Below are 109,771 nucleotides of genomic sequence, written 5' to 3'. Positions count from 1 at the left end.
TGTGAATGTGGGTGAGGGAGTGTGAGTGGTGGTGTGAGGGTGTGTGTATGAGGGTATGTGAGCGACTGTGTGTGTGTGTGTGTGAGCAAGTATGTGTGTAACAGGGTGCGAGTGTTAGCGAGTGCGTGTGTGTGAGCGAGTATACGTGTGTGTGTGAGTGTGAGCGAGTGTGTGTGAAAGTGTGTGTGAGTGTGTGAGCGAGTATGTGTGTGTGAGCGAGTGTGTGTGTGAGTGTGGGTGTGTGAGCGAGTATGTGTGTGTACATGAGTGTGTGAATGTGGGTGAGGGAGTGTGAGTGTGAGTGAGTGGTGTGAGGGTGTGTGTGTGAGGGTATGTGAGCGACTGTGTGTGTGTGTGTGTGTGTGTGAGCAAGTATGTGTGTAAGCGGGTGTGTGAGTGTTAGCGAGTGTGTGTGTGTGTGTGAGTGTTAGCGAGTATACGTGTGAGTGTGAGTGTGTGCGTGTGTGCGTGTGCGCGCGTCTGGGGGTGGAGGCGGCAAGCCATTTAGGCCAGCGCCATCTCCAGTCCTGCGCCCAGAGCATTGTCATGGAAATACACCTTCTGCGGTTGTTTTTTTTTGGTTTTGGTGTGTTTTGTCATATGACCATTTAAACAGTTTTTTCTAACGTTGATTTATTTTTGAGGGACAGACAGAGACAGAGGGCGAGTGGGGCGGGGACCGAGAGAGAGAGAGAGAGAGAGAGAGAGAGACGGGGGAGGACACGGAATCCAAATCCGAAACGGCCTGCGGGGTCTAAGCCGTCCGCACAGAGCGCGACGCGGGGCTCGAACCCGCGAGCCGAGAGCTCGTGACCTGAGCCGAAGTCGGACGCTAACCCGCCCGAGCCGATTTTTGGAAGGTGCCCAGGGTCTTTTGCTTGGTGTAAATAATACCGGTAACAAAACCCAGCCGTCGCCAGTAGTAGTGATGATACGCAGCCCTGGCAGCGTGTGACAGTGTGGCACGCACGCGCCAGCCTTGGGATTACATTGGACTTCGCTCCGCTTACCCACGTGACCCGCTGGTCGGCCTCCTTCACCCTCCCGACTCCCCAGATCACCGAGTCCTCCCTATTCTGCCTCCTAAAATCGCGCGCACATCCGTCCACAGCTCCTCACTCGCTCACTTACCCTCACGCACTCGCCCTCACACACACCCTCACACACTCACACACACCCTCACACCCCCACTCACTCACACTCCCTCTCACACTCACATAACCCTCGCATGCATTCACACACTCACGTACACATGCGCACACTTGCCCTCACACACGTGCGCGCTCACCGTCACATGCACACACGCACACACTCACACCCCCACTCACTCACACTCCCTCACACACTCCCATACACCCTCACACGCATTCACACTTACGTACACATGCGCACACTTGCCCTCACACACTCACGTGCGCACTCACCGTCACATTCGCACACTCACGCACACACACCCACTCACACCTTCACACTCACGCACACTCGCACTCCCTCACATACTCATGCACACCCTCACCCTCACACACTGACGCACACACTTGCCCCTACACGCTTATGAGCACACACCCTCACACTCACACATACTCACACTCTCACACTTCGTCACACACTCACACCCTCACCCTCACATACTGACACACACACTTGCCCCTACACGCTCATGCGCACACACCCACTCACGCACACACACCCTCACACTCACGCATACTCACACTCTCACACTCCGTCACACCCTCACCCTCACACACATTCACACACTGATGCACACACTTGCCCTTACTCGCTCACGCGCACACACCCTCATCCACACACACGCACACGCTCTCACACTCACACTCCCTCACACTCACACACATTCACACACATACGCACACCCTCGCGCACACGCTCGCACACTCTGCTCGGACACATCTGCTATTCCCCGATGTGCTTAACCAACGCATCATCAGGCGTCTGGGCGGCTCAGTCAGTAGAACGTCTGACTTCAGCTTGAGGTTCGGGAGTTCGAGCCCCGACACCGGCTTGCCGCTGCCAGCCTGTCCGCGCCGAGCCTGCTTCGGGGCCTCTGCCCCCCTGTCTCTGCCCCTCCCCACTTGCGCTCTCCCCCAAATAAATAAATATTAAAACAACAAACAACGCATCATCCGAGTCAATAACCTCCTCACTTGCTTGGAGTCTTTCCTAAAAGTCATCTTTCCCCTGAGGACTTTCCTGGGCACCATAGCTGAAGTGTCAACCCCCTGGGGCGCCTGGGCGGCTCAGTCGGTTAAGCGTCCGACTTCCGCTCGGCTCGTGATCTCACGGTCCGTGAGTTCGAGCCCCGCGTGGTCGGGCTCTGTGCCGACGGCTCGGAGCCCGGAACCTGCTTGGGATTCTGTGTCTCCCTCTCCCTCTGCCCGTCCCCCACTTGTGCTCTCTCTCTTTCAAAAATAAATACACGTTAAAAAAAAAACAAAATAAAATAAAATTTCAACCCTGCCAGTCCCCACACATGTCATATCCCCTCTTACACTTTTGCTTTTAAAGACTTTCTTTTTCAGTAACCTCTGCACCCAATGTGGGGCTCGAACTCACAACCCCGAGATCAAGAGTCTCACGCTCCACGGACTGAACCAGCCAGGCGCTCCCCCCCTTCCCTTTTATACCTTTTAACTTCCTTCTTTGCACGTATTCTAATGGACTATATTATTTTACACATTTATCTTGTTTATGGTCTTCTCCCTGCGTAGAATTTAAATTACGTGAGGACGAGGATTTTGGTCTATGTTGTTCGCTACTCTATTTCCATAGCAGACACTCAACAAATATTTGTGGAAGGAAGGGGCAGTGGGAGGAAGGATGTCCTTATGGACACGTGCTTGGGTGCCTGATTATCTCCTCAGCTTGAACGCCCGAATTTTGGTAGGCGAGACTATACCTGGTCCAATTGTTGATACTTCTAAACTACCTTCCAGCAAGGGTAAAGCAGGGCACACGTTGTCTACCAGCCTGCTTTCCTACACCTCTTCCAGCTCTGCTTTCTCAATTTTGCTCCCAAAGTATCAATCTGATAAACAAAGCCCCCGGCTCCCGGCTCTCACGTCCATTTCTGTGATCAGAGCTTTACCAGCTTTTCCGAGGCAGCTGGCATCGGTCTCTCGTAAGTCGCGTGTCTTCTCTGCCCACGTTGGGGCTGTGTGTCCCTTTCTGAGTGTTTCGCAACGACAGCCGGCGAGAAGGCAGTGTGATGGGAGCAGGAACGGCCTCGGGAGACAACGGTGTGTGTCCCGAGCTGTGTGCTGCGAGAGCCCACATTCCGCTCCTTCTGGTACGTATGTGACTCTGCACAAGCCACTCTGTGCCTCAGTGTCTCCATCTGTAAGACGGGGGTGAGGACAGTGCCGGCTTCATACAGCCGCGGGGGTGACGAAAGAGTCCGTTTATGTAGAAGAACACGGCCAATGCCTGGCAAATTCCATGCATCTCACGATAGCCTACCTTTTTTTTTTTTTTTTTTTTTAGGTTTATTTGTTTTGAGAGAGATGCGTGTGTATATGTGAGTGTGCATGCGTGAGCCAGGGAAGGGCAGAGAGGAGGAGACAGAGACGCCCAAGCAGGCTCCATGCTGTCAGCACAGAGCCTGACTCGAGGCTCGATCCCACTGACTGTGAGATGGTGACCTGAGCTGAAATCAAGAGTTGGACGCTTAACTGACTGAGCCCCCCAGGCTCCCCCTGTGATAGCCTAGCTTTTTATGCTACGTTGCAAATAGTTTTGCTCATCATTTATCTTTTGACAGCCTGTATGGTGTTTCTTCTGGACATAAGGAAGTTTTATGTTTGCATGTAGTCAAATCCATCAATCTTTTTCCCGTGTTGGTTTCTGGATTTGCTGTCTTGCTGGGAAAGACTCTTTTTGAACAAATAATATCAGTTAGGACTCTTTATCTTGCAAGTGACAGAAAAGCAAACTGAAAATGGCTTAGAAACTAAAAAAAAAAAAAACAAAAACTTATGGAAAAAAAAGAAATAAAAAAACGTACGGGTTTACCTAACAGAAAAGTCCAGGGGTAGGGCTGGCTTCAGGCAAGGCTTGATAGAGCTGCTCAGATGATGTCACCAGGGACCTGGGGTCCTTGTCTCTGCTCTGCCTTCCACATTGCTGATGTGTTTATCCTTAATTAAGGCTCATAACCAGGAGGCGGGCTGGACTGATGGGCTTAAGTCCCACTGAAACCACCATGCTAAGACGGGACGTTTCTCAAAGGAAACCTGGAATTACTATTCCCAAGAGAGGGGGGAACGGTATGGTGAGCGAGGAATAACGGGCATCCACCAGACGAGTACCTTCTAGACCTATTAGCACTCCTGTGATTCTTTCCTTCGTCCCTTCCTTCCTACCCTCCCACGCTTATCTAGGCATCTAGGAATTACCTTGATCTAAGAAGTGGCTTAAGGATCCGGTTTATTATTTTCTGGATTACTAAGCGGTTGTGGTAACACCAGTTACATCTTTTCTCTGCTGTTTCAAATGCCATCTTTATGATAACGTGGTGAACACTTACAGCAACATCTATCGTGTTCTAAAGTACTCCAGGACGAGTTGGGTGGAAATGCTCTCCCCTTTCTGTTTACCCCAACCCCCCAATGTTCTGTTTGTAGAATAAACGACTAGAGGAAGTGAAAAGAGAAGAAAGAGAATTATTAGAGGCCCAGTCGATTCCCCTGAGAAACTATTTAATGACCCACGTGATGCCAACACTTATGCAGGGTCTGAATGAATGTTGTAAGGTCCGACCGGATGATCCTGTTGATTTTCTGGTAAGAGATTTTTTTTATAAGCTTTTTAAAAATGTTTATTATTTTTTTATTTTTTTAAATGTCAGCACGGAGCCCGGTTTGGGGCTCGAACCCACAAACTGTGAGATCATGACCTGAGCCAAAGTCGGACACTTAATTGACTAAACCACCCAGGCGCCCTTTTCTTTATTTTTGAGAAAGCGAGAGAGAGCAAGGGAGGGACAGAGAGGGGATGGGGAGAGAATCCCAAGCAGACCTCTCACTGTCAGCACAGAGCCCGACATGGAGCTTGATCTCACAAACTGTGAGATCATGATCTGAGCTAAAACCAAGAGTCAGACACTTAACTGACTGAGCCACCCAGGAGCCCCTATAGTAAGATTTTATTACTCATTTGAGAGTAAAGATTTAGGTACTTTTATTTTTATTTATTTTATTATTATTTTTATGTTTTATTTATTTTTGAGAGAGAGAGAGAGAGAGAGAGAGAGAGAGAGAGAAACGGAGTGTGAGCAGGGGAAGGGCAGAGAGAGAGGGAGACACAGAATCCGAAGCAGGCTCCAGGCTCTGAGCTCTGAGCTGTCAGCACAGAGCCCGATGCGGGGCTCGAACTCACAAACCGTGAATCATGACCTGAGCCGAAGTCGATGCTTAACCGACTGAGCCACCCAGGCGCCCCTTTGTACTTTTATTTTTAAATCGTAATCATTAGTAGCAATGTCTTCCAAATTGTTGACTTGTCTTTTTTTCTTTCTTTCAATTATAGGCAGAGTATCTCTTCAAGAACAATCCTGAAATACAGTGAAACTTTACAGATCGCGTATGATATACCTTTATGGAGTTAGAGTTTAACATTGTAATTTGAAAAATTTGCTTTAAAAAAAAATGCGTTTCGTTTTTGGAAAGTTCCTTGTCTTCCCCACAAGCAAATACTTTATTACGTAGAAGCATTATAAAAAGCTGTATGGCAACGAGTGACATCATTAAAGAACTTTATTTGAAAGGTAAATGATAAAGTCTGCATAGCTCATGGGACAAATACTGATTTTATATTGTATTCATAGTCAAGGTATTCTGCACACTTGGATGTACGGTATGCTTTGTTGACTCACACTTTGTCAGATGTGATTGGTTTCCACTGGGTTAATTTCTGAGTTCGGGGTCAGTTTCCCAGGCAATGAGTCAGAGAGAGAATGATAAGCCTCTTGGTAGAAAAATTCCCGTAACAGAATGAATAATCCTAATATTTGTGGTAATTAAAAGCCGCCGAGTATGTTCAACAAACTTTACAATGCAGGCATAGGCAATCAAGCCCTATGGTCTTTTCCAGCTTGAAAAGCCCTGTAATTTCCAGAATGACACGGAATGAGAAAATTAAACTAATCAACTAGGTTTATTTTAATGGAGTATATTTCGTCTCTTTAAATAACGTAACCTGGGGGCGCCTGGGTGGCTCAGTCGGTTGAGCATCTGACTTCGGCTCGGGTCATGATCTCACGGTTCGTGGTTTGAGTCCTTCCTGCATTTGGTTCCATGCTGTCAACACAGAGCCCTCTTCAGATCTTCTGTCCCCCGTTCTCTCTGTGCTCCTCCCCCGCTCATTCTCTCCCTCTCTCTCTCTCTCTCTCTCTCTGAAAAGAAAGAAACTGAAATAGATCTACATATATAATGTAGTCTGAATATAACTGCACTTTTTTTTTTGAGGTAAAATACACACAACATAAAATATACCATCGTGACCACTTAAAAGTGTACAATTCGGGGGCGCCTGAGTGGCTCAGTTGGTTAAGCCTCCCGACTCTTGATTTCGGCTCGGGTCGGGATCTCTCGGTCGTGAGATCAAGCCCCGCCTCAGGCTTTGCGCTGAGAGTGTGGCGCCTGTTGGGATTCTCTCCCTCTGCCTCTCCCCACCCCTCTCAAAGATAAATAAATAAACTTTAAAGCATACAGTTCAGTGGCACTAAGCACATTCACTATGTCTGTTCCATGAAAGGGAGGTGTGTGCAAAACGACCTCCGAAGCCCAAAGGGCCAGGAAGACGGAAGAAAAAGGCTGACAAATCGAGCTTGATAAGAAATGGCTTATTAGGGGGACTTGCCAGACTCCAGCTCCAGCAGGTCCAGGGGTTCCCCAAGGATGAACGGGCGTCGGCAAAAAAGTGAAAAAAAAAAAAATAAAACAAAAATAAAAACGGACACAGACCACAGCAGTGCGGGGAACTGGCCGCTTTATTGTGGCAAACGTGGCATTATGTTTGTTCGCAATTTCCTTGTAGCGTCATCTATGTTTTCTGGCATTACCTGATTCTAAAAATGTTCCTACGTGTAATCACCCTTTAAGGAATAACATGGTTATTCTTTCACAACGTTCCCTCCTGCCCGTGGCTGATTGATTAATTTCTGACATTATTTTCATGATGTATCTACGTTTATCATCTATGAAGCATTTGCTCTGCTGCTTTCATGAAAGGTCATCTATCTCTCAACCCCTCAGGCGGAACAGTTACAGGGACATGACCTCTTAGTTGTTTCCCTGAACCGTTTGTGGTTTGAGGAACAACTGTTTGCCTCGGTCCGAGGTGCCAGGAGGGGGCCAAGAGGGCCTTAGGAACCCACGCCTTACACATTCTCAGAGAGACAATGCACCTAGGAACGAATGAACCATTCTGTACTTTAGCCGACTAGGTTCAGTCATCATCTGGAATGCCTCCGGGGGGCCAAGTGGGCCTAGGGGTTGGGGTAACTTGTGCCCATAGATACGCTCCTTAGTTACCGGAGTGGGGCTTTCAAATCCATTTGTTCCTTCCTTGGCTGGGAAATGTATGAGGCCATCCTTCCTCTGGGTAGAGGAGTCTTTATAGGGGGCGGCAAGGGCTAAATGTAGGGCCGCACGATTTCCTCGCGGAACCTTCTTTCTCTCCCGGATGGTTTTTTCCCCAGGGGGCCTGTCGAGGGCAATTTCCCAACAGACGATTCCCCAGGTACTTTTATTAAGGCCAAATTACATAAAAGCGGGAGTACAAGAAGCTTCGCTGTCGCTGGGCCGCCCGCCTGTATAGCCCTAGGGGCTGGGAGTCCACCCAGTGGGAGAATGGTTAAAAATAAGTGTGTGTAATAGTCCGATTTTGGGGACAGATCAAGAACGGTTACGCCCCGAGGGTGCATTTAAGGGTGTGGTTGAACAAAAGGAGAGAAAGTGAGGGGAGGGCTGTGCTCGTGAAAGCTTCGGGTCACCGAGCTGTCGTCAGGGCACATTTGCCCCAGATGGGGTTAGTCTGTTCCAGCCGATGTTGGATACTCGTCACCACTACCCGGCCTCAGAACCTTTCCATCGCCCCAAATGGAACTCCTGTACCCTGTACTAGCCCTTCAACCCAGCTCCTGGCGGCCACCAATCCGCTTTCTGTCTCTCTGGATTGGTTTCTTCTGGATATTTTATGTAAACGGAATCCTACAGCGTGTGGCCTTTTGTGTCTTCTCTCACTGGCATGTGTTCGAAGCTCACGTCGTGGCACGGGTTCCTTTTTGTGGCTGAATACTATTCCCACGTACGGACACGCCACCGGTCTAATCGTTCATTCGCTGATGGACAATTTGGGTTGTCTCCACCTTTCAGGTAATTGTGAATAGTGCTGCTGTGAACATTTGTGTACAAGTTCTTGCCTGAACAACCGTTGTCAGTTTTGGTGGGGGGCTTGCTCCCTTCGTACTTGGGTTGACTGTCTTTTTGCCATTGAATTGTAAGAGTCCTCTCTATATTCTGGATGTAAGACCCTTATCAGATAGAGGATTTGCAAATATTTCCCCTATTCTGTGGCTGGTGTTTTCTTTCTTTCTTTTTAAAATTTTTTTTAATGTTTTTATTTATTTTTGAGACAGAGAGAGACAGAGCATGAGCAGGGGAGGGGCAGAGGGAGACACAGAATCTGAAGCAGGCTCCAGGCTCTGAGCTGTCAGCACAGAGCCCGACGCGGGGCTCGAACTCAGACTGTGAGATCATGACCTGAGCTGAAGTCGGATGCTCAACCGACTGAGCCACCCAGGTGCCCCCGTGGCTGGTGTTTTCACTCTCTTGATGGTGCCCTTTCGTGCCAAAAAAGCTCGCCATTTTGATGACATCCAATTTACCTATATTTTTCTTTTGCTTCACTGCACTATTTTTGACCCTTATACTTCAAGTTGCAAGTCATGAGCCCTCGTGACAGTTACCTTAATCCTAGAGCCTTAATCCTAGTCACCTTTTCGTGCCTTCCCACGATGGTTACATTTCGGGACCTTGCTTCTTAGTTCGCTGAGAAAACCCAAGCAATCAAAAGGGCTGTTCTCTTCTCCCTACTGCAAACTGGCTGTTTTGCTTCCGTGCTCCCATCCGAGACCAACTCCTGACTCCCTGGGTGCATCCCTGCTCACGTCATCAGATTCTGTTCCTAGGGTGGTCTCTTCTCTCCCACAGCCTGACTCTCCCCTCCTTTCTGGATCATCACTCTTAGCTTTGAACTTAACGTACTAGCTCCCACGCTTCCAAACAAAACAGGACAGGGGTACTGTCTGTGGGTTCGAACCCCACGTCGGGCTCTGCGCCGACAGCGTGGAGCCCGCTTGGGATTCTCCCTCTCCCTCTCTCTCTCTGCCCCTCCCCCACTCATGTGCATACACGCGCGCTCTCTCTCTAATAAATACATAAGCATTAAAAAACCCCACACAGGACAGAAGCTGATTAAAATGCAAAAGCCTTCCTAGACTTTGGTGTCCCCCTCCAACCTGGGTCCCAAGATCCTGCTCCTCTTTAGGTCAAGGGTCCACATTTCTAAATCCCTTGGCCAGATCTGGGTCCTCATCTTACTTGACCTCTGCGAGCATCTTATCATCTCCTCCCTGAAACCCCCTCTTCCTTCCACCCGAGTGTCTAAAGCAGGGCCAGTCCAATTCCTATCGCTCTCCCCCCTCCTCCCCACCACTGCTCCCCGCCCCCTGCCCACCATCTCAGGGACCCCCAATTCCATCCTTCCAAAGCCTGGTGTCACCTGCAACTCTTATCTACAGTCAGTTCACCAGCGCATCCTATGGGCCCGGCTTCTGCCACATGTTCCAAGTCCCCTGCTCCTCACCCCTCCTGCCCCAGACACCCACATGTCCTGCCCCAGACACCTCCATCTCCCACCTGGCTGGCTGCTGTCACCCATGACCGGGCTGCTACTTCCTGTGACTGCTCTCCACGTACCGGCAGGGGGATCCTGTTCAAACAGAAGTCCGATCCGCTCCGAGCCCTCCGGGGCCTGGCAATCCCACATTGGGCGGGGGCGGGGGGGAGGCGAAGTCCCGACCTTGCCTAGGAGGCCCGACACAGCCTGACCCCTCGTGCCCTCACTGCCCCCTCACTTCACTCTTCACTGCCAAGTACGGTCTGCTCTGGGGCCGTCGCCTGGAATCCTCGGCCCACACGTCTCCCTGTGGCTCACTGTCACTTTGTCCTTGGCTTGGATCCAATAGGTCCCTGGAGGGGCCTCCTCGGCCCGTCTTGTCCACTCCGTTCTCGTTCTCTGCTTATGTTGACGTTCTGTGTGTTTCTTGTCTCTCCCCCACTAACATGTAAGCTCCGCAGAGGTGGGGGTTTCGGTTTTTTCCTGGGTCTTCAGAGATGAAGAAAGTACATAGCTTCATGGTAGACGTGTAATAAATATGAGTGAATGAAAGCTTTGCAGCTGAAATTTTGTTACAGCTATTGTGATTTTTTTATGTATAACCGATTCCAGTCTCCAGTCCTTTGCGGAAGTCCATAATATACATTTCCATACGGCTGTGATGGGTTTACTCAAGTAACTCTGGGGGTCACTACGAGGCTTCACTAATGGCACCGATTTTGGTGAATTCACCATGGAGTCCAGCCCTCAGCCACACCCTCAGGATAGGTAGGACCCTGAGACGCTGACTTACCTTAAGTCTCCTAGGAGACAAGAGAGGTCAGGGTACCGACTTACTTAAAACGGGACACCATAGTTGTTGTTTTCTTTTAAAAAAAATTTTTTTTAACGTTTTTTTATTATTGAGAGACAGAGCATGAGCAGGGGAAGGGCAGAGAGAGGAGGAGACACAGAATCCGAAGCAGGCTCCGGGCTCTGAGCTGTCAGCACAGAGCCCGGCACGGGGCTCGAACTCATGAACTGGGAGATCACGACCTGAGCCAAAGTCAGACACTTAACTGACTGAGCCACCCAGGTGCCCCACGGCAGGACACCATAGTTGTTGGGTGGGAAGGTGCTCACACCCATTCTGCCAAGGCATTCTCTTCCTGGAAGCAGATTTTCTGAGTAGCCAGACGGTCACAACTGCTTGGTGAACGCAAAACCAGGACGAGGCATTGGCCTCAGCTAGTGTGGTCTGTCCACCCCCGCCAGACCTGTCACGTGTTCTGGTTCTTCCTGACAAGGTGCACTTGCCAGGACTTTTGGATGGGCGGTGAATTTTTACCTCTGTGATTCTCCTTGACACATTCGCACTTCAGAGATATTAATATATTCATCCTTTCAGGTCTAAGGTTGGGAGGCGCTCTAAGGTGACTTTTCACTTTTCTGTCACTTTATAATTAAAGTCTCTGAAGGCAATTTTCCCTAAAATCTGAGCAGGCCAGCTCGTCACTGCTAAGCATCCTCTCTCTATAGCTGTAATTTGGATAGACATATACACCTATAGTTTGGATAGACATATTTCCATATTACTTAAAAGAGCTGGTGCCATTTACAATAAAATGCCCAGGTACAATCTAAAAAAGATGTGTAAAACCTCTACACTGAAAATTATAAAACACTGCTGACAGTATTTAAAAATGAAATAAATGGAGGGATAAACTATGTCAATGGCTTGCGAAGCTCAATATTGTTAATATTTCAATTCTTTCCCCAGTAATGATATAGAGAGTCAATGCAATCCTAATCAAATTCCCAGTGTTTTTTTTTGTTTGTTTGTTTCATGGGAATTGATCATCTGATTCTGAAAAGTATTTGGTAATGCAAGGGACCTGGAATCATCAGAGCAGTCTTTTTTTTTTTATTTTTTTTTAATGTTTATTTATTTCTGAGACAGAGAGAGACTGAGCATGAGTGGGGGAGGGGCAGAGAGAGGGGGACACAGAATCCGAAGCAGGCTCCAGGCTTCGAGCTGTCAGCACAGAGCCCAACGCGGGGCTCAAACTCACAGACTGCAAGATCTTGACCTGAGCCGAAGTCGGACGCTCAACCGATTGAGCTACTACCCCCCCCTTTTTTTTTTTTTGAGAGAGAGAGAGCAAGAACAAGTGCACACACCTGTGAGTGGGGGATGGGCAGAGAGAGAGGGAGAGGGAGAGAGAATCCCAAGCAGGCTGCATACTGTCAGCACGGACCCCAACACGACAGGGGCCAAAATCAAGAGTCGGGTGCTTACCTGCTTAACCCGCTGAGCCACCCAGGTGCCCCCAGAGCAGGCTTAAAGAATGACAAGGAACCTGAAAGACTTCACTCTCCAGGTATCAAGGCTTATTATAAAACTACAGTAATTAAGATCAATGGAACAGAAAATATGGTCTTTCCTATAAATGGGGCAGGTCGTTTTAGAGGGTCATACGTTTAAAAAATCAACCAAAAAACCCCTCCCAAACCCAAAAAAACCCAAACCCTTGACCTCTAACTCACACTATATGTAACATTATTTTAGGATGCCTTGTGGACCTAAACAGGAAAGTCAAAGCAATAAAGCTTCTACAATAGAATAAAACATGAGAGGAGTTCTTCATAACCCAGGGGTGGGTGAAGATTTCTCAAGGAAATATTAAAAGAGTAAAAAGGGGGTGCCTGGGTGGCTCAGTTGGTTAAACATCCGACTTTGGCTCAGGTCAGGATCTCACAGTTTGTGAGTTTGAGCCCCACATCGGGCTCTGTGCTGACAGCTCAGAGCCTGGAGCCTGTTTCGGATTCTCATTCTCTTTCTGCCCCTCCCCTACTTGTGCTCTGTCTCTCTCTGTCTCTCAAAAATAAATAAAAATGTAAACAAAAAAAATTTAAAAAAAGAGTAAAAAGTCACGCTTCAGAATTAGGAAGATACTTGCAATGGATATACATCGATATGCACTGAAGATATAGGCCAGAGGACTTGTACTCAGAATATATTAAAAATTCCTTCCAAGTCAATAAAACTGACAGCCCAGTGTATTTATTTATTGACAATCCAATTTAAAAAAAAGAAGAGGGGTGCATGGGTGGCTCAGCTGGTTAAGCCACCAAGTCTTGGTTTCGGCTCAGGTCACGATCTCGCTGTTCGTGAGTTCGAGCCCTGCCTCGGGCTCCACACTGGGAGTGTGGAGCCTGCTTGGGATCTCTCCCTCCTTCTCTCTCTCTGCCCCTCCCCTGCTCACTGTCGGTCTCTCTCACTCTAATTAAATTAATTTTAATTCAAATTAAGAATAAAATAAAAACAGGCAGGTGACTTGAGAAACCACTTCATCAAGAGGATATGTGAATGGACAATTAGCATATTAACAAGTGCTCAGAGCCATTACTCATGACTCATCAGAGAAAGACAAATGCAAACCGCAGGGGGATTCCACCCCAATGCCGCCAGATGGCTGAAATCAAGTGGACTGTTTCCATCAAGGGTCGAGGGGGGATGTGGAGCCGCTGAAACACTCACATACCGCTGGTGGGAGTACAGACTGATGCTGTCCCTGTGAAAACCTTTGGGAGCACTTACTAAAGCGGAGTACGGGCACACACATGGCCCAGCAATGCCGTTCTTGGGTATATACCCAAGAAGGAGGAGTACTTACGTCTACAAAAAGGCACGTACCAGAATGTTCAAGCAACGTTACTCATAAAAGCCCCAAACTGGAAAACAAACAAACAAACCAACCAACCCCAAATGCCCATCAATAGGAGAAAGATCTATGGTGATATTTACAATAGGAGAAAGATAGTGTGATAGCAGAGAATACCACACAGCAATGAAAAAGAATGAATTGTCAGTCTGACAAAGTCTCACAGACATAATGTCGCATGAAAGAAGTTATAAACGAGGGGGAAGACTCTGTGATTCCCTATGTGGGAAGCTGAAAAATAAATATAACTGGTCCATGGCGATAGAGGTTAAAATAGTGGTTATCTGGCAACGGTGGTGGTAATGATAGAGGGTTATTCGCTGGGAGGGAGTCTGCCGGGGCACGGAACATTTTCTGTATCTTGATTCAAGTGATAGTTATATGGGAGCGTACACAGGATAAAAATTCATACAGCTTGGGGCATCTGGGTGGCTCAGTCGGTTGAGCATCGGAGTCTTGATTTCGGCTCGGGTTCGTGATCTCACGTTTCGCGAGATCGAGCCTTGTGTCAGGCTCCGTGCTGACAGTGCAGAGCCTGCTTGGGATTCTCTCTCTCTCTCTCTCTCTCTCTCTCTCTGCCCCTCCCCCACTGGTGCTCTGTCTCTCTCTCAAAATAAATAAACTTAAAAAATATTCATACGGGTCAATAGGGAGTCTTACAGAGAGGGAAAGCATAAAAGGCTTCATACTGGTACAGATTACCATATAATCGGAATTTAATAATCTTTTAAAAAGGAACCGGTGCTCTACCTTGAAAAAATACTGAAGTGGGGGCCTGGGTGGCTCAGTCGGTTAAGCATCTAACTTCAGCTCATGTCATGATCTCACGGTTTGTGAGTTCAAACCCCGTGTTGGGCTCTGTGCTGACAGCTCAGAACCTGGAGCCTGCTTCAGATTCTGTGTCCCCCTCTCTCTCTGCTCCTCCCCCACCCACTCATGCTGTCTCTCAAAAATAAATAAATGTTAAAAAAATTTTTTTTTTAAAGTGAAGTATAGCATGTGTCCTTAAAAGCTAAAAACAAAATGAAACAACTCCTTAAAATGCAGACCTGTTCATTGTCATAGAATTCCTTACAGCCCCTTCAGGAAAAAAAAATACTATTTGAATTCCCGGGAATTTAGTCTTTTATATTTAAAAACATTTTTTTTAATATTTATTTTTGAGAGACAGAGAGAGGCAGAGTGTGAGTGGGAGAGGGGCAGAGAGAGAAGGAGACACAGAACCTGAAGCAGGCCCCAGGCTCTGAGCTGTCAGCACAGAGCCCGATGCAGGGCTTGAACCCATGAACCATGAGATCAAGAGAGCGAGCAGGGGAGAGGCAGAGAGAGGGAGACAGGGGATCCGAAGCAGGCTCCATGCTGACAGCAGAGAGCCTGATCGTGGGGCTTGAACTCACGAACTATGAGATCATGACCTGAGCCAAAGACAGATGCTTAACCCACTGAGCCACCCAGGTGCCCCCAGAAAGAATCTGATTCTTAAGTACCAATATTCACCAGGCACTGTTTTAATGCTTTGGGCTTAGGGTAGTTTGAACAACACAGTCAGGGCTGCTATCTTCATGGAGCTTAGATTTTAGTGAGAATGACAGAATACATAATAATAAAGAAATTAGATGGGGCACCTGGGTGGCTTAGTCGGTTAAGCGTCCGACTTAGGCTCAGGTCATGATCTCAGGGTTCATGGGTTCGAGCCCCGCATCGCGCTCTGTGCTGAGAGCTCAGAGCCTGGAGCCTGCTTCGGATTCTGTGTCTCCCTCTCTCTCTGCCCCTCCTCCACTCGCACTCTGTCTCCCTCTGTCTCAAAAATAAATAAACATTAAAAAAAAAAAATAAAGAAATTAGCAAGGAAGTGCCGGTTATGCAAGAAGGATGATAATGCAAGGAAGCGGTTTAGACGAGGTGGTCCGGGAAGGCGTCCAGGAGGCAGTGACACTGGGCTTTGACAGGCTGAGCACAAGCCAGCTGTGGGAAGGGCCAGGACGGCAGTGCAGAGGGTCAAGCACGGAGGCTCCGAGGCAGCAAGGCGCTGAGCATGTTTAAGGAAAGAATAGAGGCCGGTAGGGTTGAGGCACAGTGAGGAAAGGGGTGGGGCCTGAGATGAGGTTAGAGGGAAAAATTAAAAATTAAGAGCCAGATCACGAAAGGCCTTGTAAACCACTTTGGCTTGACTTTCCATTTTGTTTTGTTTTTTTAAATTTTATTTGAGAGGGGGCGAGGGAGGGGGGGGGGGGGGAGAGGCCGAAAGAGAAGGAGAGAGAATCTCAAGCAGGCTCAGCACTGTCAGCATGGAGCCCTCGAACCAGAACATCATGACTCGATCTGAAATCAAGAGTCAGATGCTTAACCGCCTGGGCCATCCAGGCGCCCCTTGACTTTGTAAGTCAAGTTTGGTTTTATTCTAAGAGCAATGGGAAGCCATTAAACTGGGTTTCCTGTGGGAGCGTCATAAAAGCTGAGTTATGCTTTCAAAGCCCAGCTGCTGTCTGGAGAAGGACCGGAAGGAAAGCGCTCCACAATCGTCCAAGCCAGACGAGACACTGGCGGAGGGGACGGAGCAGGGGGTGGTTTCTGATGGATTCGATGGATAGGAGTTGATGATGGGTTGGCGATTTTGCTTCAGTGTGGAAGACCATCGTGCTGCTGACCAAAGGCAGGGACTCCAGGAGGCACAGGTCTGGGGCCAGTTATAATCAACATGCTACTGTGGTTCTTCCTTTCATGCAAATGGTGGGGGACATGGTCTCTAAAACATAAACTAATGGGGGCACCTGGGTGACCCACTCCTGCTTTCAGCTCAGGTCATGATCTCAGGATTTGTGGGTTCGAGCCCCATTTCGGGCTCTGCGTTGAGAGCGGGGAGCCTACTTGGGACTCTGTCTCCCCCCTCTCTGCCCCTCCCCCGCTCACTTGGGAGGGCACGCGCTCTCTCTCTCTCTCTCTCTCTCTCTAAAAATAAAGAGACATGTAGAAAACACATAAACTAGGGGGTGTCTGGGTGGCTCAGTCGGTTAAGCGTCCGACTTCGGCTCAGGCCGTGATCTTGCAGTTTGTGAGTTTGAGCCCTGCATTGGACTCTGTGCTGACAGCTCGGAGCCTGGAGCCTGCTTCTTTGGATTCCGTGTCTCCCTCTCTCTGCCCCTCCCCTGCATGTGCTCTCTCTCTGTCTCTCAAAAATAAATAAATGTAAATAAATAAATAAATAAATAATACATAAACTAATTAACATCTACAGGAAATTTTAAAAAGAATTTAAGCAAAATACAGCTCAAGTGTACAATACTCATTAGATGAAAGTGTTTATGTTACTACTTTTACTTTAGTGACTCATAAATCTGGTTAATCTTGGTTAAAAAAATTTAAAACTCATGCACCATTAGTAGCCAAATGAATCATTGTAGTTTGTTAATGGGATAAAAAAACCTCCATATCAACATAGCATCTCCAATTGCCACCTCCTAAATGACACTGAAAAAAAAAATCTAGCTAGTTTCAACAGGTCAAGAGGCTCTGCTCTCAAAAACATTTTTTGTGCATTTTTTTTTTTAGGTTTCCTTATTTATTTATTATTATGAGACAGAGCGCGCGCGAGAGAGAGAATGCAGGAGGGCAGAGAGAGGGAGCGAGAGAGAGAATCCCAAGCAAGCTCTGCACCCGATGCGGGGCTCGAACTCATGAACCGTGAGATCATGATCTGGGGTGAAATCAAGAGCCGGCCGCTTAACCCAATGAGCCACCTAGGCGTCCCCCCTCCCATTTCTGTGCATTTCTTAAACTGGAAAGTACTGTGGACCTAGGAGAACCAGAAGACGTCTTCCCCCATCTGAGTAGCCAGTGGAAACAGGCACTGTGGTAGGGCGAGGGCCGCAGCCACGGGGTGGCAGCTGGAGGACCGGGCAGGGCTCGGAGGACAAGGCAAAGACGAACAGCAGGGTTACTGCCTCCACCAGCACACTGGAGACTGGTTCTATCCGACTGTCCCCTCTGCTTGGCTCAAGTTACGTCCTTAAGTGGGTCCTAAACATTGGGGATACGGGAGCACCTAGCTCATCACACACGTGTGAACTTTCGGGTGGATTAGACTGTAGTTGCTGGGTGTGTGTAGGGCGCTTCCTAACATGCTGAGCTGAAACAGAACTCCAAGATCCAATTCTTGCTTTCAGAGTTTAAAATCTTTATCTCCAGCCCTGGCTTCTCTCCTCAGCTCCTGAGATGTGTTTTCGATCTCCTGGTAGACATTTCTAAAGGTCCCACCGGCGTTTCAAAAAACTCCTACCAAAGTACTCTCGTGACCTTGTGCAGTCTCCCAATCATCCTCCTGTTTCTCCCACCTTCCCTAGAACCTCTGAAATCATGTGTCTTCTTCCCCTCCCTCACCTTTCACATTCAGGATTAACTACATCTCCTGAATCTCTCTGAAATCAGTCCCTTCTTTACCTTTTTTTAAAAAAACTTATCTTGAGAGAGAGATAGAGTGAGCAGGGGAGGGGCAGAGAGAGGAACACACAAAGAATCCCAATGATGCTCTGCACTGTCAGCATAGAGCCCGACGCGGGGCTAGAACTCATGAACCAGGAGATCATGACCTGAGCTGAAACCAAGAGTTGGATGCTTAACTGACTGAGCCACCCAGGTGCCCCTAACCTTTTTTCTTAAAAGTTTACTTATTTATTTTGAGGGGGGGGGGAGGGACAGAGAGAGAGGGAGTCACAGAATCCGAAGCAGGCTCCAGGCTCCGAGTTGTCAGTAACAGAGCCCGATGCGGGGCTCGAACTCACCAAGTGTGAGATCATGACCTGAGCCAAAGTCGGACGGTTAACTGACTGAGCCACCCAGGCGCCCATGGATCTCAAACTTTCAAGCTTTAAAGGACGGGTGTGCTACTGGGCCCTCAACCCAAACCACCTTGATGACAAGAGGGTAAGGGAGTAAGTAGGATTGAGAATCAAGTTCAAGTCTGTCTCCCAATCAGCCCTGTTCAATAGAAATGAGGGCCACGTATAGAATTTAAAATGTCCTGGTAGCCACATTTTAAAAACAAACAGATGAAATTCATTTTAAACGATTTTTTTTTATATATCCAAAGTACTATTTCAGTATGTAATGAATTTAATAAGTATCAGGTATCTCATTATTTTGTTCCCAGTAAGACCCCTGAAATCTGTATTTTGCACGTACAGAACATCTTAAATGAACTAGCCTCATTCCCAGGGCTCAAAAGTCACAGGTGACAAACGACTATAGTGTCGGAGATTGCAGGTTTAGGTCCTGGGCTTCTCCCATTGAGCCTTTAGTCCTAGATGGTTCCTCCTGCTAGACAGATGTCCTGTGAAAACAGGGAAGTCCTTTGCCAAATTTCCCCAGGTTCTACGAGTCCATTACTAATCTACTTAAATAATTTAGAACTCCATCTTCCCCGTATTTATTTCCTTCCCGACCCTCCATAAGCCTTCGGTGGGACACTTTCGATAGCATTCTAATTCGAAGAGGGAAGGAGTATCAGATCGGCTTCAGGCACTTTTCTTTCAACAGTTGCTCCGGGGGAGGAGGGTGGGGTACGCTCCCGGGTCCCACCCCCAGGGATAGATCAGGGCCGCACAACACAGTCCTTGCTCAAATCCCAACGGTTACTGCCAGCGATCTTTCCACTTAAGTGCAGCAGCTTTATCGGTAAGTTCCAGGGCACCACTTGTTTGTAAAGATGAGCTCGTGCTCCAGAACTCGCCGTCATCACAGTCCTGCCCCGCAAAGGGATTCATTCCACAAAGACTTCTAGAGCGCCTGCGTGCACACACTCTAGTGGCCAGAGGAGCCGAAAAGCTCGCCTAGGGGGACCCCGGTCTAGTAGGGGAGGGGAGTGTCCCAACAAGCAGCCCGAGCCAAGCACCCCTCCGGCGCCAACACACGCAGCAATCGCCACAAGCCTCGGGGGCAGATCTTACTGCCGCTTGGCAGAACAGTACGAAGAGGCCGAGCAACTTGCGGCCACCCAAGGCACCGCCGAGCGGCCCCGTCCCGAGCCCCGCGCGCTCGGGCGGCCCACGGCACACCCGTGGGCGCCTCGGTCCCCGCCAAGCGCGACCTCGGGCGGCGAGAACGGCGGCACCTCACAATGCGCTGGAAGCGGCGCCTCGCGCTCGGGCCCTTCCTCAGTCGTCGGGCCCGCGTCCGCGTCGTGCCCTCCGGCGTCCTCGCTCGAGGAACGGCCCGCGGCCCGGAGCCTCCCGCACCGCTCCCACCAGACCCCCGACCCTCGCCGCGGAAGCGCGGCGGCCCCGGGGCGGAAATTGCCGGACCGCCGGCCGCCTCACGAACTACAGTTCCCGTGAGGCTGCGCGGGGCCGGGCGGCCTCGGCGCAGGCGCGCGCACGGCGTGCGTGGCGGCGTCAGCAGTTCTAGAACGTTGCTGTGGTAGCGCTCGGGCGCCATGTTAGGACGAAGGGGAAGGAGGAGAAGCGCTTAAAGCGGCGGGAGCGGTGCGGGAGTGGGGTTGGACCCAGGGCTGAGGCAGGCCCCCCCCCTCCCTCCCGCCTCAGTGGATCATGCCCAGGGCGGCAGCGGCGGCGGTTGCGGGGGGGAAGTGACTGGGCGGTGCCGGCGCAGGAGACGATGCCGTTGTAAGTGATTTGTATTCTGTTTTCTCTAGCACGCCGGCGGGGCCTTGGGGGCGTCGGGGGGGGAGGGGGAGGGGGAGGGGGTGGCGCGAGAGCCGGGCCCTCGGCCCGGGGAGGGGGGCGGGAGGCAGGCGGGAACGGGGCTCTTCCTGTTTCCTCACCCGCTCGCCGCCGCACTTCCCCTAGCGCTCGGTTCCCGCTTCCCCCCACCCCTTCCTGGCTCCGCGGCCGTCGGGCCGGGGGGCCTTCCCCTTCCGGGACGGCCGGGGGAACCCGGACCTTACTGCGCCCGCTTCTCCGCCCGGTCCGAAAAAAGGAAAAGAGAAAACAAAACAAAACAAAACAAAAAAGCCAATGCCTGGCGGCGGGGAAGGAAGGCCCTGCTGGTCGCGGGGTCGGCACACGGGGTTCAGGTTCGCTCTCGGCGTCTCCCAGGCGCGTTTCGATGCTCTCTTCCTGGTCTGCCTCCGCCGCGTCCCTCTCTTCCTCCCGTTTCCAGGATGCCCAAATCGTGCGCCAGAGTTAACCCACTTCCACGTCCCAGCTTGCACGAGCACTAGCTCAAAGCGCAGTTTCGAGCGTCGAGCCTTGCTCAGTGTTTGGACCCCCCCCCCCCCCGCCCCCAGGCTTTCCCCCACTCAGCGAAGGGGCACTTGCCAGGGTGTGTGTCCTCCGCAGCGCGTTTTGTTGGGTGTTGCTCTGTTTTGTTTTGATAGGGCAGTCGGATGCATTCTGCTTGCCTTCTCCCTCCGTCTCTAGCGGTGCTTTACATTTTTCTCATTGTGGACTTAAAGCTGGTCCATCCCCGCCTCTCTGGTCTCTCTAGGGCTGCGTCTTCTCCCTTGCTTCTCTTGTCGGGCGTTTTAAAAAAGTTTCTATTTTCTTTCTCTTTCAAAGAATGAGATGTAATTTGCGAGCTCATTGTTGGGATCGGAAGTAGCTTACAGTTGTTTTGTTTTGTTTGTTTTTCCTTTCTGCGTATATGCAGCAGTGTCGAGGCCTAAATAGTGAGACTGCATTTCTTCCATTTATGAAGGTTCAAGTGTAAGAGTGCTCCTCTGAGACTAGACTGAATTTTCTTCTTTGTGGTCCCCCAATGAACCATGTAATTGACACTGGAAGTTTTACTTAAATGCAAAATAAAGGTCTTCTGATTTCTAGACACCTAATACAGCACCACAGGTTTATTTCTTTATTTTTTTAAGTAAAGACCATTTCTTTTTCGCAAATATCACTGATTACAGTTTTACAAGTTTATAGGTCTGTGTACTTGTGTGCGTGTGTCTCTTTACAGCCGAGGCCCTAACTTTGACACAGGCTTTAAGACGTCTATTGCTTTTTATACAGTATTTTTAAAAAGAATTTCATGCTCCTTCTCACCCGCTCCTGTCATTTTTAAAGGACCTGTCAACATTTCTGTAATGAGAATATTTGCTAGTTTTAATTAAATATGCAGACCTAAAATCTTGGAATCTGCAAGATCCCTGTTAATTGATTCATTCATCCTTTTAATGAAATGGTGGAAAGAGGCACTAGGAGCACTGATTTTTGTGGTATTTTCCAGTTCAGCAATTAAATGTTTTTAGTGATGCCATGTGACTTCTTTGTGTTAGCTCACATCTTATTGCTGTGCTTGAAAAGCAACTTTATGATAATCATGGCAGTGTTACAAATTGGTCAGTGATAGGAAATGTATGCCTTGAAAGGTTTTAATTAGAAATAACATAGTTGTGTCTTTCTCTTTAGAAAATAAAAATACTTTTACACCTACTTTTTCCCAGCATTCTTTGAGGAAGGGAGGTGTACGTTTTCTGTAAAGACCTCAGAGCAAAAATTTTTTTGGAAGTAAGTTCAAATGTATAAAATGGAAGACAGAGTTAAGGCAGCAGATTCATACATGGATAATTAGCTTTCCAGTGTGGTTTTTTTTTTTTTTTAATTTTTTTTTTCAACGTTTTTTATTTATTTTTGGGACAGAGAGAGACAGAGCATGAACGGGGGAGGGGCAGAGAGAGAGGGAGACACAGAATCGGAAACAGGCTCCAGGCTCCGAGCCATCAGCCCAGAGCCTGACGCGGGGCTCGAACTCACGGACCGCGAGATCGTGACCTGGCTGAAGCCGGACGCTTAACCGACTGCGCCACCCAGGCGCCCCTCCAGTGTGTTTTTTGAAATGTTAACAATATGGCCAGCTTTTCATTAGCTGTCCCTTTCATTTTTAACCATAAGCATAGTATACATTTAAGTAAACAACAGAAAGACCAGACTGCTTAGTTAAATACGCCTTTTTCCACATTGATTGGCTTTCTTTGTTTTTCATGTTCTGGTGTCACACTGTCTTTCATTTCATTTCTTTGAAGCTATGAATTGTGATTTCAGACTAGATCTTGTTTGATTTCCACTTGCAGTTTAGGGATGCCTGTCCTGTTAAATTTGGGTGGGTGGGAGTGTGTATAGACCTTACGTGAGTTGTCAGAATGGGTTAAATCAAAGAGTATTGAAGTTCGTTATAAAGCATTGTGAACAAGTGTTCCTGTTTTGTCTAAAAAGCATATGTAATAGCATGTGTAATTTTGAAAGGCTGGTCCAATTTAAGAGTCATGGTGATGGGGCACCTGGGTGGCTGAGTCGGTTAAGCGTCCGACTTCGGCTCAGGTCATGATCTCATGGTTCCTGGATGTTAGGGCTCTGGTCTGACAGAGCAGAGCTTGCTTGGGATTCTTCTCTCTCTGCCCCTCCCCTGCTTGAGTGCACTTGTTCGCTCACTCTCTCTCTCTCAAAACAAATAAATAAATTAAAAAAAAAAAAAAAAGCCATGGTGATGAAGATTCCAGAAATTTTGGTAATCTTAGGATCCATCAGTACAGTGTTTCTCTGGTAGGTATTGTTGACATTTATGGCCAGATAATTCTTTGGAGGGGTCTGTCTTATGTGTTGTAAGGTGTTTGTTTGCTTATTCATTTATTTATTTTTAAATGTTTTTATTCATTTTAGAGAGAGAGAGAATGTGAGTGGGGGAGGAGCAGGGAGACGGAGACACAGGATCTCCCAGGCTCTGAGCTGTCAGCACAGAGCCCTACACGGGGCTCAAAATCACGAACTGTGAGATCATGACCTGAGCTGAAGTCGGACGCTCAACCGACTGAACCACCCAGGCGCCCCCCAATTTTTTTTTTTTTTTTTTACAATAAATTTTTGAGAGACAGAGCCACAAGCGGGGGATGGGCAGAGAGAGAAGGAGTCGAAGAATCCGAAGCAGGCTCCAGGCTCTGAGCTGTCAGCACAGAACCCTTCGCGGGGCTCAAACTGACGAACCATGAGATCTTGACTTGAGCCGAAATGGGACGCTCAACTGACTGAACCACCCAGGCGCCCCTGTTGTAAGGTGTTTAACAGCATCCCTGGCTTCAACCTGCTGGATTTCGGGAGCCCCACCCCCCATCTCTCCAGTAGTGACAACCGAAAATGTCTCTAGATGTTGCAGATGTACCCTGGCAAGGTTCTTCCATTGCATTAATAGAATATAATGCCCTTCTGGAAACTATATTTTGATTTCTGCCCTACCCTGTGATGGGCGGATCATTATTTGCATGAGCTCAGTTCTGGCTATCACACTTACAATAAAAAGATTTTGAGGAGAGTAACCATTGTCAGTGGCCTAGCATTCATATAACATTTAGAGAATGTTGTTGAAGTTACTGGAGGAGATATTTAACAAGATTTGGGGGAGACCATAGCTTTTCTCCCGCCTATTGGGGGCTGTCCAAAAGTTTCATGAAGTTCTAATGGATAGAACGGGGGCCGCCTGGTGGATGGTAGTACCAGCGATTCTCACAGTGGGAGCTGGGGGAAGGGATGTCTCTGAGATCCTTTTAGGGAGTACATAAGATTCAAATTATTTTCATAATAGTGCTGGAATGTTATGTCTCTTACTCTATTGACATTTGCATTGACGGTGCGAAAGCTCTAGTGGGGAATGTTGTTCGTGCCTTAGGAAGAATCAAGGCAGAGAGAGGCACCATATTGTACTGGGAGTTCTTATATTTCTTCATCACACACGTACATTTCAAAATTTCTTGATGAAACAGTAAAACACGTTCATTTTAATCTTGACTCAAGTTTATGTCTCATATATGCCGTGGTAACAGAGGAAGTACACATGTATACTAAAAAGTTGCACACGTATGATTGATTTGTGAACTGCACTAGTGTTTTTCCTCACAGAGCTTTTTTATCTGAAAAAACAGATGATGAACCATGGGTTTTGACGTTTAACTTGACCGTGAAGTGATCCTGTCTCTTTAAGGAAAACAACTGACAGCTTTGGTGGCCAAATGATAAATTTGAACTTTGTGACAAAAGCTAGAATTTTGGAAATCTTGTTTGTGTCATCGTGAGCTTGACAGTTTCCCCAAAATTAAAAAAAATGTTTGTGACTAGATTGGTGGTGATATTAACGATAGTTTTTTTAATTTTGTGTAATAATGTGTCGACGTTTGGAAGATCTGCATAATTTTGTTGTAATAAAATTATACATTGGTAAAAAGTTCATTCAAAGGACAGGGTAGACCAATGGATTTTTTTTTGTTAAGATTTTATTTTTAAGTAATCTCTACACCCAACAGAGCGCTCGAACTCACAACCCTGAGATCAAGAGTGGCACACTGCACGGACTGAGCCAGCCAGGCACCCCTAGACTCATGGATTTTAATACAGCAGAGTACAGGTGGTTTATTGATAATAGTTTGAGCTTTCATACCGTAATCTTTCATAAGTTACCACTTGTGGAGTTTTGGTGTAGTATCAAAGAAGAATATCCACAATTATTTAAAAAAGCTGTTAAAATACTCTTCTCCAGTGAGGATGGTGTGATGCCAGGTTTTCTTCATAGGTGTGTTACCAGCACAACCTGTCAAAGGGATTAAATGAAGAAGCAGATAGGCGAATCCAGCTGTCTTTGATTGAGCCAGAATTAAAGAGTCTTGCAAAAATATAAAATAGTGGGATTGTCTCACTAAATTTTTTGTTTTGGAGAACAGTTTTAAACAATTATGTTAATGTGTAATAGGTTTCTTGGTACTTAAATACATAAACATTAAAAAACATATCCCAGTTATAATTCCAGTGCAGTAAATATTGGCAGACATAATCCATATAAGCAAAAGTTCTTTGGGGTCCTCAGTAAATCTTAAGACTTGTAAAAGAAGTCTGTAACCAAAAAGTTTGAGAACTTACAAATTGCTGCTGTACAGCAACAGCTAATAGCTTCCCGTCTGCTGTTTCCAATGGCGGTGCCATTGTAGCATCTCTGGGTGGCTTTTGGGCAGTCTGGAGGGATGGACACACAGTGGTTTAAAGACTTTTTTGTTGTCCTGGGAAACAATGCATAGATAACCTTTAGGGAAGATAACTTTAAAAAAATTTTTTTTTAATGTTTATTTTTGAGAGACCGAGAGAGTGTGAGCGGGGGTGGGGCAGAGAGAGAGGGAGACACACAATCTGAAGCAGGCTCCAGGATCCAGGCTGTCAGCACAGAGCCCGATGCAGGGTTCCAGCCCATGAACCGTGAGATTATGACCTGAGCTGAAGTTGGACACTTAACCGGCTGAGCCACCCAGGCACCCCTAGGGAAGATAACTTCTAACTTGGAGAGATTTTGGGTTTCAGATTTTAGGATTTAGAGATTTTTCTAATGAATTGCTTGCTGCCTAATAAATGTTGACTGTGGTTTTGAAATGTGGTATTTTACCTTAGGCCTGTTTTCAGTTCATGCTTTTTGATGGGGAAGTTAGGAGATAAGGTGTGGGAATTGAGTAAATCAGTTCCTATTCCCTGATCATTCCCACCTCCAGAGGTGAAAGTCTTCTGGCCAGAATGAAGCCATTTGGATTCCTAGCTATTTCCCATTTTGATGGGGTGGGAGGCATGTTTTTTATTCTGTATGTTCATTGTTCTGATTATTCGGTAGCTTTTAAATAATTGCACATTCTCAGTTTATGATTCACAAAACAGCAACGTTACAGGAGGTATTAATTCCCTATAAATAAATTGAGGCTTGAAGTAGTTACTTATCCAAGGTCTTAAGGGTGCTTACATTGTAAATTGGGGCTTAATTCAACTTTGGGTTCCGTGTTCTGTTCTCATTCTGGTACTATACCATCTCCTCAGAAGCTGTTTGATCAGCTCAGTTGGGATCTATTCAGATGTCTTAAGTAGAGTTAATTTTCAAGATCATATTTCTTGCGTGTAGAATATTTGAACCTCAAATTTTTTTTACTGCCGACATGTATTTATTGTATTTGTGTATTATACATAAACTATAATATACTACAGAACCTAAGATCTTAGTATGTATTTTTAGTGTTATTTATTTAAAGCTACGTACAGCTTTACCAGTCTACACGCTCCTATTTTGTGACGACTGCCTTCTGTGGAAAGTGTTACTTATTTTTTTTTATGTTTGTTTATTTTTGAGACACACAGAGCATGAGCAGGGGAGGGACAGAGAGAGAGAAGGAGACACAGAATCTGAAGAAGGCTCAAGGCTCTGAGCTGTCAGCCCAGAGCCTGACACAGGGCTCGAACCCATGAACTGTGAGATCTTAACTTGCCCGAATTGGGATGCTTAGCTGACTTTCTAGGTGTTACTTTTTAATCCTTGAGTTGTAGGTCTTCAGAATTATATAACATTCTCAATTGTGGAAATTTAAGGATTTGGGAAAGGGAAAAGTGTAGGGATTTTGCTAGGTAACTTTATTTTCTTTCTCTTCTGTCACAGAATTATCTTTCAAATTTATATTCCATCTATACTTTGTCCAGAAATCAGCTCTGGCATTTTATGATGGCTTTTACAGTTTATGGGTTAAGAATAGTATTCCTGTCATTTTGGTCATCAAAAACATTTTGTATTTCCTGCAGTTAATGTTTTATGCTATGACTATACACACACACACTATGTATAAGTGTGTATAAGTATACACACACTTATACATATACTATGTATAAGTACCTATGTGTGTTATAATACTGTTATAATACTATATATTATATAGTGTGTACTATAAAACTATGATTATATATATGAACATATATGTATATATGTTTAAGTTTATTTATTTTGAGAGAGAGAGAATCCCAAGCAGGCCCTGTGCTGTTGGCATAGAGCACAGTGCAGGGCTCCATCCCTCCAACCGGGAGACCATGACCTGAGAGATCAAGAGTCAGAAGCTTAACCAACTGAGCCACACAGGCACCCCAACAGTATATTTTTGACTATTCTTTTCTAATACATCTTTATGCTTTCTCAAATTCTGTTATATTTACATTGTCTTCATTTTCAAGTTGTACTTGGAAAACTGATGCATGAGTACTGTGGTCTGGCTATTTAAAAAAACATTTTTTTTAATATTTATTTTTGAGAGAGGGAGACAGGAGATGGAATGTGAGCATGGGAGGGGCAGAGAGGGGGGGAGACACAGAGTCTGAAGCAGGCTCCAGGCTCTGAGCTGTCAGCACAGAGCCCGATGTAGGGCTCAAACTCAAAAACTGTGAGATCGTGACCTGAGCCAAAGTTGGATGCTCAACCGACTGAGCCATGCAGGCGCCCCAGGTCTGGCTATTTTTTTTCACTGCTCCTAGTCTGTTGGGAGAGGGGGCAAGAAGGCAGTTGGAGGTGTCCTTAGGAAGGAAGAATAACTTGGCTATTATAATTGAGTGACAAGTACCTGCATAATCAGCCTTGCATTTCCAAAGTTTGCCTTTGGGATTCATCATAATTTAGTCCCTTGAGCATGAACTTACTGGACCCTGTGCTTACTAAATATTGGCTGATTCACTTGGAATACATATTTTAAGAACATAACAAGTAGTTCTAGATAATGTTTGGTACCGCTTAACAAAGAACACATGGCAGATAAATTAGTGATTCTTAGTCTAATTTCTTAGTGATCAAATACATTGTCTTGTCTGTATGCTTGACTAAGCTACTACTAAAATCAAAACACTCAATGTTAGGGGCGCCTGGGTGGCTTAGTCGGTTAAGCATCTGATTTTGACTCAGATCATGATCTCATGGTTCATGAGTTGGAGCCCCGCGTCGGGCTCTGTGCTGACAGCTCAGAGCCTGGAGCCTGCTTCGGATTTTGTGTCGATCCCTCTCTCTGCCTCTCCCATGCTCTCTCTCTCTTTCTCTCTGTCTCTCTGTCTCTCTCTGTCTCTCTCTCTAAAAAAAAAAAAATAAATAAAATAAAATAAAATTTAAAAAAGCGTTCCACGTTAGACTTCTTGTGAAAGTAATTGTAATATTTCTGCTAAGGATTAATATTGAGTGCACATTGAGACATTTTAGAAAGATCCCTTATTCCTTTTCTGTCTGGTGTCCTTTTCTTCCTGTGTAATCCGGATGGGCACATTATGTTATGTTTAAGGCTAAAGCCTCTTTACTGCAAATCAGACTGTGGTGAAATGTTACGTTGAGTAAGTTTTTGTGATTTACCGATTGCTTCCAAAGAAGACTATTAAACAAGTTAAGCTTTCGATTTTAGCTCAAATAACTAAAACTAGGAAGAAATGCTAAAGTGTTTTCTATTGGCTAGTAGCTTTGGATTTGGAGGCAGTTGGCTTTGTTGGTACCATACGCCACAACATATTCCACATGCTCAGTATGAGGAAGCAGGGATTCATCAGTAGTATGAGCTTTGTTTAAAATTGGGATGCAGTCATTACACATTAACCGTTTGGGAAAACACCATTGGTGACTTGTCCTTTCCTTTTCTGTGTTCGTCATCTGCCTAGACTGCCTCCCCCCACCCCATCAAAGTCATTCAGAGTGCACACACCTCCTTAACGATTTTCTTTGGCATAGCTTCGATTCTTTGTTTCTGTAGTATTTATTTTAAGCTTTTACTTTGCACTTGTTTTTTAAGGATCCCAGACCAAATTTGAGATTGTCACCCAGAGCAGAGACAATTTTTATATTCCTGATTTTAGTGTTGTCTTTCATAACATATTTAGGAATTAAGTAAATTCAGCCTAATAAATACTATGCTTTCTGGCAAAATTAAGGTAAATGAGAAAAAGAAGCTTTTAGAAAAACTGGATTGGTACAAAGTTTTATAAACTTGAACGCTTTAGCAGTTTTCTGGAGCAAGAAAATGGAGCGTGATTTTCTTTGTATTTACTATTTCTAATCACAGTATTGCACTGAAAAATTCATTTTTTAAAATGTTATTTATTTTTGAGAGAGAGATGAAGCGCAGTGGGAGAGGGGCAGAGAGAGAGGGAGACACAGAATCCAAAGCAGGCTCCAGGCTCCGAGCTGTCAGCACAGAGCCGGATGTAGGGGTGTGAACCATTGAACCCCGAGATCATGACTGGAACCAAAGTCCGACTAACTGACTGAGGCACCCACTTGCCCTATGAAAAATCCGTTTTTTGAAACTTTGTTTATTTCACTTTAAAAGAATGTGCTTTGGTTAGCATAAACTGATTTTAAAAATCTAATCAAAATGCTAATTATTGTTTTCAATTAAACATTTGTTTGGTGTTCCTTGCTGCCAGGGAAAAATTTTAGGGGATGATTTTGGCCTTCTTACTATCACTAACTTAATTTTATGGTGAATAGTAGAATTAGATGATTTTGCCTTTTGTAGGACATCATTAAGTTTGTTTTTAAAAATAATTTCACAGTGCTGAAACAAACCTTTAGAAAGTGCAAAGTGAAATTCTGTCTTAGTTCTTTTTGGTGTGTTTTTATGCGTTTATAGACATAATAAATTTTTCAATATATAAAACTGTTTTGTGAAAGATGTATAAAGACAACTCAGCATAAAGGTTACAATTATAGTTAAATGCCTGGGTTCTTATTCTGGCCCAGTGAATTTAGGTAAGCCGGTGTATTTGTTTGTTTCTTCTTTCCTTTCCTTTATGTTTATGTATTTTGAGAGAGAGAGAGAGAGAGAGAGACCGACCGTGAGCAGGGAAGGGGCAGAGAGAGGGAGAGAGAGAATCCCAAGCAAGCTCATTGTCAGCGCTATCTCACGAATTGAATCACTGAGGTCAGGATCTGAGTCAAAATCAAGAGTCTGACACTTAACCAACTAAGCCACCTGGGCGCCCCTACTTTCTTCCTCTGTAATATGGAGACAGATACAGTAGAGTTGCTAGGAACGATTGGGAATATTGCAAAGTGCTTGACCCGCTACCTGGAATATATTGAGGTTTCAATAAATCCTATTGTCATAATTATATTCCACAGTTTATTTCACCTGATATAGTGTGACCATTTTTGCACGCTACTACGTGTAATAATCACCTTTTTCTTTTTATATGGCATTGTATTACATTGTAAGAATGTAGTGCAATTAATCAGTCCTATATTACGTTAGTAGATATTTAGGTGGTTTCCAGTTAGTGCATTGTATACAGTGCTCCACTGAACAGCCTTGGATATCTTTTTGTATTATTCCTATGAGGAAGGTCAAATTCCGGAAGCTGTGGGGTCAAGGAGGTATTTAGATACCAAGCATTCCCCCCCCCCCCATAGGGTATAACCCTGGGATAGACACTGTTCATTTCAAGTTTATTGTTGCTGTACAGGAGTTTGGACCCATATTTGGCCTGTCTTATAATCCATTGTACCCCTATCCTAAAGTGGGTGGAAATTTGGATTTTTATGTTCTATTTCATATACTAAAACTGTGTGGTGAGTTAAAGAGAACATGTCTCACAATTTCAGGGCCTTTTCTTTGAGTCTTGTGTCCTGGTATCTCTAGTATTGCTAAAGGTGAAGTTTCTGGATACAAACTTTTTTTTATTTTTTTATTTTTTTAAATTTATTATTATTTTTTTAATGTTTATTTATTTTTGAGACAGAGAGAGACAGAGCATGAACGGGGGAGGGCCAGAGAGAGAGGGGATCACAGAATCTGAAGCGGGCTCCAGGCTCCGGGCTGTCAGCACAGAGCCCGATGTGGGGCTTGAACTCACGGACCGTGAGATCATGACCTGAGCCGAAGTCGGATGCTTAACCGACTGAGCCACCCAGGCGCCCCTGGATACAAACTTTTAAAGTTGATACATGCATCTTTTATTTTAATGAACATTGCCATATTGCTTTTTAAGATGATGTTCACTTCTTCTGTGATTGCGAGGAGTGCTCATTTTCTTACAACATTACCAATATCGTAGGTTTATAATAAGTCTTTCATTTTTACCAGATGTATATCGTTTTTCTGCAGTCTGACAGAAAAGTGTTTGTCCTGATTTACTTGCCTGATTTGCAGTGAAACTTTCTAGTTGATTAAAAAAAAAAAAACTCTTGGGGCGCCTGGGTGGCTTGGTCGGTTAAGCGTCTGACTTCGGCTCAGGTCATGATCTCACGGTCCGTGAGTTCGAGCCCTGCGTCGGGCTCTGTGCTGACAGCTCAGAGCCTGGAGCCTGTTTCAGATTCTGTGTCTCCCTCTCTCTCTGCTCCTCCCCTGTTCATGCTCTGTCTCTCTCTGTCTCAAAAATAAATAAACGTTAAAAAAAATTAAAAAAAAAAAAAAACTCTTTATGCATTATGACTCAGCATAGGTTGCATGTATTTTCCTCACTTGTTTTAACTTTGATACATTTTTGTTACATAAAAGCTAGAATATTTTTACGTAGGTAAATCTTTTTGTGTATGATTTTTGAGTTTTGTGTATCTTAAACATGGCTCTGAAAATAGTGTTCTTAATTTTTTTTAACTTTGAAATATCTCTAATTTTTCAATATTTTGAAATGGTATCTGAAATATACATTTTACAATGAGTAACTGAACCCATTTGAATATTCCATACTTTCTCACTGACTTGAAATGGTTATTCGTATGATTTGTACAAAGATTGATCAGACTTCGGATATATGGGCACAAAACAAGTTAACAAATCATACTATATTATATACTTAACACTATTTGAGTTAGCTTTACAATCATGTACCCTAGTGGTTCTTGATATTTCAGTGTGTACTGATTAAATCAGATGTCTAAACTTTAGAAATAAATATATAGCTGAAATAAGCAACCTATAGTCCTATGCTAGTTTCACAAAAGTGTTGATATTCTTTCTAAGTACCTAAATATTCTACTTAGAACCCTGTCTTGGATAGCCTAGCATTGGGAAAGGATGGACTTTTGAGTATTGGTTTAAAACTTCCTATGCTTGGAAACCGTTCTTTAGTGTTGTGGGTGTGTTACAGTTTTTAAATTCTAGTTTGCCATCCAATGTAGAGAAGAGAGGTCCAGCTTACTGGTAATATAACTAGTGGCAGAAGTGAGACTAGAGTGATCTGTAACTAGTAGCTGTGAAGTCAGCCCTGCTTCTTTCTATTTATCAGATTGCTTCTGAGTTGAGAGCAGACTTTGTAGACAGAGTTTTGGATTCTGTTGTCTGGGATTCTATTGTCTGAAGTCCTAGAGGTTTTTAAGGAAGCTGTGTTTTAGGAAGATACGCTTGGTAACCGTATGGATGGTGGACTGGCATGGCAAGGGAGAAAGGGGCAGGACAAGGTGCCAAGAGTCAGAACTAGAATAGTTGGAGTGGAATTGTTACACAGAATGTTAGAACAAAACAAAGTCAAAAGGAAAGGTGGGCGTGTGTCCTGTGTAAGCTTTGCCTCGATGAAAAGATTTTAACTATGGTAAAGGAAATATCCCGTGTCCTAAGGGAGAAAAAAATTGTGAACATACTTACCGCTGTGCTCCCCCACGCCCTCAATGTGCCGCTCTGGTGTTCACCAAAACAAGCGGGGTAGGGGAAGTAATGTTTTGTTGTCTTTTGTGATTTTGAGAGGGGTCAAAATTTGTAAATGTACTGTAAGTACATATACAAGTATGACTTTATACCTTGCTCCGATCCAGAAAGGATTAAGACGGAATGCTTTAGTTACATGTGAAAAACCAGCAAGATGTTTGCATTAAAGATTGGGTGAAAAGCGGGGTGCCTGGGGTCATGATCTCATGGTTCGTGAGTTCGAGCTCCATGTTCGGCTCTGAGAGCTTGGAGCCTCCTTCAGATTCTGTGTCTCCCTGTCTCTGCCCCTCCCCTGCTTGGGCTGTCTCTCTCTGTCTCTCAAAAGTAAATAAACATTAAAAAAAAAAAAAAAGATTGGGTAAAAAGGCAAAGTAAGGATAGAGATCTAAAACAGCAAGAAATTAGGATAAACTTCTTACAAACAGTGATACTTGGCTCATTGTAGAGAACTTGCTGAATGGCCACCAGTTTCACTCTCAGAATTCAGAGTGTCCTAAAGGCAAAGATAAATCACGTTCCTGAGATGAAAATAAACTGCTCTTTAGGAAAAGCATAAGTGTTCTTGATAGTAAAAACCTGAAAGAAATATTAATGAATCACAAATACTGTGGCTCTGTATCTAATGTGGTTTTTTTCCTCTTTGTTTTCATAATTGTAGAATTTTTATTTTTTAAATTTTATTTATTTTGAGAGAGCACACACGCACGCACTCAGGCATATGCAGGGGAGGGGCAGAGAGAGGAGAGAGAGGATCCCCAAAAGCAGGCTCCACCTGTTGGTGCCGACCTGATGTGGGGCTCCATCCTGTGAACTGTGAGATCATGACCTGAACCGAAATCAAGAGTCGGATGCTTAACTGACTGAGTTGCGCCCCTAGAATTTTATTTTTAAAATAGAATAATGTCTGAAGAAAATTAAGTACCGGCAAAAATGTCTCTAGAAAGTGATAGATAATGGGCAGATGTCTAATGTGTTCGAGAATGGGAGGAAGAGCTTTGTGTTCTGGGGATTGGTAGCTGTCCGGTGAATTGTTCCAGCAGAGTGTGTATTTTAGTTTTGTTAGAAACAGAACAGCAAATAAAGGATCCTTTAAATTGTTTTATCAGTCTACTTGATTTCTAATTTAAAATTGAATGGCAAACTCGACTTTCTCCATTTACAGTACAGTCATGGCTAATGTTTCTGCTTGGGACATTTTGGACATTCAAAGCATATGGCAGCCTGGAACTCCCTAGTCTAGCTACTTAAGCTAAGATTAAGTCATTTTTATTGGAGGCACAGGTGTCTTGTAACTTTCATAACATATATTTCTTCTTTTCCTTTTATTTGGTTGTGATTTATTTTTATTTATGTGTTCTTGAATTAGTATTATGTTCTATATGTATACATGTATAGATATGTACGTTTTTTCCTGAATTAGATGGGATAAATAAATGTGATTTTATTTTAGATGATGCGACTATATTTTGAATAGAGTAAATAGAAAGTCATAATTTGCATCTGATATGTTTCCCCATCAAAATGTTAATGTGGAAACTAATATAGAAATCAACATTTTTTTTCAAATTAGGGTGAGTAAACTTGATGTGAACTTAGAAATATGAGTCTATATCCTAATGTTCTGGTGATATTGTTGATGTAGACAGGGCCTTTCCAAGCATTGTTTTTTTGTATGAGAATGAAAAACCTTAATATTGAGAAAGAAAAACATGGGAAAGATAAGTGAGCCTTAACCTCACAGAGAATGGGTACTCATAGTTTGTTGATGATCCCAAACTCAGCTGGTAATGGATTTCACTCCTTCAGACAGGAATGAATGCAAGAATCCTATTACTTGCTCAAAACAAAAAACAATACAATAGAGGCTTATTACCTGAAGTTGTGAAAACATGAATTCAGTTCAGACTTGACGCGAAATCTCTCCTTACTTGAATCAAGTCTAGCTAAAATGAACTTTATACTTATTTTCATTTCTGGCTCTACTCATGTTAAAATCTTTTTTTTTTTTTTAATTTCTATTTTTATTTTATTTTTTTAATTTACATCCAAGTGAGTTAGCATCTAGTGCAATAATGATTTCAGGAGTAGATTCCAGTGATTCATCCTCTATGTATAACACCCAGTGCTCATCCCTACAAGTGTCTTCCTTAATGCCCCTTGTGCGTTTAGCCCATCCCCCCACCTACAACCCCTACAGCAACCCTGTTTTGTTTTCTATATTTAAGAGTCTCTTATGTTTTGTCCCCTCCCTGTTTTTGTATTTTTACTTCCCTTCTAAAATCATTTATAAAAGTATTTTTGATCCTGGGGTAGTCATGAAGGGTGCTAGTTTGCTTGGAGAAACTCCTAGGAAGCAAGAAAAATATGAGAGTGAATATATATAATCTCTTCGGGATATGTGGTTAAGTGTGCTGTTTTTTCATTTAATATGTAATTTACCGGAAATCAGAGTAGTGTGTGAAGGAGAATTCTCAAATGGTTACACAGTTTTGAGGGTTACCTTTTTGTTGTCAGTTTTGTGGAATCTGATGATAACAATTTGTTTATTGACAAAAACACGCACTAACCAGGACATGATGAATGCATTTATTGGGTTAATTTTGTATATTTTAATCATATGAGATGCTACATAAATTTGGAAAATAGAACATTAATGTAAGGTATAAGTGCTTGGTACTCACGTGAATCCCCAGCTCTGTGAATTAACATGGCTTTTGCATAGGTCTGCAGTTTAGGTTGCAGGAGTAGAAAGAAGGATCTGACATGAATTAATTGCTCTAACAGGTATTATATCTGACATACTTATTTAGTAAATGTTACTATAAAACCTGAGTTAAAATGGAGACAGTGCATAACTGGACCAGGAAACATTGACTAGATGATACACAGACCAATGGCTAACTTAGAAACAATCAGGATGGCTGTCCTGGCATCCTTAGGTCTGTGTTGGTATCAGAAGACAAAGTATAGAACACAGCCCAGCGTTCACAGTATAAACCAGAACCCAGTGGACAAGTATTAAATGCATAATGGAGCTTCCTGCATGGGACTCTTGCATTTGGCATGTTGCTGCTTAAGCGTAGTACTTCAATTTTTCTTTTTTGAACTTCAATTTTTTTTTTTGAATTTCAATTTAAAATATACATATTTAGAACTTGGAAAGAAAAGGAGAGGTGTGTATGTGTGTAAAACGAACACTTAATTTTTTAGTGAACAGAGTTGGGAAAAATAATTGATCCAGATGTTATGTTCTTTCCTTAGCCCTTTCCTCATTTTGTATGTTACTCGATTTTTTCCCCCCTAAGGTTTATTTATTTATTTTGAAAGTGAGCGAGCTCTTACATGCAAGCCGGGAAGGAGCAGAGAGAGTGGGAGAGAGGGAATCCCAAGCAGGCTCCTTACTGCCAGCACAGAGCCTGATGGAGGGGTCGGGGGGAGGGCCCAAACCCACGAACTGTGAGATCGTGACCTGAGCCGAAGTCGGACACTGAGCGGTCTGAAGTCAGCACTTAACTGACTGAGCCACCCAGGTGCCCTGGACTTGTTAGTTTTTAAATGATAATTGTGTTACTTACCTTTAGAGCTGTTGTCCATTGACTTAGAATTATTTTAACAAAAAATAAAAAACCACTGGTTTCATTGAAAAATTACTGGAGTCGAATTAATTTCTGAAAGCATTTCAAGCATGCCATGCCTTTTTTTTTAAGCCAGTTATATTAAAATCCTACTGATTGTAAAAATTGGGAATTCCTCTTAAACTGGAAAAAACTTTTAGACTAGCATCACTGTGGAAGTGTGAACCTCTTATCACAGATGTGTAAGGTTTAGTATGAATATAGTGCCTCCCACTCTACAAGTTATGTTTGTTATTTGCCCTGTATTTTCTGAATTTTATTCATTGTGAGTCAGGTACTAAGTTCTATTTGTGGGGAGTCTCTTGCATTGGTTAAATGGTGTTTTTGTAGCTTGTTAATCGTTGCTTTAGAAATAACTGTGTAACAGATTTTGGCTCCTTTTCCCCCCCGAAGTAAAATTTTTTTCAGAAATTCACTATACTCCAGATTGTATTTTCTCTACCAGTATGTTTGATCTGGATTTTTCCAGCTTATTTAGATACTTAGGTAGTGGCAAAGTTAAACTCTTTGGGGTGGGAAGAGAAATAAAGTTTTCTTTTTTGCTCACTTGCTTTTGGTTGGTTACTTTTTGTGGTAAGATGTCTTTGAGAGGAAGCTTTTCGGGTGGGCAGGGAACCATCTATGTTTAGCAATGCGTTTTATGAAAGCGGTTCTAGTTCAGGATTTGTTTCAAATTGTAGAACTTCTTTGGCAGTAATTGTATCCAATTTTGTTTGCAGTCCAGTTACAACGCAGGGATCACAACAAACACAGCCGCCACAGAAGCACTATGGCATTACCTCTCCTATCAGCTTAGCAGCCCCCAAGGAGACTGACTGCCTCCTTACACAGAAACTCATCGAGACTCTGAAGCCCTTTGGGGTGTTTGAAGAGGAAGAGGAACTGCAGCGCAGGTGAACTCACCCGCCCGCATGTGTTTCTTGTCGTGTATAATTTTTTTATTACTGTAATAAACTAGTTTTGAGGCCTTAACCTACTCAGAAAGCCAGAATTCTCCTCTGAAATTGGTTTTTTTCAGACAGCAGCAATACTTAGCAAAACCTGTTTTTTCTACATAGAATTTTATTCCCTTAATTTTGAATTTTGATCCTTTTGGGTTATTACAGTACAGATTTGTCAGAAGGGGAGTGGCTGCCTCAGCTGAAGGAACGTCTTGGCCAGCGTGACGTTGCCTGCCTGCATGTCGATCCCTACCGTGTGCTTACTTTCTGGAACTTAAAAACTGGTTACAGTCTGGGGAGCCGCCTATTGAGCACCGATTCTCATTTGAGTTAGTAATGAAACAGCTTGATACTTGATTGATATTTGCTCTTTTCAACAGGATTTTAATTTTGGGAAAATTAAATAACCTGGTAAAAGAGTGGATACGAGAAATCAGTGAAAGCAAGGTAAGGTGACGTATTCGTATGTGAAATAATTTGCCAGCTGAACACAGCAGTAGTCTTAAGTAACCCCGTTCTTCCTAGAATGGACTTAGTCTTCACTGCAGAGTTTGTTTTAGACCATTGGTTTGATATTTTGTTTCTAGTTATTTTGAAAGCTGGGAAAACAACTGAATTCAGTGACTTATAAGTACTGTCTGGTTGCCATATTTATAAAACTGAAACTCAGTAATTACTTATGCTTCACAGAAATAATAGATGTTTCCCTGAAGAGGTGCTTTAAAAATGTATATTAAGTATTTGAGAATCTTGTTACCTTTTAAGCAATCTTACAGCAACGAACAGTTTTTAGGTTTTTGGATAGTATACTCTCAAACTGAGTATGTTTAGTTTTTTATAACATTCTCTGAGTTCCTAAAACTTCATTATGAAAAATCATATATATGTATGTGTATATATATATATATATATATATACACACATATATATGGATATATATATATATATCCATATATATGGTGGTTGTATCCATGATGGGGCTTCTGGTAAAGGAAATAAATATATTCTCAGAGTTGTGTGGGGAATTCATTTGACCCATTTTTACAAGTTGCATAGGGGTGCCTGGCTGGCTTAGTCAGTGAAGTGTGTGACTCTTGATCTCAGGGTTGTGAGTCTGAGCCCCACATTGGGGGTAAAGATTATTAAAAAAATTGCATAGATAGTGGTAATTTTCCCAGGGCAGTACAAAATGCATATTTAATGTATAACACAACTGAAAAATTGATGGAAAGAGAACCAAGGGTAAAGAAAACCTGAGAGAGATGTTAACATAGAAGAAAGTCTTGGTTTTAGTCAAGTTTATAATATTGTTTTCTTGAAACCATGTGTATATATTTCAAGTAACTGATTAAAACTTCAGCACTGGGAGTATTGTAAATTGGAGATTCCGTGTAGTACATGTTTCTCATTGATAGAATTCCTGATACGAATGAGATTTTTTTTTTTTTAATCAAAAAACTTTTTTTAGAATATTTACTTTTGAGAGAGGGAGACAGACAGAGCGTGAGCGGGGGAGGGGCAGAGAGAGGGAGAGAGACACAGAATCGGAAGCAGGCTCCAGGCTCCAAGCTGTCAGCACAGAGCCCGATGAGGGGCTCAAACTCACAAACTGTGAATTCGTGACCTGAGCCGAAGGCGGACGCTTAACCGACTGAGCCACCCAGGTGACACCCCATGAAGGAGATTTTTAAAAGGAAGTTCTTTTTGAGCTGAGCAGAAGATGTCCAAACTTAAGTATTTTTTCCTCCTTTATCGAACTTCGTGTTTCCTTAACCTTCTGAGGGAAACAGCTATGTTTTAATGGCATTGTCTTAGATGTTTAAGTTTAAAACCGCAGCCAAGTAGACAAAGCCAGGACTTAGATTTATTTGATGTGAAAAATGCATATTGCTTCATTGATAGTTTTGTTTACCTACTTCCTCAAGTGCCTCCTCGTAAGTTTCTTTAACCAGTAATTCTTGATAGAGTTCTTCCTGCTGGTTTTTCTGAGGGTAGAACTTTTGTTTGGATTAATGAAAGTAATGCTCATTCCTGTTCAAATTTATTGGCGTCCTTTTCTGTATAGCTTAACTGCAAGTATTAAGTTGGTTAGAGAATGGGACTGAGGTTAGGCTTCATAAATTTTGATCTTTTGTGTTTGCCTTTTGTAGAGAGAATTTCTTCCTCAGTTTTAAGACTTGATATAGGATTTCTTGATGTTGACACTGTTGGTATTTTTGGATCAGATAGTTCTTTTTTAAGGTTGCTATCTATCCCTGGCCCCATTTTTACTAGATAAACCGCCCCTGTCTCCCCCCCCCCCCCCCCATCTCTCCAAATTATGACCCAAAATATTTCCAGATGTTGCCATATGTTCCTTGAGGAGCAGAATCATCCCTGGTTGAGAAACAGTGATTTAATATATAGTTCCAAATCATTTTTAGTCTTTTGGGAGGGGGGGACTTATATAAAATTTTAATTTTACTTCAGTTGTCTTGTTTGCCGTCTATATCCTAAGACTTAAAAAAAAAAAAAAAAAAAAAAAAAAAAAAAAATTTACAAAAAAAAATATTTTTTTTTCCCCCAAATAAAGGAATTTTTTTTTTTCTTTTTTGGGAACAATTTTTTTTTTTTAAATTACTATTATTATTATTTTTAATGTTTATTTATTTTTGAGAGAGACAGAGACAATGCGAGTGGGTTGGGGCAGAGAGAGGGGGAGGCACAGAATCTGAAGCAGGCTTCGAGCTGTCAGCACAGAGCCCAATGTGGGGCTCGAACTCACAAGCTGTGAGACCATGACCTGAGCTGAAGTCGGATGCTCACCCGACTGAGCCACCCAGGCGCCCCATGGGTAACGATTATTGAAATAGCTATAAACATGTTAATGTCTAAATGTGTACTAATACAGTAGCCACTAGCCACGTGTGGGTATTTCAGTTTAAATGAAGTAGAATTAAATATTCAGTTCCTCAGCCAAGCTAGCTGTGTTTTCAGGTGCTTAATAGTGAAGGGAAGCTGATGGCTACTATATTGGACAGTTCTTTAGAGCTTGCTTGTCCAGAAGATTTGTGTTTTACTAGGAAGTCAGTGTTCTCAGGTAGCTTCTTCCTAACTCCCTTTGTAGACCTATTTCAGCAGCATCTTACTGGATTCATTTAAATAACCAGGCCACCTTTGCACGTGAGGTTTTTAGTTTTCGAAATATAGGAAGACAAAAAATGTAATATTTTACATACAGATCGTCTGTTTTCTGTAGGTGATGATTAAAAGTGTCCTTAAAAAACAAGGGAGTCCCTGAATCTTTATGATTGATTGTTAGGGTTTTGGAGTATGATGAAGTAACACTGTTTATGTTGTTTGGGGGAGGTGAGGAATGATTTGGGGTTTGGTAGTGAATCAGACTTTACTGAGGAATTAGAAAGTGAAGAGAAACATTGACCTGGCACACGTTAAAATTGTTTTTTGTTTGGGCATGTATTATCCTTACTTCCAGTGTCATTAAATACTCACCATAGTGAGTACTGTGGGTCAGGAAGATGAGTACCAGAGTCAGGAGGATGATTTTTAAATGCTTTCCTTTCCTTTTTCTGGGTGTTTCTCCTCTAAGAAACTGTCAGTAAGTTTTCTGTTCAGTCATCCCACCAAAACCTTTTGAGAATCTGAACTATTATGTAGCCGTATTGGCCTTAAAGTCACTTTTGATATGGTAAAATTATATTGTGATGTACTATGGGGTATTCAATATGATCATTGAATGTAATCTTTTAAGCAGTCAGAATATGTGTTTTTTTTAATATTCTAACATTCATGATGGGTGCAACATCTTAGTCATGAATAAAAATGAGTAAAAATCTGCTTCTGACACCGCTCCTATGGAATTACACACTCTCAGTCCTCTTTTATAGCAGTTTCCAGAAATGTGGCAAAATTCTAAAGTGGTTTGGGTCACTAAAGAATGCTCATTAAAAGTTGGAAATTGCCTGAATTTTAAAATTGGTTGATATATGAAGGTCTGGTATTTTGTAGAGCTTATAGAGTTTGTTTTGCCTCCATAAATGTGCACTGAATTCTTACTTGGAGTTGTTTTTTTTTTTTTTTTTTCTTTTTTCATATATAGTGCTCTTTGCAATAATTTCCTTTGTACTCCCCTGACAAAATACCCATTTTTTTTGTTTCTTTAAACAGAATCTTCCACAATCTGTAATTGAAAATGTTGGAGGAAAAATTTTTACATTTGGATCTTACAGATTAGGAGTACATACAAAAGGTAAGTACTGTTTTAATTATCTTGAGACGGAGTACTTGTTTGAGTTCTTAAACATAATGACTCATTCATGTCAGTTACCTCTGTATCCTACAGCTTAGGTTTGCATGGGAGATAGAGTACTTCAAGGGGCCTAAAGTTGGTTAGGAAGATAAAGATGCCTTCTAAACCTGCACTGTCCAATACAGTATTAAGGAAATGAAAAAATTCAGTTCTGTACAGCATAGGGAATATAGTCAGTGGTATTGCAGTGACCTTGTATAGCAATATGGTAACTGAGAGTGGTGAGCACAGCATAACGTATATAGAATGTTGTTGAATCACTATGTTGTACACCTGAAACTAATACGAGATTGTGTGTCAACTGTACTTCAATTAAAAAAAAAATGCAGTGCCTCCCGTGTTGCAGAGTGCGGATATAGAACACTTCTCTCATTGGAGAGTTCTTTTTTGGACGGTGCTGTTCTCTATGTCATTTCCTCTACCTGAAGAAAATGAAGTTGAGAGATCAGAACAAAAATGAATTAAAGCTTTTAAAAAAGACCTGTGGATTTTCTTTTCTGCTTGCTTTTTTTTTTTCTCTTCCCCATGCTTTTTTTTTTCCCCCCACAGTTGTAAAATACAGTTAAGCAAAAAAGCGAACCAAAACAGTGTGTATCTGCAGCCACTGGTAATCACTGGCAATATTTTCTCATTTGCACTTGTAGTTTTTTCCTCTGTGCCAATAAATACCCAGTGAAAGTGTTGTCATGGCAGAGAACATTTATTGGGCTCCTTAATAATAAGCTCTCGTCTTCATGATCTTATTTATTCCTCAGTACTCTTATTCTCAGCTAACAAATAGAAGTCTGAGACTTAAAGAGGCAACAGGCTTGGACAGTTTCTCCCAGTCATGTCTTGGCGGAACTAGGATTCTTTAGCCATTAACCACAGGCTTCTGTGTTAAAAGCGTCTGCCAGTATAGTGTTCTCTTTGTTCTGGCCTCCTTCCTCCCCATCTCCCGCTGCTCCGTGCCAGTGGTAGTTAGTGCATTTGCCTCTGATGTGTCCTGTACGGGTACGCTTTTCTCTCTTTCATGTATGTGCTAAATATACAGCCTTCAGAGTAATGCCTTAGCTATTGAGTCTTCTAGGAGAATGACTATGTTGACCTGATTCCACATTGATCTCTCCCTTTTAGGATCCTAGTTCTTGATTTAAGTCATCCCTTTTGTGTTTCCCCTATGTACTCTGTGCTGGCCTACTATCAGGCACTGAATTTGTAACAGATATCTTACATTGGTCTGCCTCTTTGATTCTTGCCAGTGATCCTTTTTGAAGTTTATTCTATAGGTCCCATTTAGGGTCCAGACAGAGGCCTGTAAGTACCAGTCACAGAATGTGTAGAAGAAAATCGTGTGTGTGTGTGTGTGTGTGTGTGTGTGTGTGTGTGTGTGGTTTGCTAATGAACATGGCTATGACTAGCAACATCAGGATGTTGGTTGTATTCTTGAATAGTTCTCCCTCTTCACCATCAAAGTCCTATCTGAGTCCCCTTTGTTTGACTCCCAGGCCACCTGGGCCGCTATAAATAGGATGCTGTAGGAAAAAAGATATCCCATCAATTAAGATGACGTTTTCCCTATATTGACCAGTACTTTCTTTAAGGGGAAGGGCACATTTTTAGAGGCTCACCGGTATAATGTTAACAGATTCGCAACATCAAGTACTGCCATGATAAGATGTAAAATAATTTTCTTGTAATAGTAATTAGTGGTTGATGGGCTTAATTTTTTTTAGGTGCCGATATTGATGCGTTGTGTGTTGCACCAAGACATGTTGATCGAAGTGACTTTTTCACCTCATTCTATGATAAGTTGAAATTACAGGAAGAAGTAAAAGATTTAAGAGTGCGTAAATGTTTGGGGTGAAAGGGGAGGAGTTGTAAACATCAGTGAATTGAGTGAATTTTATGGTGTAGCCATCATTTATTGAGCTCTTGCAGTTTGCCAGACCCTTTCAAGTGCTTAACATGTATGCTTGCATTTTACTCTTTACAACAAGTCTGAAATCATAAATTTAATCCCATGTACAGAGTAGGAAATAAGGCAAACAAAACAAACATTAAGCGATGTAGCCACAATGACGTATCTGAGTGGCAGAAATCAAGGATTTGAACCTAGGTTTGTCTGATTCAAGAGCCTAGTGTCTTAAAGCTAGTTGCTGAGAACCTAGTCTATGTCAGGCATTTTGCTAAATTACGTATAAGCAGTTTCAAATAATCCCATTCACTTACAAGTGCTAAAACTAGCATAGGTCTAATCTGTACTTGCAGAGACACTGAGTTTATTTAATTTTCTTACAGGCTGTTGAAGAGGCATTTGTACCAGTTATCAAACTGTGTTTTGATGGGATAGAGGTAAGGCAGTTCTTGCTGTGTGTAATTTTGATTGGGGTAGGCTGAAAGTTTATTTTAATTGCTGAGTTGGTGTGATACTAAAATTTTTTGGGGGGGGTGGTGCCTAGGTGGCTCAGTCGGTTAAGCGTCCGACTTCAGCTCAGGTCATGATCTCACAGTTCGTGAGTTTGGGCCCGCATTGGGCTCTGTGCTGACAGCTTAGAGCCTGGAGCCTGCCTCGAATTCTGTGACTCCCTCTCTCTCTGTTCCTCCCCCGCCCATGCTCTGTCACTCTCTCTCCTTCAAAAATAAATAAAAACATAAAAATTAAAAATTTTTTAACGGAATTGACTCCCTGTTCTTTGTACAATATCAGTTTTAGTCTTTTAAAAAGAGCCTCATGAAATTGAGAGCTAAAATATAGGCAGCAATAATGCAACATTGACTTTGAAATGCTTCTGTGGAACCATTTACTTGGTAGGTTCTCCACATGCAAATTTTATAGACTTTTAGTCTCATTAAGGCAATAACAGAATCTATTTTTGCAGATAGAACTTTGCCTTGACCTCATTTAAATGAAATATTTAAGAAGTTTAGAGAAAACTGTGACCTGATATTGTGTATGCAGAGATATTTTCTGGGAGGGGAGGATTTAGGAGTTCAAATTCTTGAGATGACACTCATTTCTGTCTGCTACTTTCCACATTTGTAGAGAAGGCAGTTGGAACAAAGCTGATAAGACAGTGAAGCGCCTTCAGTTACCTGTGTCACTCCTGCCGTATGTAATGGTGCTGGGAAGCCACTGGTAGTCATAGTGCAGATTGTAAAATTCTGAAAACTGGAAGGGTAATACTTTATTGTTTACCAAAAAAGCGACTTCTGTAATTGCTACATAAGATGCCCAGCTCCATCGTCCTTGAAAAGTAGATATAAAATGAGTACACGTTCAATGTTAAATTTAGGAAAGGTCCTTAATAAGTTGACATAAAATGTTAAATTGAGTAAAGGTCTGTCAGGTTTAGATAGATTTGTTGTCAATGTTTAAATAAATATAAAACCGTCTGTAACGTATAGCAGTGCCCTGTTTTCCCCAAAGGAACGTTATCAAAAGATAGGAGGTTGTGTTTTGGTGGAAGACCCAACTCAATTGTGTAAACTTTTCAAGATGGAGATGAAAATCAAATAGTTACTCGAAATATTTAATGTATTCGTTTTCTGTCCATACGTTATATAAAAAAAACCGTTTTAGGGAATGTGTTTACATTGCAACATTTTAAAAATCATTTTATCCTAACTTTTTTTTTTTAAGTTTATTTTTATTAGAGAGAGTGAGAGCGCGTGTGCGCCATGCACCAGTCGCGGAGGGGCAGAGAGGTGAGAGAGACAGTCCCAAGTAGGGTCCACGCTCAGCGCAGAGCCCAACACGGGGCTTAATCCCATGATCGGGAGATCATCTTAATGGACTGAGCCAGCCGGCCACCCCCATTTTATCCTAACTTTAATTGGCAGTCTCCTTGAGTTGCTTTTTGAGGTATCTGTTTTTGTAAGCACATGATCATTATTTCTGTCTATATTGGAAGAGCTATTTGGATGTTGGAATTTGTTTCAATGGAACTTTTTTTTTAATTGCTTTTAATGTTTTTTTATTCTTGAGAGAGAGACAGAGCATGAGCAGGGGAGGGGCAGAGAAAGAGAGAGAGAGGGAGACACAGAATCTGAAGCAGGTTCCAGGCTCTGAGCTGTCAGCCTAGAGCCCGAAGCGGGGCTTGAACTCACAAGCCGTGAGATCATAACTTGAGCTGAAGGTTGTACGCCTAACCGACTCAGCCACCCAGGCACCCCTCATTGGAACTTTTATCCTGTGCCACGAGGAATTATTTATAAAAGTGTACAGCTGTTTTTCTGGTCTATAGGTGCATGTTTGAGTGATTTTTCACAATAAGCTCTTAAAATACTGCTTTTTAAATTGATACTCTAAGAGGCTTATTTTAGACATAGACAGCATCCGAAGTTTTAGAACCATGAAATCATGCCCTCAGGAATAACAACCAAATCCATGCTGTTTCTTCGTGCTCTCACCTCTTCTTGAGGAAAAGGGAAAAAGTGTTGTCCGTTTCATTCTCTAAGCCTTCAGAATTAGCTAGTGGTTTTTTTTTGGGTTGTTTCTATTTAGTCAAAACTAAGTTGGGGAAACATAGTGTAATGTTACAGATATGTAAGTTCTTAAACATACGGAGCCCCCTTTGTACTGGCAGCTGTATTTGGGCTAAATGTAGGGATACTGGCCTTGTATTTGGGCACTGTATTGGTTCGTATATGATCAATTCACAGTTCATATAGAGGGAGAACTAAACAGTTAATTTTTGCGTTAATGAACTTTAGTAAATAAAACTTAGTAAGCATGACTAAAATGACAAATAGGTATTTATTCAAGTTCTCTTTCATAGTGCTATGTTTTAACATCTGATTAAAATCCCTGTGGTACAGGGGTGCCTGGGTGGCTCAGTCGGTTAAGCGTCTGATTTCGGCTCAGGTCATGATCTCGCAGTTCGTGAGTTCAAGCCCCGCGTCAGGCTCTGTGCTGATGGCTCAGAGCCTGGAGCCTGTTTCAGATTCTGTGTCTCCCTCTCTCTCTTACCTTCTCCCTGTTCATGCTCTGTCTCTCTCTGTCTCAAAAATAAGTAAACGTTAAAAAAAAAATTAAAAAAAAAACAAAAAACCTGTGGTACAGATTCATGTTGTTTGGCCTTTTGGAGGCATTGTCATGTTTATAGTTGATGAGAAGATCCTGGGTTTAAAGAGTATTAAGTGTTTTGTTTTTTTAAAGAAATGCCTTAAAAATAGTTTGATGTATATGGAACGTTGAGTTTTGTTTTTGTTCTAGATTGATATTTTGTTTGCAAGATTAGCACTGCAGACTATTCCGGAAGACTTGGACTTACGAGACGACAGTCTGCTTAAGAATTTAGACATAAGATGCATAAGAAGTCTTAACGGTATGTTAAAACCCACTTCCATTTGTGTAGTAGCTGTTCTTGTCAAATATGAAATCGTTTTTAACTCAGATTTTATAATGGAGCTTTTTATAGCCATGCTATTTACCCATAGCGAGTCAGATAAAATACACGTTACTTAATAGCTAGACTGCCAGAGGGAATTTATTTTATTCACTGGTATCTTGAACTGTCAACGTGTTTTCTTTCTGGGACATTTAAAGACTGACATCTGTACTCTGTTGCTAGTGGTGTAGGTTTCACTGTATAACCGAATTAGTTGTGATGATGATGATCCTTTGTAACCTTTTCAGATGTTGTGTTTAAAGGGGTTAATTTTGAACACTGTTGTATTTACGTTGCTTGTTGCCTTGCTCTCAAAGAGTAATTCTTGGAAACTTAAGGGGATGAAACCCTTCTCAGCATATCTGGACTGGAAGACGTTCTAATTTATCTGATGAAAGTTTGAGATTAGGTAGATTATAGTTCAGACTCTTTGGTTTATGGTAATACTTGTGATAGGAGATACAAGTTTTCAGTTTTTTATTTGCTTTTTAAATCAGTTAATGTGACTGCTTCTGTGAAATGTTTTTATTTAAGTTTGACATCAGTCTTAGAAAATTGAAAAGAAATATGGTCATTAAACTTTTGATGATTTAATGTTCTGTTTTTTCACTCCCTGTTAATCAGGTTGCAGGGTAACCGATGAAATTTTACATCTAGTACCAAACATTGACAACTTCAGGTTAACTCTGAGAGCTATCAAACTGTGGGCCAAACGTGAGTTCAGAATTTGTTGGCTAGCTTATTAAAAATGTTTAAACTTTTGTTCAACACTAACTTTTCTTTTTGCTTTTCCCTTATCAACAGGCCACAACATCTATTCCAATATATTAGGTTTCCTCGGTGGTGTTTCCTGGGCTATGCTAGTAGCAAGAACTTGCCAGCTTTATCCAAATGCAATAGCGTCAACTCTTGTACATAAATTTTTCTTGGTATTTTCTAAATGGTATGTGTTTAGATTATATTAAAATAAAATTGATTGTAGACACTGAAGTTTAGTCTTATTTCTATGACATTTCTGCAGCTGGTTTCAGATTGAAATTTTAGTTCATGATGTAGCCGTTTAGGTAGTCTTGGGGAGATCATATTGTGTAGAAAATGGCAAGCCTAAATTCCATTCCTTTTCCCTGGCTTTCCCAGGATAGTAAGGCAGGTGCTTTTTGTGCTTCCTTATCTTGCAAATAAACCCTGAATTTTAGCTGTCAGGTCTGCTAAAATCCAATGAATGGTATCCGTTTCAGGAACTTTGGATAAAATTTATATATACCACTTCTTTTACTCTTTGGATTCTTCTAAACCTATAGGTCATTAGTTTTGGGAATTGTTTTTTGTTTCAGTTGCCCACTTATCTTTGGCAAAGCATTAACAATATAATTGTATATAAAAAGCTTTTAAGAATATCTATAAATGTGTAAAAAATGGCAATTTGTCATCCCTCGGAGATTAGTCATTGACCCGGGAGAGTTTTTTTTTTTTTTCCCTTAAAGCTTCCTCATTTCATTATGTTCACATTTGTCAACCATTATTTCTTTTAGAAAAGTAAGATAAAAAATTATTGCCAATTCATATTAGTTGCTTTGGCCTAAAAGATTCAGTTTCTTGATTTTTAATCAAATTGGTATCAGAGATTTGTCTTCCCACTCTATACCTACGAACCCCTGTACCTACTCCCTCTGCAAAAACAGTTCTTTTTAGTTACTTTTATAAAAATTTGAGTTATTGGGAATATAATTTAGAACTATGCCACACTTTTCAGTACACATTCTGTTATTTACAGATTTGATAGCACTTAATCACATATAATCAATTTTGAGGAGATTGACTACAGGATGTCAGGATTTCTGTAATGTTACACATGCATAGCAAACAATATTTCTAAAAAGCTAAGCTTGATACTAAGGGTGGCAAATGTTTTCCAGTTTTTAAACACTTCCATAAAGGACTGAGGTAGCTAACTCATAGAATGCGTCTTGAAAACAACGTATTTGCGTCACAAGGTTTCATTACACATACTCATGTTAACAACTTTTAAGTCGTGAGATAGAGAAAAATTTTCCAAATCAATTTCTGTAATTATTCATATTCCTTTGCCTAAATGAGTGAACTTTTTCATCCTCACTTGTCTTTGGACATAGCTAGTATAAAGAGAGGATTTTTATCTTTCAAGAGGGATTGATCCTGTTGAAGGTTGAGGTGAACACATCAAATGTCCTGGGATAGTACTAAAAAAAAGAGAATAGCGCTTTATCAGTTCTTGGAGAGTCAGAGAAGATGTTTTGACTTCAGCCTAAGAAAGCTACCAAATGGTTTAAGTTAATTTCATAGAGGAAAAGTATTTTGAGTGGTGTTAACATCAACAGAAAGGAGTAAGAGATTATATATATCAAGAGGGCAAAATGAATGAAGAAGGATCACATTCACAAATGCTGTATGTTTAACAAAATACGTTTAGATGGTAATATCCAATAGTCTTATCAAGTGCTACAATCTTTTTAAACAGGGAATGGCCAAATCCAGTGCTATTGAAACAGCCTGAAGAATGCAATCTTAATTTGCCTGTATGGGACCCAAGGGTTAGTGTATTATTTTTTCCCCTACAAATTCGCACTGTGCAATAACAAGTAAAAATCATCTGCATAATCTTCAGGGAGACTTCCCATCCTTTTACGTATGAGTGGACATGTCCGTATTACACTTTTTTTTTTTTTTTTTAGATAACATCAACTATAATTGTCCTCTGATGTGAGAAGCATAATTATGTACCCTGTAAACTCCATTTAATTGTACATAGTTGATAATATCAAGTTCACTAACATTTTAATTTATTCTATATAGAACTACCTTGTAAGTCAAAGTTGTGTGGGCATTTGTGCTTAAAAAAAAAAAAATAAAAGATACTCAAAATCCCTGTATTTTTTTATTTGATCTAAATGTTAAAATTGGGTTGTGGTAGGAGAACTGTCTAATGTTTACGTGTGGCAGATAACTTCTAAGCAGTATCGCTCTGATTATTATGATGTAATTTTAAAAATTGGTTGGGATATTTCAGATTACAAAAACCTGGTTGGGCTAAAAGAAGAGCTTCTTTCTGCTTTATGGGAAATTACGACCTTTATCGCTTACTCAGTTTAAATGTTAACAAGCAATTTTTTAATTGATAAAAGAAACATAGGTTTCAATAAGACTTTAAGGTCTATAGATTCGATTTTCTACATTAATTTGCTGTCTTATTGCAGTATTGAAAATAATGTCAGTTTTAAATTCTGTTAATTACATCAAGCTATGTATTTTCAAGTTTTCCAAACCCCAAGCATTTAATTCTGGAAGGATGTGAGTTTACCATTTCCTTTGTGGAAATATGTCACGTATCATTAGTATACAGATTAAGTTATTAAGTCATTTCATTTTTTTCTTAAAATGGTACCACCATGGGTAACCTAGTCTCCGCATGTGTTAATAAGTTTATACTTCCTTTAAGTTAACGGTACATTAAAAACTACGTTTCCATCTTGTTTAAAATTTGTTTTGCACAGAACACTGTTAGGACGTTTCCGAAAAGTATAATTATGTGTGCATCCCCATTTCTGTTGTTGAAAAAAGAAAAACTAAACATCAGTAGATGCCCAACTAGAACTTTTTTTGCTCGACAGGTACACTGTTTAAGGTTGCCAGAATAGTCATGCCCAAATGATTGAAGCAAACCTTTAGTTTAGACCAAATCTCTGATTCTAGAAAGAAATTCTGTAAAAACAATGTCTCCTTACATGGTTTTTCTTTCTCAACTCCAGCTATGAGTGAAATAAAATTTAATCATTGGTTCAGTTTAACAAGGGGTAAAAAGTCCAAGTATCTGTTGCATATGTACTTGAAGAAACTGATTGGCTGTTGTTGTATGTAGGTAAACCCCAGTGATAGGTACCATCTTATGCCTATAATTACACCAGCATACCCACAACAGAACTCCACGTACAATGTGTCCGTTTCAACACGGATGGTCATGGTTGAGGAGTTTAAACAAGGTAAGTGTTTATCCTTATGCTCTCCTTTATACACGAAGGATTTGCATACCATTGTAGACCCAGTTATACAGTTGAAATTGAAGAAAGCATTCACTGCAGTGGGTTTTGGTGTTTATTGATTGATTACGGTATATATTTGAGAAGTGACTTGAAAAGCTCCATTCAATTCCTTTGAGGCAAATTATGTTTGATTATATACTGGAAAGTTAACCAGTTTAAAGCTGTCTCCTTGGCTGTGCCTTTACGGGCTGCTTTAGTGCCATACCATTGCCATGTACAATTTTAAATGCTACCAGTTTGTCTCCACTGGGTGACGTGAGAGATGCTTTTTAGCAGGCACTGTATATACTTGGAAAGAGCTTTGAGCGGGATTGGGCCAAAGTGCCTATTATTTTGCAAAAACCTCTAAACTTCCATTCGCAGCAGTACTGTTAATTTCGTTGCCTGAAAAGGCCTTTGAGGGAAGTAGCTCAAACAGGATTGTTTGATTTGCTTGATAATAGTCAAGGAAACAGAATTAGCTGTACCACTACCTGCTTCAAACTCAGAAGTGTAAGATTCTTTTCTGTAGTCTGAAGAGGCTCTTCATGGGAGGATGTCGCTTAGGAACATCAGGAAGCTTGTTTTTAGAAAGGCAAGAATCAGAGCTTTGGGGAAATCTTTCTTTCTTGGTTAACGACAGTGCTTCAGTTTTTGGAGAGAGTCATCCTATGAGCATGGCATTTAGAGTAATGGTAATTTACCAGAAACCTGGCTCTCAAAAAATCCTCCAGCTTTTTGAGAAGTGTGTATGTATGTAAGAATCTCTGTGCTGTAAAGTCGATAGACCAAAATTGCTATTTGTTAAAGTTATGATTTTAGGATTATAGTGAATGCATGTGGTATGTTTAAGATCTTTAAAATTTTAGATTGTTAGACCGAAGCATGCCAACATTTTAATATGTTTTTAATTTAGGTCTTGCTATCACAGATGAAATTTTGCTGAGTAAGGCAGAGTGGTCCAAACTTTTTGAAGCTCCAAACTTCTTTCAAAAGTACAAGTATGTATTTTAAGGCATGTCAGACATGTTACTCTCTTAAGTAATGGTTTAATGGTAGCATACGTGACCTCTCTTCTTGCTAGGCTAATGTAGTTTAAATTTTCCTTCCTGTCACAAAGGTTGTACTGATTTTAGTAAACCCCTTAGTTTTTCTTTGTTGAGGTGAAGTGTAGCCCCTCCCGTTTGCTACCTGGTGTAACCCAACTCCCACGGATGTAGCAACATCCATTCTGTAGGCGTCTCAGTCGTCACCTGAACTCTCAATCTGTATGCTTTGGCAAAGGAGTGAGCAGTTGAAATCTGTAGTTACTGTTCTCTCTTAGGAAACTATTTCCAGCCAGCTCTGGAAACTTACCATTGAGATCCTATATAAACATAGGCAGAGCTGGTAAAATGTCAACATAGAGTCAGGAAAGGGTTTCCAGTAGGTAAAGCACACGATTGGCCTACCGTTTCCCCCTAGTGTTAATAAAGCCCCTTCCGACATTGCTACAAATGATTTTCTTGGGATCTAAGTGGGTGTAATATTTTTTACTAATGGTTTTAATATAATGATAATACCATAGTACAGGTTAAAAGCCTGATTGTGTTGGTTTTGATGAAAATTGTAAGTTATAATAAATCTTACTTTTTAAAACAAAAAAAACGGACTTGCACTTTTATTTGCCCTGAGCTGAAAACTTGCCAAAGTCCCACTTAAAAATTTTTTTTTCTTTAATGCTTGAAACTTTCCTGACCATTTGATCTTGTGTTGGATTGTGTTTTGTAATAATCTAAGCAAGGTTGCTTTATGCTATTTCCCCAATTAAAAACAAGAATGATGACCTTCATGATGTCTCTGTGTTTTGTTTCTGTATCTTTTGCATGAAAAAGCAATATGGAGCCAGCTTAATTGTTGTGTTCTGGGAGCACTGCGTTGTCAGTAAAAAACTTAAATAGCATAACATTGAATGCTCATGTTTATTATTCCCCGTAAGTTTGTGCTTTTCCATTTGGCAGATTTTTTTTTTTTTGTTTTTTTTGTTTTTGTTTTTATTTTAACCAATGTTGAGGAAGTACCTTTTGAACACTTAAACTAATAAACATATATTCTGATACTTTAAAAACTACAACATCAAAGTACTTAATTACTTGTATGGAGAATAAGGAAGAAACTGGTTTTGTAGAAAAGTATCAGCATCTCTTAATCCCTGAGAATCAAAGACGAAATTAGATTCATTCTTCCTATCACTTCCTGGTAGAACTCGAGGTGGGTAGAATGAGATTTCTGAAATGGCTTCCTTCACTTGAAGAAAGATTAATTGTTGAAATTGAAACCTTGATAGTGTCATCTATTTGAATAAATTTGCATTACTAGAGCTTTGAAGGTTTTTTTTTTTTTAAACCTTGCTTAATCTTTTTTCTTTTAAAAGTTTGAGCTGTCCTTTAACTGACACCAAATGGTCCCTATAAGGTCTTCAATGGACTGATTAAAAGGTTACAGATTATTTACTGAATTCTCTTGAAACAGATCATTTTAGGTGATCAAAAATGACTTCAAGCATGATGAGATATGAGGAAGTAGCAACAAATAGAGGGCATTCTATCAGAAAAATTTAAATTTTAGCTGTGAGTCCTGGGAAAACAGATTTGAAAGCATGACAATAATGGGCTGGTTTCATCTTCCAAATCCTATTTGTATTTTTATCTCCCAAATGTTCTTCTTTAGAATAGTCTAGTGCTTACTATCATTAGAACGTGCAGGTAGTCACAGGTTTGAAGTTTTCCTTTTAACGTATCACGTGTAATACCCCCCAAGTGGGCTGTACAACTGAATCGAAATCCTTAGTTGTCTCTTGAGTCAGAGTTGGCTTAGTGTGTCCTGAAACCAGGGCCGTTGGTTATGTATTGGATCTTAGGTTGTAATATCCCTGCCTGTCGTTCTTGGAAGGGTGGGAACCATGGGGGAAATTTCATTTGTCTTATAAAGCAGACGAGTCCATCTTCCAGATGATCTCAGTGTTCTTTGAGAAAAAGGGATAACCTCGCTCTGTTCAATTTTAAATAGCTACAAGAAGATAATTCTCATGTTTTTCCTTTAAGATAATTCAGGTTGACACATAGCAATAAAGGTAATCATCGTTGACATAGGAAATGTGAATACTTCATTCAGGTGTTCCATTTCAATTGGAAAAAGGAGGAGAGGTAACAGGGAGGGGCCAACATGTTCTCTAGGGCGTAGGATTATAATTTCAAGGTGTATGTGTGAATAGAATAATTAGCCTTAAAATGTTTTAAAAACTTAAAATACTAAACTGTAAACTTCTGTTTCTGAATTAAAGATGGAATTGTGAGGAGTTTTCTCTAAGATGATTATATTTTTCAGTGCACATATCTGAGCTGTAGTTTACCTAAGTACAATATTCTGATGAAATGGCCAGGAAACCTACTTACATACTATATTTTGGTTGGAAATAGTTATTAGGTAATAAAAGCAACTAAATTGTTCTTAGGAATTTTTAAATAGGTTTCAGTTCATTTGGGATACATTTTGATAGTGAAAAAAAAATTTTTGGGGGGGGGGGGAAACATACTTTAAGTTTGGGTCAAGTTAATGACCATTGCATTAAGGCTTCAAAAGTGTCTCCTGAAAGCATTTGAACATCTTAAGCAGATTATAGTAGCAGTTGGAAATAGGGCATCACATTCTTTAGGACAGCAATAAGAAGATATATGTAGTCTAAATTTTGAAATACTTCTTGGTTTTTCTATTCTCTGGTACAGATCTTAGGAATTGAATACCAGTTTTGGTTTTTAAAACTTTGTTAACAAACTCGGTTGGGATTTGGTTTCTGTTTCTTAGTTGGATGAGTCTTTGTTTTATAAATGGATTCCTAATGGCAGGTTATTTCTGTTGAATGTAATTACTGTATTTAATATCTTCTACTTTAAATTTGCTTAAATGTGGCTGAGTGAAGGATGTAACAAGAGTAGATTACCACGCCCCCCCCCCCCCCCGCATTGCAATAAGAACCAGTTTGAACTCTTTAAACTTTGAAATTTTAAACTTTAAGTTGCCAACAAAATTATGTTCCAATGGATTGTATGTTTTGCCTCTGTAAATAGAGAACATTTGTTGTACTGAAGACTAAGGCGGTGATTAAGAACATCCATTTTAATAGTGTTGTAAGAGTAGTTTAGAGACTGAGAGTTTTGTCCCCTGTACTAGGTGAATGCAGACATCTTTGCTTTTTTTGTTTTCGTGTACATGCCTGCTTTTATAGTTTGTTGTCTCCTGTTGTAAGTTGTTAGACTTCTGTGAGCTCTTTCTCCATCTTCTCTCCCCCCCCCCCCCCCCCCCCCCCCCCAAAAAAAAAAAAAAACTGTTGCCCATTTCCAATCTCCCAGGGACTGGAAATAAGGTGACTGAGCTTGTTAGGATTTTAGTGCACTTAAGAGCATTTAAGGGCTCTGAGTGGGTTTCTGTGTTCGTAAGATGCATGAGCTTTTAGTGCTTTTATGTGACTTTTATTAACTTATTTACTTAGGCCGTCTGTGTTTGTCCTGTTTGGTTTGATCCAAATAATGCAGAACAAAGTAAACTGGTGGTGAAGGAAGTACTGGTCTGTATGGTTTGAGCTGCATATTCACGTACCTGTCTCCGTGTTTCCACATTTAATATGCTGCCTGTGTTCCCTTAAGTTTATAAGTACTTGAAGCCAATTCATTTGAACCTCACAGTTCCCCTGCCAGTAAGAGGTGTTATTTTTCAGAGGACGCACACAAGTCTCGCACCTGGGTTACATAGCCATGAAGAATCGTGACTACTTTTTAAATACTTAATGAGCGTAAATAATAAGCAAACAAATGGAATATTTTAAGGAAGAATGGTTAAAAAATGTTTTTTAACTTGCCAAATTTTCTCTATCCCCTGCCTAAATGTTTTTTCTCTCTCGCTCTCTCTTTTTTTTTTTTTCCAGATGACTAATTTGAAGTGGGGTTAGTAGTTTTTTTTTCCTGGCCTAGGTCAGGCCCGAAAACCTCATTCGTCAGATGTGAACGATAAGGGGTTCAGCCTTTTAAAAGAGTAAACTAATTTAAAAATTTTCATCATACCCCAGCTTTCCAAACTAGTAACTATCCTTGGTAATGGTGTGAGTTTGCTTTTTGTGAGGTAGTTTCTGGTGAGAAGTTTGGCTTCTAGCACCTCTGAGATGGGTTCTGTAGAAGAGTATATTGGATGAAAGTTTTTTGGTATTATAAAATTATATGGATTATACTCTAGTTGTAAATAGTTTGATTTAAAAAGATTAAAAATAGGTATTTAGTTCCGATGGTATTTTGTGAAATGAAAACTTGCCTTTTCTCTGATGGAATTGGACTCCGCATAAAAATCAGATTTCTGTGTTGATCTCACGTTTGTGAAGTCTGCTTTTTTTTTTTTAATAGAAGTTTTACACTCTTCCTTGAAAAAAATCCTGAGGCCTACCTTCAGTATTCAGTTTAATTTTTGCTACCTTTTAATTTGAGTTAAAAAGCATGATGTGTTTGAACTGTTTTGAACTTACTGGTAGAATATGTGTATTTAGTGATCCTGTTTTTGTGTCCAAAGCCATGGTGCGTTACTTCAATTAAAACAATTTTGTCTTAATATATTTTAGTGAGCAGCTTATAGACAGAAAGTACTCCATCGGAGTCTTTGGACCAAACCCATCAGTTCATGTTTATTCATTGTCCTTGAATTAAGCTGCTTTGGGGTAATTATTTATAAAATCACTCTTTTTTTTTTTTTTTTTTTTAGAAGAATTAAACTCACCAATAGTTAGAAACTTGTGAAAATTAGCTTTTATGATTTTATGGACATACTGAGATTGCGATCCCCCCTTGCTAAATTGATGCTGATCTGTAACTGTCGCAAAGCTATTACATTATGGTATTAATATCCAGCACAAAGCAGTTAAATAAAATAAATAGCATGTTGTCTTTATCTCCAAAGGCATTATATTGTACTTCTAGCAAGTGCGCCAACAGAAAAACAGCGCCTAGAATGGTGAGTATAAGATTAGACTTTACAGAAAAAATAAGCAAAAATCAGATAGCTACAGAGCACAGTAGGACATGGGAGAAGGTTGTCCTCCCATCCAGTTTGGTTTGATTCATAAGCCGAGCTTTACTACTTGAAATGGAAATAGAGGAATTTGGGGATCCATACACCATTTCCGTTTTTATTTCCCTTATGGAGATCCACGTATCATTAACTGTATATTTAAGGTGCTTTGTTTTAGTGTCCTGATTTTTATCCTTTAAATATTTGCGGGGATGTCTTTTGTAGCCTTCTTAGTTTGAAATGTGGCTTGGTTCTCCTTCCTCAGTTTTTGCATCAGCATTTTTGGTTAGAGCATGAGACTGGTTTTATCTGTGGACGTTCAGATGGTTGAACTGCTCTCACATGTGTTTAAGTGTGAACTTCCTATTACTGCCTTGCATAAACATACTTGACTTTGTGCATTTTATTTTATTTTTTAAATTAACCAGAATTTTCATTAATACTAAGTGACATTTGTTCAGGGTGGGCTTGGTGGAATCAAAAATCCGAATCCTGGTTGGAAGTTTGGAGAAGAATGAATTTATTACACTGGCTCATGTGAATCCCCAGTCATTTCCAGCACCCAAAGAAAATCCTGACAAGTAAGCAGTCTTCTAACTTCATCTAGTTTCCTCCTCTCCCTTTCAGCTTTTACTCACAGAAGCTTTTTATAGTCGATTTTTAATAACTAGTGTCCTTATTCCGTTGATCAGATAAGGCACAAAACCAATTTGAGATTTATAGTTTAGGTTTTCCGCATCAGAAACCTTGAAGAGAAAAACTATTTCTTGAGAAAAATCAATGCTCAAATAAATTTTCTCTGATAATAGTCTAATGATGAGGTACCTATTAACTAATTAGAGTTCAAATTATGCAGATCTGCCTTTTAGCATTTCTTTACATTTCTCCCCCCCCACCCCCACCCCCACCTTACTGTGCGGTGCTTGTTAGAATAGCTGCTATACTAAATATGTCTTGCTGTTTATCTTAATTTTTTAAAAAAGAACATGCTTTCATTTGACCTCGCAAAAATCCGATTTGTGATGGATTCTGGAACATTGAGAAGATCTGTTAATAAAAGGCTCATGTTTTTCTTTTAAGAGTCTTTTATAGGTCAGTTTCTGGTTCAGTGGTTGCTGTATTATTACTCATACAAAATCTACTTTGCTTTATACTTTGTTGCATTTGGAACGTGAAGGGAGTTTGAGTAGCGAGCTTTAAAAAAATAAAGTAGCATTAAAGAAAGATTGAAAAATAGAAGTAATTGATCATTTGAGATTATGCTGCAGTGGTTTAGCTGTTATTCTGATTTGTTTATACAGGTTATTTCCTGTTGCAATCCTGTAAATGAGTTGTATATTTGAGCTTTTTATAATTTTTTGTGGCTGTAATCTAAATTACTAAAAGACTGATATTTTCAGTAGATTATTAAGTCTACTGATAGAGATTCAAAAGTAGCTGAATCACCCATTGTTCCTGTTGTTATGCTGTAGTCACATTATTGTCCGTGCCACATTTTTGATTGAGTTGTAACATTTTAAGGAATGTATGTTAAGTTCTAGTTAAATTTTTATATCTAGAATCACCTTTTTTGTTTCAGATTTTTCTAAAATGCATTATTCCTTTTCCCTCTTCAGTTTGAACATAGTTTTTGTACTTTGGTACTTTCGGGTCATTTTTTTGTACTTTGGTACTTTCGGGTCGTTAACGTTGGCCATCAGCACCCTGTTTATATAGGGTCAGGGTTAGGGGTGGGAATGACAGGCATGGGGAGGGGCTTGGAGTAGTGATCGGGTTCGGGTTTAGAACTTAGTTTGCTCATACATTTGTATCCTGTTTTCTCACGTACCTCAGATTGTAACCACATTGATAACATTTTCATGAAATAAACTAGTAACGCTTTTCTTACTTTGCAGGGAAGAATTTCGCACGATGTGGGTGATTGGGTTAGTGTTTAAAAAAACAGAAAACTCTGAAAATCTCAGTGTTGATCTCACCTATGATATTCAGTCTTTCACAGATACAGGTATATCTCTACTTGGATGATCAAAACCCATAACTTGCATATTTGAATTTGTCTTCATGTATACCATAGCGATATTTGCAGTAACTGTTAATTTACTTGGGAATATTGAACAGTGGTTATCAAAATAATCTTAATGTTTTGGGATTAGCTATTAGTTTTGGTCATGTCTAAGATAAAAATGATTTTTTTGTATTGTAGATTTAAAGTTAAGGAGGACCATTTAAAATTTGTTCACAATTACTTATAAAATTGGATGCCACTTGAGTATTGATTGTGTGAAGGACTGAGTCTGTGTCTGACTGCCTCAGTGATGTTGAACTTTAGACATTTTCAAAGCTAGACATCTGGTAACTTGAGGAAATTTTATTCTCTGTGTCAAATAATCGACTCCAGTGTTGATTCATGGGTAGAGAATAGGGTGATTAGAGCTACATTTCACATTAACCTATACCCCGAGATAGAAGGTAGTCCAGTTTAACTAAAGTGCACATGGTGGGTGTAGTTCACAGAACCTAAGGCTGTTCTGTGTATGTGTGTGTGTGTGTGTGTGTGTGTGTGTATAGGTGCACAACTTTCCAAGAGGATGGTGAATACACATGGAGAGAGTGATGAATAGGGACTAACTCTTTTTTTCCTCTTACACATCTCCTTTTCTCCCCGTTAAAAAAAAAAAAAATTAGTGTATGTCATTTTCACCTGTCCCCAATAAGGAGTTTTTCCCCTAAGAACCTTCAGCTGTAACATTAAACATTTTGTACCTCCTTAGAGGAGAGACAGAAATCGGTCCAGTTTGTTAAAAAGTCAGTATCGTACACTAAGTGTGAAGAAATGAAAGGAAAAGAGTGTGTCTTTCGGTGTGTAAATGCTCAGGTGCGGTGACTAGGAGGCAGACGCAAGTAGTCAGGTGATTACACGTATGTGTAGAGTCGCCAGCAGCGTGACATCTGTGAGTTCCTGCAGGTGCTCTCTGTTGTGACCCAAGAGACCGCCAGAGGCAGGATTGCCATTGGTGACACAGCGGCTAAAGTTTCCAGTAAATTGAAAGGTGAACTCTAAATGAGACACCTGGTAGTTGCCTTCTTGAAAAGTTCAGATTAAAAACACTCTGTTTCTTATGTAAAATTGAGCTGATTTCTTGGTTCAAATAATTGGTAAGCAAGTTTTTCATTTCTAGGGATGTAAGTGGGATGTGGCACGTTTCTTTATTGTGGGGAACATTGAAGGGTATTTAGTGTCCCTGGCAGTGGTAACCCTTAATTGCTGTGACAACGAAAACATTCCTACACATTTCTTAGCATGTGCTTTGGAGGGTGATAACTTCACTTGCTGAACACCGCAGAATGTTTTTTTCCAAAGTAAAAATTCTGATGTCGACTTAAACTATTTATAAACTAACAAATCATGTAGAGACACTTGAATTAGAAAATTGGTTTTGTGCATTTCATCTAAGTTTAGCTGTTTATCAAAGATTGTGCTAATGAACCATCAAGATTTTAAAGGACTTGTAGTTATTTTGGGAAGGAAGTGTTTAGTTTTCCTGTGTCTTGAAACATTTTAATGGAATACTTGGTGAGATTTTCTCAGAAAACAAGTTTAATATGTTCAGTACTCCAATTCTTAACTTCCAGTCTCTTCCACCTTCTCTTCAGATCTTTTTAATCTCAGGTATTGGCAACTATATCCCTGTATTTGTGCAAGCTAGAAATCTTGAAGTCCTCCTGGGCTCCTGTTTTTCTCATACTTGATACTGATGCATTAAAAAATCCTTTTGCCTCTACTTGTAGTATTCATTGAGATTCCTGCTACTAATTGCTATCTCTGTTGCCGTCACATCAGTCCAGGCCCTTTGTCATTGCTCTGTTGTATTACTGCCGTTACTACAGTTTCCCCGGCCTGACCTCGCCCAGCTATTAATAGAATAATAGCTATTTTCAGTCAGCGTCCAAAATGATACTAAGCCAGATCATGTCTCACCAGCTTAAAACCTATAATGGCTACCCGTCTAATTTGGAATAAAAGTCTCAGGCCTTCCTTTCTGTGGTTTGCAAGCTTTTACCTGATCTGGCCTTCTCACTATGTCTCTGGCCTCGTTTCCTGTTGTAAGTTCAGAATCCTTTATCCATATATCTCAGGGCCAGGAAGGTAATCAAGTTAGTAAGTAAGATTCCTAGTGGGGACTGGACGATGCCTGGTATTTGGTAGTCCGAGACAGGAACATTTCTGCAGGGAACTGTTCGGTATTTGCATTAAGTAAGCAAAGGTAGAGACCAAATAGCCACCCGTTGGTAGTTTAGATCAGGGTGTGTTGTTGCCACGTGACTTCTGATGCCCATTTTAGGAAAAACTTCTGTGTTGGGCGCTTTGGGGATTTTAGAACTGCTGTTAAAGGACTTTCACTTTTCCTTTACTTTTCCTTCCCTCCAGTGGCCTTTTTGTGGTTCCTCAGACATTCCCAAAGTGAGTCCTTGACATTAGCTCTTCCTGGAATGAATGCTGTTCCGCCCGTTACTTCTTTACTTTCACTTAGGTTTCCAGGCTCATGTCCTCTCACTTTCCAGGCCCAGCTTCTCTCCTCGTCTTCCCTACTCAGTTTCCCTCTGTAGCACTACCATCATCTGATACGAAATATTTGTTACTTGCTTTTTTTCCTATTTATTGTATTGTCACGATGAGAATGTAGACTCCATAAAGTTCTTTTGGTCTCTTAACTCTTTTCTATGTCCCCCATGTCCAGAACAGTGTGATACAGTGTAGGTGCTCAGTAAATACTCGTTGTATGACTGAGTGAATTGATTTTTCCATTTTGGGATTCTCTGGAACTTAGGTGGATTAATTTATTTGTAGCATCTTGTTTTTGTTCCTGTGACCTCTATTCAGTTATTTCTATAACAGAACATGTTGCTACTTAAAGTCTTTTTTTCTGCAGATTCTTGAAACGGTGTGTTTAGGTGTAGTTAATAAGCTTGACTTTTGCTACATGTGTTACATAATTGGGCTAGAGTTGTAAATTATACTGGTAGCACAAAAGGGTATGGGTTTTAGAAACTCCTTTTGTCCAGTTCTGCTGTTTCTTAGAGTTACTCTTTAAAGTTACTATTTTAAGGGGCACCTGGGTGGCTCAGTCTGTTAAGCGTCCGATTTCGGCTCAGGTCACGATCTCGTGGCTCGTGGGTTCCAGCCCCTCATCAGGCTCTGTGCTGACAGCTCAGAGCCTGGAGCCTGCTTCGGATTCCGTGTCTCCCTCCCTCTCGGCCCCTCCCCCACTCATGCACTCACTCTCTCTCAAAAATAAACAAGCATAGGGGCGCCTGGGTGGCTCAGTCGGTTAAGCATCTGACTTTGGCTCAGGTCATGATCTTGTGGTTCGTGGGTTCGAGTCCCGTGTCGGGCGCTGTGCTGACAGCTCAGAACCTGGAGCCTGTTTTGGATTCTGTGTCTCCCTCTCTCTCTGCCCCTCCCCTGCTCCCACTCTGTTGTGCGCTCGCTCGCTCTCTCGCTCGCTCTCTCAAAAATAAATAAACATTAAAAAATTTTTAAAAATAAACATAAAAATAAAATTATTTGAAGAGTTATTGCACTGGAAGAATTAGTATACTTTGTGCTTTTATTCATTATATACACCTTGTGGTGATAGAGTTTGCTCAGGCAATGGAATTTGTCAGATCATTTTTTTGCCTGATGGTTTTGAAGTTTTATGTACAGTATTGGTAGAAGAAGATCCCTACTTAGAATAGCTTCTGCTGGGTGAGTTTAACTGCCTTTATTAAAATGTTGCTATTTCTTGTAACAATTTCCTAATTGTGTAGTTTATAGGCAAGCAATAAACAGCAAGATGTTTGAGGTGGACATGAAAATTGCTGCAATGCATGTAAAAAGAAAGCAACTCCATCAACTACTACCTAATCATGTTCTTCAGAAAAAGAAAAAGGTAAATTTAGCAAGTACTTAACAAAAGCGTTACTGACATAATGTTTTTACTGTATTCAGCCTATCAGTTACTCAGCGTTTAGACTCAGTAAGTCACACACATGAAGTAGATCACAGCAGGTGAAAAATCTGTTCTAGGGAGCAGCTCCATTATGTGAAACCTTGCTTCCGGTCAAGTTTCTTGCATGTACTTGATTCAGACCTCACACAGACATGGAGATGCTTCTTTACCCTTATTTGATATAAACGTATATTCTCTTTTCAGAATTTTCTACTGTCCATTTACTATCCCACCTATATCAGTACCTGATTTCTTTTCCTTTAAAAAGTAGACAAATTAGGTAAATTGTGGATCAAGTAAATTCTGTGGCTTGTTATAAAAATGGCTTTATTTTGTTAAGAATTATATATGTATATTGCTTAAAAATTAAGTTGTGGAGTATGAAAATCACAAGCAGAGCTGACCAGAATTAATGTTTTGTAGTTTATTGTTCTGGGAATCGTGCTTCCTGTTGAATAACTTATAGCTGTGTTTTTCTCGTTTGGACTTCTAGAGAATATATTAGAATTTTAGTGCAGAGATGACAATTAGATTTTTAACGTTATATGATTTCAAAAATAGACGGCTTATTTCTGTAACAGAATGCTTAACACACTGCCGTGAAAATAATTGGACTAGAGCTGTATGATATTAATATGTTTAGTTAGAAAGATGCAGATGAATATGTACTATTTAATAATTTTATCTAAAGTTTGCAAGTTTAAAAATGTAAAATGACATATTTTTTGAGAGAATAGGAAAGAAAAGTCTGTTAGAGAACGATGGCCACCACTTTTCAGGGTGATGGTTGGTCATCTGGGGCTGGGGCTGGGACAGAGGACGAAGCTAACACACAAAGGGCTTCAGCATCATAAGGTTTTTGTCTTAGAGCATAGCGTTTATTATGGTACAAGCATCTGAGCCAAGGACGAGACTTTGTGGGTCAGCTGGCTCGATTTCAGGTTTCACGGCCTCCCAGCTGTGAGACTCGGGCCAATTCTGGAACAAACATCATGTTCTTGATTCGCTTTTTCTTTAAAATGGAGATAATATTTTTATCTACCTCGTTAGGTATTTTGTAAGGATATTATAGGTACTCTGTGCTTGGCACATAGTGCTCATACTTGTTTCTGTTGTTATCATCATAACTTTGGGGGCAGAGGTACTTACTTGTCTTTTTATTTTGGTCTAAAATGCAGGTGTAAAAGGCATTTCCATTTTTAAAATGGCTTACCACAGTAAAGCCTTTATACGGCTTGTCATTCTCTTCTCAACCTGATGCTTTTTTATGAGTTAACTAAGTAATATCTAGAAAGTGATAAAATGTACTGCTGTTATTTCAAGCCATTTTATTTGTTTAATTGTTATAAAGCATACATAAAGTTTACCAGTGAATAATTTTATTTTTAAACTAAAGTGTCAAGTCAGACATTTGTCTTCTAATTGTCCCTTGGTGTTATTAATGAGTTAAAACAACTGCACTTAAATATGTATTTACTGCATGTAAAAATATGTAAACATTTTACGCATTTTCAGAAGTGAATGTGAATATAAATAGATTGTTGTTCTTTAACACTTACATCCATTAAAACAGCTATTTATAACTGAGGTAATTAGATTTTCCAGGACCCTTGGTTCAGATTACCTTTTAAATTAAAATTCCTATCTAGGGGTGCCTGGGTGGCTCAGTTCGTTGAGTGTCGGACTCTTGATCTCAGCTCAGGTCTTGCTGTTAGTATCGTAATAGGTTCAGGCCCATGTTGGGCTCCGGGCTGGGCATGAAGCCTACTTTAAAAAAAAAAAAAAACAAAACCAAAAACCAAAAACCCTCCTACATTGATATTTGGAGCAACTAAAGTATAGTTTAAGTAAATTTTTTTCTACTTCTTAAAGTTTTATCTACTTACACATAATCATGTGGAATTTGAAAAGACTTATGAATGATCAGAAATTTATTATTTAGTCCAGACATTGTATTTATCAAATAAAGCTTAACTATAATCTTATCACCCAGTAACAGCTACTCTTCAGCATTTCAGTTTTATTTCTATATAGACCTTTCAGTGCACATATGTAACCTATACATATGTATTTTTAAAAGGTTTTTGGTGATACTTGCCTTTTGTGACCTCCTCTTTGGGTGCTTATTATGTATCCAGATTACATTACATTACAAATACTATGTGGCTGCTTAGTATTTCTTTGTATAGCTATGGTATGCTTATATCTGTCCTTGATTTGACATCATTTGGATTATTTCTAGCCACTAGTAAAATAGTATTTTCTTGTTTTTAGAAGTATCTAGAAATCTAGATCCATGAAGCGTTTCTTTTAGACTCTTACTAATACCATCCTTTTATAAACTGCTATTTGCAAAGCACTGTACAAGTGTTTTTCTGTATTGAATACTACAACAGTCTACAAGTATGTCTTTTATAGGAGAAACAGAGTGGCTAAAAAACTTGCCCAAGGTTGTAGAGTTAGCAACATGACTTGAACCTAGGTTTCTCTCTTTAGTATGTTCTGTCTTTATCTTTTATTGGAAAGTTTCTATAGAATCTTTATGATTTCTTGGCATTGAAGTCTCTTGCCAAATTTGGTATAGACACAGAGGCAAAGCAGAGCAGCCGTTTTGTGTTCAGACCAACCAGTTAAAACCTCCACGTTCACAGATCATCCTCAGCAGTGGCCTGTTGTCTCATAGGTATTTTGATCACCTGGTCAGGCAAGTAACTGTAGAATTGAGTGTAATTTTCTTCCTGTACAAATCTTTGGTGGAGAGTGAAATTGGTAGCATTTTTGTGTAGGAAAGATGTTCACTAGAAGATTTGTTTCACAACGCAACTGACTACGTGAACAAGTGGCATTACTTTCTCTTCCTCTCCCTTCTGCCAAATCTCATCTTCCCCGTTTGATCAGTAACTAGAGAGCACACGCACATATGCACATACACGTAAATGGGGTATGGGTTTTTGTCAACAGTGCAATCCTTTCCATTAAAATGTTTCTGTAGAGGGCGCCTTGGGTGGCACAGTCTGTTAAGCATCCGACTGTTGAGTTTGGCTCAGGTCATGGTCTCATGGTTTGTGAGCTCAAGCCCTGCATCAGGCTCTGTGCTAAAGATTTTTCTGTCTGTCTCTCGCTCTGTCCCTGTCCTGCTTGCCCGTGTTCTCTCAAAATAAATAAATAATACCTTTTTAAAAAAGAAGGAAAGGAAAAACAATTTAATAAAATGTTCCTGTAGGTAAATGAGCACCAAGGTTAAAAAGTATTCTGGAAAAAAAAAGAAGCTGAAGAAACTCAATTTGATATTGCAATACTATTGATTGTAGAAAGAGAAACCTACGTTGTTTAGAAATCAACTTTCATCCCATAGAACCATTCATAGTTTAAGTTTTATTTGGGCTTTCCTATATTAAATAACCTTTTTGAGTGCTTTGATTTTTGAGAAGCAAGACTAGCATTAGGATTTACATGTGGATATTAGGTTTCACTTTCACAAAATTTATTTTCACAGGAAAATTTATACTAGTGGATGTGTCATGTTAAAATTCTAAGTTGGCGGTCAGAGCACCAGAAGTTCTTGCTTTGAGAGAAGCTCATTTATTTACAAATGTTTAGAAGTGGCGCTACACTGTACTTAGTTGATAACTTTTTTGAAATTACACGATTTTATATTCATTTCAGAATAATTAAAAATTGATTTAAAAATTGCTCATAAACCCAATAACCAGAGATCCTCGTTGCTAGTATTGTGTTTATCATTAAGACTGTTTTCCTAATACACATGTCTGTGTGTCTGTGTATATTCATAGTCCTCTGATTTAAGGTCCATCTGTTTCCACACGAGAGTGCTTTTTAGTGCGCAGCGTGTCTTAAGGACAGCGTGTACGTTTAGTTTTGCACCGTTTCTCCTGTTTTCTCCCGTGGAGGAACTGTCTTGTGGTCCGAGGCCTCTTGGAAGCCAGCAAGTGTACATCTCCCAAATGTTTGCCTTATAAGTCAGCATGACACTTCTGGTTTTTCCGGACCTCATTCCTTTGTACTTTCTAATAGAAATCATTTATCAGAGTAAAAGATGTTGGTGTTTCAGAGATCTGGCTAAAATAAAGATACATTTGAAATATATTTCAAATATTTAATTTATCTAATATTTAATTTAAAGTAAAATTAAAAATATTTAATTTTATTAATTGCAGCATTCGACGGAAGGTGTCAGATTGACACCTCTCAATGACAGCAGCCTCGACTTGTCTATGGACAGTGACAACAGCATGTCTGTGCCTTCACCTACTAGTGCTATGAAGACCAGTCCATTGAACAGTTCTGGCAGCTCTCAGGGGTAAGGCAGACGAGGGGATGAAGTGGAGTGGCTGTTGACTAAACACATTTGATGGATTCTCTCGTTAAAGTCATCTGTTTATTTTTCCCCATCTTCTGACTTTTTTAAAAACAGCAATTAAACTTATTTTGGGGAGGAAGTAATTATTTTTGTCCTGTTGTGTCGTACTTGTATTCCGTTTTTGGAACAGGTATGTCTTCATTCAGATATGAATGAATGTTAGCGCCGTAATCCCTCAAGTTTCCGACACAGATAGTTCCTGACTTTCGTGGTTCGACATTTTTTGACTTTATAATGGTGCAAAAGCAGGACAAAGTCAGGAAACACCATGCGTCGCGTTTTGAATTTTGACCCTTTCTGGGACTGGCAACATACTGTGTACGATAGTCCCCGATGCCTGGCACCGGCAGAGAGCCCTGAGTCACAGGGTCAACGGCCGGTACCCAGACAGCCATTCTGCACCCATGCAACCATTCTGTTTTCCCTTTGGTACAGTATTCAGTAAATTACAAGAGATATTCAGCACTTTATTATAAAGTAGGTTTTGTGTTAGGTGGTTTTGTCCAATTACAGGCTAACGTAAGTGTCCCGAGCATGTTTAAGGTAGGCTAGGCTAAGCTATGACGTTTGGTAGTTGGTTATGTGTATTAAATAGATTTTCGACTTAAGATATTTTCAACTTATGATGGCTTTAGTGGGATGTAATCCCAACTTAATCCAGAAAGAGCTGTATTGAGATATCTGCTAACCTTCAGTGAACTGTGTGGTGTGCTAAGGAGAATGGACAAGAGAGAGAAAACCACCTTTCTGTCCTGGAGCTGCTTCTATATGTGCAGCAGGAGAACATATCTATGAAAATATTAGGGGTCTCCTGAAGGAGGTGAAGATCTCTGTGGGCTGGTTTTAGTTACAGGAAACTTTTTTTTTATATATAAGTGGGAGAGGGGCAGAGAGAGAGAGAGAGAGAGAAAATCTCAAGCAGGCTGTGCTCTGTGAGCACAGAGCCCAGCACAGGACTTGATCCCACTAACTGTGAGATCATGACCTGAGCTGAAATCAAGAGTCTGGTGCTCAACCAACTGAGCCACCCATGCACCCCTAAATACTTTTCTTACGAAAGAAAGACATGGCTATGGTGGCAAAAATTAGAACACAAAAAGCCATATTTATTTTTACTTCTGTAAATTCTTACGGTATATGCTTGCAGAGTCTTTTTTTGTTTGTTTTAATAACTAGGGTATCTTCGAAGTGAGCTGTTTATGGTAGACTTCTCAGGTGCTGCTAATATTTTTAGTTGTGCCGATCATTTTGTTAATTAATGAGTTGATACTTAAAACTTGAGCAGTTTTGTGAATGTGTGTTATATTTCATATTTCGTATTTTAAGAAGCAGTTTTAAATATCGGATTGCTAGTTAAAATAGAACCAATGGCAGAGGTGGAGGTTAGGATGATTCTTTGGACAAATACGCAGTAGGGGAGATGTAGGCGTGCAGTCAGATAGGGTCACTTTTCTTCTCTTGGCCTTTGAATGCGTGCTGTGTTTTTAGGCTAATTGTGCACAGTCTGAAGACTTCAGGCACGAACATGGATTCTAAATCTTGTAGTTTTAAAAGCACTTCCCCATTTGTAGAGTCTTAATTTCCAGGGATTTTTTTTTTCTTAAGTTTGAGTGTTCTTCCCCACCCCCCCTCCCTCTGCCACAAAGAAGCAGACATTTTAATAAGAGGTTTGGGGTTTGTATAGAAGCTTTTGTACTTTGAGTTTGTGCACATGTATGTAAATAGGCATACATACTAAGTAACTTCAGAAGTTTTAGTATTAGTTTCTTACATAATAGTAATCTTCTGTAAGTAACTTCTGGATTTTAAGTTTATAATTGTATATTTGCTTAGCAAACTTGGAGTATTTATTATACACTAGCCATTTTGCTAGCTATTTCTGGGTTTCTCCTGCATCTGTGGTGCTTCTCTGGCCAGCTGTCCCTTTCTGTTTAAGACACTAGATGTGTGTGCCCTCTCCACAGTCCTGTGTCCTTGTCGTCTTCCTCGGTGGGGGGAGGGGGGACGGGGAACCCCTGTGCTTGTTGATGTCTGGGCTTCCCTGTACCGGTGAACTCTCCAGAGCTTTAGTGAGCTGACTGCTCTGGTTGCACCTGAATGTCATGTAGGCACTGAAACACAAAGTCCTTTTGTGTTGCCGCCTTGTCCTGGCGTCATTGTTCCACAGTTGGCAGAGAGAGTGACAGTCTTTACAGAGGACTTTGTGCTTTGGTTTTTCTTCGGGGGGGGAGGGGAGGGGGGAAGTAATTAAAATGAGATTATTTAACTACGATAGGATTGATTTGAGACAGAAAAGTTGAAGAGATAGGAAAGTAAAGGATGAAGGGTTTGAGTTTGCTGAGATGACAGGAGGCAGTGGGATCCAGAACCTAGAAGAGGAGGGATGGCTTTGAAAGCCTTTGTTGTGTATCTGGGTCACTGGGTGGTCTTTTAGGGTGTTATGAACCCTTAGATTTTGTAGGCAGAAACTACAGAGTTTCTACCTTTGTAGAAAGGTAAATAAGAAATTTCTTATTTTTTATTTATAGCGTTTGACAGAGTTTTCTTATACCCCACATCAGTTAAGTCTGTTTCCCCAAATCAGATACAATCAGGTTGTTTTTGTTGTTGTTGTTGTTGTTGTTGTTGTTTTTTTAAAACTACCCTGGGGGCGCCTGGGTGGCGCAGTCGGTTAAGCGTCCGACTTCAGCCAGGTCACGATCTCACGGTCCGTGAGTTCGAGCCCCGCGTCAGGCTCTGGGCTGATGGCTCGGAGCCTGGAGCCTGTTTCTGATTCTGTGTCTCCCTCTCTCTCTGCCCCTCCCCCGTTCATGCTATGTCTCTCTCTGTCCCAAAAATAAATTTAAAAAAAAATAAAAAAATAAAAAAAAAATAAAACTACCCTGTCTAGGGGCACCTGGGTGGCTTAGTTGGTTAAGGGTCCGACTTCGGCTCAGGTCATGATCCCGAAGTTTGCTAAGTGTGAGCCCGTGTCAGGTTTTGTGCTGGCAGCTTGGGGCCCGGAGCCTGCTTCAGATTCTGTGTCTCCTCTCTCTGCCCCTCCCCCACTCTCGCTCTCGCGCTCTCTCTCTCTGTCTCTCTCAAAAATAAACATTAAAAAAAGAACTGTCCTATCTAATATGCTAGTCACTAGCCACAAGTAGAGATTTAAATTTATTAAAATCATATAAAATTATTCCTTGTTTTGCCAGCCATATTTCAAGTGCAGAGTAGCTACATGTGAACAGTGACTACCATAATGGACAGCACAGCTCTAAGAGTTCTGTGGGACAGCACTGCTCTAGAATGTCTGTGTGCTTTTGGTTGTTGGCTACATTTTATCAAAGTCAGTTACTGATGTATATGTAGAAGTAAAACTAAAGAATCATTTCCTTTAGCAAACAACTTCGCATATTAAATTTTGTTATGGAATTTTATATTTCACTGTTTTGTTTCTTTTCTTTCTTTCTTTCTTTCTTTCTTTCTTTCTTTCCTTTCTTTTCTTTCTTTTCTTTCTTTCTTTTAGCAGAAACAGTCCTGCTCCAGCTGTAACAGCAGCATCTGTGACCAACATACAGGCTACTGAAGTTTCTGTGCCACAAGTAAATTCCAGTGAAAGCTCAGGGGGTAAGGTGATGGGGTTGACAGGCTTGAGAATATTTACACTGTATTTGGTTTTATCCTTCGTTTTGCAAGATGGCTTTATTTGTTGATTAAGTTGCCTGAATTCAGTTGTTTGACACTGTCGTATAATAATCAGTGAAGTAAAATTCAGAGACCTAAATAAAGCTTTACTTGTAACTTGCTGTTAATATGATTTATTGTAATTTTTGTGTGTTCATGTACTTGACCTTCTTAGGTACATCGAGTGAAAGCATTCCTCAAACTGCCACACAGCCAGCCATTTCACCACCACCAAAGCCTACGGTCTCCAGAGTTGTTTCCTCAACACGTCTGGTAAACCCACCACCTAGACCTTCAGGAAATGCAGCAACAAAAATACCTAATCCTATAGTAGGAGTCAAGAGGACATCCTCACCTCATAAAGAAGAGAGCCCCAAGAAAACCAAAACAGAAGAGGTATCTATATATTAGTTAGCCATGGGAATACCAGCCTGCGTATTTTAAAATCCAGTGGAAGAAAATCTTTGTGAGCCCAAATTGAGAAGCAGCAAGGAAGAATGCTTTAGAAAATCTTTACGTAGCACTTTAGGGCCATAGTCTCTCTTCACCCTTCCTACTCCTCCCAGTGACAGCCTCTTCCATAAAGCCGTGCCTCTCATTTACAAGTAGCTTGTCTCGTCCATAATACAGTGTAGCATGGGCTTCCACGTCAGTCATCCTAATTTATTATTCTCTTGTAACTCTATCTTTTATGTGCGCTAATCCTTCGATAGCGCCTTAGGACACAGTTCTGTGATTGAAATGGGTTTTGGAGATTCTTACACTGTACTCGGGATTATAGGGTTACTAAATTTGAGAGGTTTTCAGGGAATTCTTAGTGAATGAGTAACCAAAAGTTGCCAAGTCCGATTAACTTTGAGACCTTGGATGACTGCTTCCTCCAACCTTCAGGAAATTTTCTAGCAGTGCTCTCATTTTTTTATAAGTGGCCAGTTTACCTTGTCAGGGTCTCCGTTTAGGAAAACCATCAAAGTGCACATTGTTTTGGTGTGGGTCTGAAAATCTGAAATAGAAGTAAGTAGCCTTGTTACACAATTTTGTTGCTCCCTGGAGTCACTCTCGTGTTGTTTTGCTATTAGCGAGACAGTCCTCAGTGCCCCAGAGGTGACACCCCAGAAACTCCCAATTTCATTGTGACTTTTGGCTGATAAGTTGTTACTTAGGAGTTTACTCATTTCACCAAAGTTTCTTTAGAAGGAGGAGTGGGGGGGGAGGGGGGAATCTGGATTTTCTCAAGGGAATGTTTTAATCTGTACTAGTGAAAAATGATTGTCTCTAATTTGTAAGTGTTCTATTCCCCAGCTTACTCTGAAACCTTTTGTTTTAGGTTTTTGTTTTTTTTTCTTTTTGAAATAGTCATTATTAAGTAAATATGAATAATGTGATGACTTTTGTCACCCTAATGATGCTAAATGAAGAGTGAACATATTATATCCTGTCTTACAACACGCATTCTGAAAACCCATCTGCGTAGTTACTTCTTAAGGCAGTGATTTTCAGTGTTGGTTGTACATCAGAATTTTTCAGCGTTTTCCCCCCCCTCCTGGTAGAGATTTTATGGAGGCCTCCAGATACCCCGAATCAGAGATTCCGGGGGTGAGGCCCTGGAATCTTTTCAGGAAAGCCCGAGTGCTCCAGGACTGTCGTGCAGCAACCTGAAAACGTGCCAGTTCTGGTCGCTCCACATTCTGTCTGGTGGTGCTTGTTTGCAGTTGGCAGAGCATTTCAGAATTCATATTTCTTTTTATCTTAGTAAAGTATATTAAGCATAACTCTAGATGCCTGCTCATTCTGTGCCCTTACTGTTAATGGCTTAATTCTTTTAATGGCTCCCTGAGAGCTCTGACTCCCTGTGTCTTGGCACAGTGTGTGTACCTCGGTTTGCACTTACCTTGGTAGAAAACACTCATGTTTCCTGTCTAGTTAGAGAGGCAGTAGGAATATAGAATTATCGCACTTAGTATGGAAAATTCTAAATACATACACAAGAGAATCATTTCGTGTACCCATTATGTGGCTTCAGGTATAAGGGACTCTGCCAGTTCCTATACCCTTAATTCTTCATCCTTTTCCATTTCCCTTTGTACTTGGGTTATTTAGATTCAAAACCGAGACATCATGTCATTTCAGTAGTATTTTTAAAGTCCTCTAAGAGGTAAGGATTACAAAAAACAGCTTAAACAAAATAAACCTAACCCGCTTAGAAAAATGAAATTCATTAATACCGTATATCTAGTCAGTGTTCACATGCCCCTGATTGCATCATCATTGATTTTTTTTTTTTTTTTTTTTCTTTAAAAGTCTTTATTTGTTCCAGTCTGGAGCTAAGTAAGATCTCTGTGTAGCTATTGAATGATGTCCCTTAAGTATTCTTTAAAATACAGATTTCCCTCCCTTTTTTCCTTGCAGTTTTTTGTTTTTGTTTTTGTTTTGTTTTCTTAGGTTTTCTCACAGTCTAGGTTTTGCTTATGGAAACTCCATGGAGTTGACTAACAAAAACAATTTTACAATATAAAAGAGATCTTAGGTTATCTCCTAGACTGATCTCATTTCCTGGAAGAGGAACTTGAGTTTCAGTGGCTTTTCCGTTTATAAAGCTAATTAAAGTCAGAGTTGGGATTAGAACCCAGGGCTAAGTCTCATGGTGCTAAAGCAGAGGACTGTTATGAATATACTAATTTTGAAGCTCTCCTAAACCGGGTGTTTTATGCTCTGTTAGTGAGTACTTGATATTAGAAATTTTAGCAAACCAGAAAGAAACCACAGGTCTTAATAATATACTAACATGCATTGAGACGGGAGGGTTTCAGGAATTGTCAGGGAGTTTACGTCTGCTTAATTTACATCATATGCAAAGGCTTTACAAATACATATAAATGGTAAGAATGGAAGGTAAGATAAAAATAGAAAAATGTTTGACCCAGATTATATGGTTCAGTGATGCTATATATGTATTTTTAAACTTACGGAAAATTTCAAACATGAACAAAATTACAGTGAACAGTCCTGTTTATATCACTTAGCTTCAGCAGTTGAGCACCTCATGGCCAGCCCTCTTCATCCACACATCTGATTCCTTTCCCATTGTTATGAAGCAAATCCCAGGCATATCATTTCAGCCAGAAATATTTCTGTGTATAGTAAAGGTCAAGACTTCTAAAAACACAACTACGGTATATTATTACCACATGTGTGCGTGTATTTGTATGTGCGCGCGCGCACACACACACACACACACACACACACACACACCAGTATAGTTGCCAATATTAGCAATAATTCTGAAGTGTTAACATATCCAGTCAGTGTTGAAATTTGCCCAGTTGTGACACATTACTGTTCTTTAAGTTTGTAATGTTTGCAGGATGCAGATAAGGTCCTTATTGGAATTGGTTTATATTGTTGTTAAATCTCTCCCAATCATAGAAACTCTGTGGTTTCTATGTCTTGTTTTAAAGCCACATTTAAAATTAAAAGTTCGGCCAGTAAATACATAGCAGAGAAGTTAGTGTTAAAAGATAGTTTTTCTTAAGAAAGTGACATTAATTGCAAGTGACTGCAGGAACGGGAAAGTACAGTAACTTTTGACTCCTCCTTTCCCTCCTTTACCAAAAACGAGTTGGTTTTGAATAGAATTATAATAAATTAAAAAATTAAGATCAGAAGAGAGCACTCTTCTTCAGGATGTTAATAAGTTTTACTAAGCCAGGGGGATTGTGTGGTTAATTAAGTTTGGGAAAGCTAAAGAGGTATTCCTTCTTGAACTTCTCAGAATCTTTTATGTGCCAATATATGCGTGAATCTCCTAAAAAGGGGGCGGAGGTGGTGTGATAGTGTTCAAGTTTGTAAATTATTTGATCAAAGAACTCTTTTTTTTCTCTTCCTTACAAAAAATATTTTCTGAAACTCGTGGTTTTGGGGAATGTACTTAGGTGGTATTGATCAACAGTAACAGTTTTCTTCATATTCTTTTTAAGTTTGGAAGATACTGAAGCCAAATTAAATATGTTACATTAAAATTTTTTTTCAAGTGAGCGAGTAATCTATTTTAAGGCCATAATTGATCTTACAGGTTAAATTATTTTATAATTTATTTTATAATTTATAATTTACTTGAATTTTAAAAAATTAAATTTTTTTTATCAATTAAAGCATTGATTGGCAAGTAATCTAAATTTTTCATTTTAGAGAATAAAGCTTTTTTTTTCAAAAACAGGATGAAACAAGCGAAGATGCTAACTGTCTTGCTTTGAGTGGACATGATAAAACAGAAACAAAGGTATATTAATTTAGCCTTGGAATACATACACGATTAAGAGTACAGAAGATGTGCTAAAAATGTCTCTAGAATATTGTACTGTCTTTTGTTCTGTAGGCTTTAGGTTGTTTGCAGTATTGTTTTTAGAGAAGTGTTTGTCCCTTTTGAATGTTAATTTATAGTGCTGAAATTGAATTTCTCAAATGTGTGAGCTCCTTACTGAAGGCCCAGTAATCTGGGTGGACCCTGAGTGGAACGGCGGGACGAGTGAGACATGTTCGGTACCTTTAAAAGAACTTGTAATCAAGCAGAGAAGATAGGAGGTAGATGCAACTAATCACATTACCAGAGAAGATCAAAGTAATGGAGGCTGCAGGTGTGGTGAGGGCAGGAGGGCAGGAACGCTGGGCAAGAGGCTTCGTAGAAGGACCATGTATGAAGTGTTTGAGGCGGTTCTTGAAGGGTATATAGGATTGGGGGCATGACGAGAAGTGAGAAGGTCATTTCACGATTGGGGTGTGTGCGTTTAGAGAATGTCTTTGGCAGAACGTTTTGACCTGAGCCTTCTGGGGTGCGTGGGGCTTGAGGCGAGGTAGATGAGGTGAGAGAGAGTGGTTTAGCCAAGCCACGTTAGACTTCGAACGTCTTTTTTTTTTTGAAATTGGAATGTACTGAAGGCTTTTAACTTTTTCCTTGTATTGTAGAAAATTTGGAAATACTTTCCCCAAATTATTCCCATAATTGATATTTTAGCGTGTGTTCTTTTGATGTCTTTATAGAATTTATTTGGGCATACGTGCCAGTGCCTTCTACCTTCCAACCTTTACTCTGTAAACCAGGAGAAACTGTTCCTGTGATTACATAATTCACAAAATATTAACGGCTATTTAGAATGCTGTCTCAAGGCCATTACTATATTTTATTCAACCAGTTCCCTATTTTTAGCGATTGTTTCTGTTTTAAAAAAAAAGTTGCTCTTTTCTATTGTCCTATTGACTGTAGCTAAATACCTGGCATCCGTGTATGTTTATTAGAATAAATTAACGAAAGGAATTGCTGAGGCAGGTCATACACTTACTTTTAAGACTTGATAACATTTTGCCAGTTTGTCCTTCAGAAGGCCTGCACCTCTTCCATTTCTGTTACCTACACCCTGTTTACCCCTTTCTGTTTCGTAAGAGAAAATTGCCATTTCATTGTTTTTTTGTATATGTTGTTTTGTAGAAATTCAAATGTTTATGTTTATTTTCATCTTTGTGTGTATGTATTATTTTGCTTTGTGCACACCTTTAAAAAAGTTCAGAGGAATGACATGGTTCACCCTGTCTTTTCTGATAATAGAGTAGATCAGTGCATTGATTATTGAGGAGGGGAGGAGAAACCAAAAAAAAAAAAAAGAGAGAGAGAGAGAGAGAAATGTTTCAGGGACTTTTTTTTACTTTTAATTAAAGGTGTGGGAGCAGTTTTTGTCCTTTTGGGTAATTTTATTTAATAATAGTAACTGGGTTTTTTTCACATAGCTAAGAGCTTGGGTTTGTATCGTGTTAATTACTGTCTGGGCAACATTTCTTAATGTGCCTGTGTGCATCTTTAGTGATTATTTTCTTCAGATGTCCAAGTTGGAGGTAGTTGGAAAGTCATGAGAGATTTTGACCATGCCTATAGAATTTAAGTAGGCAAGTAGAAATTTATGTGTATCTGAAATGATGAAAGAGCCTACGGTGAGGCTTACTAGATGAGTTTGTGATGTAGTCCCATCTTTCTCTTGACCCTCTTGTCTTCCAATTTGTCTTCTTTATTAGCCACCAAACCCAGTTATGTTCTTTTATTCTTTTTTAAGTCTCTTTCCTCCCCCGTCCTCTTTGTCTCACAGGAACAACTTGATACAGAGACAAGTACAACTCAATCAGAAACTATTCAGACAGCGGCTTCTCTGTTGGCCTCTCAGGTACTAAGTGCAAAAAGCAAGGAGAGTTTTATAAATGTTGTTAAGATTAGTGGGGTATAATGAACTAAAATGAGCATATGCCAAAGACCCTTAAAATTATCTTTGTGACAGTAACTACTTGTATCGTAGCATAAAGCTAGAACATTGGATTTAATGGGACCGTTCTTTGCACTGTCCAGATGCCGACTCCTCCCTGAGTATATTATTTGATACTGCAAATCATTTAAATCCTCAGTAGTCACAAGATGCAGTATTCTTACAGAGGTTTTCTTTATAGGTCAGAGTGAATTTTAAATTATGGTAGAACCAAAAACCATTCTTTGTGGATCTTTTTGTGAGGTTGATAAGTTTTTTTTTTTAATTTTTTTTTTATTTTTAAAATGTGTTTCTGTCTCACATTTTACTTCTGATTTTCAATTATTAATTTAATGTAACCCATAATTCTTTAAAATTATTTTTTCATTTGTCCTAGAAATTCTCTCTGTGGCAGTCCCTTGCATACAGTAGGCACCTGGAATCTTTTTTTAAATAGTGATTTGGGAACCTTCATTTGTTTGTGAAACAATTGTTCAGATTGATTCTACTTCAACGTCTAGGTCACACTCTGACACGAAGTAAATATTTTCTTTACGTGCACATTGAGCTGGTGACCCTCGGGAGGTCGGTGTTGCTCACAGCAAAGCTGCTGAGCTGAGGCAGTGGTATTTCGCTGCTTTGTAAGGTTCAGGGTTATTTTAACGTGATAATGTTAAAATGTGTTTTTGCTGACCATCAGCCCTCATAGCCTCTAAAGAGAGAACCATCGTGTTCACTTTCTGGAATGTCTTTTATTTCCATAACTTTTATCTAATAAAAATTCGGGGTGGAGGAAGTAACTAAAACAGCATTAGGAAATGTGCCTGGTATTGATACGTGGACAAAGCTGTTCAGCAGTCGTGAACTCCTGGGATGCGATTGCATGGCTTTTGGCCTCTGCCGCACTACTCTGGAGAACGGTTCTCATACTTTTGCCTTACTAATAAGTTCATCCCTATTGTGGTCAGTACTCGTGGGTGTTTGCCTTTTTGGGTATATTTATGAGGGAGTAAAACTTATATTCTAATGTAAGCATTCCTAGAGCCATTGAGAGAGAAAACACCCAGTTATAAAAAGAGTGATTATGTAGATGACAAGGAAGTACATCCCTTTATTTGGTAATAGCAGCGGTGTCTGTGTTTCTGGGGAGAGGATTATAATGTCGTAGCTGCGTGTAACAAAGAGTCCTTACTGCTTTGAGATAAACTTGAAATACAGACAACATGTTAGGATCTCTGGGATCTGCTTCCAAGTGAGCTGGGGGTGAAGGTGAGAGAGGGGTGGTTGGCTGTGGTTGGGCCGCCGGCGAAGGTAACGGCCAAGTGGGGATTCATCAGCCAACGTGCTCTGCTTGTGTGGATGCCTGGAATTTCCCATAATAAAACACTTAAAAATTTATCTCTGTTTTTGAATGTTAACAGAGGCTTGTGATTTAATCCTTTTTTGACATGGAACTTTGCTAAAATTTAGAGGAATTAAATTCTGGCTCGGCTGTATCGATTTTTACAATTTGTACGGTCAGAAAATGATAAATTGACCGGTAACTGCTGCTCCTGTGTAGAAGGTGAATTTTAAGTGTTCTCCCACATGGGGGTGCTCCAATACCAGTTAATGCTACAGCTCTTAGTGCTGTTTCGAGTAAATATAGTGCAACGTGAATTGAATAACTATATGACAGGTCATCCTTAGAGCAGCGTGTTTATAAATCTGTGTTTTAAATTACTTAGGAGTTTTCTGTGTATTGCTAAAATATGCCTCCTTTATTATTTGAAAATTTCTACAAGTGTGGAGCAAATCATTTCACAGTAATAGTCGTGTTTATTTGCACCTCATTTTTGTTTTTCTTAAAATTTTTAATACGTCTATGGTAAGGTCCCATCCATTTCTTAGAAAGTAAAGCGGTGGAAAGTAAATCTCGTTTTTAAGTTACAGTGCTTTGAACAATGTTGTGTTCTTTGCTTTCGTTCTCAGAAAACATCCAGTACAGACCTTTCTGATATCCCTGCTCTCCCTGCAAATCCTATTCCTGTTATCAAGAATTCAATAAAACTGAGATTGAATCGGTAAAAACAACCTCAGGGGTCCATAAACAATATCTGCCAACTCAACCTGTTGTCTTCAAATGCTAAAAAAGGAGAATGGAGGGTACAAGACTAGACATGACTGAAAATGGATTTAGGTTTTTTTTGTGGCCTCCCTTACTGGGCTAATCAGCACTTGATCGGAAGAGTCCAGGTTAGTATGTGAAGCCAGGAGTACTGTTATTATTGTGTTAGCAACAGTTGCATTAACGATTTCAAAAAATTAAAAAAATTACTGCCTTTAAAACAAAGAAAAAAAAAACACCTCAAGCTATATTTGTATCCATAATTGACATCTGGATCGGGTTTATGTTTGATGCATTGTTTGGAAAATTTGCAATACAAACTGGCATAAGAATTCCTTGTTCGATGATGCACTTTTATGTAATTTTTTTATTAGAAAGGAGAACTAATTTTAGATTTTCGGCTTGATGGATTTTCGTTTTTTTCCTGAAAACTTTCCTTTACCATCAGTCTGCAAACTGGATACTGTCGTGCAGCGGTATCCTGTTCTACTTGAGGGAAAGGGTAAGAGTACATCTCGTTCAGTCCCTGTGCGGGAGCGCGAACCCTTACAAATGAAATGTCAATCCTAGGGTATATATTTGACATGGAGAGAATAATTAGGAAATAGTTGGTTTTGATGGGGTCATGATTAAGAAATGATATATTGGTTTTATTTATAGAATTGTTCAGAGTGCATACAAATCAGCGATCAGCCAGCGACTGTGTTTCTTTGAGCTTGTTAAAGCTCCACGTTTCTTTTGCCTTCAACCTGTTTGTCTTTGAAACAAAGCTTTTTGCTCCCCGCCCCTTTTCTTTTCCCTTTCTGCTTGTACGCAGTAAGGTAGAACTTGATTTCATAAAAAACAAAATGCCAGTATTTTCTTAAGCCATGATGTGAAACCAATGATCCTGTGGCCACATGGCACAGAACACTAAATTTTGGTCCCGTGGCTGAGACTTGAGGGTGACTAGAAGTCACGCCCGTGGACTGTGACGACCTGTCTCGGAAGGCCATTTGATCTCTGAGTATGCGGAATTTTGTACACTCCACGGAACTCTTCTCTGTAGTGAAGTTGATTTTCAATTTTAGACATGTGGGCAAAAAGGCATTTTCTCCAAGAATTTTAAACTAATTTTTATTTTTAAATGGTTGACCGAAATTTGTCAGTAAATTTTACATGTAGAAACATTTTAAAAATCATTTCTAGCAAGCACTTGGCATCTAGTCAGCCCTCTACTCCTTTTTCATTTTGTCTCATCCGATCAGTAGATTAGGAACTCCTTTCTTTAAAGAAAATAAATCCTCATAATTAAGCAGCAGAATATCCGTCTTCACGAAGTACGAGGGATGCCAGATGTTGATAAACTTAGTTACACTTTTCTTAATCTGGACAAAGCAAACCTAACAGATTTTTCTGATGAGCATGTTTTATGAATCTTCCATTGTGCTCCATTCTATCACATGTGCATTTTTCATGTTAAACTGCAGTTACTTAAACTCTTCCCCTATCCTTCCAAATTAATTTTCCAAAGTTGGAGTGTAGTCTTTCCCCTTAGGCTATGCATTAATGGAGGCTTTCTTTTCACCGTACCTTATAACGTCTAGTAGACCGTGTTTCCGCTTCCCACATCTTCGCTCCGCACAGTCACCTTGCCCTTCCTCCCGCCACCTAAGGAAAAAAAAAAAAAAAAAAAAAGATGGTCATGCTAACAGGTGAAGTGTACAAGGTGTCTGTGTGTTTTGTGTAGCTTCAGAGTTAGACTGAAATTGCCAGGCACAGATTTAGTCTTGTCATTTTGTTTACACATCGGGGGAAAACAATTCAGTTTATTAAACGTTTCATGTAACTGCACCCAAGTTTTGCCAAGCTGGAAACTTGGACCTTTTCTGTGTAGTGACTTTTTAATTCTAGTTTTCATAACCTGGAGATCAGACTGTTGCTTTCGCATGATGTATGTAGTGTCTCATGACTGGAGTTTGCTTTGTTTTATAGTATCTGTACTCCTTGTATTTTTCAAGAGCTATTTTGTAAACAGATGATGTATTTCTCCATTGAAAACACAATAAAAAAAAAAAACAGCACAATCCCACAGTTGGCTGGTTTCTTCGGACTGACTTGATTTCTTTTGTTTTTTCAGCGATACATTGGTTATACTTACAACTTTATGGGACGGCTGTCAGCGAAGATTGGCAAAGGAGTTTACTTAGGTTACCTTGACAAAGGATTTGCTTCTTGTTAACGTATGCTTAGCAGTGGCAGTCTAGTAATGATCGGTACCTTATATAATCGGTATTTTTCATATACGTGATCATTATAAGGAGGAAAATGTGAATATAGTTACCATTAATTCACTCTCAGCTGCCCCTCTGGCTACAGTATTTGTGTACGTAGACACTATACCTCTTCTGCATATTTGTCTCAGTCGTGTGGACCGTGTACTGCTGATGCGTTTCTTTTCCAAAGCTGTTGGTGTTCCATGCGATTGGTCCTCTGTCTCTCGTGTCAGCAGGTGGCGCTGTTGTTTTTCAGTGAGTTGAGGATTCTAGACCACAACCAGCTGAGATCTCCTGTTTCTCATTTTACTAAACCCAAACCAGATACTGCTTCTCTTAACCCCCCCAAATGCTCAACGTTGCGTACTAAAGTCGTGGGGTAAGAGGGAACTGCTTCGTATGTTTGTAGTGGCCCGCTCTTGAGTGTGGCCATCTTAAGTGCTTCTAGGGGAGGGGCGGACCTCCCGAGGTAAAAGCCGTTGTTCTCCCGGACACGCGTTTGTGTGTATTTCGTTCCTGAAATGCCAAATCCTTATACCTTTATTGTATACATCTATACATCTTATGTGTGTGTATAACAATTTACGACTGCAACACGGGATGACTTATTAAGCTTCCGGGGCTGTTCAGTAAAAGGGAAAATATTGTAAAAATTATCCTTGACTCCGTTGTTCACACCTACAGACCTGAACTTGCCGGACTTCTTCTACCTAGACAGACACTTAAACATGGGACTGAATATCACACTTTCTGACTTTGGTCACCTACGTGGTCTTTGGGCTTTTCGTGCATCTTGCTGAATTAGCAGAATACTTGAAAGTTGTGTGTTTTGTGGCTCTGGGTATATTCTGGAATAAAGTTTGTATTTTTCTAATTAACACCTCTGTGTTTTTCTCCACACACAAAAATGTTTTGGAGCTCTCTGCGTAGCATTAGTTCTGGCTGCAGTCAAGGTGGCAAAAAGTGATCAGCAGCTCGAAGTAGCAATGGGTGTACGAAAGGGTAAATCATTAATATACACAAGCTTGGAGACCGAGCCCTGGGAGTACTAACTGCCTGTGCACTTAAATGCATTTGCCCAAAAACAGAAACGGTTTCTCTAAAAAGGCATTGAATTGTGGATAGATTTTTGCCTATTTTGATTCTAATAAAAGAACAGCACAGGGAAAATTAGTTGCTTTTAGCCTGAATTGCGTGTTTTGTTTCAAATTCTCCACCTTACTCCTTTCCTGGTAGTTTTTCTTCAAACCAGAATCACAAATGGAGGCTGTCTTCACTTAGACCTGAACTTGGTACCTGAGGTGTTGAGTGTGCTCTGTAATAAACGTGACTTTCAGTCATACCGTGACAAGTGGCCTGTTTAATTGTGCGCAGTGTGTTTTTTGTATTGGCACGATCCATTTATTCATCCTTTCTCTGTACGTACCAGTTGAAACATTCTCGTGACATTTTATGTGGCTTTATTGGCATCAGTATTTCTGAGCCGTGTATTTTACAAGTGCTTGTCTATACTTCATCCTAGAAGTGATTTCTTGTACTTGGGAGTCTTCAGCTTCTGTTCCTCTTCCTCAGAGACACACTGTTGTCTCCGGGGCCTGTGGACATCACTGCGGCTGATCGGCGACCGAGCGTATACGATTTTATCGAAAGGGATGGAGTTTGAAGCACCCTCCCCCCCCCCCCCCCCCCGCCATCTCCTAGTTCACAGGCCTTTCCTTGAAAATGTAGAATTGAGGCTCTGCTCAGGTTCACATTTCAGAAAGATCACATGCGTGTGAAAGGTGGTAATTTTGGCTCCTGTGCTTTTTTTCCACAGTTAACCTTCTTTAAAGGCTTCCCGTTCTCAGAAAGCGAAAAATCCTATCGACAGGGCAGAGTGTTGTTGAGGGCTTAGAGTTTAACCAGCTGTTTCAAATGTGAACTTTTAAATGAGGCACTGCCTTCCCTTTCCTTCTGTTCTGGGTATCTATATGCTGCACTCATAGGATGGGAAATGGGTCGTCTTTCGAAATGAAAAAGAGAAATCTGTTGTGTGCTTGAATAGAAGCTTTACCTTTTTTGCTATATTTCTCAGGTACAGGATAATCCCTTAATCAAAAATTGTTTTCTCCTTGCCACCCCACTTAGAGTTTCTGTTTACCTGTGTTATTTTTCAGTCGGGACAATGGATTTATGCTGCATCTTCCACACTCCCGCTTTATGAGGTGCCAGAATAGACCAGGGGAAGCCTCCGAATGTGTGGGTTTTGTTTTACATTGTGAAATAAACAGCCAGGAGCTAGAAGCCCCTGAGCTGATTGACCCTGGGCTTGAACTTGCCACTGATGCTTGGACTTAGCAGAGTTCTTTTTCCCAGCTGAGCACAGACCCCACAGCCATAAGGCCTACCTGAGACCTACCACAGCAAAAACACATTATTTGGAACAGTATAGATTCAGTTACATAGTTTCCTAGCCCTTCGGGACATTTCATACCCATTGTTTCATCTGTAGTTGAATATTTTTCAAACTGCTGCATCAATGGTTTGAAATAGAAACAGATTAACAAGAAAGCCATTAAGTTTAAGGTTTAAGTCTCAGGCTGAGTATAATGTAATTAACAGTTAAAGTGACAACGCATCACCTCGTGTAAGTCTCCTGCATCTCAGTATTTGGAAGTATCCAGACCATATACTCTGTTTTCACCTAACGTGGATGTTTTTAATTTCATGTCAGTCACGTGATTATGACCTGATTTTTTTTTTTTAATCTCTTTCTCAGAAATACTTTGTAAGCCCTTTAGAAGCATTTCTTTTAATTAATTTGTATGATGCTATTTTCTGATTCAACAGATTTCAATCTGAAAATACGTATTTTGAATAATTCAAGAATTTTAGTTTTATGGGTTTCTTACAGCTCATTGCAGTTAGTTCAGTCTTGTGTGTTTTCTAATAATGTCAGAGTCCCTAAGATCGTTAAAACATTTTTTTAAAACAATTTTTCCTTTAAGAAGACTTATGTCAATGCAAAATAACAGTTATTTCTGGGGAGTAAAATGATCTCGTGCCACGGCTGTTCCCCTCTGCATCCCCATATATACATGCATATGTGGGTGTCTGGGTTCTTTTCAAATTTCAGGCATAAGAAAGTAGGTGTATGTATTTTACTGTAATAATGCAAAATGTCCCAACTTTGTGCCTGTTCCTTGTGGATGCTGTCTCTCTCTTGGCACGACACCCTCCTTACAAACTTTCACACTGTGTGGTGCCTGGTGCTATGTGATTTCCAGAAATCTGGCATGAGAATTGGTCCTTGTTTGCGTTTTCTGACTGCAGTGGAGCTGTTAATAAAGAGATTGATGATAAAGTTGTTGAAAAGAGACAGTTGGGCAGAACTGCTCCCCATGAGTGACAGAGGGCATGATCCGCCTTCACAGCCAAGAAAGCTGCCCCCAGCAGAGAACCGACCGTGCCTGCACACTGTGCCAACACTATTAGAAGAGCTTTGCTGTACGATTAGGCTACTACGTCTTTTTAATTTAGACTTGCCTCCCATTCCCACTTTCATCCTAAAGTTCGTGGAATGAGTGCTCAGGATGTATTCTTTGCAAATAGGACACACATACTTCCCACTGTAAAGTAATTATCTTTGCGGATTCTTAAGAACACTTAATCATCCATCCGAATTTGGCTTTGTAAAATTAAGTTTTATTTAGAAACTAGGACTACAGTTTTTACAGAAAGCCTGTTTTCTTCCAGACAGCAGCCTCCTCAAAATCTTTAGTTTGACAGTCTCAAGAATGAGCTTTGGCTGGAGTAAGTATTGATTAGTTTATGGGTTGTTAAATACCTTAGTCAATAATGATTATAATTGTGTGTGTGTTTCACCTATCACTGTTAGGAAGCTTAGGTTGCTGGCATTCAAGTAAGCTGTTGCGTTTTGTGTGGTCTCCTTGATAGTCCACTAGAATTTTTGACACTCTTAATATTGATCTGAAAGGTACAGATTTTGCCTAAAATTTTTTAGCTGTCCTAGGTTACGTGAGCATTATTTTACTAGTCCGATGTCTTTTAAGGAAACTACTATATCATTGTGGCTTTTGTCTTATAAAGTGGCCCAGATGTGGACACTTAAGTTTCTTGACGATGAAAGTTCTTGCATAATTTTGCATGTATGTTTTTTGCCATCTGCCAAGACTGTTGGGTGGATGGACATACACACGCACACAGACGCACACATTTCGCAAGCTTTTTTTTTTTTTTTTTTTTTTTTAACTTTAAAAATCTGTTCCTGAGATTTCAGAGTTAGAAGGTACCCATTGAAACATCTAGTTCATTGTATCCATGACCACCTCAGCTATTCCCATTGATGGGGTTGGCTGGGTGGGGGGGTGGGGATCCAACAAATCTCATGGTTTCCTTGATTACAATAGTTTCACTGTTCTTTTAGAAATAAGTTCTATTTCCTTTAACATGAGCTTTAAAACAGATTTCTGAATTTTTACTCCTTGTTTTTCTTATCAGCAGTAAAACTACATGCTGGCAGGTGTTTTATGGCTAGAGTGCATTAAGACTGAAGCCAGACCAGACCACAGGACATTAGCACGTCACTCGATCCCTGTACTTTGAGTATTGGTGATCTAACCTCTAACATGCATTCTCCAAGAACTGGACAACCGGAGGGGAATTAGATCAAACTCCTACCTTTGAGTGTATACTTTGAGAACAGGTCCTCCCAGTGAAGCAGTACTTTGGGGAGTAATGGGGCAACTTGTCGTTAGATCAGGTTCTTGTAAGTAGGCATTTTTTGAGGTTAATGGTAAGCATGAGCTGTTGCTAAGTTGGGAATCCGTTGATAACAGGGATAATGAAGAGCATGGATATACACCAGTAATTTACAATTAGATAAATTAGCTTAAGTAATTTGTCAAAGATCATGCAATTTCTCTCCGCATCTGTCTGACTCTAAAGGGTTTTTTTCCTGCCATTCTACATTGTTTGTTCTCAACTTACCTTAGATTTAGGAGGGAATGAAATGGAACATTTGCAGGATTGTCGTGTAGTGAGCCTTCCTGGTTGTCACGGAGTTGTATAGCATGTTTTAGAGCCTGTTTTCTGCTGGTTGGTTGTCCTCTTCCCAAGAAGATTTATTGGACACACTCCCCAGGTTGGTTTCCCAGGGTTGATTCTAATCACAGACCTGTAAATTGTAATCCCTACAAAACGGGCTTGGGTACTGTGGTGGGTGGAAGAGAGGTGAGCTGCCACGACTCCCGGTGTTTTCCATCCGCTCCCTCTCACCCTTGCGGTACTTTCAATGAAGAGTTTTGGAATTGGCGATTGTCCAGCAACGTTGGAAAGCGTGAAAGTTCTCCCTTTCCAGAAGGGTTTGAAATGGCTTAGATTTGAAATGGGCTGAGGATGAACTAAAGTGTCGCTGACACACAATGTTACATTAGGTTCAGCTGTGCAGCATAGGGATTCAACATCTCTAGTTGTGCCGTGCTCACGGGAAGTGCCACCGCCACCTGTCACGACACCACACTGTTCCATGGCGCTGGCTGTACACCTGTGTTGTAGCTTTTATCCCCACGACTGACTTAGTAACGGACCTCCCATCTCTCGCTCCCCTTCACCCATTTTGCCCGTTCTCCCTCCCCGCTGGCAACCATCAGTTTGTTGTCTGTATTGACAGGTCTGCCTCTGCTTTTTGTTTACTCTTTTTTTAGATTCCACCATGTAAGTGAAATTGTATAGTGTTTATCTTTCTCTGACTTTGTCACAGCATAGCACCCTACAGGGGTAGGGTATTTGAAACATTGGGAACATTGGAAACATTTAGCAACATCCATGCTGTTGCAAACGTAAAAAATCTCATCCTTTTACTGTTGCTGTGTAATATCCCTCACGTACGTGTATACACATCTTAAGAATGAAGTTTCTAAAAAGAGTCACGCAGACGGTGCCTGGCTGGCTTAGTCAGTAGGGTGTGCGACTCTTGATCTCGGGGTTTTAGACTTGAGCCCCACGTTGGGTGTAGAGATTAAAATCTTAAAAAAAAAAAATAATAATGTAGTTGGGATAAAGGGGAAACGTTGTAACGTGAGGCCAGAAACCTAGAGAAAATAATGCCGACCTCCCCTTGTTTACTCGACCAAGTGTTTTCAAAATCTGCATCACCACTTCCAAATCTAGTTGATGGCTTCATGGGATTTACATTCCAGTGGAAGTTGTTTGTTGTTGTTGTTTTTTTCCATTACCTTTTTACTAGTAATGGCTAATTGCTAAACTGTAAGAGATGATGAAAACTTTTAAATTCAGAATCATTTGGGAATTCTCATTTGTAGCTTTTGGTCACCACTCAAGATTATAACATCCAAAACCATGGAGTTTCCATGAATGAAGGATTTGAAGTAAAAGCATTTTTAAGGGGCTCTGACTCGTGTGGTGTTTTACTTGAAACATGCCATATTGGTTACCAGGAGGAAAAGACGGGAAGGAGAATCCCATCTGAGTGTCTAAGGCGTGAACAGACACGCGCCAACTGGAAGGTTGGGGCTCTCTGGAGAGTAAGAGATGACTGCTAGGCTTTTTGTTCAGTGAAAGACTTGAGCTGCCACTTTTCGGGGGCGGTGGCATCAGGGTAGGGACGCCTTGTCCCTCGTGTAAGAGTTCCATGGGTTCCTGGGGCATCTGTGTCAGGCTTGGCACATGCTAGAATCGGTAGTGAGCAACAGTTGCCCATTAAGCCTTCCATGTTGACTGCCATTTTATCACGTTAGCCGATTGGAAACATTTAGCAAACACCTTTTCTGTGCGGTAGTGGAGAAGAGTGCCTGTTTTTATGTCACTGCTGCTTTCAGACCTAGGCTTCAGCACGTCAACATTCACTCTGGAAAGCTCATCAGCCTGAAAAGTTTTGACTAACAATTTCTAACAATTTTGCATTCTTAGTTGGCTTAGCCAAAATGGTGGAAGGCAATTTGAGCGTTGGTCCAAGCTAGGATTTAGGAAATCCAACATTGGAAGGCGGTTGAATGTTTGAGATTCCATTCAAGTGTAAAGTTTGTGTCAGATCAACTTGATGGTGAATGTTGTTTGTAAATAATTACTTCAGCCGAATATTGTCACCAGTTTCTTGAAATTATGTATGTAGTTGGTGTGAGTGGCCACCAACTGAAGGTCCCTTGATAAGATGACGGAAACCCCCCAAAACTGGTACGTCATTTTTTCTGATTTCTAAGTTGAATATTGCCAAACCTCGCCCTTGGCCTTTTAGTTCAGTTATCGCCGTCAGTGTGTGTGATGTTTAATTAGCACTAAGAAGTGAAGCCGGTCAGTGATGAGAGGAAAAAGCCCAGGTCGCCGGAAGGACAGATCCCCTCTCTTCGCCGACCAGGGCCTGGGGACCGTGGGTAGGTTGTTTAACGCTGAGTTTCTGAGCAAAACATAACACGTTTTTTTACTTCTGTGGGTTTTATTTTTTAATCATTGGTTCAGATGTTATTTTTTTCATGTTTAAAATTTTGTTATACACATAAAATATTTGAGTCTCAACAATCAAATTTATATTAAAATACATACTCAGAATCGCTACTCCAATTCTGCCTTATCTATTTCCTGCTTCTAATCAGGAACTATTTGTGTTCTTTACAGTTATTTATTTGTTTATTTATTTTCTAATTTTTAAATTTTTATTAAAATTTTTTTATGTTTGTTTATTTCTGAAAGAGAGGTAGAGTGCAGGTGGGGGAAGGGGCAGAGAGAGAGGGAGACACAGAATCCGAAGCAGGCTCCAGGCTCCAGGCTCCCAGCTGTCAGCACAGAGCCTGACGCAGGGCTGGAACTCACAAGCCGTGAGATCATGACCTGAGCTGAAGTCAGTTGCTTAACCGACCGAGCCACTAATTAATTTTCCTTTAATTCCAGTATAGCTAACATGTAGTGTTAATTCAGGTTCAGATTTACAATATAGTGATTCAGCAATTCGATTTATTACTCAGTGCTCATCAGGATAAGTGTGCTTTTATTAACCCCATCCCCCTTTCCCCCACCACCCACCCCACCTCCCCTCTGGTGACCCATCAGTGTGTTCTCTAGAGTTAAGAGTCTGGTTTTTGGTTTGTCTCTTTTTTTCCTTTGTTTTGTTTCTTTTTTCTTTTCTTTTTTTTTTTTTTTTTAATATAATTTATTGTCCAGTTGGCTAACATACAGTGTATACAGCATGCTCTTGGTTTCGGGGGTAGATTCCCGTGATTTATCGCGTACATACAACACCCAGTGCTCATCCCAACAAGTGCCCTCCTCAAGGCCCATCCCCCATTTTCCCCTCTCCCCTATCGTGCCCCACCCCCCCATCAACTCTCAGTTTGTTCTCTGTATTTAAGAGTGTTTTATGGTTTGCCTCCCTCCCTCTCTGTAACTTTTTTTCCCCCTTCCCCTCCCCCATGGGCTTCTGTTAAGTTTCCCAGGATCCATATATGAGTGGAAAACATATGGTATCTGTCTTTCTCTGCCTGACTTATTTCACTCAGCATAATACCCTCCAGTTCCATCCACGTTGCTGCAAATGGCGGGATTTCATTCTTTCTCATTGCCACATAGTATTCCATTGTGTATATAAACCACATCTTCTTTCTCCATTTGTCAGTTGATGGACATTTAGGCTCTTTCCATAATTTGGCTATTGTTGAATAATAATGCTGCTGTAGACATCGGGGTACATGTGCCCCTATGAAAAAACACGCCTGTACCTTGTTTTGTTTCTGAAATTCCACATATGCGTGAGATCATACGGTATCTTTCTCTGCCTGACTTATTTCACTCAGCATAATACTCTCTAACTCCATCCATGTTGTTGCAAATGACAAGATTTCATTCTTTTTTTTTTATGGCTGAGTAATATTCCCTTGTATATTTATACCACATGTTCTTTATCCATTCATCTGTCGATGGACACTTGGGCTGCTTCCATAATTTGGCTGTTGCAAATAACGCTGCAATAAACATAGGAGTGCATATATCTTTTTGAATTAGTGTTTTCGTATTCTGTGGGTAAATACCCAGTAGAGGAATTACTGGATCATATGGCAATCCTGTTTCTAATTTTTTGAGGAACCTTCCATACCGTTTGCCACAGTGAATGCACCAGTCTGCATTCACACCAAGAGTGCGCGAGGCTTCCTTTTTCTCCACGTCCTCGCCAACACTTGTTTCTCGTGTTGTTCATTTTAGCCATTCTGACAGGTGTGATTTGCATCTCATTGTGGTTTTGATTTGCATTTCCCTGATGATGAGTGATGTTGAGCATCTTTTCATGTGTCTGTTGGCCATCTGGATGTCTCCGGAGAAATGTCTGTTCATGTCTAATGCCCAGTTTTAATTGGATTATTTATTTTTGGGGGGTGGGTGTTGAGCTGTATAAATTTTTTATATGTTCTATATACTCTTTATCACATGTCATTTGCAAATATCTTTTCCCATCCCGTAGGTTCTGGTTTTGTTTCCTGGGTTTTTTTGGTGTTCTCCTTTACTGTGCAGAAGCTTTTCATTTTGATGTCCCAATAGTTTGTTTTTGCTTTTGTTTCCTTCACCTCAGGAGACACATCTAGAAAAGTGTTGCGATGACTGATGTCAGAGAAATTACTGCCTGTGCTCTCTTCTAGGATTTTTATGATTTCAGGTCTCACACTTAGGTCCTCAATTCATTTTGAGTTTATTTGTGTGTGTGGTGTAAGAAAATGGTCTGGTTTCATTCTGCGTGTTGCTGGCCAGTTTCCCCGACACCGTTTGTTGAAGAGACTGTGTTCTTTTCCATTGCATATTCTTTCCTCCTTTGTCAAGGATTCATTGATCGTGTAATTGTGGGTTTCTTTCTGGGCTCTCTCTTCTGTTCCTCTGATCCGTGTGCCTGTTTTTTTGCCAGTACCACACTGTTCTGATCATTACAGCTTTGTAGTATATCTGGAAATCCAGGATTGTGATACCTCCAGTTTTGTTCTTCTTTTGCAAGATTGCTTTGGCTGTTTGGGGTATTTCGTGGTTCCGGACGAATTTTGGGATTGTTTATTTCTTTGTTTTGTGTTGGAACCTTAAATAGGTTAGCAAGTAAGTAACGTGTAAAGAGAATCATAGATTTTTCCTTGTTTAAGTGCTAGGTTGAATATAATTTGGATTTGTTAAGAGGGTGGACACGTAGGCCTCTTGCAGATTGTACAGGAGTATCTGTCTGCAGACCCCTTCTCCTGAGTCCCAAAGCTGTCTTCCAGATAGGAACTTTGGGCAGGACCAGAGTAAGGGAACAAAATCTGGACCCAGGCAAAGTCCTTGTTATTTTTCAAACTACTGTGGGGTGGGGCACACTGATCTCTCCTTCAGAAAAGTTCCTCTGCCTTAGCGCCAACACAAATGCAGTGCACAGCTTCTGGCGGGGGTGGGCAGTGAGGGGGCTCAGACACTGAGGTGAGGGGGAGAATTCCTCACGGAGCTGGTGTAAGCCTAAGGCTACAGCTGGTGCCCACAGGGTAAATGGTGTCCCCATTCACAGAGGAGAAAAACCGGTTAGCTTGTGAAACACCTTGCCCGAGGTCACGCAGGAAATTGGAACTTGAACCTGCTTTACTCCAAAACGTAGTCTTGAAATGTCGCCTTGCGTTTTCCCCCTCTACAGTGTTACTTTTTTTAGTATTTCTGTTTGGAAATCAGCACTGGGAAGGACAGAGTTATTCGCTCTTTTTTGCACAGGCTTCTAGTTTCAGAATAGCTGAGTGGACTTTGTGCTGTTGGGATGCCCGGAGAGCTGGCTGGGCTTCAGTGAGGCTGCGGGACACGCATGTGTGTTCCGTCATGTTGGGAAGGCTCGGCTGTGGCCAGTTCGGGTGAACAGACCCATTCGCACTCCATCAGTTTGCCTAAAATTTGGATTTTTAAAATATGTTAATTTTTCATATCGGTTAGGATATTTACTTTTGTATCAATAGTTTTCTTTTTTAAATTATTTTTATTGATATTTTTTAACATTTATTCATTTTTTGAGAGACCAAGAGACCGCACGAGGAGGGGCAGAGAGAGAGGGAGACACAGAATCCGAAGAAGCAGGCTCCAGGCTCTGAGCCGTCAGCACAGAGCCCGACGCGGGGCTCGAACTCACAGACCGTGAGATCATGACCTGAGCTGAAGTCGGACACTTAACCGACTGAGCCACCCAGGCGCCCCTAAATATTTTTCTTTTTAAACCAATTACAACAAGAATACCTAGAAGGAAAGGTTAAAATGTTTAAAAATTTTTTTTTTTTTAACATTTATTTATTTTTGAGACAAAGAGAGACAGAGCATGAACGGGGGAGGGTCAGAGAGAGAGGGAGACACAGAATCTGAAACAGGCTCCAGGCTCTGAGCAGTCATCACAGAGCCCGACGTGGGGCTCGAACTCACATACCGCGAGATCGTGACCTGAGCCGAAGTCGGACGCTTAACCGACTGAGCCACCCAGGCGCCCCTAAAATGTTTAAACTCATCAGTAGGGCAAGTAGAAATATCAACACTGATACCTTCCTGATAGATTGCCCAGGGGGTGCTATAACTACTTTATCTTATCTGAAGATACTTGTTTGAAAACATCTTACTGAAAACACAAAATTAAGGCAGAAGTACCCTTGGAAGAATGAGATAAAAACGATAATTTTCTTTTAAATAAAGGAGGTAAAAATAAAAATCAGTATCTAAAAATGAATGTTTTGTGCCGAGTACATTGTATATAAGATGCCACACATTGTTTTCAGAGTGGATGGTGTGTGAACATGTCACTTAGCAAATTCATTATTAGGTGAACTGGATTTTAGGCAGATTTGATGCCTGATCTAGAATTTGTTAATGTCCGTTTTTTTCCTTATCATGATAGGAATATATATGCATTGTAACACTTGAAAGGTAAAAGAAAGTATAAAGAAGAAAATAAAAATCATCCATAATCCTATGGATTTTCCATAATCCATAATCAGTGTTTTAAATCTCTTATGTTCATATATATGTATATATGTATGTGTGTATATATATATATATATATATATATATACGTGTATATATATATATACACACATACAGATATATATACACACACACACACGTTTTTTAACATAGCCCAGCTCCCACTAGGTAAGCACTTCTGTGTTCTAAGCGTCTTCCCTCCACACTGTCCCGGCTGTTGCACAGGCTGAGTGAAGAACCCAGGACCATCTCCCGAACGCATCCCCAGGAACCACCCTCTGGAGTGTGGCTTGAAGCCCTGGAGAAATGGATGGTGTCTAGACCCAGGAGGGGGGCAGAGAGGAGGGCAGGCTGTGGAGGGGTGAGGGACTCCGGAATTCTTCGGGATAGGACTGGATCTTGGCAGCTCCCCCTGGAGACAGACATCATGCTGAGACTAATACCCCTATCAGATAGTTGGAAAAACCAAATAAACACATTCAGAAAGTCTTCTGGACTTAGGCTCTGCCCTCACGGCCCCCTCCCTGCTTTATCTTTGCCACCTGGTAATGTACTTCTGCTTCCTGGGAACTGGTCCCCCTGGTGTAGGGTGTTGTTACAGGGAGGGAATCAGGCCAGCAGGGGCTCCGCTGGGACTCAGTGTCCACAGTGCTAGACCCTTTGGGGCCCTGGGTGACATCACACTTGGCTGCCGTGACAAGTCGTGGTAGCTGAGGAGCCACTGAGCTGGTCCTAGATCAAACCTGTCGGGTTCCAAAGCCAAGGTCCTTTCTGTGTTGAGACCCCAGCTCATGTGTTCGGCGGTTCCTCCGCATTTGACCCTCCGTCAGCCCCACGAAGGCAGACGAAGACCCCCGTCCGTTCAGGGAGCTGGAGCGCGGGGCTCAGTGTGGGGCCACGGCACGTGCAGTGACGGCTCCCCCTACCCCCTTTCTGAGCCCTTTGGCTCTGGCCCCCGGGACTGTCCTAGTAGCACCTCACCCCCGGCTGCTGTGGGCCCCGGGTCCCTGAAACACAAGTTCATCTGGCTTGCAGAGCGAGAAGGAGCAGTTCGTCACTGAAGCCAGTGGAGGCCGTGAGTAATGTGCCCTTTCCTTTCCGGCACGTGTGTGGGGGCCACGATGTGCCCTTTTAGGGTGGGGGCCTGTGTCTCTGCAGAGTCCTCCCCCAGAAAACCTTCTAGTCCTTGACATCCATCACTGGGGGTGGGCGGGGTGGGGCTCAGCTTTGCTAGGCTGAATGTGGATGAGTCTTTATTTAATGAAGGCTAGAAACAGCTCTATGTTCATAGAGATTACAGCAGGCACCCCTCACCCTCGCCTCCTCCACCCAGCCACCGGCCCACAGGGCTTGCGGCCCAGGCTCCGCTGCTGCCCGCTGCCCTCCAGCCCCCCTCGCCCACCCACTCCGTATTCCAAGAGATCAAGGCTGGATTCTTCTCAGTGCCTCTGAGTCGGCGGTGGGGGAGAGGGGGGGTGGGGAGCTCAGGAGAGACGTTTGCCCTCACTACTGATGGGAGATGCTGCAGTCTGACCAAAGGCCACCCCCGTCCCCAGGCATTTGGCAACTTGTGACCTGAATGGAAGACCCTGGAAAAACAACCTAACCGGCGTCTGGGGACAAGCCCGTCCTCTTGACGCTGCTTGTCTGTCTGCTGGTTCTAATTACAGCCTTCACTGGAGGCTGAAGCGGAGGGTACAGCAGCGAACAATGAACATCTCAGCCTGGAGAGGAGCTTTTGAGGGGGTGTAGCCGTGGGGGGCTGGGGCAGGGCCCGCGGGAAGGGGAGAAGTGAGGACAAAGTGCTGGGCACCTTTGCCGGAAAGAGGTGATGGGAGTGTGGCCAAAGGCAAGAGCCTGCACCTGCTGGCCCCTGATTGCCCAAGTACGTGCCTCCCCCGTCCCCCCCCCCCCCAAATAAGCCGGCCACGACCTGGGCTCTTTTACTCCTTGGATGTGAGGCAGACTGGGGGGGAGGGGGGTGGGCACCGACCATGTGCATCAGGCTGGCTACTTGCCCTCCTGAGCACTGCTGAGCCCCGGATGCCTGGTGAGGGTTCTGGGTGGGTCAGAGGAGGGAGACCGAGAGCACCCCCTTGTGTGGCTTCCTTAGGCTCGGAGACTCTTGTCCATCTGCTCACTGCCCATCCCCCTTTGTGCCTGGCACCTGCCACTCACTGTGCAGACTGTAGCTGAGAGAGAGAGAGAGCATCTTCTCCTCGGACTGGCATAGACCCCCACCCCCCACCCCCAGCCCCAGCCCCAAAGCACTGCAGTAAGTCTCCCTTAGCACCTGCTCTATTGCCCTGTCGCCCCACCTGGAAACCGAGCTCTTCAAAGCCGGGGCCATGTCCTGACGCCTGTCTATGGCCGCGGCCCCTGATGAGTGGTCGTGCTTGTCAGTGTAAGTTCTGGGAGTGAGGGACTGATTGAGTCCCGGCCTGAGGAGCGGGGGCGGGGCGGGGGGTGGTTCTAGCTAACACTTAGGAAGACTTGATGTGTCTGGGTGCTACCGAGTGCCTTACCTGGATGAGCTCGCTGAATCCTGTAAGCAGAGAATATCGTTCCCATTTGATCGACAATGAAACTGAGGCACGGGGCGCCTAAACACGTGTCTGAGGTCCCACACCTTCTAGATGATGGAGCCCATCGCTATGGAGTGTTTAGGGCAATGCAGCTTTCATTCAGTTCTCAAAACACCCCCGTGGGGGTGGTGTCGTTGCCTGGAACCTAAGTGTTCGGGGAAATTCAGTGTCTTGTTCAAAGGGCACCAGCAAGGAAGCATTCGGGTCAGAATTCAAACCCTCTGACCAGTCCTGAGCAGACAGACTCTGAAGAGAGGACCCTGAAGGCCAAGGGGGCCCCTCCAGGCAGGAGCCGTTTCCGCCCATGGTCTGTCCCACCTGACTGGGAAGAGACCCCGACGTGACAGCTCTTACCGTCATTTAGTGAATAAACCATGCCAGGGAGCCCAGCTAATGGGGATGTGGTTGGTAACTAGAAGGTCCTCATAGATCACAGGGGTCGCCGTCAAAACCCTTTCCTTGGACCAGGACTAACTGCCGGTTACCTGAAGTCGTCTAGTTCAGCCCCTCACTGCCCATGGCAGGTTTTTTGGAACGAAGGGACGGGCTAGACAGGTTTGCAAGTATGGCCAAGGCCAGCGCGGCACAGGACTTGCCCGGTGCGGTAAAGGAAATTACGCTGTGATTTATGTGATGGTAAACAACCGATCTTGGCCTGTGATTCATTCTTAGGCAAAAAGATGAATGTGATATCACTGCCCCAATGCTCATTTCTTTACCTAGATGCTAAGCGCGTTCAAGAGAGAGCCCTGCCAAGATTCACGTTCAGCCTTAGCGGTTTGTCCTTCCCGGGAGCACAGGCTGACTCGAGAGTAATTCCTGGGATCGTCCCAAGTGGAGTTGGCGGAAGAGGGCGTAGGGCAGACTCGGGAGGGAGGGAGGGCAGAGCATCTTTGCTACCGCTAGAGCCTGGGCACCCGGGCCTCTGGCTGGCAGACACTCTCTCCCTCTGGAGCCGCCCGGAATCTCTGAACAGAGCCATGAGCAGAAAAGCCTTCTGGGCTCTGGGAAGGAAAGTTGCACGGCCCACGCGCCAAGGGGCCCTGTCGAGTATCGGGGGCTCTCAGGTGGCATTCACGGCTGACACCCGCCCTGACAACACCTGTTTTCACAGCTCACCCCGGGTTACCCTAGATGCCCGTACCTGCAGCTAACTTCAGTCCACCGGGTCCTGGACTCAGGCAGAACCTGCGAAATAGACTCTGTTAGCTGCATGTTACAGACTAACTAGGAAACCGGTTGAGAAAAGAGGTGTTGTCTAGCTCGTAATTGCGTGTACCCAGCACAGATAGCTGCTCTGCCAATCGATTAGCCAATTGTGTGGGGGGAGGAGGGGAGAGCGGCTTTTTGGCCTCAGTTGCCTCTTTAAGAGCGTCGTCTCTGCTCTGCATCCATCCGTGTGGGCCGGTGAGCTTTCTGCACATCTCTTTCTTCCGGAAACCCCGACGAAGGGGACTTGGGTCGAGGAGCCAGAGCAGGGCTCAGAGGGGAGTGGGAGGAAGGCGGAGGTTGGCGTGTAGCTACGGGGTGACTGCCAAGTCCTCCCTGGGCCCCGAGATGATGCGGACCAGACGGACCCTCCTCGGGCATGCCGCGAACCCGGCACGAGCCCGTGTTCATGTCACTTCTCCCGAGAACACTCAGAGCGTTCCAGACTTTAAGTTCTTCCAGTTTGCTTTGTGTTGTTCTGAACAGGAGCCGGCCTTTTTATTCCCAAACAGTACGTACGCGTCTTGAGGGCAAGGACCACGTTCTAGACTTCATTTTTTTTTTCCCCTCCTCAACCCAGGGCGTAGCAGAAAAAGCCTGGCTTTGACATGATTGACCTTCTAGGGATCTCCTGGATCTTTCTGTACCCGTACGAACAAAAGTTAGGGTAAACGCAAATGTATTCGCATATATACTAAATAAATAAACAAATAAATAAATAAAACTGGCTGTGTGCCTCTCGGAAAAGTATTTCTCTTCTCTGGGCCTCAGTTTTTCCATCGATAAAATGAGGTCATTTGACTGGGGTTCTTGGGGGAGATTCTGGTTCCAAGCTCCGTTGGGCTCCGAGTCTCCTCTTGGATCACGAATGTTTTTCCTCCGAAAACCGTGATTTGATGAAGATTTGGTCTCTCCTCCCGAAGCAATGGCCTCTTCTCTCCCACCTGGCTCTTGCCTGCCAGCCTGACCCCCTGGCATTCCCCCCGCTCTCTTTGTTTGCTGGGCCCTGGAACTGGAGAAGGAGCCTGCCCCTCCTGGCTTCTCAGAGGGAGTCCTGATGAATACAGATATCGCCTCTTTTGCATATTAGCACCGGTGCCAGTCTGAACCCAGCTGTGTGCAGCGTAAGGTGAAATATAGATTCTCCAACCCGGCCACGGCTTCTCCACGCGGCTAATCGAAAAGCTTTCTGAGTGGGCCCACGATGCATATGCATAAGCTCTCCTTTGGCTGCAGGGTGGGCGGAGGGTGATTTCACTCTCTTTTCCACTGGCACTCTCTGTGCCTCTTCGGGTTTCCTTCAAGAGCAGCAGGCCGTCTGGGCTGAACACTGACTTGAAATGAACTGGCCGGGCCCTGGACAGGCCTCTCGGGATCTCTGGGACTCGTGTCTGGAACGGGATCCGCCCTCCCGCCCACCCACTCGGCCTGGCGGCAGGAGCCCTGGTTTGTCAGCAGTACCCTGAGGGAACAGGCCTGGATCTTCTGTAGGACACAGCTCAACTCCTTTCCTGGTGCCGGAGGCCCTTCCCCAGCTGCCTTCCGGACTTACCTGCCGGCTCCAGACAGAACAGCTCCTCCTGTGTCTCTGAGCCTCTGCACTGGCTTTTCCTCTGCCTTCTCCCTGGCCTGGGGGAGGGTGGGGGCGGAGGGTCCGTGTCCTTGTGGCCCAGGGTCTGCCTCTGCCACACATCTGCACTTGGAGCTCATGTCTGTCCCCACTGGCCCCTGAGGCGTCCCTGGCCCCTTCACACAGTGAAGAAGGCCCAGGGCCAGTGCTCTTGGAACTCCTTTGGTCAAGAATTCAGTTTTTATTTTTTAACTAAAAATCCTTGTCTTTCTTAACGTTTATTTTTTGGAGACTGGGAGAGAGGGAAAGCGCCCAAGTGGGGGAGGGGCAGAGAGAGAGGGAGACGGAATCCGAAGCAGGCTCCGGGCTCCGAGCCGTCAGCACAGAGCCCGACGCGGGGCTCGAACCCACGAACCGCGAGGTCATGTCCTGAGCCGAAGTCGGACGCTCAACAGACTGAGCCACCCGGGCGCCCCACGAATTCGGTTTTAATACCTTGCTGGATCTTGCCACAGGTGTATATCTTGCAGAGGCCGAGATGAGGAAGAAAAGCCAACCTGAGGGGATCATCTCGGCACCTTTAACGGGAAACAAATCAACGGCGAGGATTTTGGCTGGTGCAGGATGTTACCGCTTTTGCTGTAGACACCAGCGAAGCTCCTTTCCGGGAAACCCGTCAGATCCCTCTGTGGACACGGCCGGGAAGTCGGGCCGCTGGTCACCCGGAGGAGGCGGTGGGCGCCGCGGCTCGTGCGCTGCCCTCCATCCGCGCCCCTGCCAGGTCTCCTGGGTGGCCACTCTCCCTCCACTCCTCAGTTCGGATAGCTAGAAGAGCGGAGGGGCTAATGGAGTTTATATAGCTTCCCCTGTATATATTTAGAGATAAGAAGTTCATTTAGGGATTAGGGGCTGCTTCTTGTCTATGCATCATTAAGCATACCACATCTGCTACTGAGCTAGCAATCAGCAGAATATTGAGAAAAGTTATAAAGAAATCTTTGCGACGCTTCATTTTCATTCCCAGCTCCCCGGGTCCTGGCTCAGACTCTTGCGAAGGCGCGGACGGGCGGCAGTGGAGCCGGGCGCTGGATTCAGAGAAGCAGAAGCGATTCACCTTTGGCCCGCCGCCCTCACGCAGCGTGTGCGTGTGCGTGTGCGTGCGCGTGTGCGCGCGGAGGGGCGGGGGGCAGCGGGTGATGGCAGAGGGGTGACACCCCTGACAAGGCTCCATGTGCGTTTTCCCGCGGTGTCCACATCGGAAGTCGGGGGGCCCACGGGAGTCCCGAGCACTGCTCTGTGGTCAGAGGCTGGAGACCAGACTTAGATACCATTTGTCTGGGTGACCTTAACCAAGCCGTTTCCCCTCTGTGGTCCTCAGTCTCCTTATCTGTGAAATGGGTGTTTGGCGGCAGCTGCTGCCCGGCCCAGCAAGTACCTCTGGCCTTGGCTTGCCAGATGGGTGGCGGAGGGCGGCCTGCTGGGGCGCTGGTCGTGGGGGAGACCAGAAGCGCCATCCTGGGTTCTGGAGGCTCAGAGCTGAGAAGTGGGGGGCAGCAGGTGGGTGTCCAGCCTCCCTGGCTCCTTCACCAGGCCTGGAGAACTGAGTCACCTCACCCCCTCCCTGGGGATCCCTGGCCAGCCTGGCCGGTTTGCAGGCCCCCCGGGGGTGGTGATGTGGTGGCCAGAGGCCTCTCCCAGGCGCCTGTCGGCCAGCGTGACATGCGGCGCGTTAAACTGCAGGTGTCACTGTTAGCCCTGTAATGGGGGCTGGCTCTCCAGCCCCAGGGCGGCCACAAAGGAACCTGCTCCTCCTGGCCGGCGGGCTCCGCCACCAGCGGCTCGGCCAGGGGCCCAGAAGTGCGTTGTCCCCTCCTACCGCCGCCCCTCGGGCCGCAGCCCCCCGGAAGTGACGGGCCCCCAGAGAGTCCTGGGGGGGGAGGGGGAGCAGTCCCCCGCGGGGCTCGTGGGCTGGGCCTCGCTCGGCCTCCGCGACCTCCCGGGAAAGAGGGGCGGCAACGGGCGGGGAGCCGCAGGCAGTCGCGTCCACGCGGTCAGCCGGAAGGTCGGGGACCGCGTCCACGCCGCCAGCTGAGCGCCCGGAGGCCTCGCGGACCCCGGGTCCAGGCTGGGCGGGGACCCTGAACAGAAGTCACCGAGCGAGTTTCCCTTTATAGAGCAGCCAGCAAGGGAGGAGAGACCCGAGTATAGAGGGGTGGCCCCGCCGAGGGGGTGGGGGGGGAGCTGTAGCTCAGATGGTGACCCCTCCCCCCGCACGTGCCGCCAACTTCGTGCTTCTGGATGTAAAAGGCCCCTTCTTAGAGGTCTGTTTTTCAGAAATGACCAGGTGGGTGCTGTTTTTCTGGGGAATTCACGCCAGAAACCATATCCTGGCCTGCCCTGGCCTGTCTGGTCCCTGCAGGTGCCCAGCGAAGCCCCCCCCACCCCTACGTCTCTGGGGTCTGCTGAGCCCCCCACATACCCTCTCCCATTTATTTTTGCTCCCCTTCTTTTTCATTCTGCGTTTCGTCCTGGACACAAAAATGACTGCTGGAACCAGGTTTTTGGGGGGGTCTCTACCTGGGAGCTGGAGGTCCCCCATGTCCACAAGCTGGAGGGAAGAGGCTTCAGGGGCTCTGGGCTCCCTTAATTTCTGTTTAAAGAAAACAGAAAAAAGGGCGTGTGTGTGCGTGTGTGTGTGTGTGTGTGTGTGTGTGTGTGTTGGTGGGGAGTGAGGGCACAGAATATTTCCAGGCCTTAAAAAATGAAAAAAAATAAATTTTTGAATAAGAATGGTCCATGTACTGTGACCGCAGGGCAAATGCAAATGTCTGTTTTCAAACACAGACTCGTGAATTCTTATTACGAGTTCGTGACTGCGCCTCCAAGCAGGACATTACATATTCATAAGTGTGAGGCACCTCACTCCCCTCTTCAGGTGTGGCCTTCCCAGCACCCATGTCCCTTTAATCATGGGTGGGGTTGGGGGAGAAAAAGAAGGAGAAAACAAGGAAGACCGTGACCGGCCGCATTTGGTCTGTTTCCTTCAGTTCCTAAAGCGTTAAGGGAATAGGAGATAAAAAGAAGCGTGCGGAAAAAGAAGCAGCCACAGCGATCCTCCACAAAGATCTTTTTAGTGTCAACTTAAATGTACACAAATAGCAGATGATGATCTCTTTTATTGGGCTAACATTTATCCAGTAATATCCACACACTTTTAAAACCATTGAGGCCTCCTCTCAGGTGTTCATTTGAATAGAAATAGCTGAATGAGTGTTTTTATAATTGATCCCCTGAGAACTGAACGTCTAGAGCTGCATAACTAACATTTTCCCATGGCTGGGGTTTTTTTTTTTTTTTCCCCCAAATTGCCACTCTGCAAAATTAGGATTTTGTACAGTTTCGATAAGAGAATTAACCTCCCGCGTGCCGAGCTCCCTGAGTGTGAGAGGGTCCCAGGGAGTCGGCCTGTGCAGGGGGGCGTCAGCTCCCAAGCCAGCTCGCTGCTGGGGGTTCTGTTGCTTCTTGGTGTCAGCGAGAAAACTTCCAGGATCGGGTGGGAGGTGGTCTGGGCCCAGGAATGCGGACTTCCTGCTTCCACCTGCGCGTTCGGCAGGATAAGCTCTGCGCTCCCGGGCCACTCCCGAATGGCCGCGTTGGCCCCGTGTGGCCCCGGTGGGTGCCTGGAGCCCCCCGCACCTTGCGGAGGACAGAAGACTTTTCTCTCCTTCCGGTGCTTGCTTGGAGTACTGCCAGGGACTTCCGTGTTCCACTTAGTTTGGGGGTTATAGTCCAAATGTATGCTCATTGTAGAAAACTTGAAAACTATGTAGGGATATAAAGTTTGAAAAAAAAAGCATCATCCTCGATTCTACCACCCAGGGCTAGACATTGTTGGATTTCCTGCCAGCCCTTTCCTACGTGTGTGTATTATGTATACGTATGTGAAATTGGGATCACACTGTACATACAGTTTTGTGTCCTTTTTTTCCCTTTGGGTGGTTCGTACAAAGCATCTCCTGTGCATTTATGTATGTATGTATTCATTTTTTTTAATGTTTGTTTTTGTGAGAGAGAGAGAGAGACAGAGCGCAAGCAGGGGAGGGGCAGAGAGAGAAAGGGAGACGCAGAATCTGAAGCAGGCTCCAGGCTCCGAGCTGTCAGCACAGAGCCGGACGCGGGGCTCGAACCCACAAACCACAAGATCGTGACCTGAGCCGAAGTCAGACGCCCAACCAACTGAGCACCCCCGACGCCCCTCTCCTGTGTCTTTAACACATTTGTCAGCATCAGCATCAGTTTTGTAGTTGAATGAATTTAATTGCCCCTGTTGATAGGTGAGAGCTTTTTTTTTTTTTTTTTTTTTTTTTTTTTTTTGAGCGCGTATAAAAGAAGCATCCGTGGCCCTTCTGGGGAAGCTTTATTTAAAGCGGAGCAAGAAAGTTATGTAGGAAAAAAAATTTCCCTTTTGTGGCCCAGAGGTGACGGAAAATGCAGATTCTTCACCTGAGCGGTGAAAGGTGTCTCCAAGAAGACGAGCCCCCGGTGATCAGAGCGCGCGGCAGTGGCCAGGACGCTGTCCTGGGGTGGCCAGGGTCCTGGGGTCACCCCCTCCCTCCTGGGCTGTGCTGCTCTCAGCCTCGCACGTCCCTTCCGGCTCTGAGTAAAGTGGCCCTCAGCCCCGTATTCGGTGGGCTGCTTTACCCTGCAGGGAACAAACCCCAGCTCAGCTAGCTTCAAGTGCAGGGACACCGACCCTGTCACATGACAGATTCCCCGAGGTGGCGGCTCCAGGTTGGCGGATTCAGCCACTTGTGCCACATCGCCCAAGACCCACGACCCTCCGCGGCCGCCCTCAGTGTGGCAGCTCCCGCCCCAGTCCAGGCAGGCCATCCGCACATGATGAAGTCCAGTGCTGGAAAAGGGACTTCAAAGGGGATTCTTTCTGTTTGTTTGCAGCAAGGACAACCTTTTCCAGAAGGCCGGACCTCATTCCATATCCAGCCTCCCTCGCCTCCCATTGGCTAGAACCACATGCCCAGGCCTAAGCCAGCCATTGGCAGGAAGGGGATTCATCCTTCCCGAGGCTGAGGCTAACAGACACTGGGAAGGGGTGGGTGGGTGGGTGGGGGGGGGGGCTGTGGGTGTCTTGGGATGTGCATTTTGCCCTTCTGGGCTTAGAATCCCGAGCCCCTGAGCCCCGCCTTCCCCAGGCCCCTCCAGGCTTCCGGCATTGACCTCTTCAAGCTGCAGATTCACTCAGAACCCAAGGCAGCCTCACCAAGTGACTAGAGTGTTAACTGTCCCAGCCTCAGCGTTTGGGGTGGGGGGGGACACTTGGGATCCTGCAGTCCACGGTGAGACTTGGGGCGGCCTCAGTGGCGGTGTCCCCGAATCCCAGTGTGCCCCAGGAGCCTCCGCGGTGGCCCTGCTTGGGTGGGCCCTAAGAGACAGCCTCACTGTCGTGGATCCCCTCCCCTGCCCTCTCTGTCTGCCACCCCACTGTGTTGTTCTGCCTTCTCAGTTCCACCCCTCCCACTTCTAGAAACAGAATGTTAATTGTTCTACGGAGAATACCTCCTCTACGGGCAGCCCATCTGGATTGAGAAAGGGCCAACCCCACTCCAACCCAGTGCCTCGATGGCTTCAGGGTGCTGGATAGCCAGCCATAGCATTACACCCCCAGCTCAGTCTGATTGGTTAGTATGGGGATGGGCACATGATCCAAAATTGTTTCAGTAAGAGTTGCTCTCAGGATGTCTGATGAGATTTATGGGAAAGAAGTGTGCTTCCTTCTTTTGAGGTCTCCAGGATGTGAGATCAGAGCTCTGGTCATCCCCAACTCACTACCACGGCGGGGAGTCTACTTGACAATGAACCCAACATAGAAGGAAGCAGAGTTAGGAGGTGGAGAGAGACTAGGTCCTGATGGCATCCGTTGAACCCCTAGATCCAGCCATACCTGAAGCAGTACTACCCCTGAAACGATCATTTACGGAAGCCAGTAATTTTTCTTTCCACGTGAACCGGATTGAGTTGGGTTTTTGTTACAACTGAAAAGAGTCTTGATTAAAACACCTACCCAACAGGCTATTCTTCCAAAACCAGGATCCCGTGGCCATGTTTTGGTAACCAGCCCAGATCCTGGGACAGACCGGACCCCAGTGATCCTGACTGGGCCATTTCCTTTGGGTGCTAAAGACTGAAGCTAAATCCTGGTGATCCCTCCCGGGCCCACTTCCTCCAGGTTCCAGAGCGTCTCTGAAGGAAGGCTGCCTCCCCCGTGCCCGCTGAAAGGCCTGATGTCCGCTTTTGAGGAGAAGTCAGGCAGGAACAGGAAAGGTATTTCCTTCCATCTCCAAAGCCCAGGCTTTGACAGCTCCGGGGATGGTTTCCTGATAATTCAGCTGAAAATTCCCGTGGCTCAGTTTCTGCCTCGCTGGGTTGTCCCCTCAGGCTCCTCTAAGGACTCGGCTCCCTCCTGAGGCCCGTGGTCGGAGCGCATCTCTGGCCACGTCACTGTTCAGCCAAGCTCGGCACGTTTCCTGTGGTCACCGTTCTTCATAAATCATGTCTCCGGCCTGCTAATCACCACATACACATTTCAAGGGATGCTTTGCAATTTTTATCAGCTCTCGTGTCCTAAGGGGCAAGGGACGTCCTCTCCAAAAGGCGGCACGTCCCTGTGTCCGAGTGCTTGTGAGGCCAGAAGGGAAAGGAAATGGGGAGAAGGAGACCCGGGATATTTGGGGGGACCCGGAAAAGTAGGGTCTGTGACCCTGCCCAGATGGGGCGTCTGCCTCTCAGGGCCAGCCGGCTGTCACCACGTAGGAATCAGGCTCAGCATTTGTAGAGGTTATGATTTCTCGGGGGGGAAGGTGGAAATCTTTGTGATTTTTTGTAAATGTTTCTTTATTCTGAGAGAGAGTGAGACAGGGTGAGTGGGGGGGAGGGGCAGAGAGAGAGAATCCCAAGCAGGTTCCGTGCTGTCAGCGCAGAGCCCGACGCAGGGCTCAATCCCACGGCCCTGGGGTCATGACCTGAGCCAACATCAAGTCAGATGCTTTACGGACTGAGCTACCCAGGCGCCCTGGAGATCTATGCTGTTAGGTGAAATTTCCCGTTTTTTTTAAACCACTGGCAACAAAATGAAATAATTTCAATGCTGTGAAGGCAGTCTCTTAGACCACCAGTTTGTGACTCCTGTCTCAGCGGACAAAGCGACAGGGTGCCCGAGAGCAGGGCGGCCCGGTGGACAGACACAGGCTGGGGATGGGAGGCCTGAGTTCTGGTCCTACCCCGCGTACTGTGTAAGCTTGGGCACTTTATTTAGTCTCTAAGAACTTCTAGCTGTTTTTCTAACCTGTGCCCCCACGGTCCTATACGATGGGTTCCATTTTTTCTCATTTTGCCGAAGAGAAAACCCAGCTCAGGCTGGTGAAACATCCCATCCAAGGGCGCAGCTGGAAAGGGGCGGAGGCTGTGCTCTGGGGGGTGCTGGGCCCATTGGGTCACATAGCCAGCTCAGGGCTCCAGCCCCGGCACATCCCCGGGGCACCCAGGAACCTGCCATCCGGGTGAGGAAGAGCCCGGAATGTCTTCAGCAGGCTCAGGCTGGTTGTGGAGTCTGGAACCTTCCAGGATCATAGGCAGCTTCCACTGCTGTGGACGTGACATTTTCCGCCCTCTCTCCCCTCCCCTCCGGGCTGTCCTATCCCTCCACGTCCTCGGCACACTTTATTCTGTGGCCCCATTTTCTTGTCACGTGCTTGGTTCTGGGTGACGTTTCAAAGACCGTTGGTACTGGGTTAGGATGTCATTATCTCGGTCGGGAAAACTCTAGGAGGAGCGCTGTGTGTGAGCGTGTCCTCCCGGGAGCTCACCTCCGGCTTATGCCTGGGGCCGTGGTGGCCGGGTCCTCGCTGCCTTCTGGTCCTCAACGGCCCCTCCTCCACCCAGGACGACAGTTTCTGAGAGGAGGGAGATTCCGAACACCGAGGCCAAGCTTGCTTGTATTTACTGGCTCAGTAAGACTACAGAGCAAAGCAGCAGGTCAAAGGCACCTGGTCTACAGGGACGCCCCAGTGGCTCAGTCGGTAGAGAGCGTGTGGCTCTTGATCTCAGGCTCGTGAGTTCAAGCCCACCCCTGCCCCCCATTGGCTTGGAGCCTACTTAAAATAAACTTTAAAAATTAAAAAAACAAAACGCACCCGGTCTGCATTTCTGACCTCAAGGTCTAAGGCGGTGCCGTCCCCGGCCCAACCCTCCGGCCCTTGTCTGTGTCGGGCACGTGGCTTCAGAAGCAGAGCCGGTATGTTCCCAGAACTTATTTAGTCCCTGTTCGCCTTCGTTCTCTCTTCCCCGTCTCCTCTCCGGGAGCTGCTCTCACTGGAGTATTAATGTCAGGAGTGCGCTAGGGAGACAGCCTGTCTTTGGGCGGCCCCCGCCGCGTGCCTCGGACTGGGCACCCGAAACAGTTTATAACGTACGCTTAATAGCATGGCAACACTAGCCTTTCCTATGAGTCCCTAAGGCTACCCAGTGTGGTGGGCACCAAGCGCTCCCCGCGGGCCAGCCGCCGTCCCCCTCACTTGGAGCGGAGCCCCTTCTGCGCTCACGACCGCCTCTGAGGTGGACATCACCGCCATCCCCGTCTTCCGGATGAGGAAACTGAGGCACGTGCAGGTAGACTGACTCCCCCGAGGTCACACAACTAGTCAGCCGCAGAGACCGGGCTCCCCCGCAGGCCCGCGGTCTGTGAAGCGCTTTCCCCAGGGCCACAGAAGCCTCTGGAGGGCCGGCCCCTTCTCCCTCTTGCGGGGGGCGGGGAGACTTCGGGACCTTGAGCTCGGCCCACGCACTGGTCTGTGCAGATGCGGCACACTAGGACCCCCGGCTCTTCCTCGGGCTCCGGGGACGCTGGCCCAGATGGGTTCTGAGCCCGGGTTCCCCGGCCCGGGTTCTGCTGTGTTCCCTCTGCTACGAACCGGGAGCGGTCACCACCCGTGCTGAGGTGACTGTATGGCTGGTACACAAGGTGCACCCGCCAGTGCTTCTCAGGACACCAGGCTCGGCTCTGTCCAGGCATTGATCCCGGTGGCCCCTCTTCAGGCCCCAGAAGGCCTCCCTGCCCTTCCAGGCCCAGCCAGCGTCCTCCCAGTGCCCGATGGGGCCTCCTGGCTTCTCTTGATCTGTGCAGCCCAGGAAGCAGACGCTTGGATGACAAGACGCCTCTCTGTGGCTCTCAGGCCGCCTCGCACACGGAGGGCGGAACAGGAAGAGCAGAAAGGCAGCGGGAGCCGTGGGGGGAATGCACCAAGTCCCAGAGCGAAGGGCGAGAAGAGGTTAACCAGCCCTCCTCCTGCTCCAAACCCTCCTCGGACCCCACAGCGTCCCGCCCAGAGGGTTCGGCACCTATTTGGATGCCGAGGAAAGCTGTCCAAGGTCAGGACCCTGACAGAGGCCGGGCTGCGGAGAAGTGACCTCTCCTCCCAGCTTGCCCGCTAGCCGTGAGAACCGGACCCACATTCCTGTCTACTGGCCCCTGGTCTTTATCTCAGTCCTCAGGACAGCTTACCCAACCCATCTGGCTTAGTAGCCTTTTCCCTGGCGTGTGGGGACTCTCCTGTCCACAGAGAACCTGGGAGAACAGCCCTCTTGGTGAGCAAGGGGCCTCACCTCCGTGGGAATCCCCTCCCGAATTTATTCCCTCATTCCTGTCTCAACAGGGCGGTCCTTTGCCGAGAGGGGTGTCAGAGTTTCAGGTCTTGGGGGACGAGGCACTGAGTTTGGGATGGAAAGAGCTGATCTGCCTTAGAAAATTGGAGGAAGAGAGTGTCTGTGCTCCTGTGAGGCCGGGAGGGAGGTGCCGGCCTCCCCCTTCCCGCACAGCCTGCAAGGGGGTGCCCCACATCTCAGCAATCAAGAGAAATAGTATTTAAAATTTTTTAAATGTTTATTTTATTTTTGAGAGAGATAGAGAGAGAGAGCAAGCAGGGGAGGGGCAGAGACAGAGGGGGACACAGGCTCCAGGCTCTGAGCTGTCAGCACAGGGCCCGACGCGGGGCTCAAACCCATGGACTACGACGAGATCGTGACCTGAGCCAAAGTCGGATGCTCAATTGACTGAGCCACCCAGGTGCCCCAAGAGAAGTGGTATTTTTAATGCCATATTTTAAAACTCAGAATTGCGGAAAAACCCACAATGAACCAAATATCAAAATTTCAAAGACAAGATCAACCGTGCCGAGCCATATTGGCACCTGAGGCAAAAGGAAAAAATCAGCAAGAATGATCTTGTCCCTGTTTAAAATGTTGAGTTTTGTTCATCGTGCATTCCACCTCCCCCCCCCCCCCCC

General features: G+C 43.0%; 2 protein-coding genes and 1 long non-coding RNA gene across 9 annotated transcripts in view; all 3 read left to right on the top strand.

Annotated features, from left to right (window-relative positions):
• The window catches only part of LOC125909193 (uncharacterized), a 1,124-nt gene extending 546 nt beyond the window's left edge, over positions 1–578 (top strand). Inside the window, exon 2 of the long non-coding RNA XR_007453599.1 lies at positions 307–578. This is a non-coding gene — a long non-coding RNA (uncharacterized LOC125909193). The remainder of the gene's footprint in view (positions 1–306) is intronic.
• The window catches only part of AK7 (adenylate kinase 7), a 71,462-nt gene extending 65,282 nt beyond the window's left edge, over positions 1–6,180 (top strand). The window contains exons 18-19 of the mRNA XM_049611977.1: positions 4,641–4,799; positions 5,545–6,180. Coding sequence (XP_049467934.1) covers positions 4,641–4,799; positions 5,545–5,583 — 198 coding nt within the window. The 3' untranslated portion in view covers positions 5,584–6,180. The remainder of the gene's footprint in view (positions 1–4,640; positions 4,800–5,544) is intronic.
• A 13,428-nt stretch (positions 6,181–19,608) lies between these two features.
• PAPOLA (poly(A) polymerase alpha) lies at positions 19,609–81,832 on the top strand. Of its 7 annotated transcripts, none has more exons than XM_049612193.1 (22): positions 19,609–20,649; positions 37,367–37,540; positions 37,969–38,035; positions 41,756–41,837; positions 43,613–43,722; positions 44,178–44,231; positions 47,095–47,206; positions 47,894–47,983; positions 48,074–48,212; positions 49,767–49,839; positions 51,165–51,285; positions 52,241–52,325; positions 57,301–57,354; positions 57,873–57,992; positions 59,307–59,416; positions 63,223–63,344; positions 67,583–67,725; positions 71,294–71,391; positions 71,624–71,844; positions 75,665–75,727; positions 77,580–77,654; positions 79,701–81,832. In XM_049612193.1, the coding sequence occupies exons 1-22, from the start codon at positions 20,591–20,593 to the stop codon at positions 79,794–79,796; spliced, it is 2,268 nt and encodes a 755-aa protein (XP_049468150.1). In that variant the 5' UTR covers positions 19,609–20,590; the 3' UTR covers positions 79,797–81,832. The 7 variants fall into 7 exon arrangements, with proteins under 7 accessions (XP_049468150.1, XP_049468154.1, XP_049468156.1 ...); XM_049612192.1 differs by having other exon boundaries at positions 19,610–20,649; positions 71,291–71,391; XM_049612194.1 differs by having other exon boundaries at positions 19,611–20,239; positions 71,291–71,391.
• Positions 81,833–109,771: the final 27,939 nt, after the last annotated feature.

This window comes from Panthera uncia, assembly GCF_023721935.1.
Source record: "Panthera uncia isolate 11264 chromosome B3 unlocalized genomic scaffold, Puncia_PCG_1.0 HiC_scaffold_1, whole genome shotgun sequence".
Taxonomy (NCBI): domain Eukaryota; kingdom Metazoa; phylum Chordata; class Mammalia; order Carnivora; family Felidae; genus Panthera; species Panthera uncia.
Note: the sequence above shows the minus strand (reverse complement) of the source record. Positions and strands in the feature narration are given on the sequence as shown.

What these genes read in the sequence shown, in the direction of transcription:
- PAPOLA (XM_049612192.1), top strand. Translation starts at nt 20,591, where the DNA reads ATGCCTGGCGGCGGGGAAGGAAGGCCCTGCTGGTCGCGGGGTCGGCAC. An exon ending in GGTCGGCACACGGGGTTCAG is followed by an intron (nt 20,650 to 37,366) that starts GTTCGCTCTCGG and finishes TTTTGTTTGCAG; the next exon opens with TCCAGTTACAACGCAGGGAT. An exon ending in TCAGTCTTTCACAGATACAG is followed by an intron (nt 59,417 to 63,222) that starts GTATATCTCTAC and finishes CTAATTGTGTAG; the next exon opens with TTTATAGGCAAGCAATAAAC.